Source organism: Dioscorea cayenensis, chromosome 9 (assembly GCF_009730915.1).
Source record: "Dioscorea cayenensis subsp. rotundata cultivar TDr96_F1 chromosome 9, TDr96_F1_v2_PseudoChromosome.rev07_lg8_w22 25.fasta, whole genome shotgun sequence".
Classification (NCBI taxonomy): Eukaryota; Viridiplantae; Streptophyta; class Magnoliopsida; order Dioscoreales; family Dioscoreaceae; genus Dioscorea; species Dioscorea cayenensis.
The window spans coordinates 2,355,493-2,471,284 of record NC_052479.1 but is presented as its reverse complement, the minus strand read 5'-3'; the positions used below and the strand labels follow the sequence as shown (position 1 = coordinate 2,471,284).

Sequence of the window (115,792 nt, the reverse complement as noted above, 5' to 3'; positions counted from 1 at the left end):
TGTACCACCTCTATTAACATATGACATTGGCCCAGCTCCACCATCGAGGAGATCCAAGAGAGTGGCATCGAAGCCAAGAGCAACCAAACCTCCAACATCGCAAGAAGCCTCAGGCTCAGGGATGGCTCAGCCAGAGAAACGTGTCACTCGTGCCTCGAAAACTGCACAACCAACAAAAGTTGCCCAAGTAAAAGGTGCACCAGCACCCAGAGGTAGGAAACGAGCTGCACCAACTCCATCCCAATTAAGTGAAGTGGACAAGAAAACAACAGAGGACATCGACAATGCGATAGAATCGCTAGCACAGCTAAAATCCGGGGACTCTATATGCATACCCAAGGAAGGAGATACAGAAGGTGAAGCAGAGAAATTGATAGAACAACCTGCCCCACGAACCGATTTCAATCCAACCAATAAAAGGCCTACCAGATTTGGCCGGCTGCAAAAGATACACTAATTGTCACTAAGTGTTTTCCTTAATCGACAAATTGACGAGTAAGCACATTGTTCAAATGTTCTATATTAGAATTTTAAATATGCAATTCAGAGTTGCAATCCACTTTTCTGCTAGAGTAATCAATATTTGTATTTACTGCTGTTTATTGATACATAATATTTATTTTAAGCATTAAGCGTATAGTATTCTGAATAAATACTCATTATTTGGGATACGACATTAGTTTTCAATCATATATGTGCACTATCATGAACATGCATCTCATTGTCAGCTACCTAATTAATTGATTGTTGTATATTACATCCGCTTATTATTTGAGGAACCTGATCGAATTCATGTACTGTCAAACAAACTTCGAGAACTTTATATGCAATATATATAAGTATCAATCATTCAACATACGATGGCAGTGATCAAAAAACAAAAGAGACGGGTACAAAGGATACAGTTAGTCTGCGATTACTTCATTACATGTGGCCCTGTTATGCCCAACTTCGTGGCATCGACTACAATGTAAGTCATGAACACCAAATGCTTGTGATTCAATCCTCCTTTTTCTTGGTCGTCCGGGTCTCTTCTTTGAGATAGGTGGACGAATACGGAGATGTCGACCCGCATCCATCGGTTTGTCATGATCTGGTACAGGGAATATTGGACTCTCATATGCTTCTTTGTACAATGCGATTGTGTAGTAGCCTTCCACGTAATGATGAATGTTTACATCAGTTTGTAAGATTGCACAGCAGGAATGGTTACAAGGAAGACCGTACACCTCCAACCGACGACAAGAACAAGTTCTATTACGTAAATCGACATGGTTGCCCTGCTTGTCAACGACTTCAAAAATATCACCATCAGATCGGCCTATGACTAAGCATCTGCTTTCTTCAATAGTCTTTTCAATCTTTTTGTGAATCTCCGGGCAAAGATGGGTTTCCCATTTCATGCTATTCTCGCGCCGCTTGTACATTAGGTTCATCATCTTGAACCTACATTGGTGGGAAGTACACATGAGAGAAAAAAACACTACTACTGCGAATATAATAAAAAACCATGGCAAAGCCACAATATTAAACACTACGCATAAATAAGGAACACTAAATATCTATTGTATGCAAGAAATACAAAAAAGGAACAACAACCATAAAAACTATACACCAAAAACAAATACGAAATAACAAAAGTGTAAAGTACTCATTACGGTTTAAAACCACATGGTAAAGCCAAACTCAAATATTTAATATAGATACTACATTAGAATGTTTGAAAGTAAATACATTCAGCTGAAATAGAACGACAACTATGCACAGTAATCTAATTAAATTAGTTATACGCATACCTTATCGCGACAACCATGTTACGGACGATGTAGATGTCGTGCCTCCTTAATCCATGCATTGAAAGACTCGCCACATTCGAATACATCTCGCCCTCACGTTGTCCTCTAAAACAAGTAATTGCACCAATGCATCATGTCCGACTTTTTGAAATAACCAATTATGGGCTCGTGTTGATGTCGCCGACAACGCACTCCACAATTGCATCATACTCAAGATGTGCATGCATATGCAATCTTAACAACCAACCTCCAACACTCATCTTTTAATCCTTTCCCTAGGTGACCATTAGTCTTCAAAAAAAGTTTGCTTGGAGATGTCGCAAAAGCAAGAGCTATGTGAGGGCGAGGGGAAGACTTTGGCAATAGCATTAACAAGTCCCTTAGAACGGTCCGAAAATGAATGTAATGATTTTGTGGTAGTCATCTTCACCATATATTGCATCACCCGAGTGGAAATGAACCACGCCCGCTATCGCTCGGGCTTTCATTATCAACAATAGCAAAAAGCTAGATGAAATAGACCTTTATTACCATCCTTTGCAGCTATGCTCTAGTAGGATGCCACCATATTTACCTAGCAAATGGGTGCCATCGAGGAATAGCATGGGTCTACAACCACGCTTAAAAACCTTGAAGACATGCATGAAAGCAAAAAAACCACGCTTAAAAGCGTTCTCCATCCTTCTCAATGATAACGATGCTACCCGGGTTGGTTTCGGAAACCTTACTTGCATACCATATCAACAGATCATAACTTGCAACGTCGCTTCCATGGAGAATTCCCTTTGCCACCTCTTTACCCATCCATGCTTGTTTGTATGGTAGCCGGACACCATGGTCACACAATATACCACGTTGTATGTCTACAGCCCGGTATAGAGGATGATCTCGTAATTTACTCATTACTTGCCTGCTAACCCATTTTTTAGAAGCCCTCGGATGAGATGTTGTGCCGATACCCCCACCACATGTATGACTATTTTGGGTTGTTTTGATTCTAAATGTTGGGAGGTTTCTATCTCTTGAGGCGTGGACACGCCATTGACATAACTCAGCAGCACATGTGACAGTAACTCTATCTTTATCATTTTTTATGAACCTGAAGTTGAAATTGCGTTTGATGGCTAAGTCGCACAATGAATCCTTGAATTCTTGTGCATTTTCAAGCGCTACAACCATGAAAAATTTCGACTCAGATCTCAGTAAAGAATTGCTTATAGTTATGCCTCCTCCATGTGTCACTGCCAGTGTATTTTGCGATGTTGGTACCCTTGTCATATACATTCGATAAACAGCTAGTAAAAATAAATAAACAACAACACTTTTAAAACCCGAATAGTTATGGCAAATAAGCTTCGAAATAACAAAAAAACTAATGGCTAAAAAATAAAACTAATACCAAACAAACGATACTATACCCAAACACATATTAATGACCACATATGCGAAAAATAATGCAAATCCTTGCCACATTATACAAAAATGAGTGCAAAACCAAATAGAATAAGATATTTACAATGACATTGGTGAAGTACAGATGGTCTCCGTTGTTTCGTTCACAGTATCTATGATCATGTTCACCATGGTCTTTTTGAATATCCGATGAACATTACACATGTTCTGAAAGTCATCCTCTGAGCTAATGGAGCATATTGTCTTGTGCTCGTTTGGCATTATATACTTTACTCGCACTATAGGAGGTTCGAGAGCCCAATATGTGCATATCTTCTCAAATAATGTTAGCCATCCAGTCAAGACAGTGAAATCTAACACATAACCATCCCCTTTATACTTCGCAACACTGTAAAACATGTCCATGAAGACCCTGCATTAAGAAAAACCACTATAGATGAAGGACCGATGAACATGATACCAAGAACCCTACATTAAGACCAAGATATGCAACTTGATGGGGATCTAAGAAATACCTTCACACATTCTTTGGGATATAGCTTTGTGAAGTTAGCTCGCCGCCGAAGAATAGAGATGGTGAGTAGAGATGGGTGATAAAAGAGGAGAATCACTCCAAAACCAAGGCCAAGGAAGAAGAAAAGAAAATGAAATGAAAAAAGATTCAAGCTTCTCAAGCAAGACAAAAGGTAAGGATGAAGACTTTTGAGTGATGGCAAAGTACAAGCACCATGCTGCCTTGACATGACATGGCGCCAGATTTCCCTCCCAAAAGCAAAGGGTAAAGTGGGGTTTTTCAAAATAATAAACAGGCAAAGATGACGGTAGGGACGAAATAGAAATGATTCTAAAAAGGAGAGACTGCAGGGTATACTATTTGGTCAGAGGGACTTATTGGTATAAATGAAAAGTTTCAGGGACTTATAAGTAATTTTCCCTTTAAAGAATTTATATTTACTTTTCTTTGAACTTCTATGAGATTTTTCTTAACTTTTTGAAAATCGACTATTTTTTAAGAATTTTTATTTTTATTTTTATTTTATTTTAACAAATAAATGACAAACACTTCTCCTGTTTTAAAAAAATCAAAGATTTGTACAGGTATTGAACAAGTTTAAGAAGCATATATGCCCTCGATTTATATGAACTATGGAATTAGATTTTATGTTCTCTTCAAAATGAACACTTTATACAAGGGATTTGGTGTTAATAGGTCAAGAGGTTAATAGCTAAAAATTTGATCTTATGACCACTTTGAAATTTTTTGTATTCATTGAAGTTTCTAATTTCCTTATAATTATATACCACACTAATCTTTTGTCATTTTTTTTTTATAGTTTTATCTTTTTAATTCGATAAATAATTATTTTTACTAACATTTTAAATTTGTTTACAAGGAGACTTGGAGAGAATATTATTTTCGTTCTTCTTAATGAATAATTTTATCGGCGAGATCTCTGTGTAGAGTATTCATATCTTTACTAAAAAGACATGTTTGAATTTTAATTCACGTAAAGTAAAAGTACAGTGAGGTGGGATATTAACTCTTTTAACTCCTCAGCTGTGTGTGGCCTTGACATAGTTTGTCAATTTTATAAAAAAATAATGATAATAACTTCATGATAATTGATATATACTGTTGAGAAAAACCGTGATTATTACCATTTGGATATTTGAATATATATAAATGAAAAGATTTGAATAATAATAATAATAATTAATTAATTAGAAAAAAAACACATCGAACTTTTCAGCAACCTCAACTGGTGCGGCACGGAGCACGTCCACGTCGCCATGCTATGAAATGACTAATTTCACCTTTCATATCTTAGTCTCTTGTACTTTGACAAGGGGTATTATAGTCTTTTCATAACACAGTAGTATTATTATTATTATAATGAACCGTATCTTTTCCTCTCATCCCGATGGGATAGAGAAGCTATCTCGTGGACGTGATTATGACACGTGGCAAGTATCCATGGATATAATGCCCGTAAAAAAGGTAAAAACGGGGCCCACCCACGTTGTTCTCTGTCCCCTGCCAGCTAGACATAATGATGACGTGGCTTAAATGAAAGCCATATATTTTGTTGTGGGACCAAGTAGCGTTTGTGGCCACATGTTTGATCAACCGTTGGATATTGAGCCGGATCTGTATCAACGGCAGAGATTTTCTGAGCTGAGCTATGTTAAGCCTTTTAAGCCGGCTGTAGCCAGCTAAGCCGATAAATTTTTTTTTAATTATTATGTTTTGAATTGGTTTTTTTTTGTGATTTTTCCAAAATTTTGGAAACTAAGTTTAGTTAAAATGATTTTTTTCCCCAATAATATTTTCACAACAGATTAAAAAAAAAAAATTCCCCCTCAAAAAAATTAATAATAAAGTCAATTACTTTTTTTATCTCCTTATTTATAGATAGTTTATTATAATATAACTATGAATTTTAATTGTTACAATAATAATAATAATTTTATAATTATATAAATAATTACAAAATCATCTCTACTTTAAAAAGTTGTTATCTACCTCCTAATTTAAAAAAAAAATAGATAAATTATAGAATAAATTCAAACATCTTATGAGTTGAGAAGAGAATAAAATACTAATTATTCTATTATAAAAGGTGATTACATCTTAATAATTAAAATTCAAGGTTTGAATGGCTTAAAAAAGAAACAAATCAGTGGTTTCATATTTAAACAAAAATTAGAAAAATTAGATAATCAATCATAAGATTTTGGTGGGTGGGTGGTGTATACATATGAAGAAGACAAGACAAGAAATGATTTATTTAATTGAAACAAGTACTAGACATTGAAAGGAAGGTGGTTTGTGGTTCTTGTTCCATTGATAAAGAATAAACTTTATTTTCCTTATTTAATAAGAGGGTTTCTCTCTTTGATTCCAACAACTTTTTGAATTGGTATTATTCTTTTGCTATCAATTTTATTAAAAAAAAAAACCTTAAGTATTACAATTATTTCTTCCCCAAAATTTTAAATCTAAGTTTAATTAAAATGATTTCTTTAAAAAAGTATTGTATTTTATTACCTAATAATATTTTTTTATAAGTTTATTGCTAACACTATTAATAGATTACAAATACATTTTAGTAAAAAAGAAATATATGTTAAAAATAATTTTCTTTATGTGAAAAAAATAAAATTAATCGCTTTCTGAACCTCTTTATTACCGGATAGTTTTATCACAACTTCTAGTTTTAATTGTAATAATAATAATAATAATAATTTTACCAAAAGCCCTTTTATCTCAATGGCACTCGCTCAACTATAAAACACTTGATTTACAAAAATGTTCATTGTTCGTATTTATAACGCAATGGATACAGTGATGCCCAGGGCCCTCAGCTGTGGGCGAGAATATGCAACCCAATCCTCATGTGGGTCTGGTAAGGCCACATAGGCATCGCTTGTCTATTTGTCAAAAATCAAATATATTTTGCCAACGATCTTCGCGCCTATTAAGACATCGGCCGATGAGAGCTCTTCACCGAGTGCGTGAGAGTTCGATTCTCTACTGAGCGACATTTCTGGGAGTCATGTGAATAGTAGCTGTATGCGTGGGTTCCACGCACGAGCTGAGCCCCGTCCCCCACTTGCTCCACCGGCGCATGCAGCGTCTCTGAGCTTTCAGTGGGTTCGCCCCGCTCTTCTTTCCCAAAAATCAAATATATTTTTTAATTATATAAATAACTATAAAAATCATCTTTACTATGAATACTTGCATCCAACTCATAACCATTAAAACTAGAAAGTTTGAATATTTGAAAGCACCTTTTTATAAAAAGAAAATAAAATAAATACAAGAAATTGTGATGAATAGTTGCATCCAACTCATAACCATTAAAACTAGATAATTTGAATATTTGAATGCACCTTTTTATATATAAAAAAAATACAACAAATTACATAATCAATCATAAAATTCTGCAGGTTGTGTACGTATACAAAATGAGGAAGGAAAGAAATGATTGATTGAATTGGAGCAGGTAGTAGATGTTGAAAGGAAGGTAGATGTGAGCATGGAAAAAAAGGGTTTGTGGTTCTTGTTCAATTGATAATTGATGAAGATATAAACTTATTTCCTGATTTAATTAATCAGAGGGTTTCTCTTCCTCTCTTTGATGCCAACAACTTTTGAAGCAGACTTCTGAGTCCAACATTCTCTTGGAAGGTCCACATTTGGTTGCTCCATTAATGATATTATGTGAAGTGTGAATACCATCAATTGCATGCCACCATCCTTCCATTATGCTCCCATTCAACATCACAAATACTAGTATTTGCGTTTTTTTTATTGATCTAATTTTAGGTGCTATTTTTTTTATTTACTAATATAAATTTATTGTCAATGAGCTCTTGGTCTAGAGCACCTCGCATATAGTGTTTATTTCAAAGATGACCCGAGATTAAATCCCAATATCCTATTTTGAGAAAAAACATGAGATTAAATCTCAAAACTCATGTAAAATGAAAATACAAATATGTTGAGGCATTAACTATATACATATATATGTTCTGACTTCTCTTAAATGGGGCATTTATCTTTTATTCAAAACACTACTACTACTACTACTAATAATAATAATAATTCATATTATTTTATTCATTAAAATAATTCTAGAGTCATTTTATTAGATATGTAATCTAAATAGCCACTAAAAATCTCTTTTTAAGGTTTTTGGCTTTCTTATAAAAAATATTATGAACTTTTTTTAAAAAAAGCTAAGAGATTTTGTTTTTTTAAAAAAACTATTAGTTTTCAAAAAAATTATTGTTCTTATTTTTAAAACCACAAGCATTCTTATATTTTTTTAAACCTTTTTTTAAGGACAATTTAGAATTTTATAAATTAAAATTATTTAACATCATATTAAAATCATTGAAATCATTCCTACAATTTTCCTCTCAATTTAAAAGTCAGAGGTCTGAATCTATCATAGAGCTTGGTCACATGTGTCAAAAATAAAATAAAATACATTCATCCATACAATAAAAGTAGTTGGTATATTTCATTCTCAAATGTTTAAATTCATCATATGATTTGTCAACATTTTTCATAAAAAAGAATAAATAAATTCATATAAGCAATTTGTTCATATTGTGAGAACATATGAGATACACAAATGTAGCATTGATCTATTACACATATATATACCTATTATAATCAAGCCAATTTTTCATTGGAATTGTTTTTAGCACCATTTTTTTCTGATTATTTTTATAAAATAGATGCTTAAAAATATTTAATTCTTATGATGATTATAAAATTTTATTGAAAAAAAAGGATCAAACTACTATTTTTTCTTAATGTTTAACAAAAAAAAAATCACAAAAATCTTAATTTTAATTAAAATGCATAATTAAAAAGTATATAATTTTTACAAAGTTATATTAGCAAAAATTTCCCCTCTACTAGTTCTCGGCCTCTAATCTTTCTTTCTATGTAACAAAATAAATAAATAATAATACAAAAGCCAAGCTTAGCCAATTGTCACAAGCCAAGCTTAGCTATATAATTAAGTAGGCCCCATATATACATATGTAGTCTTTAAAAGATTAACAAAAACAAGAAAAGCACCCATAGATCTCTCCCATCTTTCACTATCTCTCCATAAATATATATCCATTCTTAGTTTAAATAAAGACTTCTTCTTCTTCTTCTCATTTACCTTTTTCTTTTAGAGATCTCCATGGCCTTATCTTCTCCAAGGTCTCCTTTCTCTTCATCAATGGAGAGAACCAACCAATGGTATATATATATATATTATTTACATCTATCTATTCCCAAAATATCCCTCTTATGCTTGTTATTTTTATTTTTTTATTTTTTTATTTTTTAATACTTGTTCATCATGTATGCAATATTGATGTTTTAGGGTTTTCTCTCAAGAGATCCCAAGTGATATCCTTGTCCAAGTCAATGATGTCCAGTTTCCTCTCCACAAGGTTAGTTTGATTTCTAGAGTTTTATTCACATTATGGACTTCTGGTTTCATTTATTCCCATAATGACCCCACCCTTCTTCTTCTTCTTCTTCTTCTTCTTTTTCTTCTTCTTCTTTAGTTTTATTTTTTTGATTAATTTAATTAATATGGTGATTAATTAATTAGAAACTTTCATATTTATCTGTTTACAAGGTTATCTTGTTAGATTTATTATTATTATTATTATTTTTGAAAGTTACTACACAAGAGAAATATTTTGGAAAAAGTGAATAGCAAGTTTTTGTTTTTTTTAATAGAATATTTTTATTTTACTAATTTTAAAAAATAAAAAAATATAAAAATACAAGAGGTGGTGCAGTGATATCTTGAAAATAATGACATATTTTGTTTGATTCTTAATTAAAAAAAAAAAATTCTAGTTGTTCAAAAGCATAAAAAAAATTTATTCCTTTGATAATAGACTTGTAAAAAAACCTGGATTATCAACATAATTGATCCATGAATATTATGAATTTCTAAAAGTAAAAATAAAATTTTAAAAGGCTTTCTTTTCTTTTCTTTTCTTAATAAAATCACTGTCTGAGAATTATTAGATTGTTTTGGGGTTTCCATTTATGTTTTTCTCTCTCCTTGTTGATCCATCACATTGGTTATATAATTCATCCACCAAACAAACTAATATAATTGTCCTAAAAATATTTGAAAATAATATTTAACTAATAACTAACAACTAATAACATCTTATAATAACAAAATAAAAAGTTACAAGTTTATATATATAGAAAAGAAAGAAAGAGTATGAGGGGATTTTTTAAATAGTGGAGGTTTGGATCATTTAAGCATGATTTTATTTACTTATTTATTTTAGGATTGTGGAATATTTATGAGTATAATTCTAATTTTTTTTTTGTAAGGAAATAAAATACTATCATGTTATAAATATAATATTTAAATAAACAATTTTAAATTTAAATTTTTGTGTATGCATTAAAAAAAAATGCACCAACAAAAAAAAACATTATTTATATAAAAAAAATTCTATCTTTTTCTCATGTTTCTTGATATCTCATCAGCAAACGCGAAAAATAGGACTCAATTTTATTTAAAAATTAAATATAACAGCGACATCTCAATTTATAAAAATTATTTCACCGTAATAAAATTTAAGAATGTGTTTAAATAAGTCATAAGTCAATTACAATTCAAGTTCACCAAAATTAAGTTAGCCAAGTCCCTATATTCCCTATAAAAAAACATTTTTATAAATTCAATAATAATTATAATATTCTTATATATGTGTGTATATATATGATGATTATAAGCTTACTATCCTTCTTGTTGTTGCTTAGGTTATGCTTGTGGCCAAGAGTGGATACATAAGAAGGAAAATACTAGAATTGAACGGGGCTGAACTAAACCACATTGATCTCTCCGCCGTGCCGGGTGGTGCCGAGACCTTCGAGAAGGCGGCGAAGTTTTGTTATGGAATAAACTTCGAGATATCAGTCCATAACATAGCCGGACTCTGGTGCACCGCCGAATACTTGCAGATGACTAATGACTGCTGTTGCACCGGCAACCTCGCCGGACGTGCCGAGGAGTTCTTAGTTCACGTTGCATTCAAAACTCTTTCTGGTTCTGTCATTGTGCTCAACTCTTGTGAGTCTCTGCTTCCTTTTGCTGAGGATGTTGCCCTTTTTAAGAGATGCGTTGATGTTGTTGCTATGAAGGTTTTTCTTCTCATCCATCCATCATCTTTCTTTAATTTTAATTTTACTTTTTATATTTTTTTTTACAAAAGTATAAATTACTTACTTACATATTTATATAAAAATTAGGATAAATTATTTAATTAGTCACCCTATTATTAGGTCATCAGGTAGTCTAATTTTATATTAGTATTCAATTTAATTGGGCCACTCGACCTAACTCTGTTAACTGTATCATGTTATGCCCTCTTGCTATATTAATATGATTTTTTGCTGCAATCTATCTGACTAAAAAATAAAAAATTAAATTATTTTCTATTTATCTACATAAACAAGTAATTATATAAAAGTTAATTTTCTTTTACTGTTAATAGAGTTAGCCCAAATTACTTAAATGAACGTGAATATAAAATTATAGTACCCATTTGAAATTTTTTATAATTCAGTAATTCAAATAATACATAAGATGTTATGCCTTCAAAATTAAAAGTTACCGTATCAGAATTTTTTTATTATCCGAACTGATATTGATATCTTAAAAATAAAAATAATAAATATTATTGAGTTATTTATTAATTAATTAAAATAAATAAATTTGAAATTAGGCATGCAACGAGTCAATTCATCCAACCCGGGCAACAACCGAGTGGTGGGCCACAGAACTCACCTCACTCAGCCCTAACTCGCTCCAGAAGGTTCTCACCGCCATGAAATCCTTCGGTGCTTCTCCCAAATCCCTCTCCACCGCCATCACCACCTTCGCCGACTCCTCCCTCTCCGACATCCTCCTCCGCCCCACCTCCACCTCCACTCCCGTTTCCCTCCCCGATGATGCTCTCGCCCACCACCGCGCCGCCCTCGAATCCCTCGCCGCCATCCTCCCCTCCTCCCGCGACGCTCCCCTCCCTTTCACCTTCCTCTCCTCCCTCCTCCGCGCCGCCACCTCCCTCTCAGCCTCCCTCTCCTCCCGCCGCGAGATCGAGCGCCGGATCTCCGCCGCCCTCGACCAAGCCTCCGCGAGCGACCTCATCTCTTTGTCCCTCGACGCCACCGGCCATCGCTTTGGCGATCTCGAGAGCGTGAGGCGAATCATTGCGGGGTTCGTGGAGAAGGAGGCGGCGGCGGCTGGGGGCGGTGGGTTGCTGTTCGGCGGAGGAGCAGTGACTTGCTCGCCGGCGATGCAGAAGGTTGCCAGGACCTTGGATGCGTTTGCGGCGGAGATCTCCACTGATGAGGATCTCACCGTTTCGAAGTTCGCCGCCGTCGCCGGAGCTTTGCCGAAGGCCTCCCGCCGCTTCGACGATGATGTCTACCGCGCCGTTGATCTCTATCTTAAGGTATGTTGCTCCTTTTAACTCCGTTAACAGTTATCCGGTTCCAGCATTCTTATTATTATTATTACTGCAGTTATGCCCCCTCAAAACCTTATAATTACACATCTATAAATAAAATGTGAGACACATTCGCAATTAGAAATTTTAAGGCTAAGATTTTTTATGTTTTTTTGTGGGAAATTTTTGTTGTTTTCAATGCAAAGTCATGAAAGGTTGAAGAGTTGTAAATTTTAGGTGTGAATACTAGTGTTAATTAAATTAATGTATGTATAGTAATGGGAACACTAATCTCATCCATTAGTTTTAGCCGGAATTTTTTTTTTTTTTAATTGTGAAGATTTTGTATGTTATAAACATAGTCTTTCTTTTGTGTATGACAAGTTCATAATAGCATTTTAATATTAAAAAAATAAAAAAAATTAGATTTTAACTTTATAAATTTATATATTTATATATGAGGACCATTCATTAGTGGATGTCGGATCTCGATCTAATTACTGTTTAAAACATTACCGCATACAATACTACTATTTATCAATATCGGTTGTTGAATCACAATCTAATGGCGGATAATTGAACGTTCATAGATTTTTTATTTATGAACGTCCATAGAGAATGTTTTGCCTATATATATATATATATATATATATATAATGTATAACATTAGACCTAGCGAATATAGTTGGTCTAAATTTGTGGTTGTTATAAGCAAGTGATCACGAGTTCAAAATTTATTTAGAGCCTCTAGTTAATAAAAAAAAATCAGTTGATGAAATACTGAAAAATAAAAAAATTTTAAAAAAAAATCAATGGACGTAGAAGAGCTACTGTGTTTCATGATTCAGTTAGGCACATCCTTCAGGAAAAGGGTGCACAACACTTATGTTACTGAAAACTAAATGAAAAATACATAATTATGTTGAACAAAAGCATGTTGAAGAAGTACTGCATTTCATGATTCAATTAGAAACATCCTCCTGGAAGGAAAATGCAAACACATTCTGATATTATATTGAAACTAAATGTATAACTAAATAATTGTATTGAACAACTGTTGCATTTCATGATTCCAATAACACATCCACCAATTGGTGGATGGTGAGGTTTTAATTATCATGTATCCATTAGCTTGCTTCTTCTGGTTTTCTGATTTTGTTGTCTTCCTTCTTATGATTCATCAATTATTCAAGACTGATATTTAGAACTCAAAGTAAAAAAATAAAAAAAAAGGAGTTCATGTTTAATTTTGTATTTATTCATGCAATGCAGGCTCATCCAGGACTAGATGAACTAGAAAGAGAAAAAGTATGCAGCGTGATGGATCCTTTAAGACTAAGCTATGAAGCCAGACTCCATGCCTCACAAAACAAGCGTCTTCCTCTTCAAATTGTTCTACATGCACTCTATCATGACCAGCTCAAACTCCGCAGCGGCGAAAGTGAGGCCACTGCCACCTCTGCTCAGACTGCTGCAGCCTCCGAAGCCGCCCTTGCTCGAGAGAATGCCTTGCTCAGAATGGAACTGGCCAAGATGAAGATGTATGTGTCTGACATGCAAAAGGAACATGCATCAGGGTCTAAAGGATCTTCAGCAAAGAAGGGGAGTTCTTCTTTCTTTTCTTCAGTTTCAAAGACTCTGGGCAAGTTGAATCCTTTCAAGATGCAGGGTTCTAAGGACACTCTTAATCTTGATGATGGTGTTGGTGAGGTTATTACCAAGCCAAGGAGGAGGAGGTTTTCTATTTCTTAGATATACAATTACTTCTTGCCAATTTGCATACAATGGTTTGTGTTTTTGTTCTTTTTGTTATTGTTGTTTAATTGTGTGTTTATGTGTATATATATGCTGAACACTTCATAGTCTTCATTGTTAAGAAGATGAAGTTGTTTGAATAGGAGTGGGTTTGCTTGTTATGGAATGTCTACAAAAGTTATTCAATAATTTTAGTGAGAAGAGTATCTAAAGATAATTCCTATGTTGCCATTTTTAGTTCAGCAATTTTTTATTAATGGACTTGTTGTAAAAATTATAAAATTGCACTTGTATCATAACAAAATTTAGATTGTTAACATTGTATTCCATTAATATAAAATTATAAAAATCAAATAAAAAAGATTTATTTATTTTATATCTTTATCTTTCCAGAAAATAAAATGAAAGGTAGTTATTTTTATTATCATTATTTTGTTTGAGGGTATTTTTCTCAATATGTCACCAATCCAAAGGGTTTCTTATTAATAAGACACCCACTACAAAATTAAATTTACTAGAGTAGGTTTTCAGTTTTCTGCAAAATGACCACAATTTAGGGATTTTTTTTATTAAAATTCCATAGAATAAAAGGCTAATCATTAAGAAATAAACAAGAGTACCCATTTTATAGATATTAAATCCAAGAAAAAAGAAAAAAAAAACTCCCAAGGCATGACTTCTTTGTTGCCATAAAGAAAAAAAAGTTCAAATAAAAACAAATTATGGCATCAGTCCAAATTTGAAAATTTTGGCCAAAACGCACTCATGTCAAGCAGCACTGTAGCAACATCTGTGTCATATATAGGCACCAAGTATGTTGGTAGCTAGTGTGCCACAAAGAAAAAGTCATGCCAAATCATGACTGCAAATCACAGCAATTAGAAATTAGAAGAACTTTGAGTGTGATTCGACAACCACAATTTCCAAAATGCATTTGTATGAGAAAGAATAACAAAGCCATGACAAAGACAAGAATATAAGCAAAAACACACGAATTTATTTAGAAAAACCCAAACCGCAATACAGTTTGTTAAAGCTATTTTATTATAATAAAACTGTAAAATATATTTAAATAAATCATAAATCAATTACAAATTAGGTTGATACAAATTCAATCTAAACCATGACTTGACTCTATTATTGTATAGATGTAGTCTGATTATTTATAAATTTTTTGAACATTTACTCCATATCACAAGTGTTTCATCTTTTAGGAATGGCAATGGGGCAAGAGCGGGACGGGGCGGGGACGGTAGGCCCTGCCCCGCCCACCATATATCTTGCTTCCTATCCTGTTCTTTTTTTTTTTAATACCATAACCGCCCCGCGAATTTTTACACTCATCCTACCCTCTCCAGCTCGTTTTTACAAGAGTTGAGATGATAAAAATTTTCACTACTTTTAGTTCATTAATACATAGGTATAATCAAAATACATAATTATAATAATTAAGTGAATATAATTTTATTTACTTTGATTTATAAAATGAGATATTTTAAAATTATATGTATATTAATATATAGGGGTATATATGCAAAATTTTAGCAGGGCGGGGCAAAGTAAAACCAGACCCGCGCTGCCCCCATTATAAAAAATCCCTACCCCTCCCTGTCCCCAGATTTTCAACAAAAAATAAAATAAAAATAAAAAAACCGCCCCCGGGGTGAATCAGGTCAGAAACCACGGGCCGGTTCAGTTTTTGCCATCCCTGTCGTCTCCAAACTCTAGTGAGATATGTGATGGTAATGGAAGAATTGCTTGTTTTCATAATTCAAAAAATCATAGTGAGAATTGGCATATCCTTGGGGAAAGACGAGTTCCATGTATGAGAAAAAAAGAACCAATCTAATCATAACCACAACGGATATGATTGACCATTGGTCGAAGTGAATCCTCTACCGTGTAGAGGCGGGTCTATAAACTCAAGATCTTAGAGAATATTCTGTGAAAGGAGAACATCTCCTAAGATAGGAAGGCCCTTATTTTTCTCTTACAAGGAAAATACAACATTAAGATCTCCACATATGACCCAAGGGGAGGTGCACAATCCTCTTAAAAGAGATAATAATTCTGACCAGAATTCTTGGGTCAATAGACAGTAGTACAAATCCAAACATAATTATTTAAATGGTTAGTGAATTTCACCAATAGGGAGAAGGATCCTATAAAATTATGGAACCATTAACTTGAGTGTTGTCCCAAGCCATAATTATACCTCTAGTAGAACCAGAGGAGGGAATAAAATCAAAAGAATCTAGAGATCAGCTGTCGATCAATCTCCAAAGGGATTGGTATACATTTTGGAGTTTGGTCTCCTGCAAGCAAGCTATCTCGATCTACTTTAGCAGATTTTAGAAATTCTTTAACAAAAAAGCATTTGGAAGGTCTTCCTATCCTTTTTCAATAATCACCTTTGTTTTCAATTAAAAAAAAAAAATAGTAATTGTTATTTTAAGTGAAGTAATGAGCCTCCTAATATCTTACTTTAAATGGATCTCTTTGTTGTTGAGAAGATTAGCCAAATTAAGAAGATAATAAAACATACTCAATAAAGCTTGTAAGTAAACTAGATATGATGACGATGACTAGGGTGGTTGTTTCCGATTTTACAACAAAATTTCAATGGTTTTAACTTTTTTTTGAGCACTATTTAATTGTATTTGGATATATATATATATATATATAAACATATTCTAATTTAAATACATACAATGAACACTATGTAATTATTAATTGTTTTCATTTCAAAATCCGAGAAATTTTCACTGTAATTATTTTGTGGATGATACTCCTAATATCCTGGATTGCTCATTTGATTTTTTTTTTTAATTATTTACAAATAGTTGATAAGCACCTCCATTTAAAGATGTCAAAGGAACAAATAGGTACAGAAATATACTAATTATAATTATTTAACGACTTTTTAAAAATTTATTATATGAGATAGATTAATACGTTGGGTAATGAAAACCTATCATGCATGCCTAAGATGATGTATTAAAGATTATATATAACACCACAATGATAAATCTCTCATATCATGTAAATCACGGGATGAAGGATAGAGTAAATCAAGGGATGAGTGGCCTCCCACCGATTTGGTGGGACGCCACTCATCCAATTTTTCAGGGATGGGGGTGGCCCCATCCATGCTAATCCAGTTATCCAAACAAGCTAACTAGTGGATATCCCATCCCCATCCCATGTTATCCAAGCTTCCAAACACTCCCTAAGTATGGAGGAGTGGAGAATAGTTTCTTCCACAAGGTTCCAAATCAAGATCCAGTATACAATTACTCATTTGATCATTTGAAATATTTATTAAATTTTTTTTAATAGAGTTAATGGAATTTTAGATTTAAATAACACTAATGAAATTAAAATTTCTACAATTTATGATAAGATTTAGATTATTAAATAATTAATGTAAAAGCAAGTTGACGGAATAAAAGGGGCATCCCAACCAATCAACGTTGTGAGTTCTAGCAACTTGATTAAACCTTGACTATTCTTCATGTGGTTTTGATAACCCCATTATAAATCACATCAAAAGCCAACCATTTTCAGGACGCAATAATTAGGCCTATGTTAATTATTAGTTTAGTGACTTGAGAAATATCAAGATTATGATATTAAATGCGGGTCAATTATATTAGGGATACGCCTGTTTTTTAGGTGAGTGTTTAATGCTGCCAATTTATTTCAGATTGATATTGAATTATAATTTATTCCCTAATTTACTGAATGTAACACATGATGCTGATATTATTATTATTATTCTATCTTTCAGTAATTTTTTTTAAAATGTAATAAAATATTTAAAATATATTAAGAAAAATAGAAATGATACAAATACAAGAGTTGCAAGGAAAAATATAAGGTACAAAAGAGTTGGAGTCACTCAAACAAATGATGATGGTTAAATGACTTTACAATAATAATAAAAAATAAATAAATAAAAGAGCATGATATTTCTTTAGAAAATGAATATAAAAAGAGTTGCAACGAAAATATGCAGTACAAAATTAGTCGAAACTATTAGCAATAATTAAGTGATTTTACCATAGAAGAGAAAAATGTAAAAAATGACATATCTTTTTTTAAAAAAAATGAATGCCCAAAGGAACCATTAGTATGTAATAGCTCTCGCAAATCAAAGTATTAAAAATTTTTAATCATGCCAATGATCATAAAAATGCTCAAAATTATGTTTGATGGTCGTCATAAACTCGTAGAATCCTGTAGCCTATAAAAGTCTCTATATATACTTCTTCCAATCTTTTTTTTTCCGTATTTCATTTTAGAGTTTTTTTTTAATCCTTTTTACTTATCCATTTAAAAAATTTATGAAGGATTAAATATTGATTTTTCAAATTTATCTCTTATATTTATAGTATTTCTATAACCTCCAATAATTAATACTCAACTATAAATTCTATTAAATCATATTTTGGATAAGGGTAATTTTGGAAAGTTAATATATTTTGTTATAAATTTTTTATTATAAATTATTTTTAACTAATTTTTTAATATGTGTTAAGTGGTTAAAATGGATAAGTAAAAAAAACGAGGTATTTTTAAAATTGTAGAGGGATTTATGTATAAAAAATCTTTTGACAAAGGGCTTCAAGCCTTCAAGCTCCTACTTACTCTTCATCCCCTTTCGGATCTTTCCTCTCTCTCTCATCCGAATCCGTTTCCTTTATCGGGCACAGACCCGACTCCGAAAAGCGTGCCTCCAGCTTTAATTCACTACTCAGCGCTTTCGGATCCTTGAGATTTGCGCTAATGGAGCTCCGCTTTCTCCTTTTAATTGGTTCTTTCTCACAATCTCTTCTTCTCGCTTTGAGCTCAGAGCTCCAATGGCGATTCCAAGCTCCACTTTTTCTCCATCTTCTCTTTCATTGAAGAGGATATAAAGCTCCTAGAGGTTTACTCTTCTTCCGTTTCACTAGAATTCAAGGAATTTGTTGTTAATCTTCTTTTTCTATATTGAATTTTTAGCTGTGAATTGAATTTCTCTGTTGAAGTTGTGAAGACTAAGATTTCAAAATTGAGTTTTTTTTAAAAAAATTTCTTACTCTTTTTTTAGTATATTGAATGATTTAAAGTTTCATCTGCTTTCAGTGATTGAATTTTAAATTCGACTGCATATTGATTGAATTGAGTGTATTATGATGTGTAATTGAATTGATTGAATTGAGTGTATCATGTGTGGGTGCTTTATACTGATTTGTTTGTTTAGTCCAGTGGAAGTTTTGCATTGATGATTGCGGTGAAGGAGCACATGGCATGTTGCAACTTTGTTTTTCTTTCTTTTCTTGTATGGGGGCAGTATTTCATATTTTGCTTTTTCGGAAACAAATGTTCTTTTCAAGTTATCGTCTTTATTCTTTGAGTGTCGGAACTTCATGCTCTTGTGTTGTGCCATTTGCTATCAATTAGCACTTATTATTTCTTTTATCACTGATTTTTATCTTGTTTTCTTGAATTGCATCATATGCTTTTGTTTAGAATTTACTAATTTCTTTTATCAATAAAACAGGGGATGAAGAATTACTATCAATAAGCACTCAGATTTATCACAGAATTTTATTTGTTCTTCTGAATGGAACAAGCCATGGATCACTCTAAAATCCTTTTGTCGCTTCCTTGTCTTTTTCCCCTTTTGTTATTCTTCTCTTCTCAAGTGACTGCTGATTTGTTGAACTCTGATAAGCAAGCTCTCCTTGCTTTTGCCTCTGCTCTTCACCATGGTAGAAAACTAAATTGGAATTCTACCACTCCAATCTGCTCTTCTTGGATTGGTGTTAAATGTTCAGTCGATCAAGCTCGTGTGCAAGCTATCCGACTACCGGGAATGGGACTCTTTGGCTCAATTTCCTCAAACACACTAGCAAAGCTTGATGCTCTCCAGACATTAAGCCTCCGATCCAACCATCTTGTTGGGAATTTACCTACTGACATCTCATCACTTCCTTCTCTTCGCTATCTATATCTTCAAGACAATAATTTCTCTGGTAATCTACCTGAATTGTTCTCTTCACACCTTATTGTTCTTGACCTCTCGTATAACTCCTTCACTGGAGAAATTCCTGATGTGTTTCAAAATTTGTCTCAGCTTAGTGTGTTGTATCTACAAAACAATTCTCTCTCTGGTTCAATTCCTGACTTCAAACTTGTTGGGCTTAAACGTTTGAATTTGAGCTATAACAAACTCAATGGCTCTATACCAACATCGCTACAAAAGTTTCCTAATGAATCCTTCACTGGAAACTCTCTTTTGTGTGGACCTCCTCTAGTCCAATGCTCTGCAGTTCTTCCCTCACCTTCTCCTGTTCTTCCTCCCATTTCAAACCCTGAAGAATTTCACTCGAAACACAAACACTTCGCAATAGGTACATGGGCCATAATTGCGATTGTCGCTGGAGGACTATCTGTCTTGTTATTATTAGTGATGGTTTTCATTGTATGTGTTATGAAGAAAAATGGTAGAGAAGGTAGTGAAGCATCAAAAAAGAAGAGTTCTGCTAGCGAAAAAAGTGAAAAATCGAAAGGGGAGTCATCCAATGATGCTCAAAATGCTGACAAGAATAAGCTCTCATTCTTTGAGGGCTGTTCTTACAATTTTGACCTCGATGATCTGCTTAGAGCTTCTGCAGAAATACTTGGAAAAGGGACTTATGGAACATCCTACAAGGCCGTTCTTGAGGATGGTACAATGGTTGTTGTGAAGAGGCTAAAGGATGTGGTTTCAGGGAAGAGAGAGTTTGAACAGCAAATGGAGATAATCAGAAGGCTCGGTGATCACCCCAATGTCCTGTCAATTCGTGCTTATTACTACTCCAAGGAAGAAAAACTTCTGGTGTATGACTTTATACCTTGCGGCAGCTTTTCATCTCTCTTGCATGGTATGACCTCATAAACACTCTGTTCTTGATTGTTCTGGTATTTTTATTACTATTGTCTTTTTTACATGAAGTTAAGGTTAACATAAGTTTAAGAACCTTTAGTTTGAATGGAAAAATATAGATTGATCAAATGGATATATACAAAATTGTTTTGACTTCATCTGTCAAATGCTTGCAAAGTTATGGTGTATCTTGGACTAGAAACTCATGATGCTCTGTATAACTTTTTCTGTAGCATTCTGTGAAAAAAATGTTGTTTCTTTAGGAGTGAATCTCTTTGCATTTCCTAGATAATAAAATGACCTTGCTCGAAGAGCTTGTGCCACATTGTCTTGGTGCTGTGCAATTATATTTTTATTGAATCCTATCTAAGTTTCACAGTCACACATATTGGCTCTTCTGACATCATTGTTCTTCTCCTAAAACTAATATAACTTGTTCCTATTATTATAAGATGTGAATTCATGCTCTGAATGATATATCAATTAATTGTCAAATTCATCATGAGGATAATATTTATGCTCAGCGGTTATTAAATTCAATGTACTTCCTACTACTAGAGAAGAAACCATTTTCACTGCTTCCAAGTTAACTTAGTTTTTCGAATAATAATTTGTTATCATCTTTTTTGTTATCTCATTGCTGAACTTCTGACCAACAGGGAACAGGGGAAGTAACAGAACTTCATTAGACTGGGACTCAAGGGTAAAGATCTTACGTGGTGTGGCGCATGGCATAGAACACATACACTCAGAAGGTGGTGGACAGTTTGTCCATGGAAACATCAAATCATCAAATGTTCTTGTTTCCCAAAACTTCGAAGCTTGTGTCTCTGATTTTTGCCTCAGCTCCATCATGAACACCCCTGTAAATTGTTCTCAAATTGCTGTTGGTTATCATGCTCCTGAAGTCATTGAGACGCAGAAGCTTACTCAGAAATCAGACATTTACAGTTTTGGTGTCATGCTTCTTGAGATGCTCACTGGGAAATCTCCGCTTCAATCTCAAGGTGTCGATGACATTTTTGATCTGCCAAAGTGGGTTCAGTCGATGGTTCGAGAAGAATGGACATCAGAGGTTTTCGATGCGGAACTTTTGAGGTACCCAAACATTGAGGAAGAGATGGTTCAGATGCTTCAATTTGCAATGGCATGTGTCGCAAGCAATCCAGATCGACGTCCTAAGATAGACAGTGTCATTAGTATGATCGAGGAAATTTGGCAGCCAAGTTCAAGTAATCGATCATCGTCTGAGGAGAAATCAGTGAGGATTACCGGATAAAAGATCGATTGTTGGCAAGTCGTCTAGATTGTTTTCTTTATTTCCTGTTTTGTTGTTGTGTCTTGTTTGATGTTTGCTGACAATGTTTGGACAAATCAATTCAATTCTTGATGAACAAAGAACTATTCTTCTCAGTGTCATACAATTAGTTACATTAACAATTACAGAAAAACCGAAAACCATGAACAGAGTTACAGACTCGGACACAACACAGAAGAAGAAAACCAATCAATACGAAGACAACAACTTCATACCATCTAACTATCGAAATGGAATAACAGGATTGTTCTTCAAGCTCCGAACATCTTTACAAACCCGATCCAACATCGACAGAAAATCCTTCACAATAACGAAGATCCTCAGCGGGTTTGCTTCGTCCTTGCTAACACTGCCATGATAGTACTCAGTGATCTCTCTGACATGCAACAATACTCTCTTCTCTTCATCCTTGAGCTCTCCAATGACTCTTTCAGCATGTTTCAGAAACAAATTTAAAGAACCAACAAAACTTCCACCACTCTCAATCTCAACCAAATGTTTCAACTGGTTCATTCCATTTGAGAGATTAGAAACAGAGCTTATCAAGACATCCAAATCCATGCTTGCAGTCTTCTTGACATTAGACAGCTCATTGCTAAGTCCTAAGACAAGATCAAGACCCATAATGGTTCTATGTTCTTCTTCTTTTTCATCAGCTTTTGGCTTTAACTTCTTCTCACTTGTCATTACATCTTTAGCACTAGAACATTCAGAACGAATTATTTCTTGAACTACAAAATGCAGTAGAGTTGTCTTTCCATCTGTTCCTTTCACATCTGCTAGTTTTAGCAATGCATCAAGTTTGAATGCTTTTGCACCTCCTCTTATTGTCCCAACATTCATTCTATTCCCAGTTTTCAGCACAGCTTCAAGTAATCTTAAAAACAGTCTGCTTGATCTTAGTTCTTTGCATGCTTCCTGCCAAACAAAATAGATATATTTAGTTATATCTTAACATGATATCAAATCTATTGTTTTCTTTACTTACCTCTAGCATTTCAAAGGATTTTCGGAGATGAAAAACTTCATCTTCAAAAGTTTCAATGTATAACATGGCCTCTATCCTTGGAAAAGCAAATGGTATGTTTAGTAATGCCTTGATAAACTTCTCAGCTGGATCTAAGTCATTGAGATCTCCTTTATAGCTTAAGAGTTTTTCTTCTTCTTCCTTTGATGGAGACATCTTTACTAGTGCTTCCAGTTGTTGGACAGACATTCCTCTTCCTGGTTTCACCAAATCAAGATATGGACATTAGACTTCTTTCATTCATTAATCTTAATCTTGCTCTTGAAGTACATTAATAATTTTATTTGACAGTGAGATTAAAATAAATAAATTGATACAGCTTTCACACCAACCACTTAGTCAAATCCAAACTAAATACTCTTTAATGTTTAAACCAAAATAATATATATATATAAATATGTGAGAATACCTTGCATTAAAGCATCACAGACTTGTTCAGTAGAAGCATTCAAGGCTTTCAACAATATAATAATGTTCTGCAATCTTTGGTGCTCAAGGACATGCTTGGTAATGCTAGGTGATGCTGTCTTGCTCTTCACTTCTTCACTCTTTACTGAACTTTGTGTTTTATATCCAAATAATGATTCTATCATCTCCTCATCCAACCTGATCATATACATCAACCAAATCCAATCATATTAAACACAAAATTATACAATTATAAACTGAATAACAATATTATAATATGACTCCGTTGTTGTGATACCATGTCCTCCTTCTTTTTGCAATAAATCAGTGGTTTATCCACTTTTACCAAAAGAATAAATAAAAAAATATTATTATTATAACATGAGAATTCTTACTCAAATGAACTTGTTGATCTAATCTTGTCCCACACCATAGAATGATCAGGAGTAGCTCTTACTTTGTCCCAGTGCAATGGTTTAAGCTTTGGCAATGGAGGTCCATTTTGCTGAATTTCACAAGGTGGTGGTGGTGGTGGTGGTGGTGGTAGCGCATTGCCGGACTTAATCTTTGTCGATAATTTAGCTGGTGGTGGTGGTGGAGGAGGTGGAGTATTGCCTGACTTAATCATTGCAGGTAACTTAGCCTGTGCTGCTGGTGGTGGAGGGCTGTCGGACTTAATCACTGCCGGTAATTTAGCCAGTGGTGGTGGCGGAGGTGGTGGCGGCGGCGGTGGTGGTGGTCGGAGACTAGAACTATGCACATTGAGCGGTGGTCGAGAGTGCCCAGAATTGCATGTCAGTAGTAAGTTAACCGGTGGTGGTGGTGGTGGTGGAGGAGGAGGAGGAGGAGGTGGAGCATTATGAAATGCAAATTTTGGAATTTCAATGGAAAGATGAGAAGATGGAGAAGAAGGCTCATGAGCAAGCTCTGAAGCCGGAGATCGAAATGGAGAGTTAATCGGAGAATGAGAAGTGGAACAATGAGAGGAGTTATAAACTGAATGAAAAGATTCATCATCTGAAGATGAACATGGATCACTAGATACCATTACTACATTCTTAGTTTCTGACATTTCTTTAGATATGAGACCAGATTGATGATAATCTCTCTCAATGAAAGCAGACAAAGAATTCAGATAAAATTCAGAGGAGGAGTTTATGTTAACCTTTGATCTTTGCCGCATTTTCTTTCTAGTTCTTCGAAGTCTTCGACATAAAATCACGGCCATTATGCTGAAGATGACTAGAATTGTGCAGACTGAAGTGGTGATCACTATTGTGATTCTTTGAGCTCTAGACTTGGTTTCATTTTCTCTTCTCTTTGTCACTGCCGGTGCAATGTGAGGCCGGTGAGGTGGTGGCGGTGGTGGCTTGGAATGTATAACATGAGTTCGATATCGATGTAAAGGAATTGGTGCCAGTGCCGGTGCCGGTGCCGGAGAAAAAGATAAGGAATGAGTCTTCTTGTGAAGAGTAGAAGAAAGAAGTCTAAACTTCTTGGAATCACATATCATGAAGTTGGAGTTGAAGAAGAAGAAGAAGGTGGCAATGGAGATGAGGAAGAGAAGGCAAAGAGTTTGTGAAAATGAACCCATTTTCACTAAGGAAACATGCATTCATGGCTATAGAGAAGAGAAGAAGGATTGAAGATGAAAATAAAAATAAATAAATAAATAAATAAATAAGAAAGCCTTCAATGCTACTTCAAGGAATCCCTGACTCATGGTCCCTCTTTGTTCTTTTGCTTGACTTGCATATATTGCCTCCATGCATACTATTTCTATGTCTTTCTTTTATCTCTCTTCTTATTATAAGTTCACCAACATCACATGAGCAATAGAGCACTAAGAAAAGAAGGTAACAAGAGTTTGGTTCCTTGTCTTGCTTTCAACCTTTTTCCTTTTGGTCACAAGCATAACATTTTAGACTTAACCATGTATTCTAGTGGCCTTGTATAGTTTTAGTGGCATTTTAGTGAGGTTTAGATAAGGTTTCTCAATGAAAAGATTGAGTTTGTTGACTTGTGGGGCCTTCTTTTCTGTTGAGTTTTGGACTTGTTTATCACTCAACTAGATTAGATGAAGAGAGGAGAAAGATTGGCTTCCTTGCAATATATGCTACTATTCCTTTATATATATATAAGTTTTTTTTTTATAATGTTATATATATATATATATATATAAGTTAATCAACAAGGCAATATTTCTTTTCTGTTTTTTTAGATTTTTTATTGTATATATAATATACAACTATATAATATGAGAGTGATAGTTAGACCTGACCACGTTTCGGTTCCGGTTCGGTTTCGGTTCAAAACCGCCGATTCTGGTTTTATAAACTATAGAACCGGAACCGAACCATAGTCATAAGGTTCCGGTTCTCGGTTCAGTTCCAATACGATTCCGGTTCCGGTTCGGTTCTAAATAATTTAATTCCAATTAATTAAAAAATATAAAAAAATTATATTATATATATTTTATTTAAAAAATAAAAATAGAACCGGAACCGGCGGTTCGGTTCCGATTCGGTTCAGGTTCCGGTTTTCAACTCATAAGAACCTTAACCAGAACCTTAAAGTTCCGATTCAAGGCTCCGGTTTAGAACCGAAATCTTTTTTACGGTTCTGGTTCGGTTCTAATAGTGGCGGTTCCGGTTTGATTCTACGGTTTGAACCGAATCACGGTCAGGTCCAGTGATAGTTAATTTCTCTCCAAATGAATGGTTAAAGGTTTGACTCACTTCCATAAATGTAGTTGTTGAAGGGTCATTATTTATTCATATTTACTATATATATATATATATATATATCATATTAATTATAGCATTAAGTGTCACCAGTGTGCAATATGTGTGAAGAATAAAAATCGAATAAGATATTTGGAAAAACATAAAAATGTATTTAGTAAACATATTTATATGTGTACTTCAAAAGCAGTGCTATGTTTGTTAATTGTTACTGTTATTTTTCTTCCTAATACATTTCGAGTGATTTTTTTTTAAAAAAAAAATCCATGTCAAACCATGAGATTGGTAGATGCAAAAGTGGATTTTTTTTATATTTATATTTATATATATATATTATTAGAACATATGTTGTTACTTAAAAATATATATATATATATATATCCAGTTTGTTGGTTAAAATTTTCATATTTTTTTGGAAAAGAATTTATTAAAAAATAATAAACCATTTGAAGGAAAGAATTTGACCTTTTTTTTAAAAAAATAGAACATTTCCATTATTATCATATTTTATAGTGGAAATTGCCAAAAAAACCCTACAACTTTGCCAAATTGCCAAACAAACCCCCATAGTTTCGGAATACCCAAAAACCCCTTCCTTTTTAACTCCATGATTTTGAAACCCCCAAAGTAAGTAACGGCATTAAACGGAGTGTATTTAAAATTTTATGGACGAAAATGCCCTTGCACGGGAAGTCGTGGCTGCACCGATTTTGGCGGTGTGAGAGGAAGTGGGTGGGTTTTCTTAGGCATTACAGCTGCTTGTCTTCTCTCAACTCACGACTCCAGCTCAACTCGCGTCTCCAGCTCTTCTCTTCCCACCGACACTCTTCCCTTTCCACCGGCGTCTCGAAGAAGAAGTCCCGTCGCAAGTATTCGGCGATTTCGTCACTTTGCGATCTAAGGTATTCATTATGGTTTTTGTTAACTATTACATTACGAAGAGACATTTTTTTCGGTTTTGGTTTGTGATTTTGTTTTTTTGTTGGAAGACATTGAAGCTTTCAGGGGATTAATCGGCTGGGGTTTTGTTAGTCTGCAGGGAGATGTCTCGGCTAGGGTTTTTGTTTTGTTTTACATTTTCGTCTATGTATACTGATCGAAATGGTTTTCCCGATTGTTGTGCTTTTGTGTAATGTTTATAATCTACGTTTACCCTTTCGAGTTGATATGGTTGCAGCTTGTAAAAAATGAGGTCTCCGTTTAAACAATGAGCTTTCTACCGTTTAAGTTAGTTCGTCTCCGTTTAATTATTTGTATCTCCGTTTAATAGTATACGTCATCGCTTAAAAAAATGATATCGGTGTTTAAGAACCGAGTGTTTACTGCTTAACAAATTACATTTCCGCTTAACAATGTGCTATTATTGTCGCAGGCTTGTGATTATGGTGGTCAATCTAGTTAATGGGCGATGCTACTTGACACCGGTAGTGGAGACCGTGGCTGAATTGAAAGTTCACATGATCCCTCGACACTGGGAGATCATCCGAAGGACACCGTTCACGAGATTTCATCGAGTTGGAAGTCGTATACCAAGAGCGGGCCCTTCTTGACTCTCGTTGCAGAGATACGATAACCGCACCAATAAATTCGGGATCGGGAAAGCATGCGACTTTCGAGCCCCGAAGATGTGGCAATCGTTCTTGGCTCGCGTTGCGATGGGGAGGCAGTCGTGTTTCAGAAGAAGAAAACACGGTCAGCTTTCGAAGAGAGGTATTTATCGAAGACGTACGAGAGACACAGAGACTCCATCAGGAGCACTCTTCAGCAACTCGTTGGACAGAGGGGAGAAGAGGAGAATTTTGCCAAACTACTGATGGTGTACCTCCTGGGTACAATCCTCTTCCCAAATACCTCCGCTCGGGTTCCTAACCGGATCGTTGATTATGTCGATGATCTACCCGGAATGGGGCGTAAGCGACGCAAGTGGCTTATGGAGGACATACCACAAGCCGCTACCCGAGTGCAATCTAGATGCGCGGGGAAGAAGACCAACACCGGGTATGTTAAGGGTCGCAGTGGCGCTTAACATCCGGTTTTTACTGAGTGACCGGGAACCGGAAAGAAAGTCCGTTTCGCAAGATCCCAAGAATGTCGTACTACGGTGAAAAATACTTACAGGAAGCGAGCGACGATAGAGACAAGTTTGTCATCTCTCGAAGGAAAAGAGGTAATAATTCAAAAAAATATTTTTGTTTAATCAGTAAACTTTAACGCTTTAACCATATCATTTACCGCTTTAACTTTTATTCATCTATCGTTTAACATTATAACTTACCGTTTAACTTTGTTCAACTACCGTTTAAACTTTTAGTTTAATGTTTAATTTGTTTGTTTACTGTTTAACACAATAGGTTATAACGTTTAAATATACGAGTTACATGTGTAAATATAGTTTTAATTGTTTAAACTAAATAATTTCGCTAAGATTGTTTGTTTTACACATGCTAGTTTCCTGAGCTGGTTCCGGCGAATGCTGATGAAGAAGTATTTGTTCGGGCCAACCGTCGGTCGGATGTTATTGCTCCGGAACCGCTTGCTCAAAGGCAAGATGAGAGGGCAACCTCTTCCTTGCGCTACTGGGACGTCGTTCTCCGCTTCCGAGCCAAAACGCATTCGTCGAGGGCCGGAGAAGCCCTCCCCACCCCCGCCCGACCGTGGCTTCCCCGACCAGTGTCGGCCCCCGAACGTGGCGGCCCCACTGCAGGGCACTAGGCGAGGATGTCACTCGCAACTCTCATGCGAGGCTTGCGATTTTTGATGACCGAAGTTCCCTCGGCTTGTCGCTCGGGTGGAGGCGTTGGAAGGCCGGTCGCGATCACAATCGACTGCGCCTTCCCTTCAAACAAATGAAGCACCCGGGACGGATACGCCGTCGGAGTTCGACGACGAGGACATCATCGGGGTGGCCCTTCAAAGACGGCCTCATTCGAAGAAGCTTGCAAAAAGAGGAAAAACAATAATGCCTCCGTCTCCACCCGTCTTGACGTGACGATGAAATAATAGCAGACACCATCGGCAGCAGCACCATCGGCGGTCGATGTTGTTAACGCTGATGACATGCCCATCACGGTGGAGGAGATTGAAGATGGCGCCGAGTTTGCCGTGGTGGAAAAAGATCGTCGACTCGTTGTTGACGACATCATGCATACGGTGGAACCGGCGCCTGAAGAAGAACAACCAGACAACGTTGTGTCTCCCATTGATGCTGCTGCCGTAGAACTCACGGTTGAGAAGGTCGTTGAGTCTATCCTCAGCGAAGTGGGAATTCACGGTGGAACCAACGGTCGACCGTGCCGCATCGAGGCGCATACAATCCCACAAGAACAAGAAGCATGTAAGGAAGTGTCTCCCGTTGATGCTGCTGGGTCGTGCCCCCATTAAAGGAAGCCCGATAAAAAGTAGAAGAACTTCGGAAAGTCTTCATTCGAAGAAAAAAATCGTTGGCAATCGCGCCTCGATAAGTACTGACAGGGGAGTTGATAAGGATCTTCCTCAACCGCCCTATGGACAAGTAAGTTTGAAGTTTTTTTATGATATTGTTTAAACTGTTTTAGTTACCATTTAAGTAGGAGCGTTAACGTTTAAAATTTACAGATAACATTTAACTTATAAGTGATACCCTTTAAATATTACCGTTACCGTTTAAACATTCAATATAGAATTTAAAGTTTATACTTTAACGTTTAATTTTATACTTACAACATTGTTTACATGTCTTTGTTCCGTTCAACCACAGCACTGTCGTGTGGAAGAATGACTCTGTCAGCACCACACGGGCCAATCTATTCGACCTGCTCGAGGGGAAGGAGATGGTCACGAGCGATGTGATGGGACGCGATTCGTATGTATCTTGCAAAAGACGATGAGCGTAGTGCCATATCGTTATAAGAGGCGCGCCTCCATCACACGGCCATCGGGCCTTGTTCATGTCAAAGCGAGGCGACGACGCATATGAATCCACGATGGCTATGATTGGAGATGCCGCGCAACTTGCATGAAGTGGACATCGTCATCCTCCCGATAATTATGAGTGGCCACTTCCATGTCAGTCGTCCCTTGACAATGAAAAAAACAAGAATACGTGCATTATTCTTCATGCCAAAGCGAAGAATACGATAAAAAAGCGCTAGAAATGGTAAGTGATTTAATAATTTGTGTTTGTGTAATAGTGTTCGGTAAATAATCGGCATTCTAATATGAACTTGTATATCTCGGCAGTGGAACCTATTCGACATCCATGATCGACATGGAGTTAGGGCGAGTCGGCGATCGAAAAGTACCCGCTTGTTCACGACATTGAAGCCCCACGACAGAAAAAAGGAAGTGTCGACTGCAGCGTCTATGTCATGCGGTTTATCGAGCAGTTACTCGCCGGTGAGAAGCTACGGGTACCGCAGATCGACGTCCCCTTATCTGCGATTAAGGTATGTTTCCGCATACTTAGGGAGGGAGGCGGCACGGCATCACAGCCAGAGGGGAGTCTTCGTAAGCGGGTTCTTAGTCATTCTTTCTATATTTGTATACACGATTCTTTCTTTAATAATCCGATTCATTGTTTAACATACACTTTCGGTGTTTAAGTATATAGTTCATTGTGTAAATATCAATGTAATTGTTTAAACTCCGCTTTTCTCGTGTAAAAAGCGAACCCGGAGGGAGTGTACGCAAGCGGGGTCATAGTCATTGTATAGGTGTAATAGTTTCAAATGTAAACCAGTTTAAATTCAATTCATTTTTTCCGAAGAACATGACAAATTTTGTCAATGTAAATGTACATGTATCTAAATTCAATTAAATTCATTCTGTTTCGTTTTGAGGTTCTGTTCTTGTTGGATGATATTGTAGTCCGCAGGGTACATTATCGGGTAGGGTTCTGTTTCATTTTCATTTTCATTATCGGCTAATATCAACATTCATTTTAACTGTATAATGATAACTTTTGCCCTTTAACTTTCGTTTTCTCTGTTTAAGTTTAGGTTTCTCTGTTTAAATTTAATATTTTCTGTTTAAAATATCCTTATTATTTAATAATATCAATGTAATTACAACAAAAATATACTTAATATTTTCTGCTTTAAAAATATCCTTATTACTTAATAATCTCTTATAGAGTGTAATGTAATGTTCCGATTTTTTTATGTGCGACGGGGAGTGGAAACGCTGGGGAACCGAGCGTGTATTAGTCAGCTGGGGAACCGCTAGCACCATCCCGTTGTACATTTTAAGCGGATACAAATTTATTTTTAAACGATAAAAAAATAACAGCTTAAACGAGAGAATAAAAATATTTAAAAGCGTAAGAGATATATTTAAATATAAAGTTCAATATTTAAACAATAATAAGAAGTATATACACAATGCCTAGTCGGCACATGATTCATTCCACGATCCGCGATCGTGACCGAAACGTGGCAATGGCTACAACGCAACTTGCGGACCTCGGGACGCTCACGACTCGATCCTCTTTCGCTCTAGGACACCCGGGTTGCCTTCTCGTCACAGGCGGTCGCAAACGCAGTTCGCGATTTTCATCCATCGGCATGTCATTGTCCGGTATGGGGAATATAGCTTCCTTATACGCCATTTTTGAAGTCGAAGCTTCTTTCCACAGTCACCCGGTGTTTCTCGTTCTTCAAGAATTTGAAGTCAAAAATTCCTTTTTGATTACAAAAATTCCTAAGTGCGTCTCGAAATGTTCAACGCCTTCAAAACATTGTCCAATATCCAACGACAACACTTCGACTGATCGGATGAGGAAGGAAGGCATGCCACACCCTCAGGCTCGCCATGATGTGGAATAGAGCTGCCAGATTCGAATTCCCGCCAACACTTTAGTTTAAAAGCGAACACGATCAATATTTAAAGCAGAGACACAAAATATTTAAACGATAAACATAAATCTTAAACGTTAAAACAAAAAGTTAAATAATAAGTTAATAAGTTAATCGGAGATAATAGTGTTTAAATGGAAACTTGATAAATGTAAACGATGCGAGGGGATAATAAACAATAATTAACTTCTACAACTATATAAATATAAGCGAGAAGAAACTTACAACGAGAAGAACTCGCTTTTCGATGAGGATACGATGCCACATCATCCGCTCTCAACAACAAGATCAACAATGTAACATTTGAAGATGGAGTGCACGTGACACATGCTGTCTGGAAGTCAACCTCGCTTTTATATGAGACATACTGCTTTTATGTCCATCGGGTGTGATAAACTTCACCCTGACACGGGAAATATCGAGACCCCATCGCTCACATATTTCAGCTAACACTGATTCCTAAGAAGTCGTGCAGTGAACATTAGCACTCGTCCCCCCCCCGTTGTATCTAGCAATAGCACAAAAACTCTCCATAATTTAATCGGAAGAGCTAAAATTGAATACACCAAATGAGAAGAAGAAAAAGAAGAAGAAGAAGAAGAAGAAGAAGAACAAGAACAAGAACAAGAACAAGAAGAACAAGATATGAGCCTTCTAAAACTTTGTTTGAGAAAAAAAGCAAGCAGGGAGGCATTAAAAAAACTATGCATAAAGAAAGTTATGATTGGGCGCTATTTTTTTCCCACCTTTTGCAAGGGCAAAAAAGGAATTTCATATCGTGGACCCACTTCAACTTACCGGCGGGGGGTTAAAAGGAATGTAAAATATAACGGAGGGCTGTCCGGGGTGTGCAAAAGTTGGAGGGGGTTTTTGGGAAGTTTTGAAAATTACGAGGGGTGAACAGTAATTTTCCCTATTTTATATTCTAAAAATAAGAACCAAAATTTATTTTGAGTTAATAACTATAATTTATACTACAAAGTCTACAATAGGGAAATTTATAGAGATTAAAAGAAAGAATGCTCCATCTATATTAATATTCAACTAAAAATCTTCATGTCAGTATAATTATTATATAATAAAGTGAACAAATATTAATAATGTTTATTTTATAGAAATTTAATTGAATGATCAATCAACATCAACTTCTCAAAGGTCACCAATTTGAACGGTTTAAATCACTATCAACCATTCATGAAAATTATTTCATCAACCTATTTAATCAGAACTGAACCAACCAAACCGATTATAATAAATTAGCATCATTTAAGAGCTAATATTGAAAGGTGGAAATGTTTGGCAGTTGTTGGATATTTATCAAGCTTGTATGTAATGAAGTAGACATGACCCCACTTAATTTAATGCATGTCTTTAGAGGTTTGGTTAGTTAATGTCAGCTACATGATATTATATATATATTGCTTAGACTCTTGACCATCTGAATTTAATTTTAAATGCAATATTTTTGGAATAGAAATTGAATATTTCATTAATTATGTTGGAACTCCGCGGACCTAGATCCACTGCTTAAACTATTTTGGATTCAGCTATTTTAATAACCAAATCTAGATAAAGAATTTTTTTTCCTTTTTTCAAAATAATCTCATATTAAAAAGTAAATAAACTTTTCACATATTTATATATGTTGCTTGCTTTGCTTTTTTTGAATAATTAAGTATTCTTTCCGTTCTTTTTATCTGTCGTGATTAACCGAATCTCACGTACCAAAAAACTTAGTTATTTCACAAAATTTTATAAAAAATTAGTTACTTTTTCAAAACTACCCTTAATTTATATCTTAACATTTTTCTCTCATATTTAATTCAAAGAAGAGAATTGAATAAAGTGTTAAGAGTAATTTAAAAAAAAATAATAAATGATTATTAATGTTAGAAAATAATATATAAAAAAAAACATGAATTTGTGACAGATAAAAAGGACCAAAGGAAGTATTTAAAGTTGTGTTTAACTGTGTACTTCTTTTCCAAGAAGTGCATATGTGCTAGGTGGATAGATTCTATATGATTGAGATTTAATTTTCATTATTCCTCATTTTATTGTCATATATCAAGGATATTTGTTTATACATATGTGTATATGCATGTTTCTTCATAAAAGAAAATTATAATTCAGTTTTTTTTTTAAGTTCTGTTAATTTTATTACATATTTTTAAAATAGTATATTGAATATTATGTTTAATAAACTCGTTTATAAGATGATTGGGTAAAAAGGAGAAACCCAAGGTTATTTGTATAATTTTATACATCATTATTATAATGGTGTTATTTTGTGATGTATATATATATATATACATAATTTGGAGATATTCACAATAAATATATAAACTCAGCTTAACTTTTGCTCATCTAAATTTTCCAAACGGCAAATGCAAAATTGAAGGTATAATTATTTTTGTAAATTTTATTATTTTTTTCTCTGATTAACTAAAACTTTAATTTAGAGGCATATAAATTAGAAATTAACTGGGCTAGATTTATGATTATTGAAGGCAATAAAACAAAGAGTAAATGAGATGTATTTTTGGCAAGTTTCAAAAGCATCTCTCCGCGTCCCTTAAGGGGCTTTGGTTACCTGTAAGTAGGTGTGATATAATTTGATTTATAGGTAAAATGCTAACATGAGCGGTTTGGTTAACTGTGAAAGCATATATGTAGTGATTTGACTTACATAAAAGGGGTGTTTTGCTGCATTTGGACTTACGACCAAATTGGCTGTAAGTCCAAATGCAGCATTTGTTTTTAAAAGCTTTTTATTAAAATTACCCCTCTCCTTTACAATCGGCCGTCCAGAGCTACCCCTCTTCTTCATAATCGGGTGTCCAGATCTAGATCTTCTTCATCCTTGTAATCGCGCGTCCAAAGAGGATATCCTCTCCCCCGCTTACACTGTAATTTGAAATACGGACAACCAAACATCCCGTAAATGTTATATTTTAAAGATTTTGACCCATAAAGAGATAAATTTCTTGTAATAAGCGATTTTTTTTTCCTTGTAAGAATTAGAATTTGAAATTTTGTATTTAAGCGAACCAGGTCTCTATAATTTGGACAAACTCTTATTAGTCTCTTTAAAATTTACTATTTTACTCTTGTAATATATATATATCATCTTTCTTGAAGATGGACGGCCGATTTAACTTATGCCCAACCATGTGAAACCCCCCAAGAGGCCAGAGTGAGCCTTTGTGTAGCTCACCAGTGTTGGGGCTAAGTATAAGCCATGACCAACAATTTGTTGGGAGTCTCAAAATTTGTGATTAGTTCAAGCTAGACGCAAAACAACCCATTGGTGAAGGAATTAAAATAAAGTACATAAGTTGTAATTTTAGAAAATATAATTAATTTTTGAACAATTGAATTATAAGAATCTTTTGGGTATTTGAAAAGGTCAAGGATTTCGTGGTCAATTGCAACTTTGAGAGGAAGGATTTGTGTTCTTTCCTCTATAAAAAAACACAATATTATTTGCTAAGTATATATGCGGAGAGATAGATAATAATACTTTCCTTAACTTTCAATTATCAATTGAAATGGGTTGGGCTCAGCCCATTACTGGCCCATTTTGGCAGAGTCATCATTTAAAAATTTAGAGAATAATAATTTGAAGGAAAATTCTCTCTCTCTCTCTCTCTCTCTCTCTCTCTCTCTCTCTCTATATATATATATATATATAATGGAGGCAACATAGAAACTTGAACAATTATACAATTAGAAGTTGAAATTGGAGATGCTAATGCATTGACACTTCGCAAAAACTACAAGAAAATACTCAAAAATATATATTAAAAAAAAAAGGAATGATCGAATAAGTAAATGAATTAAGAATTACAAAAGAAATGGAATTTGTTAATAATTAAGCTTTTCAGTGTAATCCTCTTAATGTTCATCATTTAACTGGCCACCTGCAATCATATGGAAAAGACTAAGTTTTAATATATTTTAAAAAAAATAAAACAAATACAAGGAATAGTAATTGTGTTGATAATACATATTTTAAATACTAGACTATATATATATATATATGTGTGTGTGTGTGTGTGTGTGTGTGTGTGTGTGTGTGTGCATGACTTATTCCCACTCAATGTTAATATAGACGTACGTAATTATTTTCACTAGAAAAAGATTTGTGAAATTAATGATGATTTTAACTTTTGGGTTCATTTGTATAAAATATTTTTGAATCAGTAAGAGATAAGATGATTTCGTTTAAATGAAAGGATATCATAATGAAAGAAATTTTGTAAAAAAAAAAAGAGAGTAAAAAGTAAATAAATAATATGATACCACACCTTATATGCAATTTAAAGTAAATTAATGCAAATAAATACAAAACATGCAAAAAGAGAGAACACTTATGTGCAAAATATATATACTCAACAGTAATACAATATAATATAATACTACGCCTTAAATAATTAACGCAATGCAAAATAGGGCAATCTGATGGATATACTACTCTAAATGACACAAACACATATAAAGTATTCTTTCGGCTTATCCTATTTTAAAGGTTTTTTTAATATTTCTTTTTTAGTTATTCAAATTTATGAAACATTAAATATTATTATTCTATATTTATTTTATATATTTAATATATTTTTACAATTTTAAATAAATTGTATTGAACTATATATTTTATTAAATTATATTTTAAATAAAGATAATTTTAAAAAATTAATATAATTTTTTTAATTTATGTAAATAAGTTAGAATGCATAAATGAAAAAGACCGAGGAGTAAACCAATACAACGAAAGAAAGAGACAAAGATGTACAATACAAGAAAAAACAAAAAAGAGAGATATAGATGTACATGCAGTGCATGTAAAATGATACCATAAAAGACAACAGAAAACATAACGTATAATTACCCTAATTTAATGCTTAACTAATTGCAAAGAAAGAGAGTACACATTTGCAATGCCACGCAATATTACACGCAAATGCAAAGAATAAAAAAAGAGAGACACATGCATGCATAAATGCATGCAAACAACGCAAACGCAATTACTAATCAACCATGTATGCATGCATGCAAACTACATAAACGAAATTAGTTATTAGTCATCATGCATGGATACATGCATGCATGCAAATTAACTACGTAAACTCATGCAATTGTAAACAAGTAAATAATAATTACCCATTTTTTGCAAAGTTAAACATGAGGACACATTGACGTCCATCAGCAGCAGCAGCTTGATCAGACGTAGGAACATCAACCTGATCACAAAACCAAGTAACTCCAAACTCACTAGACTTAACTCCTTGAAACAAAACACCCATGTAACAATCCACCCAAACATTCACCACCTTCTCCTTCTTCATCTCCTTCACATCCACCACCTTTGCATTCACCTTCAACCCAGTAGTATTCCTCCTTCCCTGAGAGAACCCAGGCACAGTCCCCAACCCAACAAGCTCCCCATCCTTTGACGTAACCCTAACGTTCATGGCACGGTAGACAAAACGGATGGGACGGACGTTAGGGTTTTTAACGGAGAGGGAGAGGGACATGGTGCCATTGTTGGAAGGGTTGAGGTGGTTGAGGTGCATGGAAGGGAGGGATGGGGAAAGCCAGAGGGTGAAGGCAGTGATGGATCCGGCGAGGAGGAGGATTAGGATGAGAAGGAAGCAGCAACAGCAGCAGAAGCAACGGTAGCAGCAGGATCTCCGGCGCCGGCGAGGTGGTGGTGGAGGGATGAATGCTGGTTGGTGGTATGCTGGTGGACGTGGGAGAGCACTGTCTGCCATTGAAGACATGCATGCACTACGTACTTTTTTCTTTGGTTTTTCTTTTGTTGATTGAGGGAAGATGATGGTTTATTTTATTTATTTATTTATATTTATTAATTATTTTTTTTTTTTGGGTTTTTGTTGTTGTTGATGTTGTTGTTTTGAGTTGGGAAGAAATGGTTGGAAGGGAAAGAAAGGTAAAAAAAGGAGGATGCACGTGTTAAATATAGGAAGAAGGAATTGGTGATGTTGTTTTGGTTTTTGGGTGGTTTGTTGGGAGGGAGAGGTTTGTTGGGGGGTTTTTTTTTTTATTAAAAAAAATTATTTAATAAATTGATTGAAAAATAAATTAATTAAAATTTAGGAGGTTGAGAGGAATTATGGTTTGTGTTGTTATTTAAGGGTGGGAATAAGTGGGGTTGTTTGGTTATTTTTAGGCATAGGGTGTGAATGATTGGGAGGTTGTTTTTTTCTTCTTTTATATTTTGGGTATAGTCTATGTTTGTGTAATTAACCAACAATATGACTATTTATTGTTGGGGCCTATAAATTATTATTATTGTATATGTCTTATGTTCATGCTGGTTTATAATTTAATTTGTGGAAAGTTTATAAAGACTAAAATAAATTTGCAAGTGTAAGTTATGTTACTCAAATGATTTGATCCAAATAATTAATTAAATATGTGACATTTGACTAGAGATATAATTAATGATATAAATGGTGAGTTGGGTAGAATTAATGATGATTTTTATATAGCAGACTTATATTATTTAAATATTTAAATTTAATAGTCTTTCTTTTTGTGAGATCTTGTATCAAATTTATAAAAAAAAAATTTAATAACTATATATAATAAAATTCAAATATAGCATTAATTAAAGTTAATGATAAAGGTGCTAAATGACTCATGTTTGGAGCTAATTAGTCATAATAAGAAACTTTTGTCTAGGTTAAAAGTGGCTCTTCATGATATCATATGCTTTACAAAATAATTAAGTATGTCAATTGGGAGTTAATTAATTTTAAAAGTTAATTAAAAAAATTAATTAGTATATTAGATTCATTATGACTCTAATTATATAATGCATTAGAGTCATTTAATATGGGAATGTTCCCAACGCCTAATTAAGTTGCAAATCCATTTTCCTACTCCATGTCACAATACCCCACCATATTGGAAGAAGAAAGGAAAAAAAAAATTAAAAAATCAAATTGCAACCTATACCTCACACATAAAATTTACCGACATTTTCTTAAAAATTAATATATTTGTCAAACATAATATAATCTTAAATCTAACAATATAAATAGTCATTTGTCTGGTCTACTTAAGTGATTATTTGTTATGGCATATTTTGAATGAGACTATTAAGAATAAAAAGATTATTTTGAATTTAAAAGGAACTATAATAACATCAAATATTTTCTCTCTTTATGAATGTATTAACTAGATAATTTTTAACATTAATATTCACAAATATATTAAATATATTAAATACTAAAAATAATAAATGTTATATACTAGCCTTCAATTATGGGAACACAAAGTTGATATTGTGTAGTCCCAATTTGTTGTCAATCTACATAAGATAATGATTATTCTTATAAAAAAATTGATATATTAATTATTGAAAAAATTAAAAATATCAAGTACTTAAGAAAGAAAGGCATCCCTACTTTTGGAATAATACTTATTACTTAAACAATTTCACAAGGAATCTAAAACAGCGAAATTATTAATAAGATACATGCATATTGGATGAGTACAAAACACAAGCAATCAAATGGCTTTATTCAAAGCAAAGGACAAGCTTGAACATTATTATCCTAATTACTTTTTATTAATACCTCACTAATCCCTCTTAATTATCCCAACATTAGTCTATAAAATAAATAATTAATTTTTTGACAGAAACTTCCAATCACTACAAGTCTACAAACTCACTTGACCAATAATTTGGAAAGTACTCATTTGGAGAATTCTCTTTGTATCATTGAAATTTTTTTAATTTCTTATATATATATATATATTGTTCAAAATTATAAAAAAATTGTAAATATATTTTAATTAAGGGAAAAAGAGAATGCTTGATCTTTTTAAAGTTTTAAGATTTTTTTGTTCGCTCATTCATGACTAAAAGTCATTATATAAAAGTCAAGAAAGTATTCATTGCAATATGTGTTGCTATTAGATATTGACAATTAAACCTAATTTAATAAATTATTAAAAAATGTTTTAATTAAACACGTTTTGGTGATAGTTAATCATTTGAATATTCTATCTATTTCGTTCTTTCAAATAATTAATTAGTTAGTGACAAAGACTATTAAAAATCATCAATTTTATCAAACAAATAAACACCAGCCCTTAAAATGAAAGTTTTAATATATATAATTGCAATAGAACCATAAACTTAATTTTTCTTAAAAGAATTAATTGATGTTTGAACATCTATACAAAAATGAAAATTTGCTTAATATACCCTTATAAACTATTTATTTATTTATTTTTATATAAATAGACAACAAGCGCTCTTTTTTGTGAATATAAAAAAATACCGAACAGTACTGGAGCCCGGATATACAGTGTATATACAGTACTATCGAGGAGGGATTTGAACTCATGACCTCCTTTTTTAAACTTTGGTGCCATACTATTGAGTTGTATACTTTTTTTAATAAGATAATTAATTAAAATTTTAATATAAAAAATATATTATCATTTATTTAAAAATAAAAAAATATATATCTGATAAAAAATATATATTAATTTTTAATATAGTTTACGTTATATGATTTCGTAGGATGTTCGCAAATGATAAAAAGCATTAGAGTGAGGATGAGTTGAGTAGGATCGATGGTTATTATAATATGCTATTTTTTGTTGGATCGTGCGGGGGAGATGAATCTAGTATGGGTTGAGAGCCGTTGGATTAGCACGGACATAATATAAAGATTTATATATAAATACAAATCTTATAAATGTATATTAATAATTATTTATTTTTTTATAGGGGTAAGCAAGTTGTTTTTTAGGAAAAAAAGAAAAAAAGAAGAAAAAAAAGAAGGAAAAAAAAAAGACAACACACGTGAGAGAAGGGAGCACGTGAGAAGGAAGCGCGGGAAGACACGCAAGCCCCGACATCCACTCTTATTGGTGGCCGCTTTGGTTTTCCCATTTTGTTGCTTTTTGGGTACAGTGCTCACGTGCCAATCCAACGTTCAGGATTTCGTTTACATTGCTTACGTGTCGAGATCTCATGGCACTCTTTCCGGGAAGCTGAGATGACACAGTAGCTGATGTGGCCTAGCGAAACGACCAACTCGCATGAGATTTTGACGATAACACCCTTGGGTTTTGTAAATATCAAGAAGCTGAACCCGCGAGACACCAGAACAGGAAGAGGTCTTTCAATCGGACGGTCTACGTTTAACGTTTCGGCGATGGGACGGTGATGGAGAAGGGGGAGTGAGTGAGAAGCGTTGAGATAGTCCTGCGGAACAGGTCTGAATGGTTTAAACTGTGACCGCGCATGTAGGCCTGTTGATGGGCCGGAGTTGGGCCCACTTTAAGAGGGCGGCTAAGACCTTAAGAAGAATCCCAACAAGACTATGAAAGTACGATATTACCCTGAACCGAGAGTTTTATCACTATTTTGCCACTGGAGGATTATGACGAAGCTGTACCGTAGGATCTCGTTATCCAACGGTTGAGAGGAGAATGGGGGAGTGAGGCCTTATCATAGGGGTATAATAGTAATTTAGGGAGATCCACTTGGCATATAAATATTCCTCCATTAACACTCTCGTTTACTCCCTCTCGTTTCTGGTTCTTTCTGGGGTTCATCTCTCTTTTCTAAACCCTTAAAAGCTTAAATCCTGACCGTCTGGATTCCTCGGGATAAGGACCCGGGTCGTGTTTGGGCCTTTTGATGAAACCTCGGATCGATCTCAGCCGCACGATCTCCATCTCCAGCGTCGACCGATGAATCGGCGGGATTGCGGTGGCGCCGGCGAGCCGGAAAAGAAGGTTGGGGAATACGTGATCTCGGCGAGAAGGATGGCGGCGAGGAAAGCCCTATCGAGATCGGCAAACCCTAAGATCGTACGGATCTCTTTCGCTGACCCTGATGCGACGGAGGAGTCTTCGAGTGAGGATGATGAGGAGGAGAAGGAGGTGAGGAGAGAGAGGAGGAGATTTGTGCATGAGATCGGGATTGAGGTGGCGGAGGAGCCGCCGAGGAGGCGGAGGCCAGTGACGAAGCGGGAGGCGGGGAGGGTGGTGGAGCCGGTGGAGAGGAAGAGGTTCAGAGGGGTGAGACGGCGGCCGTGGGGGAGGTGGGCGGCGGAGATCCGGGATCCGACGCAGCGGAAAAGGGTTTGGTTGGGGACGTTTGACACCGCGGAGGAGGCTGCCTTCGTCTACGACAGCGCTGCCGTGAGGTTGAAGGGGGATAAGGCCGTGACCAACTTCCCGACCTCGAAGGCGTCGGCGACGGCAGCGGTGACGGCGGAGGTGTCGGTGACGGCAACGGCGACGGGGACGGTGGAGAGTGGAGAGGAGGTGAGCAAGGATGATGGGTCAGCGGCGTTTCCGTCGCCGACGTCAGTGCTGCGTTACGGTGTGGAGGAGACGCCGTTTGATTGCTTGGTTTACGGTGACGTGGACGCGTTTGGGTTGAGTGTGGAGGAAACGCCGTTAAATCTAACGGAGTTCGGGTGGCCAGAAACACAGTGCTGGGGCGAGGTCGAGTTCGGTGAGTTCGACGCGGCCGATTTTTCTCTTGAGGTCGTAACGTTTTAGAGAGAGGGTGAGAAAAGACATAAAACACCTTCGCTAAGTTCTGGGTTTTTTTATGGTGACTGAGTCATGAGTTGGCCGAGTTTGGCGGCGAGTTTTGGGTTAATAGTGAGGTGTGAGTGTGGCGGGATCTTTTGTTACTATGATATATATAATTATTATTAGTTTTTTATTATATTTTGGTTTTAATTTAATTTAATTTAATTTTGGGAAAATATTGGGAGGAGAAGAAGGGACCTTATGGCATAGTGATTAGTGAGTGAAGACTGAAGAGGAAGCCTTTCCGTGAGCTCCACGTCTTTGACGTGGAAAAGTTTGGACTTTAAGGAGTTTTTCTAATTTAATAATAATGTAACTCTTGCACTGTGTAAGATGGACAATGAAGTCTTGTGGAAAAAAATGTTTTTGAAATTAATATATAAAAAAGTATAGGAGATATTTGTCAAGTATGGGGATTTGTTAAGGGAAAAAGGGCGTCACGTGATGAGGGATGGGGTTGAGGTGTACGAGACTTGTGTGTGTTTGGTCAGGTGGGTCCAGAGCATTTAAGTAACAGGGCTGACAAATGTGTGGCCTTCATGTGGTCAAATGATGCTTAAATTTTGCATGTAGATTGTCAAACAATTAGAACTTAGAAGAGAATGTTGGATTACAGACATGCATCAACGCCCCTATCATTCTTGACAAGCTACTACTTATCCAGTAATTAATTCCTAATGAGTAGTTTATATATACATGTTTGGGAATAAAACTTGTTTCTACTGTATTGTATTAAATTTATAGTGATACTAATCTTGAGAGAAGTGGATGTATATCCATCCAAAACAAGATCCAAACATACCATAAGATCCAACAAGAAATTGGATTTTTGGGTATTGATAATATATTGTTCTGGCACACTGCCACCCATCTCCAGTTGGGATGTACTCATTCATAGGCAAGGACCTGACCAATCTTGTACCCTTTTTGCAGGGCAGCAAATAAGCAAGAATCACACTTTTCATTTTTTACCACAATTGTATGCCTAACATAATAATGCAAAGATATACAATATATATATATATATATATATACATTCTTATGGGCATTCTCAGGTTTTTAAAATCCAGTTTAATTATGATCTAGATGTAACGGTTGCTATTTAGGGGTGACGTACATTTTTTACTATTAGTTAATGTAATTCAGTACTATTACAAGTGTTAAATATTGTTATAAAAATATGAATGGACAATAACTATTATAGGTTGTCCTTAAGATAGGATGTCCTTATCCTCATGTGTGTGTGTTATCAACCCATTATCTGAATGGTCCATAATTTATATTTTGCTAATCAGAAAACTAATATGAAGTAACACAAAGGTTAAAAAAGGTGAAAGGGAACATACCTGGATGACATTGCTATCAAAATGGATAGGCCAACAACTGCTTGGAAGAGTCAGTAGATGAAACCCTGCAATCAATGAGATTAGGTGTGCAATGGGGAAAAAGTTAGTAACATAACCCCTGGAAGTCCAACTAAGATGAGGACCCATTCAACAAGGGGCCATTTTGATTAGACGATGTAGGTCGGCAATGAGCATCACACAGGACCATCCTTAGCAGAAGCAGTGCTCATGTGGAGGGGTCCCTTTTCACAAACTCTATAATACTAGCAAACTCAAGAAAAGTAAACAAAGTGGAAAACCAGGAATTTAATTGTACAAAAAAAAAAAAAAGGGCGAAAGTTCTTCCGTGTGCCGGAGAGGAGATCAAGTCCCACTTTTCTGCTACAAAATTCCTGCAGAAAAGACTTTGCATGACGGAAATCATACCGGAAACTTTGCTTCGAGTTTACACTACATTATGGGTGATCAAAGCTACATATGGTATCATGCTTGGCATGATTTTCAATGAAACATAGCATTTATTAGTCAAGGATTTGCACACTAAAACACTATGATTAAAATGAATGGTAGCAAGAGACCTGCCAAACTAACAGAATCCTATAAAGCAGACAAACACCACACGCATACTTTAATACACTAGATCTGATGACCATATTATCTACAGGCCCTTTGAAAAAAGAGATTAAGATATAATTTTTAATACAAACCCTTAATCATGGAGGAAGAAGGCTGGAGGCAGAGATGACTTAATGACATTAAATAAGCACATGCATGAATATAATTTGTAATATATAGACTGAAAAGATATGCTGAGCTGCAATATATAAAGCAGGAAATATAAATACCAAGTGCTCAGAGAAGATCATCAATGGTAATTCCTCAAATAAGAGTAAACCTCAAACTTCACAAGTTGCTTATTTACTTTTTTTAATCACTATAATAAACAGAGTGATGATGTCTTTTGAGTAGTAGAAATACATCATAATGAAAAAGTACTAGGATTGAAGAACCTTCATCACAAGCTCTTCCAACACTGCAACATCTCACATGAGACTGGTTTCTCTATTCATGTAGAAGAACAACTCATTTACTCTAGCTACTAGGCCTGTCACCATTGTACCAAAAAACGTAGATATTTTGGAGGAGTAGAAATACATTGTGACAAAAAGTACTAGCTTTCAAGAACCCTCATAAAAAGATTCTTATTACCATGTAGCATTTCAGATATGTTTCCAGCCAAGTTGAAAAAACAACGCACTTACTATGCAACTACCAGCCATTTTTTCATGTCTCTAATCAATAAAAAAGGAGTACACACAAGTTGTGACCAGAAACATCTCCCCCTGCTTTAGTGAGTTTCTCATGGGATAGCTATGAAAGATGATAGAATCCAGAGTTGACCAGAATCACACTCCTAAAATAGCCTAAAGGAACACACAGCTCTTTGTCGAAAAGGGCATAACTAACCATGTGCTAAACAGTCTAGAATAAACCACCATTCCAACTAACCATTTCACACTCTTTTTGCTTCAAGAGAGAACAACTCGGTCTGATGGTGATGGTGGAACTACAGTACAGGCCACCTTTAATCCCACTCCAGATCAGTAATATTAGAAAGCCTTAATTATTCAAAAAGGTATTTTCTACTTTTGGATGACAAAACACAATATGAGCTAGCATGGGATATTTAGTGCTTCCCAACAACACAACATTGAACACTGCGCTACCTAGAAAGAATAACAGCATATATCAGTGCCCTAAAATCCAAATGTGATCAAAAGACTGATAAAACCTAGCAAATTGTGGCTAAATAATCAAAATTCTGGATATCATAAGATACCAGAATCCCATATGAGCATGAGGCAGCTTCTATCAAGTAAATTAAGGCAACATAATAATATTATCATGAAGTTAAGAGGAACTTCTCTTACCATCACTATTAGGATTATTCTTCCAAATATAATCTCTAAAAAACTAAAGAGACATACAAAGCACAGACACCATGACAATCAAAGCGAAATGGAGCTTGTAGTTAAAAACTCTACTAAAAGTTCAGATCTACTTAGAACAAAAATGCCACATTGGCAGTGAGAAATTTAGTAAATTTACTGACGATGTTACAATAAGAGAATACTGCTGATAACTCAGCTCAGTAATGCTCCAATTAAGCTGCATAAGGATGCATGGGAATGAGTGGGCATGAGATCATGGAGTATTTTATTTGTAGACAGTAAACCTAGTAATCCAAACTGCAACCAATACTCTCATTCAAGTCACATAGGAAAGTATTAAAAAACAAATGGCTGGAAATTGGTCCGATTATAACATAGGTTTCAGTCAATCACACTGTTAATTGAGTTTATTAATAACACCCACAAGATGCATTCTACATGACTTAACTATCATGGTGGCAAATGAGAAAGTTATAGAAGACAACACAAATAACAACATGCTTGCTTTGCCAATGAGTGTAGCACATAGATGGGTACAAGTAATTTATTGGTGGTCTCACTCAATTTGGCATCAGGTAAATAGTTATATTCTATTTTATAGAACATACACAAAGTGCCTTCAACAGATGAGATACTTAGCCCTTAGAAACTAAAGTTTACATTATTTTACAAGAACTGTTCTACCTGAATTCATAATCATTGCTGGCAAATCTAAAATCAGGTATTATTCCTAGTGATAAAGCATGTTCTCAGAGCACTATGAACATAGAACACGAAAGGTTTTGGAGACATGAAAGACGGTTCACCATCAATGGTTTAGTATTTGAAGACAAACAGAACAAAATAGTGTAATGATCAAAACCATAGTCCTGACTCTTGACCAACAAGGAGCATTCTAAAAAACTTGGCTTCAGATTGGAAAAATAACAGTAATATACTAAAGTACCAAAGTTGAGAGAATATAAGATCATCAATTTACAAAAACAAAAGCATATTTACTATACAAATAAAAAAGGAACCTGAACTAGAAAAGGAAAAGAACTGTAGCAAGTTTAGAAGTCATAAAAATGCATAACAGGGTAACAGGGCGATAGTGGCTTCAACACAGAACTTGGATGTGAATAAAATCGCACAATTTATGGCCTGAACAGTCACCTCGGTAAATTCAGAGTCATTTTGTGGAAACCAGGCTACTTTCTGCCTGTCGTCATTTAAGCCAATCCCATAGTTAAAATTTCTACTGCTTCTGCCAACTCATGTGTGATAGTTTTCAATTTAAACACATTTTGCACAGAAGTGCAAGAAGAACAGCGTGTAAATACAAAATTTTATTCTTTGATCAAGAACAAATTAAAGTTAACTAATACAGATATTTACCACTAAAAAGATTACACAACTCATACATAATTCAAATTAACTTCATAATCACTTACTGGAATTTGGTGAGGAAGTCAATGGTGTCTCTGAGTGCTTCTATAAAAAATTCCACATCTTTTTTAGAGTTATAGAAGTGAAGGCTTGCACGTGCGCTAGAGTTCACACCCAAGAACCGATGGAGTGGTTGTGCACAATGGTGCCCAGATCGAATAGCCACTCCATGCTAAAAAAGCAGCAACATCAGGAAAATTGTTACCGATTGGCTTAAGAAAAGCCTTTCTTGAAAAACAGTAGGCAGTTATGTTCCAGTGCCATGTGATAAAAAAATGATATGCATCAAGAATCAAAAGAACCAAAAGGTCTACAAACATTATTTGAAGCAACTAATTTTATAAGTTAATATCACTATTTTTCTTCCTCGCATATTTTGAAAAATATGTTAATATCACTATTTTCTTCCTCGCATATTTTGAAAATTATGTAAATCAGATAATATTTCCCAAGTTTAAGGGGAAAGAAGCAACTTCGCTTCTGTCATCATAGAAAATCAAAGAAAAGCAAAACCAGCATTATGAGTTTCAGAATTAGCTACTAAAAGATGACAAGAAAGGGCATCTTAACTAAATATGATGTTTATAGGAATTATAAATATGCAACTTCATTCACAAATATGGAGATATTGCTCAGACCCACTCAAGCAGATATTTAGATGAGTTAGCTTTCACTCCATTTACATATTCAAACCTACGAAGAAAAAAAATGATGCTAAAGCCGAAGTCAAAGTAAATGTTTACACATTTGTCAATGACAAGTGACTAATCCCAAATAAGCTAAGAGTACCTCGCAGGTGATGAGCTCCCTTTCTAAAGAAACTTATCCTACCAGTTAAGTCCCTACACTTGTCACGCAGATGTTGAAGAGAATATATTATTCGGTTGCAATGTGAGAATAAGGATATGAGATTACAGTAAGTCAGTTTCGATCTTGGATAAAGAGACATCAATACTGAAGGAATACTTAAAAAATTCTTTGGTTCGACTATACTAAATAAGCCACAGCCTCTTTGCCCTCTCTAGTTTGACTTCTAATCCATACAATAATAATAAAGACTTGATAATAAGATCCATTAGCAGAACTACAGTTTGGATTTCGTCCCAAGTCCTATATTTAATTATACCGTACTTGATTTTCATTTTCAAACAAGCAACAATTGAAATAATGCATTTTTTCAAAAAAAAAAATTGTTTTTGAAATAATGCATTACGTTGACTTGCCCTGGGATGTAACATGAAGCATGGTCAAGCTGATTATGATGACAATGAAACATGCTAAAAAAAAAGGAAACTCATCTAAATCAAATGGGTAAAATGTTTGTTTTGGTACCACTATACCAGTGCACCCACCTTAATAAGGAATAAAAAAGGTCGGCAGGAATGCTAGGCAATGTGATTTGATACTTTGAGAAATTGCAAAGTGCCATTGAGTATCATTGACCAAGTTTATGACACATGCAATAACTTCAAACAGAAGATATGGGCATAACAATAATTCCACATTTTTTTTTCTCCAGCTAATGCTCAGGAGCAATGGGAGGCAATTCATTTAAAAACCTACTCAAGAAAACCTATCACACACAATCGTAAATTTTACAGATGTAGTTCGTACCATTTCATCCAAAATAGTTGCGATATCAGTTGCATGAAGCTTTTCAACATTGAATGAACAAAGAGCCGCACGGTGGGTTGTTTCTGAAGGAGCGGGACCATAGACATGGATGTTGGGAATTGTCAGGAGACTATCATATAGGTAATTTGCCAGTTCCAACTAAAGTAAGAGAAAAGCGGATTAGACAAAGAGGTTAGTTGACAATATTGAATCAATAATATGAAAGAAAAAAGAAATTTAAAAACTGCAGATCCCCCATATACAAACAATCATATATGTATGGTACATAAAAATAAATTATATATCGGCCTAAATTATACATAACAGAGAAAAAAATAATTATAAATATGTACTAACTTCATATTGATGAATCCTTTGCATGCCAATGTTGGATAAATAATCAATTGCTGCTCCCAAACCAATGACTTCACCAATTGCAGGTGTTCCAGCTTCAAATCTGTGCAAAAGTAGATCTAAACATTTACAATATAAAGATAGCTAGCTAAAATCATAGTCAGATTTTCTTTCAGTTTACATATAATGGTCAAGTAGGTAAGACCAAACATTGATAATACAGGAGGACGAGGACTGACAAAGAAGCTCAGAACCTATTTCTTCCATAAGCAGCTTGGAACATACAGTTGCAACATGGCAGAACACATGGTGCACAGAATTACATATGAACATAATACTTGAAAAATAGTGGCAATCTAAAATATATTCAGGATGACATTGAGAACTAATTCAAATTTATTTATAAAAAATGTATTAATGAAATCTGAAGTCCATGGGCAAAATGACAACTTGCTAGATGAACTGAAAAAGAGAACCATGGTGTATTTCAAAATTATGCACATCCAAGCAACTCATACAAAAATGTGACCTTGAAAAGTTGTTGCTTGTAGGTTAGTGATGCCAAGTATTAGTATTAGTAAAATCTTGGTGAGAAGCTTACACTTCCAAGTATTTAAGTGATCTTAACCAATCTAAACCATAAAACAACTACCAAGAGGATTAATGATGATTAACAGCAGAAAATTATAGACAATGTTTTGCAATTATCTTAATTGTTTGCTATATATCAATAAAATCTTGTGACTAAAATGCAGATATTACAAACAAAAGTCAGCCAAAATAATTAAAATTTAAGAACAAAGTCATCTTCGGTTACGATCAATAGAGTTCATGTACTTTGCTTCTCTTTATTTATTTATTCATATTTGGTCCATAAGAGAAGTTTGGTTGGGGGATAAGAGTGAGGGTCTAAAAGGATCTTTTAGACAAAAAAAATTATTTGAATTGACCAAAGTTTGACTTAATTAATTCTAAAAAAATTAAATATTTTTAGATTAAAATGTACTTTTCGAAATAGTAATAATTGTTTAATAATAAATAACTATTAAATATATTCATTTAAATAATCAAATCTCTATAAAATGGTTATATAGTATGCATCCCACCTTGTTTGGCTAAGGGAACATTTGCTAGCCTGCAACCAAACAAGGTGCAGGAGTATTTTAGTTGTCACTTGATATACGATCCAAAACATATTTTTATTTTATCCACTTTCTACAAGAGAAGATATTTGTTAGTTTTTAAAAAAATCTTATGCGAAGCTAACATGGGAAAATGCAATCAACTTTATATGCCATATCACCATCCGCTTCCCCTCTAAATTACACATGAACAAGGATAAAATACTCAAATAATTTATATCGCACATCAAGTGGCAATCAAAGTAATTCACAAGGATGAAAATGAACAAAAAAGCAAAGTGCAGGCACCATATCAAACATTTTGAAATTGCACAGATGGCACTAAACTTCAAGGTAAAGTATGATACCGAAGATGGCTTTACCCCTAAATTACTCCTATAGACTTTATTCATTGCATGAAAAAGTTAGAAATACAAAAACAAGCTAAATGCAACAAATCATGCTCGTGAAGAAATATATTATAGTCTGAATTATTTTCCAGTTGGGTCTTATTAGAACTTCTATCATAATTAGGAAATCAAATTCTTATCATTATAAATAAAAATAAGGTATAAATCTATATTACTCAGAAAAGTTTCCTGAGTTTAGAAGCAATCTTAATGCCCAATAATACATGTATGGAGACTCAACTGATGCAACATACCACTCAGAGTTGAATTACAAGTACAATACTATAATCTGGAATTAAGTAAATATCCGGACCTGGAAGGAGGTTCAGCATATGTAGAATAATCTTCAAATACATCAGCTATCATTTCCCCACCACCTATCCAAGGGACACATTTGAAATTAGATGTTCTGAAAACTTATCAGCTATTCAGATCAATTGTAAATGAACATACATATTTAAGAAGCAGAACGAGTGGAAGAGACAAGCCCACACAGGTATCACATGATAAGGAATACAAACTCACCCAAAAATGGAGGCATTGCAGATAGAAGCTCACTTTTTCCATATAAGAAACCAACGCCTGTAGGCCCACACATCTGAGACACATTTATTCCAAAAATTCCTAATAATAGAACATTACAACCTTAAATTTAAATGAAAATATTTTTTTTTTTAGAATCAACCACGAAAGAATGCCATAGGCGAACCTTGTGTGATGATGCAACCAGAAAATCAGCATTAAGTTTTTGCACATCAACTGACATGTGAGGCACGCTTTGGCATGCATCCACAAGGACTTTGGCACCAACATCATGGGACCAGTGGACAATCTGATCAATAGGCAAAACAGAAGCTGGCAACAAGAAAATTTGCATCAAATTGAGAATCTTGATTATCAGAAATAACAAGATAACAAATCCTAATATCTAATATTGACAGACACAAAAGATAATTAATTATTAAAAATACTTAATACAATAGACATTTGTCTACAAAATTTATTAATGTCCAAGAAATTTTTTCTAATCCGAAGGTCCTTATAGCGCTAACTCAAGTCACACATAAAGATTAAGTTGTCCCACAATAATTGCAAGAGGCAATTAAACAACCAAAATCAATTGGAGAAATAAAGATCAGAAATGGCTTTCCTCTTTTTGGGAACACATAGTTATCTGTCATCATTATGAAGGCCACAAAATGTAATGCATTCGGGTGTGACAATGCGACAAACCTCTGATATCAAATTGAGTATATTTTCTCAACAACTCTAGAAGCAAAAAAGGCTTCAAGGACAATGCCCGTAAAACCAGCCGATTGCTTCAAAGCTGTTCCACACAAAGTATCTTAAGCATAAAAGTTGAGTTAAATTTAAAAGCAATACAAAGCAAAGAAAATGTCTGAAATATGCACTAGGCTTGAATAAATGTCAGCAAAAGTCAATCATGCTGTCAAAGCATGTAGCCACTACAGCCAAGTATAATCTAATATCATCGTGGCCTGAACTCTACAATCTGGATTTACTTTCAGTGGCTCAATCAAATGCCTCCACTCAGATTCGGCAATATAATTCTTTTAAAATGGTAACACTCCCACAACAACTTCAGTATCACATGCTCTTAAGAAAGGATAGTCATTTTTGGAGACGAAAAAAATCATAATACTGAGAATTAGAAAAGATTGAAATATACCAAGTGTATTAGAGACATGATGAGTAACCACAAGCTTTGTCTTTTTTGAGAGAAGCTTCTTCAACTGATCAACATCTGGAACTTGTTCTTTTGTTAAACCAATATATTTAAGAGAGGCACCTGTCTGTTGGGCAACCAGTTGCCACGGAACAATTGCACTATGGTGTTCAGCAATTGTAAGGAGAACCTGATAAAAAGCAAAGTAATGGTGATAAGTTAAATCAAAACAAAACCAAGATGATCATAAAAACATTCCTAAAAGTAACAGGTACGGATAGAACCACCTTGATAAAGATAACAGACTCATTCTCTGTATTATCAATATAATCAATTATGACAAGTTACACACTCATATTCATTCTCTGTATTATCAATAGGATCAATTATAACTCATTTACCGGAAATACCGAAACACATAAAAATTCCATGGTCAAACTACTGTAATGATCTAGAAACCCAAGTCTAAGAAATTTGATCTGAATATTATAATAAAAACTGAATAGATGATAGACTCTCTTTGGGAGTTAAACAAGCTAAAACTTGGGTTCCTACAAAAAAATTCATAAACAGGCAACATGATATCCAAGCTATATTCAAAGGTGAGAATTCCAACAGAATAAATTTACCAACTTACCAAGCAAGAGATATGCAGATATGACAAAGTAGAATTTAACAAAGAATTCTTTTTCACATTCACTATAGCCTATGCACTCCAAACTGATGTTAGCAGCATTCAATCCTCAACTGATAACAACCTTTTTTATTCTCAATGTTTTAAAAGAGAAAATACAAAACAAACAAAAGGAATGAGTAGATAATAAACCTCATCTCCAGATTTCAAATTTGAAAGGCCCCATGAATATGCTACCAGATTGATGGCTTCAGTAGCATTCCGAGTGAATACAATTTCTCTTGGTTCCAAAGCATTAACAAAAGCTGCAACCTTTCTTCTTGCTTGTTCATATTCATCTGTAGCCTTTGCACTTAAACCATCAAAAAAATAAACTAGTCAGCTATTTATGATGAACTTGGAATTCTAGCACCGGCACCACAGTATTTGATAGAAAATAGCACTGGACTCAAAAGAAAAGCCAGATACCATATATTGCAAAAAAATTTATCATTAATTTAAGAAAAAAGTTAAAGCGTACTGTTCACATTATACAGTGAACTGTATATTTCTGTGCAGATTTTCCAGGTTGAGGAAATTTGATGTTGATTCTGTCACAGAAATGGCTTAATATTTTGAGTCAGGATTGCCCCATAAAGACACTTATCATCCAATCAACTTACAGTACCACATTTCATGTTTTTCTTTTTACTAATTTTATCCCTCAGTGAAAAATACATAAACCAACAAAAGCAATTTATCCCCACATCTGAGCTGGTACATGAACTTTCTTTGAGAAGCCAAATAAAGACGAGGCCGCAACCTAACTAGTGGAACTTGCAAGTATTATTAGTATCAGGTGGTAAGTTCATTTTGGCAGCTAGAGAAACTGAGAATAGGAATTTGCCAAATATAATCAGTCAAAAGCGATAACTTTCACATGTCTCATGTATATATATATATATATATATATATCATAGCATGCATAGTATGGACATAACAGAACAAGGTCACCTTGCCACCATCTAAGCACAACAATTTTGAGTAACCAAAACTCAGAATCAAAGTTAACCTCAAAGTAAAAATACGTGACTCTTTACATTAAACATCTAAGGGCTTTTCCAAATAAAAATGTGAGCTCACTGTGTTTGGTTAGTTGCTTTGTTGTCACACACAAAGCAAGCATGTCAAACAGAAAACATAATTTGGAGCTACATGCAGATAATATTTCTAGAATACCTCAAGAAGTGGATGCCACGGTGTACATTCGAATTATATGATTCATAGTACTCCTTCAAAACCTTAATAACAGCCGTTGGCTTCTGAGAAGTTGCAGCATTATCCAAGTAAACCAGCCTTTTGCCATTAATAACCTACAATTCTCAGCAAATTAATTCTCGTTGAGGTAAAAACTATCTTCCATAATCGAACTACCATAAAAATAAGCTGAAAATAAAATTCAAACAGATCAACCAAACACTTCAAAGCATGCAATTCTTCAAAATTCCGTTCAATATATGTGGAAAACGGATAATATTCAAAATTCGCAGCTGGGACCTGATTGAGAATAGGGAAATCGGATCTTGTGGAATCTCCCAGAGAAGGGGAATTCTTCTCTTCCGAAGGAGCGGCGGGGGTGGAGGCGGCGATGGAGGAGCAGGCGAACCTCCGGAATCGGCCACGAACCGGATTGGGACTAGGGTTAGGGTTCTTGATAAGATGAGGGTTCCGATTGGGGAGAGAGAATGGAGAGACGATGAGCTTGCAGAGGGAGTGATGCTGCGAAGCGGAAACTGCCATTTTCGTGAGCTTGAGGTCTCGATGGGGTTTCGGTTGCTCTCGATCAATGGAGAGGCCTTTTATAGTAGTGATGTGAGAGGCTTGTGGTGGTATTTTGGTAAATAATCAAAAATATATTTTTAAAATAATTTTAAAATTTTGGTAATATATATATATATATATATAATTTATATATTTATAAATAAATAAATAAAGTTGGGTTTGGTGTTTATGTTTTTTTTTTTTTAATTTATTTAAAAACATAATTCTTTCCACAAACACACACACACACACACACATATTTTTTAAGTCTATTTTTTTTTTACATTTTTATTGATATTTAAAATATAACTTTTCTAAAATTTTTATTACAATTGCTAAGTTCAATCCTACCTTCTATTTGTGGGTAAATTATTGTGGATTTGGTGACAAATGGTTATTTAATTGGTTTAGCTTATTTTAATAAAAATAATTAGACTGATTATCAATAAAAGAAAAGTCGTCAAATAATATTGATGAAATGGTAAATTAGCCGAGTGAATTAGTTTCACTATAAAAAAACTTAAAGGGGAGTTTAGATTTCCATAATAAGAATAGAGAAAAATGAGATAATAAAGAGAGTGCACGGGAATGAGTAGAGGATGAGAATGAAAAAAGATATTTAGTTGGAGAGAAAAGTTGTTGGAAATGGGAAAAATAAAAACATGGAGATGGAAAAAATTACTTTTATACTCTTATTATACAGAAATAATATTTATATATGTTTAATGATAAATAAAAGTTTATTTATAAAATACTAAAAATATAATTATTTATTTTCATATTATGATTATCGATTAAATTAAGTAATTTTTTTTATTTTTAACTATTCTAAATTGCATCAAACATGTTTATTTTTATATTAATTATATAATTAAATAAATTTGTGATAATATTATGATTAACAGTTAAATTAAAAAAAATCATTTTAATTCCCAATTACATTTGGCAGTTAAATTCTTAAATTAATTATATTTATCTTAATATTATGATTATTAGTTAAATTAAATAGATTTTTTCACTTGTATATTCCAACTTTCATTCATCATATTAATTTTCAAAGAAAAAAAAACCTCTCCTTGAAGCACAACATTGCCAAACTCAGAAAGGAAAGAATAATAAAACAATTTTAAAATTTAACCCTAAAAACACTCTAATTACCAAAATTCAACAATTCACCGAACCACAAAAATCAGCATCACAATTCTCCATCTCCATGGGTCTAATACAAGCAATTATGCATGCTCTCATAAATCACCAAAATTCAATAATTCACTAAAGTGCTATTTGGTTGGCAGTAAGTAGGTGCAAATAGATGTAATGTAAGTACTTTTATATGTAAAAGGGTATTTGTTTTGATGTAAAAAAAATTTATATACAAAAAGTTTTACAACAAAGTACAAGTTTTGCTGTATTTTCACTTACAACCAATTTGACTGTAAGTAAAAATACAGTAAAGCAACCTAATAAAATCACCACTATTTCCCCTTTACTTTTGCAACATTATTCTCCTTCTCTTCCCTTTGGTTTGCAGAAGCTTTCAACCATTCATGTTTTGGAGCCCGACCTTCCTCCATCGGCGTTCGGGTTTCGGAGCCCGGTCACCACCTTGTCCAAGCTCACACCACTCCCTGAAAACCTAGCAGTGCTCACTTCACCTTCTCCTCCACGATCTTTGAATTTCCATCTCGATCAAGTAGGGAACATCTTCTACACCTCCGGATCAATGAACGCCTTCTAATTGGAGCTCCTCTGTTGAATCCAAGGTAAACCATTATTTTTTTTTAATTCCTGATGATGATTTGAAGATTTGATTCCCTTGATTTGGCAGAAAGTTTGATCTTTTGGAATGGATGTATGTGGGTCTGTTTTGTTGTTTTTATGATTGGCATGTTATGTTTCATATGGTCCATGAAACACTGAATTGACTTGTGATCATAAATAAATTTGGTGGAAAGTTTGTTCTTTTGAAGAAACTAAGATTTACTATCACATGATTATGTTATTATGCTTTCATTTGTGAATTCCTCTCATTCTAGTTTGCAGTTGTTGACATTGTGAACTAAGATTAGCAGCTTTCCTATTTCTACAGAAACAAGATTTGTAACTTTCCAACCATATTTTTGTTTAATCTTTGAGTTGGTAGCCATAACTCATATGTACTGGTATTCTTATATGATGTTTTATTTAAAGCTTTGGTTTTTTGCCTTTCAAAAATTTTGATTGAGGATTAGCTTCAAACTACACATTGTTGTCGAAGTTTTCATCTCAGTATGCAATTACTATATTTAAAAGTTGATTTTATAGTCGGACGCTAAGTCAGGGAATGCTCAAACAAAAGATGTTAGTTTTGGAGTTTATGCTTCTCCCCAGTGTGATTAGGATTTCAAAAAAGTTTTCATTATTTACCTGGACTGATGTTTTTATTAAGTTGAACTTGATGTTTCTGTACAAACATGGCCATATGGTATTTCTTGACCAATTTTGACTTTCGAGACTACTAAATGGATTATGAAGTGTGATACTTTTGAATAGCTTCTAATTTCATATTTGATTGCCGTTTATAATACTGAATTTCCTTGAAAGAAATGTCTGGAAAAGGGAATTATGTTCACTTGATGATTTTCTAGATAATAAAAAGGTTTAAATTATAACCGATTATATGCATGATGTGTTGCTTTTAATATCATATCACATTAACTTAGATATTGTATTTTTTTGAATGAGGATAATGTCATGCATTAACTTTACTCCTGTTGAGTGAAGAACTCTTAAAGTTAGAACTGGAGATGCCCAGCTCCTGCAAAGTTGATCATTCTGTTTGTGGATTTGATTTAAAAAATCCATATCTTATAACTTGTAAGACATAAATAACTTCAGATTATTAAAGATGTTAGTATCTCCATCAGCCTAATTATGTCATTCTAAGCTTTTAGGGTCACATCACAATCACATTAATACAAGAGCCATATATATATTGTTACTGTACTTTGTTCATAACCAGGCTTGAGGTTCTTTAATTCTTGGTTTTTTATAAACAAATATGTTAAATGGAGTGTTAGTGATTAAGTTGGGATTAATGACTATTATACTGAGTATCATGTCAAATGGAGTTCGTAAATCTCTAATAGTTTTTGGTTTTTTTAAACAAATATGTTGATTATTATTGTTGTGCAAACTTTGGTAGTCTTATGAATGGTTTATTATCAATTCTTTTTTATATAATTCTTATAGATTTATAAACATATAAATGCTTAATTCTTTTTTATTTAAGTAATGGTTTATTTTTATTTAATATATGCCTTTTAGATGGATTCTTGTGAGAATGTGCATGCCGCGGTCGCAACGGTCTTGTTTATCACTATTTTTGCTTCAATGTGGTACAAGCAAATTAAGAAGAGGACTCCATTTATCATTGGAGCCTTATTATAATAGAGATGAGCAACACACAAATTATATTGCAAGAGTAGTGTATGGATCGGACTAGATTAGTATAACGATGTTGAGGATGAGGAGGGCATCGTTTTTTGGATTATATGGTACTCTGAAAGAAAAAGGACTATTATACAACACTTTACATGTAAGTGTTGAAGAACAAGTAGCCATGTTCCTTCATATTGTTAGGCATAATGTGAGAAATAGAGTTCTTAGCATTAATATTTTACTCTCTGGAGAAATTGTTAGCCGATATTTCAACCATGTTTTACATACTATTGGAGAAGATCGAGGTGAACTAATTCAACAACCTAGCACAACTACTAGTCCACTCATCACACAAGATCCAAGATTCATGCCGTACTTTAAGATAAATATTAGAGGATTAATTATAGTTAAATTCCTAATCAAAGATTGTGTAATATTATTAACTAATTTGATAATTACATAGGATTGCATTTGAGCGCTTGACGGTACTCATATCCATGCATCGGTGCCTCATGATATTGTAGCCCGTTTTTATGGAAAAAACCACTATCACACTCAAAATGTATAAGCCTCGGTTGATTTTGAATTAAAATTTACATATGTATTAGCCGGTTGGGAGGGTTCCGCACACGATGAACTCGTCCTTCAGAATGCTTTGGAAAGAGAAGATGGACTTGTAGTACCTGAAGGTATTATAATATCATTCTATAAAATGTTAAAATATTTAATTTAGTGTAATTATGCAAGCAAGACCTTGTAACCGTTTTATTATAGGGAAATACTATCTTGTAGACGCCTGGTACTCTACAAGGCCGGGGTTTATTTCACAATTTCGTGGTGTTCAATACCATCTTAAACAATTTAGTGCACGTACACCATCAAACATGAAAGAATTATTCAATTATAGACATTCTTCATTACGCACTTCGGTGGAACGAGCTTTTGGAGCTTTGAAAAATCATTTCAAAATTTTAACATCAAGACCAATTTTCCCTTTTAACACCCAAGTTGATATTGTCATCGTTTGTTGTATTCTATATAATTATATTTTACAAAGAGGTCAAGACATATATATATATATATATATCAAACCTTAAAGAATGAGAACCAAATGTGCGTGAAATGAGAACACAATCTCAAGTTCGAGAAGAAGCTAGAGAATGGCTAGCAGTTCGAGAAGCAATCATGAATGATATGCGGAGTAACATGTAAAAAGCTTTCTATGTTTTATGTGTTTTTTTTAATTATATTTTTGTGTGCCTTTTGAAGAGATTATGAAACATATCTTCAAATTTTGTTATTTCTTATAGAAAACAAATCATGTAATAAAACTTATTCTTATAGCATAATTTTTTTTACCTTGCTTTCAATAATGGAGATATTATGTATTTTGCAATTTATTGAATACCCATATGTGTGAAATAATTACTAATGTTAATTATGATACTTGGCAGATGGATTTTGAAGATATGACACCAAAGAATCATAATTTTGTTGGAAGGAAGACGTCAACTAATTTCCGATGGACACCCATGATGACCTCATTTATGTTGATATCTCTAGTTGAGTAAGCAAACCTTGGGTTTAAATCTGACAAAGGATTTAAGAGTGTTGTTATCAATGCCGTTGCTAGGACCGTTGTCGCAAGATTCAACTTGGTGGTAAGTGACACACATGTCAATAATCATTTACGACATGTGAGGAAAACATGGTTAATAATAAAGAAGATCAAAAGTTTAAGTGGTGTGTCATGGGATGATGCGGGGAAAAAAATAATTATGGGGGAGGAAGAATATCGAACATACATACAAGTAGCAAGTTGAATTTATGAGTAATATATGGGTTTATGTAATATTTTCTCATTGACCAAAATCACAAAATGCTTATTTTATGTTTGTAGGACATCCTGGGGAAGAGATTTATATTAACAAACCGATTCAATACTATGAAGAGATGACAATTGTATGTGGAAACGATCAAGCAACGGGATCTTTTGCAAGAACATGTTTTCAAAGCTTTAGAAGCTTAGGTGCACATATGGAACAACAACCACCAACACCAATAATTAACCTTGACAACCAAACCCAAGGGTTTAATAATTTTGATGAGGTTGCACAAAGTCAATCTTCTATCAACAATGCACCGACAAGTTCTATCTCCAAGGCTAAGGAAGGTAAAAAAAAGGAGCAAAACCTGCTAAGGCGGATGAAGAAATCATGCGAGATGTTAAATTCAAGTTGGGTATGATTACAAATGCACTAGAGGCAGATAAGAGTAAATTTATTAGCAAAGATTTGTTTGATGAGATCATGACTTTGAGTGATTGTTATACTAAACATGATCTTGGATGAGCATATGACTATTTGCTTCAATATCTCTCTTTAGCAAATGGGTTCATGAACAAAACTCATTCCTTTCAGTGCATTTAGATGGATGATTTTCTTGATCAAGTAAGGGGTGGTCGTCGAGCTTGAGTTGTTATAACAAATTTGGGTGTTAACTAGAGTGTTATTTTGCCTTGTCATATTTGACATAATGTTGTGACAGGAACAATGTAGTATTTTTTTTACTTGTTTGGACAATTGTGATGTTGTATTTTTTTCTTGTTTGGACAAGTGTGTTGTACTTGGACAATGTGATGTTTGGACAAGTATAATTTTGTATTTTTATTTGATGTTTGGACAAGTGTTATGTTATTTTTATTTTTATTTTTTGGTTGGAAAGTGTCATGTTGAACTATGAATGTTAAATGTTGTATTTTGGATAGTATTAGTTGATTATTAATTATGAATGTTGAATAATTTATTTGAAGGAATGTGGTAACAAGATTAATAGTGAATGTTGAATGCTTTATTTAAATGAATCTTGATGTTATTTAATTATTTTTAATTTGAATGTTGAATGTTAAATATTTTATTTGAATGAATCTTAATTATTAAATTTATTTGAATGAATCTTGATTAACAGTGATTATTGAAGGTTAAAAACACCTTTTGAATGAATCTTGATTATTAATAATGTTGTAGAAAATATATTATTTATTATTTAAATTTAAAAAATATTTTTAATCATTAATAAAAATAATTAATATTTTTATTTGGAATAAATATCTTATAAATTTATTAATTAGATTAATTTTAATAAATAATATTAGATAATAGGGGTAATAATAGATAAAGGGGGTAATCTCACCATCCCACTTACATGGTGGCTATACCCCTTTACTTACATTAAACCAAACAAATAAAAGTAATTTACAGCATTTCTAATTACAGCAAACCAAACAACAGTGATGTAAATGAAAATACAGTATTTTCACTTATACTGTAACTAAACTAACATGTAATTTAAATTACAGACAACCAAACAGGCCCCAAATCACCAAAATCAACATTACATATCTCCAACCTCTATGGGTTTAGTACAAGCAGTGATGCATGTTCTCAAATAAGGTTCTACCCAAATTAATAGTAAATGCAACTGCACAAAACAAGGAACAACCAATAATTCCTGCCGTGGTCATCTTCCCATAACACTTGGCCAACAATGGCTAAACCTGAAGAAAAAACATTGAAATAGAAAAGGCTAATTTTTTTTCTTTTTTTTTTAAAAAAAAACAAACTCCATATCAACCACAAGCATCTCTTTAAAAACCAAACCCAATAAGAAAATATTCTTGAGACATGAAGTATAAATGTTATGTAAGATAAGTCATGATCATAAATTTACTATATGGAATGAAGAATAAGTAATCATCAAATTTAAATGTTTGCAGTGGCAAATTCTTACCAAGATGATTCACGAATTAGGCAGGCAATATGACATTCTTGATAATAAAACCCGACAAAAACGCAGCTTCCTTTCAGTTGGAAGTTCACAAAATACTTTGAATTGATCTTCATCTTTTGGCAAGACTTGCAGCATGAACATTGCCTCATCTTCATTAAGCCCATTAATAGGAAAAAGTACTTCATTAAGCAATCTCTTCTTTCCTTCAATTTTTGCACGAGCTGTATCATTGCAAGCTGCAATTTCAATATTACGGGTAGAGATTTTGATATTACGTGTAGCAATCTCAACATTGCGAGCAGTAGATTTAGTTTTATGTGTTGTAGATTCAGCAATGCGAGCTACCAACTTAGCAATACGAGCTGTTGCTTAAGCCAATGCTTTAAACTCTGGACTAACCATATCTACAAAATTTTGAAAATTTGTAGAAATTTGTTCCATTGTTGGGTCCTTACCAAGACTTTTCCTCTTCTGATGCCTAGATGTTGTTGAGGTGCTATTATTAGATGGCAAAGGTGATAGAGATTGAGTCGGTTCTTGTGTGAGCATGGGGAGGTCATCAATGGGCACTTGGGATAAACTTACACCCTCCTTGAGTGAAATGTTGTCATCATGTTCATATTGGATTGCGTCATTTCCAATATCACCCATGGTATTGCCATAAGCTCTATCTTTAGTGAAGACTGGTGCGAGCTCGTTGAAAAATGGAAAAGATTTACCATATAGTCCAACTGCTTTTTTGTGACTCTGGATTGCATAAGAAAATAAATGATGTCAATAAAATGTCAATCTATCTTTACATTCTTCATAAATATGTTTTTTACCTTGGCATACTCGTCATTGGAGCTTTTGTCACACATGATAGTGCTACTTTCAAAATTCCAATCAAAACCACTTATTTGTAGAATATCAGATATGACAATCGTCTTACCCACAAAAGTTTTACACGAGATTCGATGTTTGGTATAGCCTTGGTTTGTGGAATCTTTTCTTGTATCATTCTTTTCAGTTAAAGGAGGTATCTACTCCGAAAGCCATTTTCTGCCCGCCATATAGGGCTTGTAGAAAGTTCAACCAAAGCATCTATGACGGCTTTGTCTTTTTCCGATGTCCAGAATCATTTGTTATGTCCCCTGCCCCTTTGTTGTTGTTCTAATTCCATACTAACTAAACATAAAAAATCAATAGCTCAAATAGTGATATATAAACAAAACTATACATGATTATGATTATATATGCTGATTATACTAGGTTACAGATAAACAGAAATGTACATGATTGCAGTTGAGTATAAACACCAACATATATTAAACTCAGATTGTATATGCTAAGAGATATATATGTATACACGTGCTTGTGGGAAACTAAATCACAAATGAGAGAACAAATAAAAAGTGGATTTTAAAAACAAGGCTCAAACAAGGATACGATGCATAAGAAACTACTAGAAATACATGATTTTCAGCAAATCTGAGTGTGAATCTTTTCAGCTCTTCAAATACAGGATTTGGAAATCCTTCTTAAATTTTTGACTATGCAACCAAACAATTTATTTGTATTGAGTTGCAAATTTGGAAATCGCAAAGTTCCAAATCTATCTAACCAATCATTCTTGCATTAATCAAATTCTGAACAACCCATCGAAGTTGTTTGTTATCTAAATTATAATCATTCATTCCAAAGGAGTTAGTTAAATACAACAAAAAATGAACATCTCAACCATATACTGATTATACAAAGAAGACCACTTTGATATAATCCTACTTTCACACCGAACCATTGCATGGTAGCATTATCAATTTGCATACAAGCATTTAATATAAGAAGAATTACAATAACTTACACAACCCATCAAGTTCAAAAGCTAATGAATTTAACATATTCATACATGCAATTGTTACTAAGCTGATGCCAATCACAAAGAAAAATTTTTAAGAGTTGCCAACATAATATAACAAGAATGCATGAGACACCATAAAGACTAGATAAATTAACTCCATACATCTAGTGTGTCTATTATATCTGATGCAAACACTACCATGAAAATTTAAATTCATATATTTACTGTCTATTAGTACCAAAGTTGAGGCCTGAAGTATAAAGTAAATACAACTTGGTAAAAAGGTCAAGTAGTACTATAGGTCAACCAGGCCTGAAGTACAATGCCAGGTGAAAAATGGAATGATGCCACTTTAGAAATATACATTGATGCTAATTCAATATTATTTATCATTAGAACACAACACTATAAGCTCCATATTAATTATCATCAGAACATATTCAATTGAGGTAAACTATAAGCTGACAATACTATAATCTCACAATTATTGAAAATGAATTAGTGTATGGGATCGCCAAGTAATACCTCGTGTGAAGACATGAGGATCGTATTCCACGGGGCTAAGGATCTCCTATTACTCCTTCTCGAACTATTATCTAGCCTAAGATCTCAAGTGATGGATTTTACTCTACTAAATGTAATTAAAGCTAAAACAAGATTATGACCAAATTAGAGAGAACAAGCAATAAGCAAGCAAAAAAATAAATGTAATGCAAAGGCCTATGGATGTGGATCCCCTTGAGGTGTTATCATGAAACATGGATGATGATTAAAAGATGCAAGGGTAAAATGGACCATGAGATTCCAAGATTAGAACAACCCCAATTTCTCGGCGATTGAACCCTAATCCCATACGAAAATAGATAGGAATTTCTTCCAAATCCACATTCCTACGATTGCATTGAGTACGAGGAAATCTCACTTAGGATTAAACCTACTCTTCTTCGGATTAAACCTACATGGAGGCCTACCAAACACCCGATTTCTCGGCGTGATGGTATAAGTATCCCCTTTTAATCCATTCATGACCTAATACATGCGAGCAAGTTACATTTACATGCATCATTCATAAAAGAGCTACGGATTTCTCCTTAGTGTAGCACTTAGCATGAAAACAATGGATTAAATCTCAAAATTACCCAAGCATGGAATTAACACGTTATCATCCAACATACATGATAAAACCCCCCAAGGTTCACCAACACCCAGTGGCCTTGGGGGTCTAGTGTGTCATCATCCCACAACAAGCAATACAAACAAGCAAAATATGAAACAAAAGCATAAATGACACTCCCTAGATGAAATGGTGGAGGAGGAGGTGAAGAATGTGCCGAATGACGCTTTCCCCGCCAAAGGAGTGCCAAATGACGCTTCCTCTAGCCGCGGGTCTCCTTCTTTCAAATCGTGGTAAATCTCCCCTTGAATGATGTTGCCTTCTTGCCTTGAGAGTCTTGGACCTTGGGCTTGAATGATCTTCTAGCTTCCTTGCCCTTCTTCTCCTTCCCAAGGTCGCCCAAAATCTCCCAAGTGCTCTCCCCAAAATCGGCCAAGAAAAAGTCCAGCCAAAAGTAAAGTTCTTTTTCTGCCCTAAAAGTTGATATTTATATCCCCCGAGGCATACGGGTCGTATGGGGGTCGTATAGTACTCAAAAACCCTAGATTCGCGATCCATACGGGGTGCATACGTCCCCCATACTGGGTAGTATGGAAATCTGGGCAGACACTCTAAATCATTCCGCTGCTACAGTGCATACGGCCCCCATACTGGGTAGTATGGGGGTAGTATGAAATTCCTGTTTTCTTCTCTTTTCGCTCAAATGATATCTTCTTGTTCTCCATGGCTTCCTTATGCCCTACAAAGCAAATAATAGACGATTAAGCGCAAAACGGGCATCAAACCTCACAAAATACATGCAAAGTGAATATGATATATACATGAAAACATCTACATTTAGACACTTATCAGTACTATACACTTAAAAGTAGGGAAAAAACTATGTACATTCAGTAAAAAAAGGGCATACTTTGATTCAATTGAAAGAAAGATAAAATTCCAGACTTTACAACTACCACAGCTCCTTGTCATACAACACACTTAATGTCTACAAAATGTACAACAAGCAAAACATCCATGGCATTATAACAGGTTACACAATCCAAAAGAAATAACTACACATAAAAGCAATCAGTACATATCGATTCATTAACTAATTCAACATGATTGCCATGTGTTAAATATATCTATAGCCATCTAGTGTCTAGATTGAGTCCATTTATCCGTGGGTTGCACGATTACTATGTTATTGGTGTCATCATCTATACTCTCATTTAAAGATGTTGTGCCAACTTCTTCTTCTGAGGAATCTTCTACCATCTCCATCCTAATGAAATTGTGGAGCAAACAACATGTATTAATGATGCTTTGTTGGGTGTTCATACTATAGAAACTTGGATAGATAGAATTTTCCAATAAAATTTCAGAAACCTAAATGTTCTCTCGATAACATTCCTAGCACTAGTATATTTCATGTTGAAAAACTCTTTAGGAGTGTCTAGGTGACGCCCATCAGCCCCTGAACTCAAGTGATACCATTAGCCTTGAAAGGTGCAAGAAATCAGGGGCAATTTAGATATCTGACTTCGACTAAATAATAGAAACCTAAGATGCAAACATATTGTTTGTAAGACACATAAATTAGCAATAACATCATTAGAATCAACACGGTATATCTAATTTACCGTTTAGGACTTTTAGTCCATTTAGTTTTGTAACTGCATCCCTTAGTACTCGGACATCATAGCTGAACCCTCCCACCTGGATAGAACATATATAAACTGTATATCTTAACCATAAACGGCAAGTATATTGGTAGTAATTTCATATTTTCGCGTTCTAAATCTTGGATGATCAGTTTGGGTACATTCACCTTGATATGTGTCCCATCCAATGCTCAAAGACAATTTTACATCAGAGAAAAAAACATTATTGTTTACTCACTCATGTAATCCCGTCCTGCTTAAAAAATGAAAAAAAAACCTTGTAAATTTGATCAGTTACCTTAAACCATTTTTACTTAGTATCACTTGACTTCTCTAGGGCAGGTTTAGGCTTTTTTAGGAGAACACCATGACAGAATATAATTGACCTTGACACAGCATGAAAGTGCCGACTAACTATTTCCGCAGATCAAACAAAATCAAACTTGATTATCCTACTCTTGATATGGTGTGCTATAATGTTTAAGAACATTGTTACCATCTCCTCAACCATAACATTTCCTGTAGCCCATAATCTACTAGTGGTGGTCAATAATTGACACAGGTTATGAAAACAACGTTGATCCATGTGTAACTTACTGTTACGACTCCTAGTCCTACTGAGATCTTTTCTGGCACAAGCCCTTCCCTCGATGAATTTTATGTCACTTTCATAAATTACCCGTTTCAAGTATTCATGTTGTTTTCGGCACCTACTCGATGTTGACTCAATCTCATATTGAATTATTCTACTTTTATTATTATGTTATTTTTTGTTTTGCACAGGTAGCAATCATGAGATTTAAAACATAAAAGTAACACATATACATCTGGAAATACAATTTAACATTGTAAACCTCATCCACTTCTAAAATAATAGGTATATATGTCAAATTTATGAAAACCTAGATATATAAACACTAAATGCACATATAGATATGTATGTATGTAGACAGAGTTCAATAAAAATGCACATGTTTTCCATTTTCCTCTCATTATCATATTGATGTTTCACTATTGTCAATGTATGACCAATACATATATAAGACAAAGCTAAGTCATGTGTTTCCGTTCTATATCCAGATTCCAAACTATTGACCAATTGACCAATACATATAAAAGTGTCCATTCTATATTTTATCCTGCTCTAACTTTTGACCAGGTGTAGTTGTTGCCTATGATAGCAAAATTACCTTGTTTAAAGCAAAGAAGGTATGTTCTGCTCCAACACACAAAACCATTGTCTATGTAGACACTAACTTTTGGCTAATACATATTAAGTTGTATCTTGATGAACTAGCAAAGATGATTTGAGGTGTGAATAAGGTAAAGCTTAAGAAAAATTTATGTGTTTAGATTTTTATTATTTTTTTATTTTTTAATATTCTAGATAATCTTGAGCATGACGTGAACAATTAACCATTACATACTAATCCATGTAATTATTGTGAGTAAATCCATATAATTTCTAATTGCTTTTGTTTGTGATGTCTAGACAAAGACTAGAGATGTTGCCAAGGCAGGGAAGAAGAAGTAAGGTCTCTTCATCCTATTGATCAACTGTCTAAATTTTAAATGATACCAAGAAAATAAATCAGAGGCACAAATAAGCTAACAAAGCTACAAAAATCAACTAAAGTCCATTAAATCATAAACACACGCGCACCAAATTGTAGAAATCAGAGTTTCAAACCACATTCTTGCTGAAATCTCCAGCAAGGTAGACAATGCCTGTGATGGTGACGGTGAAAAAGCAAGCTCCGGTGATGACGATGATGATACCACGAAGGTCACCTAGATGGAGTCGATCACCCAAGAGAAAATTCTTTTTCTAGGGTGTCAATTGTTGTGGATTATATATATATATATATATATATGTATGTCTTTTTTTTGTTTGTTTTGTAATAGTAAAATAGTCATTTTTGTTTTGTTTTGAAAGGCCAAGTAATGGCTATTCCACCCAATATGGGAGAATGATCCATTCACCCTAGGAGGTTATGGTTACCAACCCAAATAATTCATTACTTACCCTAATTACAACCCGAACACATCAATGGGAATGTGTAATCAATGATTACCCTATCAGGGGTAATCATTGATGTAATCCAAATGCCTCTTAGTGTGGGATTTAAAAACCCCAAGTTTAAATTCTATTGGATACGGTAGTGATAAATAGCCCTGACAGTAGGTGCAAGTTTGTAGTCCGAATTCTGTACCACACAAGTTGAATGATCAAGGCTCATGCACACTATCTTAACTATATTGCAATTGCCACATTTGTCAATGTGTGCATATATATATATATATATATTCCATTACGTAAAGTTATGCTAATATATTACTATTATTTGTTAGAAATTTAGATGTAAATTTATTGTGCAACTCTTTCAATTTGTCTAGTTGGGGGATAAAGATTATTCCACACACAACAAAGAAGATGGATAGTCACCATACTACAATTTTTTTAAAATTTACCAATATTGATAAATTGGTAAAATTTTAAATTATTAGTAATTATATTTTTAAATTTACCAATATTGATAAACACTTATTAGTGCTAAACAAAATTTTTATTTCAAAATATTTAATTGTAATAATGTTAATTAACTAAACTTTAATTATTTCCGATATTTGAAAAGGTTCTCTTAATTTCACATTTTTATATTTCTACTTAAAAATCTATTTTAAGATTTTTAAATTATTAGTTCAAATTCTATTCAATGAATACATAATTTGGTGTACATTTACAGACAAAGCTTGGAAAAAAAATTAGTAGAACATTTGAATAGTAAATTACAAATAAAATCATTATTTCTTACCTTATAAGCTATTTTATATTGAATTGTCATCTAATTTTTCCATATAAGTTTCACCTACATTTACCAAGTTAATCACCATAGTAGTTTTTAACTCAACATTACTTGCCTTATTGACTAAATAGGTAGATCAATTGAATACCACAATGATGTTTAGTAGATGGGAATAAAATGAGGCAGGAATGGAATGAGAAGTAAAAAAATACTCATCCCTAAAATTATTCTCATTATATGAATAATTTAGTTGTTAGACAAGATAGGTGAATGGTATTGACTGTTATGCTGGAGGTGGTGTGTGGTTGCTTTTCTACCAAACACCATCAAAATTTGAATAGTAAAATAATAAAAAAAAGGAAATATCAAATTATGTAAAAGGGGCGTCTTAGTTCTAATGATCCAAATGAGAATCACCTCTCAAACAATTTTAACCTCCTGGAAGAAACTATTTTGGTTCAAATTAAAAAATATATATGTAAAATACTTTTTGGATTCTTAGTATTTACTAAATTAAATATTTTAAAACATGTTCTCATAAAATATGGGTGGCTCTATGATTGGCATCATCTGACACGTGTAGATGGTGGCTTGACAAAAATGATGGTGTGGCAAACAAGATGACATGGCAAGGTGATAAGGCATGGCAAAAGCATGTGGAGATATGGTGAAGCCTAGAAGCCTGTCTTTGGAGAATCTATTTTTGGCTAGAAGCATCAATGTGAAAAGATCTCTCTTGAAGAGCAAGCTATGAGGAGTATATCATAAAGTTATGATTTAATCTATCTTTGCTAAGATCCAAGATGATAAAATCTATCTTTGGTAATTATATTTCTCATGAGAGATTTATTAATTGAAAATCAAGGATTGCATGGAGCTTAGTTTGGTGAGAAGTTAATTGAAGGAACAAACTAAGATAGACAACATCAAACTATGAAGATCTTAAGATCGTAATTAGCAATACAATTTGAAAAAAAGATCCAAAGGTAATTACGGGAGGAGTTATTTGAAGACATAAGCTATTCAAGGGCACAAGTTATCTTTGGCAAGTGTATAGATCTGATAGAAGATTGATGACCCAAATTTAGATGAATGAAGATCATGCTTGGAAGATCTTAAAGAGCTAAACTTGGATGAAAGGAGATCAAATTTAGTAACAAGATATTGAAGACCAAACTTGGATGAATGAAGATTAAGTTTGAAAAGAATATTGTGGAGATTTTTGAGGAGCATCTTTAGTGAGATGGATTCTCACATTGGTAGGTGCGACTCTCGGGAAAGGGACCTACTGATATGACATGAGGAAGGAGGCTAGCTGCTGCCATGAAGAGCTCAGGAGGAATCGACTACATCGACGCAAAATGGAGCAACTAGGAGGATTGGAGGTGTCACTGGAACTCAATCAGGATTAGTAGGTGGGTAGCGTTACAAGCTTTGTTGCAACAGAAATTGCAATGTCAATCTTTGGAAGGTGTCCAAGTTAGGAAGTTGCGAAAAATCTAAAAGATAAATCTATTTTGGGATGTAGAGAGGTCTATATAAGATATCATGTTTTGAGATTTAGGATGTGCCATAAGTGAGAGATCTTAGTGTGTGGGTTAAGGAGAGTAAGCATCAAGCAATCTAGAGAGGGTTATTTATTGTTATTGTGTGAGTGAGAGTGAGTGTTGTACTCTTCATTATTTCCCTCTTTTAGTGAATTGTTCTCTTCGGGCTCGGCCCCTGAACTTAAGCAGGTTATGCCGAACTGGGTAAGTAATTCGTTGTTTCCTTTCTCTTGAATGTTTGATTGTGCATGTATGCGCAGGCCCCGCCCCCACTTACTCTTTTGAAGCTTGTGCACGCTCTTACTTTTTTTAGGGACCTTGCCCAGTCATCTTAGCCAGTGTAAACCCTTGTTTAGATTATAGTTTCAATTGGGTAAATATGACCCCTCCCCCTCTTTCTTCTTCTTTCTTTTTGTAAACCCTTGTTTAGATTATAGTTTCAATTGGGTAAATATGACCCCCTCCCCCCCCTCTTTCTTCTTCTTCTGGAAAGATTATAGTTTTTATTATTGGTTTAATCCAATCATTCTCTATGGATTTTATTCAATTTTTGCTTTAGTAAAATTATTTGTTTTTGATTAATCTTTGATTCACTTAGTTTTTGATTCACTAGAGCTCTCCAAGTGATCAGTTTCTCCTCTAATTTTTTAAAATTTTCTATAGATTTTTTTTTTTTTTTGGATGAATTTGTTTCAACTTTCAATGATGTTTTGGTATTGATATAGTTTGTTTAGTGGATATGATAAGAACTATAGGATATGATAGACAATCATATCTTGCTGCTGTCCTTCATTTGGTGTGCCAATATGATATAATAGTCTTATTCTATTGGGCCATTTTATCATACCGGAGACATAATAATGAACCATATAGGAGGAGTTAGGATAGAAACAAGTAGGATATGATAAAAAAATAAATTTAGGGTTTCATTGTATTTTTTTTATATTTTAAACACGATGCTTGGGACAAGAAGCTTGTCAACAACTAGATTGAACACTAATATCACTATTTTAAGTAATATTTTACGCATTTAGAATGGTTAAAAGGTTTCTCCGTTAATCTTCATGCTTGAGTAGATTATTTTTCATCTAAATATATATTTTTTTAATCATGTTTAACTTTTAGTTTCTCTAGTTTGATGATTTTTTTTTCAAATTGATTTTGATGTGATTTATTTATTTTCCATTAATGAGTTTATTACTATAGTTTTATATCATATTGATGACTTTGTGTATGATTTTTTCTAATGAAATAGATATTAACTATAATTTTTGCAAGTTGGTGATATTGCAATCTATATATTTGTGGACATTTTTTATGAGTTATTTATTTTTTAAAATTTTAAAATATACCGATAAGTAAATTATTAAAGAAAAATTTCAAAAAAGTGTATTTTAAAAAAAAAATATAACTATATTATAAAGGGTAATTTTATCTATTTACATACCATTCATTTCATATCATGTCCGTCCACTTTAAACATAAAATAGGATGATAAAATGCTAGTTTATCCGGTGCGCATTAAATATATGATAAGATATGAGTTTATCATGCCTATATTCTATGTGACTCATATCCAGTCCTCATATCATATCAGTCCATATTCTATCCTGTCGACCAAACGGACTTATAACACCCATAAAAATATTTAGGTGACATTCTTTGGATTTCTTTGGCATTGATATGAATTTATTTCTCCAAGATTATCTCTAAACATAAACGGCTAATTTATTAAAATATTGTTTAATTTTAAATTATTTCTTTAAATGCGCATTTCCGTAATTATTTACGGAAATGCGCATTTTATATTTTTTTTATTATTTTTTTTAAACAGCCGGTCCCACTCTAATTTTTTAATATTTAAATTTAATTTTTTAAAAAAACAGAGGGGCCCGTTATTTTTTTAATATTAAGTTTTTATTTTTTTAAGAACTGCGGGTCCCGATAGTTTTTAAATTAAAAACATTTTACATTCAAACCCTTATAATTTTCATTAATTTTTCTTATAACTTATTTTTTCTCACTTCTACTATGTTATTTTTACTTTCACTAATTATAACCGGTTGTTAATAATTTAAATAAATAATTTTAATATTTTTTCAACATAATAAAATTTTAAATATTTAAAAAAAATTCACATGTAAAAATTACTCCCATAACTAAACCAAACTCACTTGATATTTTGAATGTGTGTAATTACTCCCATACGATATTTGATGTGTGTAATTATTTGATCATCTGTAATTTCTATATTTTCTTTAATAGTTCTCTTTAAATTGGCTAAAGAGATATCATTTTCTATATAAAAACAAGAATGATCATCCGATGAAAATATTGCCGTCTCCTCACTTGTAGTGATTGAACCATTATAAGTAAACCAAAAGCAAGTGATTTTTTTTCCTGCATTGTAGAAAATGAAAAAGTGTGAGTGGACCGTTAAGTTAAAAAAATATTAAAAAAATATAAAATGTATATTTCCATAAATACTTATAGGAATACATAATTCGTAAATAATTAAAAAAATGTTTTAATAAAAAAAGCAAAAAAGAAAAAAAGAAAAAAAAAGAGGAAGCTTATATGAAAGTCAACTAGTTAACACGGATAGAAAAAACATACCCGAGTCCATTTATCAAAATTGAGTAACTAAAGAACCGTAGTGGAAGCTTATTCTTTCGTCAAGAGTTCCTCACGGGCCTCGGTCGGTGTTCCTCTCGACCAGCGTTGTCTCCTCGCTCGAAAGATAATGAGAATATGAATTTTCCTAGATTTAATGTAAAAAAATAAAAATAACATTGCAAAGAAAATAAAAAAACTACTAAACGACAAAAAAATTTTTAAAGAAGAGCCTTCTATATCGATAATTTTTTTCTTATAGAAATACTTGTGTGTTTTAGAAAAAAAATTTGGAGGGTTTATATAGCTCCACCCTAACAAATGGACTGGCTAAGATCAATTTTCATCCAAATCGGCTCTCATGAATGCTAGAGTACTAATTCCACCAATAATTCATCCCAACAACCCCTTATGATGAAAAAAATATTAAAATTATTTATTTAAATTATTAATGATTTAGGGTTATAATTAGTGAAAGTAAAAAAATAACATAAGTAGAGTGAGAAAAAATAAGTTATAAGAAAAATTAATGAAAATTATAAGGGTTTGAATGTAAAATGTTTTTAATTTAAAAACTATCGGGACCCGCAGTTCTTAAAAAAATAAAAACTTAATATTAAAAAAATAACGGACCCCTCTGTTTTTAAAAAAAATTAAATTTAAATATAAAAAATTAGAGTGGGACCGGCTGTTTAAAAAAAAATAATAAAAAAATATAAAATGCGCATTTCCGTAAATAATTACGGAAATACGCATTTAAGGAAATAATTTAAAATTAAACAATATTTTAATAAATTAGTCAACATAAACACCCTTAAAAATGTATTGTGGCTAGATATGTAATTTTGATATTGTCAAGGGGCCTACAAGAAAAATCTCCTGTCTAAATTGTCCAAAATGCCCCGCATTCAATCCCAAGCTCTCTGAATCGATAAATAGAGAAAACCCTTATCCCTTCTCCAAGCCACCAAAAGCCCCAAAACCTTCCGATCATCTCCGGCATCGTCTTCGAAGGTACCCATCTCTTCACCTCCTTGCGAATCTCCATCCATTTCTTCTTGTTTTTCTCTAATTTGTAATCTTTCAATCGATTCATGGTGTCTGGGGTTTGATTTTGCAGTGTTTGGTGTCGAATTGGGGATTCCACTGATGGCGGATGAGAAAGAGATCCCTCCGGGGATGAAGGACGAGGTTGCAGAGGTATTGATCTTATTTGTTGCTCCAGTGTGTTAGATTTGCATGAGTTGTTGATTTGTTTGTTTGTTTGTTTGTTTTTGTTGTGTTGAAGTTTGTGCCGTTCGATCCGTCGAAGAAGAAGAAAAAGAAGAAGGTTTTGATCCAGGATCCTGCTGAGGAGGCGGAGAAGCTGGCTGAGAAGACGGAGAATTTGACAGGTTTGTTTTGGTTGATTGGAAGTTGGGGGTATTGGTATATTGGTATATTGGGATATTCCATGATTGGTGAAGTGCAATTTGTTGAAAAATTTGGGTTCTTGTTTCTGATTCTCAGTTAGTGATGCACCTGAGCCGAGTTTTGTTGGCATGAAGAAAAAGAAGAAGAAGCCGGTTAGTATCTTGCTTAAATGATGTTCGGGTATGATAGATTATGGGTTGCATTTGCAGGAGAAATTTGTTATTAGTTGATGTTTTGGTGTCTTGGTTTTTCAGGTAGAGACTGAGGTTGTCAGCGAGGAACAGGAGGATGCTGGAGAGGATCTTGATGGTAGGAAGTGTGTTTTATTTGTTTATTTACTTTTTTTTTTATCAATTAATATGTCAATATATATATATATATATATATATTTGCTGTTATTTCTGATTGTTTATAGAGAGTAGTGAGACACATTATGCAATGAGTTACATTGTGGTTTAGGTGACCACGCTGGAGAAGATGAGGAAGGGGAAGGAATTGTGCTGGGACGTGTGCGATATCCGTGGGAGGGCACTGATAGAGATTACTTATATGAGGAGGTATGCACCTTGGATTTCTGTGTTTTATCATATAGGTTTCCGAATAGAGGTGGTTCATCATTAATTACTGAATGAACAAACATGCCTTTAAAGCTATTACTTGATAGCTTTATGCTGCCTGCATTGCTTATTTGCTTTGGTTTTAACCAAGGGATCTGATATATTATTTATATAAAAATTTAATTTTGAATCAAATCTTTTGGTATCACCTTCTGAAGTACAATAAGATCATTTTTTTTCTTTTACTTTTCTTGCATCAGGTGGCCATGATGCTGCTTCATGTATTAGCTCTTAGCTTTCATGAATTTTGTTTGTTTCACATAGTCTTTCTTTTTTCCCCCTCATGAATTAGTTTATTTGTTGGTATATTTGTTTTTGACCATGCAGCTTCTGGATAGAGTTTTCAATATCTTAAGGGAGAATAATCCAGATCTTGCTGGGGATAGGCGTAGAACTGTAATGAGGCCCCCACAGGTTCTCAGAGAAGGAACAAAGAAGACGGTTTTTGTGAACTTTATGGATCTTTGCAAAACGTAAGATCTGGTTTCCCTTGATATATGTTTTATTGCCCTCACGTCTTCAAATAGTGGTTCTTGATTTTCCCTATGAATATTTTTGGTGTTTGTTCTGCATGGTTGAAATTCTTTTGGTAATATTGGTATTAGAAGCATGGTATCTCCTCAAAAAACCTTTTTGGGAAGGCTACATGTCTTTATGTGTTTTGGATCATTTACCTCTTTCTTCATATTTATTCCTTGTTAAGCTTAGTTGCAACTAATTTCCAGTTGTTTAGAAATGTGGATGTTTAATTTGTCATCTGTGTGATTTGAACTCAAGAAACTGTTACAAGTGTTTTATGTTGTTAGATTTTTCTGAACTGTTTATAAACATGAATTTTTGTGTATAAATTTTTGTTTTCCTTCTTAGGACATAATTATTTCAGCACTTTATGATTGAATTTTATCATTGTGGGAGCAGACTCAGCAGAGCAATGCTTGCATTTACAACTGAATGTTTTCCTACCAGATCATTTTTTATGGACTGCCATGGTAGACATTTAGACCCTTTCAGCACTAAGGATTCAATATGGTAGTTGTTAATAACACTTGTATCTGTTGCTGGCACATCATCCTTGGCTGTTTACAAAATGACACTTGGATAGTTGTTGATACCATTGCGTAAGAATTTCACATATGCATCATTCTGCTTACTATGTTAGAAATTGTTGTTGTTATTTTTATTATTTTTTGTGTGCCCTGCAAATTTGTTTTTGTGTAAAAACCATAAGCCATGCCGTGGTCTTAAGTCAGATGGAGAGCGCTATCTTACTATGTTGATTATATTTACACACATACACATATTATTTGTTAATTTTTACGGGGGGGGTTTGATTCAAGGTCTTCACTCTATTAGTCATGATTCTACAAGGTCTTCTGTGTTCTTCTTGATTCTGCTGATTTGCTTTCCAAGTATTTGCAGTGTTCTGCAATTGTCAGTTGATGTTGCCACCATGAAATAAATTCAGTTTTACTTGCTAAAGTGTTTCTTGTGACTATTTTAAGTTTATTCAGTTTCCTTTTGGGATATCGTGGCTTGTATCAGCAGTTCAAAGAATTTTGGTTGTGAAATGATAGAGTAAATTATGCAACAACAATAAATTTCCAGCTTTTCCCTTCTTCGGAGCATATACCTTCATTGGGTTTTTTTTTGTAATAATTTGAATTCTTGAAGGCTCAACATATTTCATTGTCCAGGATGCATAGGCAGCCAGAACATGTTATGACCTTTTTGCTTGCTGAAATGGGAACAAGTGGATCCCTTGATGGGCAGCAGAGGCTGGTTGTTAAGGGCAGATTTGCTCCCAAGAATTTTGAGGGTATACTTAGAAGATATGTTAGTAAGTACTTTATCATTGTTACCACATATTTTCAGTTTTTGCAGTTACTGATGACTTTTGGATATCTTTTATCATTAAATTAAATTGGACCATTTTCCCTGACTTAAGCATCAGCAAAAGTTAATAAACCAAGTTAACAATGAAATTTGATGAACTCCTTTGTTATATACTTCTTTGATGAATAACCTGTTCCCCAAATTGATTTAATTGACATTCAATGCTGAAGGGAATTAGTTGCTTTTAACGGAGATTAAACCATTAGAATCAGAGTTTGTATCAGAGCTGTATTCTAAAATTCAATTATGCACTTCAGTGTTGGATTTTCATGTGTGTCCATTTACAGGCTTGTTAACTCAGTTCGGGCAACTTAAGTTGTTTTGTTATCTTGCAAAACCCAAGGCTAAAGCCACGAATCTAAGTTTTCTGCTTTAGGAAACTGTATTTGACTTGATTTTTTAAATTTTCCATTATTGTTGTAGTAATGGGGTTTTCATGTTGCTATGTTAGCCTTTTGACTTTTCATGGGAAAGGACTATTTAAAGTTAGAATAACCTAAAATGGAGCAACTATACTATGTGTTCTGTTGACTGTGAAAATGGAGAAAGATTCAGTTGAGTCCATATATCCATTATTTAATAGGATAGCTCGTTACCACAGTAAATAATGGTAAATAATTGAGATTTGTTTGGTCAATACTATCGTTGTGGCAAAAGGTAAAGTCCTTTTTTTTCTACTTTTGAAGTGATGTCTAACTTAGATCAATATAAATTCACTAACATTTTGTCTACAGATGAATATGTCATATGCAATGGCTGCAAAAGTCCAGATACTATACTTTCAAAGGAGAACCGCTTGTTCTTTCTCCGCTGTGAGCAGGTACTCCTTTGTTACAATATTATGAATCAATGGTTTTTCTTTAAATCAGATATTTTGTGCCTTGTATTTTGAAATTATGATTTCTGGTTCTTATTTCTTTAAATCACATACCCATGTGTTATATTTTTTTCTAGTGACAAGGTGGCCTGGTTAGTAATCATTTGGAATTTGAAATAGGCCTATGATGAACAGATTATAATGCCTACATTGCTTGATGCATTCTATGATAAGAACATAATATCCATCTGTCAGAGGCCTTAATGAGAATTTTTTTAGCTACACTACATGCCTATTTGTACCTATTTGTTTTATCCCATGCTTTTGTATCATTACCATTGTTTAAAAAGGCGATTGAGGCGTACGCCTCGAGGCGAGGCGGTGACGGCCTGCCTCGAGGCATACGCTTCCATGGCCGGGTGGCGGCTTACGCCTCAACCGGGTGAGGCGCTCCGCCTCGAGGCTCGTCGCCTCGAGGCTCAAGAGGCGACGCCCTCAAGAAGCAACAAAAAATGGCTAAGAACTAAGGGCCGAAGGGGACGGTTGTTGCGGAGGTCGGAGAGGATGCGGGCACTCGAGGTTGCGAGCCCCGGTGTCTTTGAGCGGGGCGTCTTTGAGCGGGTGATGATGGTGGTGGCGACGGGGCGTCTTTGAGCGGGCGCGTCTTTGAGCGGGTGATGATGGTGGCGGCGTGGGCGTCTTTGAGCGGGTGATGATGGTGGCGACGGGGCGTCTTTTGAGCGGGCACGTCTTTGAGCGGATGATGATGGTGGCGACGTGGGCTAGGGGTTTACAAATCAAACCATTATCAACGATTCAACGGTTGAGATTATTTGAAAAATAAAAAAATTAATTATATAATAATATATCAAAATGTTAATAAAAAAATTATTAAAAAAATATTTATAATTTAAATAATATCAATCATTATCATTATCAATGGACGATGGAGGCTAGGGTTTTTTTACAAACTTATAAATTATAATCATCAAATCATTATCCATTAATTAGATTATTTTTAAAAAATAATTATATAATATATATATTAATAATATATCAAAGATGATAATAAAAATTATAAAAATATTTAATATGTTTATAATTTAAATATTAATTTAACACTAATAATTAATATACATTAACCATTATTCTTTATTCATTATCTACAAGTTATGATTATTTAGTCTATATTATGAATTATCATTTATATTTTTTAAGTTTTTGTTGAGGCTTACGCCTCGGATCGCCTCGAGGCTTACGCCTCGCCTCATAAGAGCAAAACGCCTCAAGTACGCCTTTCGCCTTTTTAAACCTTGATCATTACGACATATTTTGGTTTTTTTTTTTTTGGATAATATTATTATGGGCTTCCTAGTGACTAGGTAGCCTGTTGAATGTATTCATTTGACATTTTGTATTGGCCTATGATGAACAGATTAAGATGCTGACATTGCTTGATAGTTCAATGATAAAAACATAATATCCATCTGTCTGAGGCCTCCTTAAGATGCTTTTGTGTTATGCTATGTATGCTTCATTTATTCCATGGGTTTTTGGCTCTGCTGCATATTTTTGGGTGTTTGGTTACGGGCTTGATGTTGCCAGCTAGCCTGTGTTGCTTGAACAAAGCTGTCATTCTTATTGTTACCACTTTGGCTAGTTTTGTGGTTTAGGTCATGCAATTTTTCTTTTTTTTAATGGGTTTCCATACTATGTATGTGTATAAGAACTATGTCCTGGCACCACTTTGTGCGGATCCCAATATACTTTTTTCTGCTTTAGGAGAGGCTTTTGCAGGAAATTGATTTGGAATTGGGAAATAGAAGAAAACTAGTTATCATGTTAGCAGATAATGCTCTAGATTTGGTTTCCCACATACTTAAGAAATCACCTCTTTAAATGGTAATGCTTACCTAATAAATGTTACCATGTGCGATAGATAAGCTTCGATTTCATACTGCAAATCATTATATGACTTGCTTCCATAAGTGCAATATACCCATATTTCTGATATACTATATATCATGAAAAATATTTAACTTTGAAAATTAAGTGTGAATTATTAGTAAATTTACTATTTCATCAGACATGTCTATCAGCTAAATTATGTGATTCAGTTGTCATCTTCAGTGGCTTGAATGTCATGTGATTTTTGTTCTTCTTTGGGCACAATATGCCAAGAGTGCTATAGTGATAGTTCTCATGGAATTTTTTGGTCCTGGAACCTTTTCATTTTCACATAACCCGTGTTCCGTCAATTGTCTTGCAGTGTGGTTCTCATCGATCAGTTGCACCAATTAAGGCTGGGTTTGTTGCTCGTGTGGGACGTCGCAAAGCAGGGACATAAATTTTTCATCTGCCAGGAAACAGTTCTAAGCTCATGCTTTAACTTAGCTCTGCAATTTTAGTTGAGGCTATGTTTCTTGCTAAAGTACTATTGTTAAGAACTTGCTTGTGTCTTTCCTATATCTTTACTGTTCAAATCATCTTAAAGTGTTGTGATTGTGTGGCATCCCAATCAGATTTTGGTTTTGGATTTTGCCCTTGTTTCTGAAATGCACCGCCTTCTGACTGCATTTTGTATCTAACCAAATTTTTGGCTGCATGGTTTGCAAATTGTCAGAGTTTGGAGTTATCATCTGGCTCTGGATTGATATGTGATTGCAGTGTTATTAGTGTTTTCCTTGCTAAACCTGGATATTTCATATGAAAATTTTCCATTAGCATTTTAAATGTAATCCAGAGTGGCATTGGAAACACTGATGCTTGTTGTAAACTCCAGCATCAATGCCCTTGTCCATTTCATGTATTTTATTTGTGGATCCCTTGCTCAAAAAATTTAGTGCCCTTTCTGCCACATTTTTTGTCCTAGAGGTCAGCGTTAAGGATGTGTTTCTTTTGTGTTTTGGAGCAGGCTTTGTAATGGTGAAGGTTTTGGTAAATTCATGTCCAGGCACATGCAAAGATTGAGAATTTTTTTTTGAAAAGGGCAAAAATTGAGAATTGCTTTGGCCGCCTGGAGAAATAGTGCTTGCTTATTTGTCTTTGTAAATTGGTTTTTTTTCCTGTATACTTTCCTATCAAAAGTTATTAAAAAAATTTTGTACTACTTTCTTAATTCTATAAATTTGTAAATTAATATCATAGAAATATGTGTGTGTGTGTGTAAATTAAAACGTTCTATGGGGTAATTATCCCATTCAATTGATATGCAATCAATTTTCTGCATTTTTAATATGTTCTGTGTCAATTTTTAAAAATATTAATATTAATAAAAAATTTTATGGCCAATTGTTTTCTAAATAAGTAAACCCCGGACTAGGTTCATCTTTTTGGGTATCTAATTGATGATTTATAAATAATACCAATTAGTTCATCTTTTTGGGTATCTAATTGATGATTTATAAATAATACCAATTTTGAAAGAATGGACTGATAAAAATAATAAAATTTGGTACACCTTAGGTAAATTAGTTTTCATTTCAATATGATATAACTCATACAATAGTTATCATCATATAAGGAGAGTAATAAATTAATAGTAATAATTAAAAAGCCAAATGGACGCTCTTAGAGCCAAAATAAAACAAAATGAAAGCTTGGCCCATGCAGGTCTCGAACCTGCGACCTTCGCGTTATTAGCACGACGCTCTAACCAACTGAGCTAATAGGCCTGTATGCAAGAGGTTCGCATATATATATATATATAGTTAAATACTCTTTTCTCTTTAACTTTTTCTTCTCCTTTACTTTTTAGGGTATGAATCAAATTATTCAATTTTATACCTACTATAACACCCATATACGGTTCTTATTTCTCACGGTTCTGTACTTTATATTTTTATACTCCAAGAATAACTGCATTCATACAAACCCCTAGACATTGATGATGTTAAAATTTCACTGCACTATATATACTTTTATTACACAATATCATATCTTCCCAAATGATAGCAATGACTTCTATAAAATAACCATTGATGGATCTATAAGAGCTATAATTTTGCATTTGAGGAACTGAGTCACTGTTGCATCCTCCTAATCCTTCTACTAGATGAAATGCTGATCCTCTGGTCCTGTAACATGTTTAGGTTGGGAGCTAATAATCGAGTATAACGATCAAAATACAGAAGTTGCTTCATGAGAAGAGCAAATTCCCGGGGAAATCTCAGCCCGTATGATTCACTAACTCGAACCTGGAATGACAAAGCACATTATTTTTTTTCTATAAATAGAAAACATTGAGCTAAAGTTGTTGAATTGAAAGAGTTTAGTTGCCGTGACTCACCACATCAAGGAACAGGGCATTCATCTGTCGCTCATCAACGATGACATTGGCGGATATAGCAGCCGCATTTGCATTTGGACTTCTCGCTGTGGCGACTACAATTTCTGTATCCAAATCCTGTAAGAGGAAAAACATGGTAATTAAATGGGCACGAAAAATTCTGGTAAATGGATTTTAAATACATGGCAATACCAACAAAAATTTGGTACATGTCAGTAAGATCCTAGAATAATTGACGTTGTGTGTCCATCTGGTTATATGGGGTAAATAGACAGTGAAATTCCCAGATATCATTCAGGAGCACAATCAGGAGAACTGTCTGCCAGATATAATAACACGGCAAAAATTCAATTAAATGAATATGGCCATGGCATTTCGAATTCATATATAGAAAATGCATCGAGTTTTTTAATTTCGCTTTGGCAAATTATCTGTATCCCAGTTGCATTAGACCTTTCAGGCAAGCTTCTTCACTGTGTGTGGGTAAAAAACATATCACATATGTCTTCTATAGAATTTGCGAATACTTAATTCAGTGCAGACAATGAATATAATTGAAAGAGGGTTTCACCAAATTTGTCAATTCATGCATTTCATGCTAGAGAACCTGGTTTAAGTAATCAACTGGGTCCTCCATAATCAATAGCTAGGGATGGGTTTATCTGATATTTTTTCACAGAAAATAACTGTGCTACCTTAACCCACAAATCAAAATTTCACTCAGTTAAAACCTAATACAAATTAAATTTTTTTTTCAAATATCTTCAATCAGTTATGAGAAGTCATGCTGCTTTCTATTCTACAACCTACATCTTGGTGTCTACAGACTGCAAGAAGATTTATTGAGAAGAAACAGCATATACCTGTATCGATGAGAATATCTTTTCCAAGTCTTGTGCAAAGGCTTTAGTATCCACATTTTTTTCTGTAGCACCCATTTCAACCAATGCAGAAGCCATAGATTCATAATCTTCATTGGCAAAGGATGCCAAAAAGATCTCCATCGCAGCCCATGTCTTTGGTGATATTCGTCCAACAATTCCTGTACGTTAAATTGTTACGACTGGGTCTACCAAAGGAAAAGAGCACGCTTATATGAACAAGATGCCGAGTGCATTATTATAGTTGTCAAGAACCAACCAAAATCAAGGAACCCAATCCGTCCATCACGAAGCAACCATAAGTTTCCTGCATGCACATCTGCATGAAATGATTCACACCCAATTAAACTTCCAAACCTGCAAATACATTACCACACACTGGTGTCACGTTGCAAGTTGGAGTAAAACATACAACTAGAAAAATTAGCTTACAACTTTTGCAATGAATTATAAGAAATAACACCTGTATCTAGATGACAATGCAATACTATTAATAGGCATTAAATTAAATTGCAGATATATTAGATACACACCAGACATTAAGTGCAGTAACAAGAGCAGTTTCAGGATCAGGCACCAGTGCTCTTATGGAATCAAGATCAGTAAGAGGTACACCATAGAGTCTTTCCATTGTTAATATCCGCCGAGTGCTGCAGTGCCTGTAAACCTGCGGAGCCTTTGCCTGCCTTGAAAGTCCCATGTCTTCTAAATATCTCCTGAAAGATTCAATATTTGCAGCCTCTTTCTGGAAATCAACCTCTTCAAGCATTGATTCTTTTATGTCTTTGACAATACCTACCTAGTGCAGAAGTTTAGTAAACTTATAAAAACAGCGTTAAATTGAATTTTTCATGAATATTGATGAATAGAACAGTTAGCCCCATGTCAGATGATAAAACACTCAATTCTTGAAATATGGCATATAATAGGAAGGTGAGTGCACACATACCAATGATGACCTGCGAAGCTCGGGGTTTAAGAACTCCAAAAGGCGGGCAACAATATAAACAAAGTTCAGATCAGCAACCAATATATCCTCTATGCCAGGCTTTAGGACTTTTATCACCACTTCTTGCTGAGAGTTTTTCAGCCTTGCACCATGGACCTACATTAAAATACCAATGATTTCTAGATTCCATTTCAGATGAAATAGTCAGACGTCAAGACTAATACAATGCAAGTGTTGGAAAAACCTGAGCTATCGAAGCTGATGCAATCGGCACTGGATCTATGTACTCATACACACTATCCAATGGCCTCCCTAGTTCCTCACGCAAAATAGTCTCAATTTCTTTATATGGTACCGGTGGAGCTCGATCAAAACAGCTCTGGAATTCCTCAACATACTCTGGAGGAAATAATGTTGGTGCTGATGCTATGAACTGCATCATTGCAACCATTAATAGTGTGTGAGTCATCTAAGATACATGCCTCATGATTTATAAAGTCAAGCATGTGCTATCCAGGAAGAGGTCTTGTACAGTGTTACTCCGGAAAGGCCAAATTCAACAGGTTTCAAATTGGCGATGCAGTTATTAATTAATTTTGTGAACCACAGCTGAGAAAGGAGGGATTTATGAGCTGATGAACAAAGACGGTGAAGAGATTCACTTTCATGTTGGGAAAAGTTATCATTAGTCACAAAGATTTTGTGAAGCACAGCTTTTTGCATGCTTAGGACAATAGTTTTCTTTCAGAAATTCAGGAGCTGATGAACAAAGATGGTAAAAATATTCAGTTTCGTGTCTGGAAAATTCATCACAAGTCACAGAATTAGCAGGGCCTTGATTAAAAATCTCAAGTGAATACCGCTGACATTCAAGCTCAAATAACTAGACAAGTGTAAGATTGGATGGAGTCTAAGATAAATCAAGCATAAAATTTCACATCCTTTTGTAGATTATCCCAGCAACCTTCATGGCCACATAGTTGATCAGAATAAATTATATGCTACATTGCTAATTCTAGGTTTTCTATTGATTGTTGGTTGGTCAAACCCATATCAGGAACAATAAGAATTTTTGGGCGCACAATAATTGTCATCCTTTAGGTTGAAGGATGAAATTAAAAAAAAATATAGCAAACCAGCAACTAGCATTCTACCTAGGTAGTGGCCAAAGTTCTGTAACACAAAGGCTCAGATATGATAGGTTTATGAAATGTCATGATAATGCTGACAGGATTGTTTTTTTTCTTTTTTTTTGGTACTTTTCATGAGCTTCATCTGTTACACTACCATGTTTACATTATCATTCAAGCATAGCAAATTCCATGGCAAAAATTAAGAGTATTTACAACATTGAGACTGGCCATTCATACCTGACCTAGTTTGATATAAGTTGCTCCGAGTCGTTCAAATAATTTTCGTAGATAAAGGGGCGAAAGTATTCCGAGCCGCATTTCTCTTGGCAATCCTGAAGATGCATTTTCAGACTGGAAAATAGTAATAAAAAAATCAGTGCTAATGCAAAAATTATGTGTTTACAAAAACTGTGAAAGAAAAGAAACTGAGAAGAGAAACCACAACCCTTTAGGATTCCATAGTTTTAAAAAAATAAAACAGTCTTTGTTCTGTTCATCAACAAAATAGTTTAAAGCCTTCTAATGCTACAGTCTTCATTCAGGAAGATGCTATATGAAAGGTGTATGTGTAGTTTTGGTCTTTGAACATCGCTATATTATTCATTTTGGTCCTTAAACTTCGAAAATGTTCCAAATAATACTTATATTTTGCCATTTATTTTTAAAAATAATAAATATGACTATCATTTGACATACGATCCAAAATATACTATTATTTTATTTTTATTTCTCAATCAATGTGAAATTTAGGACAAAAGTGAATGGTGATTCAATCTACCGATCTAATCAATTTTTGTCATATTGCATCTTATAAATTGTTTCAAAAAATGAAATACATATATATATATATATATGATTTGGAAAAGTGGAAAAATAATCATATATTTGGGGTCATAAGTCAAGTGACCGCCATATTGAAGATTTTAAAAGTACAAGAGGCAAAATTGACCGAAAAAAGAAAAAAAAAAACAAAGTACAAGAACTATCTTGAACATTTTAAAAGTATATAGACAAAAATGAACATTAAAACAAAGAACAAGGGTAAAAAATGTACTTAAGCTTAAATGAAGCTTACCGTGCTGAAATTTCTAACATCTATCAATAATTTTGTCACAAACTAGTCATGATATCCAAATGTAAGTAAAAGATTTCTAGAGAACTAAAAAACAAAAAGACCACATGCAGAGCTACTAAATTTGTTGAAGTTAGGATATGCACAAGTTGTGCAACAATGACTTTTAGTTTCCAAATTTCTTAGGACGGCTTAAGGCCCTCATTATTCATGACTAACAACTAAATTATAAATTGAAACCGATAAGACACAACACTTAAAATATTCCATAGGCTTCTATCATAAAGAAAAAAAAACTGTTTAGAAGATATTCTATGAATTTCAGCTGAATTTAATGGCAATTAGTATATCTGTGAAGTTAGAGGCTGATCTGCTCATTTTTTTTCTTGTATATACTTGCAGCACATAAAATTTAAATACAAGTCTCCTTAAAACAAGGTGACTGTATGTACAGTATTTCTTTTGGACAAGCATATCTAGAATTGGTTAGACCATAAGACCAAAAGACCAATGACTATCAAAATGTATTTCAGGTATGATTACATATTTTTCGGGCACATTAATCTTTACAGACCAGTATTGTGAACACATATCTTGAAACTAGTGAGATGGCTCAAAAGCTATGTAAACCATGAGTCCATGACTTGTGCTGTATAGGATTCTAATGTTAACACAAGTAATACCAAAGAGAACATGTCTTGAAGCATAAAACAAGGCTTACATACCTTGGAGACATCAGTGAGCCACTCACTACCAACCGCAAGAACAGCTTGTATGCCTTGTGCTAGCCTAAAGGCACCCCTAGGTCCTGTACTGATTGAAGTTTGAACAATGTCCTCCACCAGCTTCGGCAAATTGTCTATGCTGTCTGAATTAAAATGTTTAAGATTTAAAACTATTTAAAACAATATAAAGGAATAAGCCATAACTTCTTCAAAACTTCATCTTAAAATGAAAATTTTCTTGAATGCTGGATTTCAATTGATGGCAAGGGATCCAATTAATGTATATAGAAAACAAATTAAGGTCTTGCCCCCATAACATTAGGGCCACCAACCAGGCCAGCTAACTGTGATGGAAGACAAGTAGTAATTTCAAGGCACATGATACATTTACAAGTTTTAATCAAAAATATGAATCTACTTGCCACTGCAGAACACAAACTTTGTGTCAATGAAAAGAGTATATAAATCACACAAATTGGTGTGAATCCAAGAACAAAAATTACGCAAGAAAACATCCAATAAACACAGCAATACCCACAACATTAATATTGAAAAGAATACAAAATAGAAATTTTTAGTCAACAATCGATTCATCACACCCTATATTCCATTATTATATATATAAAAAAAGTATAAAAAACAAAAATTTCACACCTTGAATGCGAGTAGAAATGTTCTGAGCTTGTGAATACCGAGCAAACACCGAAACCCGATTCAACCTTCGATTACAACTTCTCAACCTCATTGAACTGCTCTTCACCAGAATCTACAAGAAAAGATTAATACCTAAATCAATTCATCAAAAGAAAAACCCTAAATCATAAAACCCTTCATCCTGAAAAACAAAAAAAAAAAAACACAAAAAGAGAGCCAGAAGCATCAAACTAAAAGGAATTTCAAGAATTGGTGAAAAGAGAAAGAAATCCAGATATGAACCTTGGGTCGGCCAAGGAGGAAAGGAACGTGGGATTGAACGGCGCCCCGGAATGCAGTGATCGCCATGGCCGAGCTTCAGCTCCAACACTCGCGTGTACATCATGTCTATATAATATATATATATATATATATTGGAGAGAGAATGTGGGGTAGAGAGTGACACGTGGGAGGCATAAAATCGCACGAAATTTACCGTGGAATTATCTAAGCGGGTCCCTGCGCAATGGGATGTATTTTGAAACTCGATCACAGCCGTCCAAGTCACTTTCAGATTTGTGAATATTCAATATGTATATATATATAATTCTCATTGGGCTTTTTAATGGGTTAGTTTTTTTTTTTTATTTAACTAAATGGCCTTATAGATATTTTAATTTTCAAAAATGGCCCTAGAACCATCACATCACCCACGTGGGTTATGTGATATGCTGACTCGGTTCTGATTCAGCGCTAACCTGGCTACGTGGTATTTTTAAATTAAAAATTGTGATTTTTTGTATTTTAATCCATAATTGTTTTATAATCAATAAGTTGGTTTATTCTTGGGTTTTTTTAACCAAATTTTTTTTTAAAAAATTATTAGTGTTTTAAAATTTATTAAAATTTTAAATAACTTTAAAAAAAAAGTATAAATGTGTTTTTTTAATTTAAATCCCTTATTTGTTTTATAATTAACTAATTATCTTTTCTCTTTGATTATTTAACCCAAATTTTATCTAAAAAAATTATGTAAATTAAAAAATTAATTTTAAATAATATATTTAATTGAAGTGCTATCTCTATCTTTCCAAAAAAAAAAAAGCCGAAGTTTGTATTTTGCTTTACTTTATCTTAATTTAAAACTGGAGGGTTACATTTCCTGGTTTATAATAAAATAAAATAAATAAATAATAATAAATAACAATATATTTTTCTTCCAAAATAAACATATTTTTTATTTTTATGTCTTTATTCAAGAAATTCAAATGATTGACAACAATAGCTAATTCAGGTTTTAAAACATGACTTCAAAACCAGAGTTAATTCAACGATTAAAACATGACATATAGTAAACAAGTGATAACTTCTAACTCATATGTTAGGGACCTAGGATGAAGCTTAAAGGAAAAGTTCCAGGCTTTATTTGGATTGGCTTATAAAAAAACTGTTTTTTTTTAGTTTAGTAGAAGTGCTTCTCCAGAGTAAATTAAGCACATTTTGTATTTTCTGTTTGGATTAGCTTTTAGGTAGAAGCAGAAGCTGTAAAAATAAGCTAAAAACAGCTTTTTTTTCATAAGCTGGGCATGACTAGTTTTGAAAAAAAGTTGTTTTTCAGCTTTTTTTATAACTTCTGTTTTTTTCAGAAAAACCAATACAAACAATATTTTTGGAACCCATAAGTGCTTAACTTATAAAAAAACATTTCTGGGTTTTCCAAAATCCAATCCAAACTAAGCTCAAGTTCAATGGACATGGAGTGAATTTTTGGTGCAGGCTCATGATATAAATTAGATTACAAAGTTTCCTCATGACTACACAGTTAAAGAATGCCAATTACCTCTTAACTCAGAATGCAGCCTCAATTAACAATTCCAGCTCTAATATGTTCTAGAAGAGGTTATGGCGTTTGAAAATTCCTCCCAAACTGAAGGTTTTTATGTAAAGAATAAGTGCAACATGTTTACCCACAAAAGCCATGTTATTATTTAAACGAATTCCTATTGATCCATGCTGTGATGTTTGTCAGTGCTGTGTTGAGAGGATTGATACTCATTTGTTTTTTGTTTGCTCTTTTACTTTTACATTGGAGTGTTGGAAGAACATGTCTGGCTTGCATTTCAATAGACAATAATTCTATAGCTTCTTCTTTGTTGGAGAGGTTTTTTGTAACCTTTCAAGCTTTGAGTGTAGAGCAAAGTGAATTGTTCTCCATGATTTGTTGGGTAATAAGAATTTGCTAGTTTGGCAAAGCAAATTAGAATCAGCTGCAAGCTCTGTTCAGTTGGCACTAGCTTTTCTATACGGTTATGATCAGTAAAGCTCTTCTTTGTTTCTTTTTATTTGTCATATTAGAAATTTTTGTTAAATATTGGCTTGATATCCTTGTGATGAAGCCAAAATCTTGATCTCTTTTAATCCAACGGTCTAGATTGCTCTATTGTTTATATAGGGTTATGTTTGTTAGGTGTTGTGTAATGAGAGAAAAGAGAGAAAGATAGAGAGGGTGAGTTCTCTTGTATTTGGAGAGTGGAAAGAGTGAAGGTGTAGAGGAGAGCTCTTGTTCTTGCTTGATCTCATTAAAGCAAGGTAAGATCCTTGTTTTTGAGGTAAGACTAGTTTTTAGAGCTTGGTAATCCTCTTGTGGCTTTATGCCTATTTCTTGTACTCTTGTACTCTTGTTATTCCCCCATGATATAGTGAAGCATTGTTCTCCCGTAGATGTAGGCTTGTTTTTAGCCGAACCACGTTAAATTGGTGTCTCTTACTTTATTCTTGTGAGATTGGTTGTATGTGTGGGCTCCTTTCTTTCCACCCGGCCTTTAATTAGGATTATGACCGGTTGAAAAGCATGGATCACAAATCAAAATTTAATTTTTTTTTTATATTTCAAATGATTACAGGTTCATGACTCCTATTAGGGGCAAACCCCTAATATTAATTACCCTAGACAATGTCATGGGAACCTCCGATTAAGAAACAAGTGTGAATGAGAAGTAACTGAGTAAACATAATAATTTTTTTATATTTAATTTCAAAGATGCATGCGAATACATGATCATAGACAATAATACAAAAGTAAGAGAGTTATTCTCTAAGAGAGCTTAACAAGAGATTTTTTTTTAGAAAGAGCTATTTCTATCATGCTCTTCAAAATTTATTTTTAGCTGGCGCTCTTAGCTCCTATGCTGAAAGTATGTCAGAAGATCCTTTTAGCTTTGTGGATGTAGCTCTCCTCGATTTCCTTTTTTTATGTGGGTTTGTGTCTTGACACATAGCTTAGTCCAAGCTGCGGCCACTCTATATTTACGAGCTGCCTACTTGGTCACCTTTGCTTCTTTTATCTCTGAAGACTTTGGCTTTTTTGTGCTTGTAAAATCTCCAGCTCCTTGACTTGTGAAACTCCTCAAGCTTTTGACTTCTTGATGTCTTGAAACTTCAGAGTTGCATTTGTCGTTTATATGATATTTAGATCTTGACTCTTCGATGATTTTGAGCCTTGACCATTGAATTTTTTTTTTTTTTTTTTTAAAGTCATGACCTTCAACATGGTTAGGTCATTAACTTGATAATTTTGACTTGCTTTTAAAATGGATCTCAAACTCATTTTTTTGAAAGAGACCTCATAAGGGGTTTCAAGAAATTTTTTGTCAACTTAACCTTTTCAATGAATGTTGACGAGAGACATTTTTTCTCTTTTTCTTCTCTTTGCGAAAATTTTCACTCATTCATTTTTTTATTCAGCATCTTTTTCCTTATGAAACTTTCATTTTTTTTTACCCTTCCTTTCATTTCAAGAAAAGATTTTTTTTTTTTTTACTCCAACGAGAGTCAACTCTTCTATTTTTTTAATGAGTGTTGATAAGAGATATTTTTGTAAATTATTTCATTTTTTCATTTTTTTTAAAGAATTTTTCATCATTTCACTTTTACTTGATGAGTGTCAAAAGACCTCAAAGTGAGTTTGAAGAGAGGGTTTGATATGAAAAAAATTCTCTTTACCCCAAGAGTGTCAAGACTTGAGGTGGAATTAGAGAAATTATGAAAAAAATTTCTCTCGTTGCTCCAGAAAGTCGAGGCTTGAGGTGGAATGAGGAGAAATCATGAAAAAAATTTCTCGTTACCCCAAGAAAAGCCAAGGCTTCAAGGTGGAATGAGATAAATTTCATAGAAATTCTCATTACCCCAAGAAAGCCAAGACTTCAAGGTGGAATGAGAGAAATTTTATGAAAAAAATTCCTCGATTACTCCCAAGAAAAAGCCAAAGGCTGCAGGTGGAATGAGATAAATTTCATAGAAATTCTCATTACTCCCAAGAAAGCAAGACTTGAGTGGAATGAGAGAAATTTCATGAAAAAATTCCTCGATTACCCCAAGAAAAGTCGAGGCTTCAGGTGGAATGAGAGAAATTTCATAGAAATTCTCGTTACCCTAAGAAAGCCAAGACTTCAAGGTGGAATGAGAGAAATTTCATGAAAAATTCCTCGTTACCCCAAGAAAAGCCAAGGCTTTAAGGTGGAATGAGAGAAATTTCATAGAAATTCTCGTTACCCCAAGAAAACCAAAGCTTCATAGTGGAATGAGAGAAATTTCATAGGATTTTTTTCTATAGGAGCCCTTGCAAAAATAAAATTACCAAAATACCCCCACTCAAATTCATCCTTTACTTTTTTCCTCATTTTTACTCTCTTTTTTTTTAACCCATCCTTTCATTTTCCCATATTTTCCTTTCTTCTCTTGTTTTACTCACCCTTCCATTTTCTCCATATTTTTTTCTTCTCTCCTTTTTTCAAATTCACCCTTCCATTTTTCCATATTTTTTCCTTCTCTCTTTTTTTTTGAATTTACCCTTCCATTTTTCCATATTTTTTCCTTCTCTCTTTTTTTGAATTCACCCTTCATTTTTTTCGTTTTTCCCTTTCCTTTTTTTTTCACTCACATTTCATCATTTTTTTAATCTCTTTTTTCATCACTCATCCCTCATTTTTTTCATTTTTTTATTTTTTTCATCCTTCATTTTTCTTCCCTCTTTCTAACTCATTATCATCCTTCATTTTTTTATTTTTCCCTTTCTTCATTTTTTTACTCTCTCTTCTACCCATCTTTCATTTTTTCTCATTCTCTTTTTCTTCAGGCATACCTATAGTCCCACAAAAATTCCAGCGGCAGCATCAACATGTCACAGGTACACAAAAGATCAAATAACAGAGGGAAAGTATCATTTCTAGAGCTGCCAAGTTCATTGCCAGTAACTCTGAATAATCAAGAAAGCTGAACATTATTTGCTATTAAATTGATGATGCATCTTCCTTTGTACCAAACTAAGTGGGCAAACTGTTGGATCATGATACTCCCATTCTCACCCACACTATCCACACCATCGAAAACACAAATAAGATATCCGCACGGGCCAAGCTATATGAAGTTCAAGAAAACAAATCCATCATTCTTACACACTCAACACAATGTAATGGCTATCCTTCTCTTTCTCTCCCCTGCATGCTAAAAATACATGCATTACCTATAGCATGGAAAGAGACCTCCCTCGACTTAATCACAATCCAGGCATCTGCAAACTCCAACCAGCTCTATGGACAGAACCAGAACTATCGGAGGGGTTGCTAACCGATCATAACACCTCATCCTCATCATCTGACATCCCCAACCGCCGACGAAGCTTCAAGAGAATCGGTCATCGAAAATCTCCCATGCTTGAATCGGCTGTCCACAATTGATTAATCTTTGAATCACCAACCAAGCAGCTATTATCAAGCGCTCCAAAAATCAAGGCTCGAATCCCACCACCGGTGACTTCTTCCTCAAGCTCTTCAAAGCAGATCTTGCTCAGCCGCCACAACATTGGGGGTCTTCTCAAGCTCTCCTCAACATCCATGTCATCGACGGAGGAGGCGGGTTTAGGGTTTTCGGACCGGATGCGTGAGACACTCGAACCCGATTGCAATGCTTCTTCTACTACTTCTTCGAATTCGGACTCGGATTTAGAATCAGAGAGACCGAGGCTCTCGCGGCTGTGAGATCCGCCCATGTCTCCGGCGAGGGAAATAAAGAGAGAGAGAGAGAGAGAGAGAGAGAGAGAGAGAGAGAGAGAGAAAGAGCGTGCATGTGCTTCTCTTTAAATGCATGAAAATAATTATATATATATATTTTTAGAGAGAGAAAAGAAAGTATGAACGAGAGAGAGAGAGAGAGAGAGAGAGAGAAGAAATACACAATGTTTGGAAACCCGGACCGGACCGGGCGGTCGGACCGGTGAAACCGGGAACCGGCCAGCAGTCCGGTCCGGTTCTATATAGATCATTGACCTGATGTTGACCCGGTCAAACCCGTTAAAACCCACCGAACCGGCCGGTTTTACCAGAACCAAGTTGACCCCGATTCCATATACGCCAAGCCTCGTTAAGAAGATGGAAGTAGTCGAAGTTAAAGAGAAGGTGGAGGTCACGAATGGCGATGATAATCCCACAGTTGGTGGTGTTGATGTAGATGAGATAAGCAGGACAGTGGGCGTGGGATTGGGAGTAGGAGATGCGTTTGGAGAGGTTGGAAATGGAGACCGGAGATGGAATAGAAGGAGACCAGAGAAGGCGAGAGATCAGGTTTGTAGACGGAGAGAATGACTAGAGTTATACGAGAGATGGAGGTGAGAGGCCAGGAGTGGCTGTCGGAGTCGCCGGAGAGATTGCATGGCTTGTAAGCCCAGATTGTGCAGCCTAACCAAAAGGTGCTATATATGCCGCCGCACACCGGTGGCCATATGTCAAAGATATCATAAAGGAACAAGCTGTCAAGCACTCAGCAATTCTAATATGAATTGATGTGATGGTGATAACATGTATTATATATATATATATCATGTTATATATATCTTAATACATTTATAATATCACATGTGAATTGGTGGGATGATAATTTTGCATATCATGTTCATGTTAAGTAGCATGTTAGCGTATCATGTTTGAATTAGCTTTGGAATATATGTGGGTTTGGATAATTGTTACTAGTATTAATATTTATATATATATATATATATATTATGTCATCCGGTCCAACCAATTTACCCATGACCCAATTATTTGGTCGATTCACTTTTCGGTCCGGTTCTGAAAACATTGGAAATACATGCTAATACACGTACATGCACATGCTTCGTTTCTCTTTACCTGCATGGACAAATTATGTATATTCTTTTTTAGAGAGAGAGAGAGCATGAATGAGAGAGAGCAGCATGTACATGCATTTAAATTATTAAGAACATCAACGTACATGCATGCATTAGTTTTGAAAGAATGAGAGAAGCATCATGATCATGGCATGAAATATGCATGACATGCACTCAATTTCACAAAAGTATCATCAAAGGGTGGGGCCTGGTGCATGTGAAAGCATGATGCATCACTCTCATCAAAATAATGTTGATTATTATTGTATTTTTTTTTTTAAGGAAAAATGTAATACCTCCTGACGAACCTTCTCCGACCTCCTTGTCTTCTCCCTTCCTTTCTCCTTCTCTGTTTTTTTTTTCTTTTCTTCTCTTTGTCCCCTTCTCAGTCTCCTCTTTTCTTCTCTCTTCTCTGTTCTCTTTTTTTCTTTCTTTTTTTTTCTCTCTGTTCCCCTCTCAGTCTCCTCTTGTTCCGTCTCTCCTCTGTTTTCTCCCCTTCTCCCCTCTTTTTTTCAAAACTCCTCCTTTATTTCATGATCATGGCATGAAATATGCATGACATGCACTCAATTTCACAAAAGTATCATCAAAGGGTGGGGCCTGGTGCATGTGAAAGCATGATGCATCACTCTCATCAAAATAATGTTGATTATTATTGTATATTTTTTTTTAAGGAAAAATGAATACCTCCTGACGAACCTTCTCCGACCTCCTTGTCTTCTCCCTTCCTTTCTCCTTCTCTGTTTTTTTTTTTTTCTTCTCTTTGTCCCCTTCTCAGTCTCCTCTTTTCTTCTCTCTTCTCTGTTCTCTTTTTTTCTTTCTTTTTTTTTCTCTCTGTTCCCCTCTCAGTCTTCTCTTGTTCCGTCTCTCCTCTGTTTTCTCCCCTTCTCCCCTCTTTTTTTCAAAACTCCTCCTTTCTTCTCCTTGGTCCCCCGAAGATCCTCAACACCCCCGTGAGGATCTCCAACTTCCGGGAGATTTTTTTACCTCTCCCCCAAGAATCTCCAAAGATTTTTTTTATTTTGAATTATCTCCAACTCCCGGGAGTTTTTTTAAATTTGAATTCAAAATGTCCGATCTTTATCCATAATCTCCTTTTATATATATATATTTATTATTATTATTTTATTTATTTATTTATTTATTTTTGAATTTCCCTCCCTTTATTATTATTATTTATATATATATAATTATATATGCATATATATCTTCAAATATATAAATATATATATATATATATTCTCTTTTCTTTTCTTTTTTTGGTTTTTTTTTTTTAGCATCTATTCCCCCAAAAATCCTCAACACCCCCAGAAAATCCTCATGAGAATTTTTTTTTCAAAATTTAAACTCAATTTTTTTCAATTCTTATCACTTCTTCTTTTTTTTTTAATTAATTTTTTTTAAAACTTCAAACTCCCTCTTTTCCCTCTCTCTTTTATTCATTTTCATTTTTTTTAAAATATCTTATTATTATTTTTTATTTTAATAATAAATTCCTAATGAAATTAGGAATTAAAAGAAAACCATATAAACAGTATATTATCCTTGCTTGCCCATTCATTGTGTGATTGCTAGGTATTGTGATATTGCACACCAAGTGTTCGACGAATTGCCACACTAGTTCTGCGCTTCCTCACACACAACAATTTTATGTAGTATTAAATATATTTTTTTTAAATTTATCTTTTAGTTTAATGTATTTATATAATTTTCAATAAATCACAATCAACTAATTATTAAATCATATACTTCACTTAGTGGAGTTTTAAATATGGGTAATTTTAAAAAGTAATAAATTTTTTTTTATAAAATATAGGTAACTAATTATTTTTAACCAATTTTTTTTTAATTGGTGTGAATTAATTAAAGTTGACAACTAATAAGTAAATTAGTAATGAAGGGAATATAATTATAACAATATATTCATTTTTGTACCCTCATTAATTTAAAATTAAAATAATTCATTAAACAAATAAGCTATCACATGTCTACAAGTGAGAAAAAAATAACAAAATAAATATCTCAATGTATTTCATTGACTAATATAACACTTGTTTAAGTTTAGAGACAATTTAGATACTTTATCTGTCATAAATAATCGAATTTCACATACCAAAAAAATTGGCTAATTTATATCTTCACATTTGTCTCTCATATGAAATTTTATAAAGAGAATTAAATAGAGTGTTGAGGTAATTTTAGAAAAAAAATAATAAATATTTTTTTATATTTAAAAATAACAGCTAAAAGGAAAATGAGTTTATTATGACAGATTCAAGAACTAATTGTTTTGATTTTATTACTCATTACACCCTAAACATTTCCATATATCATGCAAAGCAATCATAAATAATTAACAATATTTCAGGGATGCATTTACAAAACAGCTACCAAAACCAAACCATGATCGAAAGCTCCGAGATCGCCCTCACTTCGTGGACCTCTCGTCTCCGATCGTTGACCTCCGCCGGCGATCACCGGAGCGCTCTCCTCCTCTACATCCACGCCCTCCGCTCTCCATCACCTCCTCCTGATGCCACTGCCGTTCCCTCAATCCTCCTCTCCTGCGCCGCCCTTGCTCTCCCTTGCGCCGCTGCCCAGCTCCATTCCCGTTGTCGTTCCTCCGGTTGCCTCTATGACGCCCGCGTCCTCACCGCACTCATCACCTCCTATTCCCGCCTCTCCTTGCTCCCCCTTTCCGGCCAACTCTTCGCCGAGCTCTCCTCCTCCACGCTCCTACCCATCCCCTCCCTCATCGCCCTCCACAATTCCATCATCTCCGCCTACGCCTCCCACTCCCTCAATCCCCTCCCCCTCTTCCTCTCCATGCGCCGCGCTTCTATCCCCTTCAACCCAGTCACCATCCTCGCCCTCCTTCCTTCCATTCCGCTCTCTGCCCCCCAAATCCACGCCCTCAATCTAAAGTTCGGAACTTTCTCACCCTCTGTCTCCAATTGCTTCCTGTCCGTGTACTCCAAAGTTGGTGACGTAGATCTCGCTCGGCAGGTTTTCGACGAAATGCCTCATTCAAGGGAGGTGATCTCATGGAACGCTATGATCTCAGGTTACGCCCAGAATGGACATTGCGGCCGGGTTCTCGACTTGTACCGTGAGATGGAGCGGAGTGCGGGAGTGAAGCCTGATCCTGTGACGCTGGTTGGCGTGCTCTCAGCATGTGCCAATCTGGGGGCGCGGACCGTTGGCCGGGACATTGACAGGTATATATGCGAGAATTCAATGTTCAGTAAAAATATGTTTTTGAAGAATGCGCTCATAAGTATGTATTCTCGGTGTGGGGATTTGGAGCGCGCTCGAGAGGTGTTTGATGGAATGCTTGAGAGGAGTGTTGTTACTTGGACTGCGATAATTGCTGGGTATGGGATGCATGGGCATGGGGAAGTTGCAGTGCATATGTTTGACAGAATGCTGTGTGATGGTATTCGGCCTGATGGAGTGCTTATGGTTAGTGTACTGTCTGCGTGTAGCCATGCTGGGTTGACGGAGAAGGGATTGGAGTATTTCTTTGGTATGGAGAAGGTGTATGGAGTTGTACCAAGACTGGAGCATTATGCATGTGTGGTAGATCTTCTAGGACGAGCTGGGCGGCTCAGGGATGCATGGGAACTTATCAGGACAATGCCAGTGGAGCCTGATGGTGCAGTGTGGGGTGCATTATTGGGTGCTTGCAAGATTCATAAGAACGCTGAACTTGGGGAATTGGCTTTTGATCGTCTGATTGTGCTTGAACCGAGCAATGTGGGTTACTATGTGTTGCTATCGAATATATACTCTGATGCAGGAAGGTTGGATGGTGTGAAGAGAATGAGGAGATTGATGAAGGAGAGAGGGCTCAGGAAAGATCCTGGGTGTAGCTATGTTGAACACAAGGACAAAGTTCATTTGTTCTTTGCTGATGATCGCTCACACCCTCAGACAAGGAGTATTTATGTGATGATTGATGAGTTGCAAGGCTTGATGGATGAGAAGAGAAATAGCGAGAGGGGGGAGGTGGTGATTGAATCTTTAACTGGATATCATAGTGAGAAGTTGGCCATTGCTTTCGGGTTACTGAACACTGAAATTGGTGCAGAGATTGTTGTGTTCAAGAACTTGAGAGTGTGTGAAGATTGTCATGTGTTTATAAAGTCAGTGTCAAGGGTGACGAATCGAAGAGTGGTTGTTAGGGATGCCACTCGCTTCCATCATTTTGGGGGAGGCTTGTGTTCTTGCAATGACTATTGGTGAAAGTTGCATCCACAAGAGGAATGCCATCTCTTTTCCTGTATATCAAACAAAGGATCCCGACAAATTGAGAAATGATCCAATTGGAGCAATGGAGAAAAAATTGCATAACTGGATGGTAGAACTACTGGTGACACATGCTTCCACAAGATGAATGCGCCAGCCATCTCTTTTCCTATATATATCATACAAAGGAAAAGTATCATGATTTGCTTCCTGATAATTTGAAAACTGATGCAATTGGAGCAATGGAGAAAGACTTGTAGAATTGTATGATAGGACTACTGGTAAAACTTGCCTCCACAAGAGGAATGTGCCGTATCTTTCCTGAGATATCATACAAAGGATCAAGTCTCGCGATTTACTTCGTGATAAATTGAAAACTGATACAATTGAAGCAATGGAGAAAGAATTGCAGAGCCATATGACAGAGCTACCGCTGCTGATTGTTGAATTAGAAATGCATTAGCTATTGTTATCAGTATATAAAATGCAGAATTTGGAGCAGAGATAGTTATTTTCAATATTGAGACCTGTATGAAGATATGTGTTTGTAAAGCATGGTATCAAGGGTTACGAATTGGGGAGTGGTTGTTGGGGACACTGCTTGTTTTCATCACTCCGAGGGAGGACTGTGTTCTTGCAATGACTATTAGTGAACCTTGCCTCGACAACAAGGATGCCATCTCTTTTCCTGTATACCATACAAAAGGATCATGGTTTACTTCTAGACAAGTTTGAGACTATGATGCAATCAGAGCAATGGAGAAAGAATTGTAATACTATATGATAGAGCTAATGGTGACGATCGCTGAATTTGTAGGTTATCAGGAACTTAAGAATTTTCTGAAGATTGTCATGTGTTTATAAAGCCGGTATCAAGGGTGATAAATGGAAGAGTGACAATATCTCTCCTCTGGTTTAGTTTCTGATAAGTTGAGAAACTGGGCATGCAAGAATTATAAAACTGCAGCTAAGTAAGTTCCGGACTTACTAGTTAAACTCTAAGCATGCAATTGCTTTTAGGATTTCTTGGTCTTTGATCATCTGGACAAAATCTTGCTAATTTGCATCTAGTGCTTGGAATTTGCTTGGAATTCTTAATCCTAACACTTGATTGTTTGGAGGAAAATGCAGTATGATCTAAAATAGATGGTATGTACATAAATGTTAGCTTTTTTTCTAAAAAAACTGTACAAAAGCTTGGAATGAATGGCAAAGTTCTTATGCTTGTAACTGTTTCATTTGTAGTAAATTTTTTTAGGTTCATTAGGGGTTGAAGAAAATTGGAGTTTTAATTATTATTGTTATTCTTGAATAGAATTACTATACTTTTCAGAATTTTTGTTTGCAACTTTGATTGTAATATGAAAGCTTATTTGCTCCTCAAGTTAGAGTCTGGATTCAGAAAAAGTTCACAACTATGGGCTTGTTTGGATAGACTTCCGAAAAAGCCAAAAAGTCTTTTTAATAAGTTAAGCATGTCTGATTTCAGAAAAATATATTATTATTATTATTATTTGATATTAAAAAGATTTTTTTTTAAGAATACACATCTAAACAACTTTACACATATAAAAATATTTTTTTATTAATTTATCCAAATATAAAATCAAGAGAAACACTTAATTTTACTTTGAGAAGTACTTTTATTTAAAATTATTCTACCAAAAAATTTTTTTTTCTAATGTCAATCCAAACAAGTCTTCCATATATATATATATATATTAGTTTTAAAATAAATATTATAATTATCAAACTAAATAAAAAATTAAATAAAATAATTAAATAGACATGATAAGTCAAAAACTTATCATTAATTTCTACTCGACAACTAATAATTCGCTTTCATTTTCATTCAATTTTTTATGAAATTCAAATCGAAGTTAGACTCAAGTGTGTACATATTGAAATCTATTGATGGAAATAAATGTGGAAAATTACATGCTCGTCTTTTTCATATCTTTATACAACATTTCTCTTTGTTTATATAAATTTATTATTAAAAATTAATTTATAATTTTTCAAAAACTATCTATTTGTTATAAACAAATATTTTAATGGATGCCTACTGTAGCAATTTTACTGTAGCAGTCGGCATTACTATAGTAACTTCTAGATATTACTGTAGCAGCCGTCCATGTGGTACTGTAGCAACCGCCGGTACTGTTACTATTCCACCAACCCGGGTATTTTGGACCGTCGGATCAAATCGATCCTGGCCGTTCATTCAACTCTTGTAACCCTATAAATACCCCCTCATTTGTATAATTTGTGATAAGAGAGAAAAGAAGAAAAAGAGAGAAATAAAAGAAGAAAGAAGAATAAGTTAATTCTTCAGGGTTTTTTGGGTTTTTGGTAAATGCTCTGGCTCTCTATTCTTATTACTATCTTTACATTTATAACATATATATTCTTAACACGTTATCAGCACGAATTTGCTCATATGATTTTAATTTTCTTTGACTTATCTAATATATATGTTATATATGTGGAATCCATTTCTAACACTGAATGCAGGAAGGATCGTCAGGTAACATAATACTAGCAAACCATACATTTTATTCAGTCAACAATACATAAGATTTTCTTTGAAGCATACATAAAAAACATACAGTACTAAAGCCACTAAGGCTAATATTACTAGTACTTTTAAAATAAACAAGAAAAACAATAATATTATTATTACAATGAGATTTTCCATCAAATCCAAATTATCAAGCATCATCTTTTCCTAAGTTTTCGCGGCGACCCTCCGATCCCGGCGATCGTTGACAAAATCAGGTAAAAATCTGCCGGGCCCTTTTTCTCTTCTCCGTCGCCCTTCTCACTACTCCGCCGGCCCCTTCGAGTTTCTCCGTCGGCAACTCGGCCGGCTTTTCTACGTCGGCCCCCTACTTTCTTCTCTCCCCTATCTTTACTTCTTCTTCCCTTTTAACTTATAATCACTTTCAAACAAATTTTAATTCCCAATGCTGCAATAATTGCAGCGTATGAACAGTACCGTATACATGAATAGTACTATATATGAATAGTATCATACATGAACAATACCGTACATATGAACAGTATAGATGCTTTATATTTTATTCTGTACTCTCTATTATAATTACATGCTATATTATTTTGAAGAAAAATGGCAAATATTACAAAAAGAGAATTCGAGGCCCTTCAAATCTCGGGGAGCAATTATATATCCTGGAGCCTCGATATCAAGCTCCATCTAAAAGCAAGAAACCTGAGTAGAACTATTGAGGCTAATAACAATAAGCCTAGTGATAATAAGGCGAAGGCCTTAATATTTATAAGGCATCATATTGATGATGGCCTGAAGAATGAATACTTGACCATTGAGGATCCACAGGAATTGTGGTTATCCCTGAAAGAAAGATTTGATCATCTCAGAATGGTCTACTTGACCAAAGCACGTAATGATTGGTCAAGCCTCAGGTTTCAAGATTTTAAAAGCGTGCAAGAATATGATTCCGAGCTATTTAAAATTGTTTCAGTACTACGTCTCTGTGGAGAAACAGTGACAGAAGGAATGATGCTCGAGAAAACATTTACAACATTTCATGCATTGTGGCGGAGCAAAATAATGAATTGTCGAGAAAACATTTACAACATTTCATGCATTGCTCGAGAAAACATTTACAACATTTACAACAACAATATAGAGAAAAGAATTTTACAAAATTCTCTGAATTAATTTCTTGTCTCCTTGTGGCGGAGCAAAATAATGAATTGTTGATGCAGAATCATCAATCTCGACCATCTGGATCAGCACCACTGCCAGAAATTAATTTTGGGCAAAAAAGATGGCGTGGTCGCGGTGCTAGTTTTAAAAACCGCGGTGGATGAGGAAATTATGGTGGTCGAGAACTACGCGGTCATGGTGGGGGCCGAAATAATATCGGACCACGCGATACCAGAATTGATGTACATCAACAAAAACAACAAAGCCACAAGATGGGATCAGAGACAAAGAAGAATACATGCTATCGTTGTGGCCTGGAAGGTCATTGGTCCAGAATTTGCAGGACCCCTAAACATTTTGTCCATCTTTACCAAGAATCACTTAAAAACAAGAAAGGTAAAGATATTGAGACAAATTTTACTGACAACCCCATAGTTGATCCAATAGAGAATAATTCTATAAATAATTTAAATGTAACTGAAAATACATATTTAGATATGTCAGATTTCCTTATAGACTAGTTTGTAATATATCTTTATGTTTTATTAAATTATGTTTTTCATTTGTTTTGTTAGAATATGGCTAATGATGAATGCATTATTGATTGCGGGACAACGCATACTATTTTGACAAGAAAAATATATTTTATATCTTTATCAATGAGAAAGGCATGTATAGCCACAATAGCAGGGTCATCAGACCTGGTTGAAGGTTCTGGAGAAGCAGCATTGATGTTGCCAAATGGAACATCCTTGCAGATGAAAAATGCTCTCTATTCCCCTAAGTCTAGGAGGAACCTTTTAAACTTTAAAGATATACGTCTCAATGGATATTATTTAGAGACGGTTGATAAGAAAGGAAAAGAATATCTTTATATTACACAAGTTATTTCATGCCAAAAACGTGTACTTGAAAACTTTTTCTGTATATCCTCAGGATTATATTTTACACGTATTAAAGTGATGGAATCACATACGGTATTAACCCGGAAGATTAATGACCCGTAGATATTTAAAATATGGCATGAAAGACTTGGACATCCGGGATGCTATTATGTCATACCGGATTATTACTAGTTCTCATGGACACCCACCCGAAGGATTATAAGATCCTAACACATAATGAATACGCATGTTCAAAGATGCTCAATGGGAAAGCTAATAACTGCACCTTCTATAACTAAGGTGACTGGTGAATCTCCTAAATATTTAGAAAGAATACAATGAGACATATGTGGACCAATACATCCATCATGTGGACCATTTAGGTATTTTATGGTTGTAATCGATACATCGACTAGATGGTCCCATGTTTCACTGTTGTCTACAAGGAATGTAGCATTTGCAAGGTTATTGGCACAAATTATCAGGCTTAAAACACAATTTCCAGATTATCCCATAAAAGACAATTCGTCTTGATAATCGTCGGGTGAATTTTCATCAAAAATCATTTTATGATTATCAGATGGCGATTGAATACATGTTGAGCATCCAAGAGGCTCATGTACATACCCAAAATGGGTTAGTCGGAGTCATTAATTAAAAGACTCAGATTATCGCTCGTCCAATGTTATTAAGGACTAAACCGCCTACAAGTGCGTGGGGTCATGCTATTTTGCATGCCGCAGCCTTTTAATACTGGATCCGACCCACTCGCATGTAATTCATATTCACCACACCAACTTGTTATGGGTAAAAGAGCCCCGATATTTCATATATAAGAATATTTGGTTGTGCAAAGATATGTGCCAATACCACCACCAAATCGCATAAAAAATGGGTCCACAACGCAGACTTGGTATATATGTTGGTTATGATTGCCCTTCAATTATACTGATATTTAGAACCATTACATGGGGATGTATTTATCGCAAGATTTGCAGATTGTCATTTTGATGAACTGCTCTTCCCCGCATTAGGGGAGAAATGATTATTCAAAATGAGCCAAAAGAAATTGATTGAAAGCATCACGATTACATACATATGATCCTCGCACTCAAACGAATGTGAACTTGAAGTTCAAAGGATCATTAAATTGCAAAAATATTGCAAATGAAATACCCGATGCATTCACCGATACTAAAAATGATAACCAAATCATATATACCACCGCCAATGCTCTGCAAGAATTGAGATTCTTAAGAATCCATTGAAAAGAAAAATCAAGTAGAAAAATAAACCACGACAAAAAAACGTGGAGACCAATTGGTGCCAAAGATTCGACTCCTAGAAAAAGGAAGCGTAAAAAAATAAAGATAAGGATCTCCCATGTGAAAAAGGGAGAGGAAATTATAAAAACCCTCGTAACAAGTTAATGAAGAATCAACGGGGGATGATATTTCGAAAAAATGTTGAAAAATTCAATTTGCTATGTAGATGATGGTCAAAGATCGAATCGCATGAGACCCGAAATAAATGATATATTCATCTACAATGTGGCTATAGATATAGAAATAACATCGATAATGATCCGTAGCCACGATCCATCAAGAACGTCGACAAAGAAATGATTGGCCAAAATGGAAAGAAGCTATCCAGTCGAGCTAAATTCCCTATCAAAAACGTGAGGTGTTTGAGCTGATAGTGCCAACACCGTAAGGGATAAAACCAACTGGGTTATAAATGGGTGTTTGTGAGAAAAAAGAAATGAAAAATAATCAAATTATGAGATACAAAAGCAAGACCTGGTTGCTCAAGGTTTTTTTCTCAAACGCCTGGTATCGATTATGAAGAGACATACCTCCGTAATGGATGGAATTACTTTTTCGATTTTTTTAATTGCTATGGCAAAGAAGTAATAAATTAGATATGCAACTGATGGATGTCGTCACAAAGATATCCGTATGGATTACTTGAAAATGACATATATATGAAAAATCCCCGAAGGATATAGAAAAACAAACATTACAAATAATCATTATTTATACTCTATTAAATTACGTAGATCTCTTTATGGGTTAAAACAATCTGGACTGATGTGGTATAACCGTCTCAGTGAATATCTTATAAAAGAAGGGTACCAAAATGATAGTATATGTCCATGTGTGTTTATTAAAAAGTTATACTAACGGTTTTTGTCAGTGATAGCAGAGATATGTGGATGATTTAAATCTTGTAGGCACTCATTCCGAAATCTGCAACCGCAAAGATCATATCTCGAGAAAAAGAATTTGAAAATGAAAGATTTGGGAAAGACCAAATTGCTCTAGGTATACAAATCGAGCACTTATCCTCGTGAATATTTGCAGCATCAATCAACCCTATACGTAAAAAGGCGTCAAGAGATTCAATATGGAGAAGGCTTATCCACTCGAGCACGCCAATGGTCGTCCGAACTCTTGATGTTCGGAAAGATCCATTTCACCATCCGAAGAAGGAGAGATCATTCTTGGTCCGTAAACTCCATATTTAGCTGCAATCGGTACATTAATGTATCTTCGCAAATAATATCGAGACCAAATATAGCTTTTGCAAAGAAATCTTCTAGCAAGATACGCTTCTACAATCGACACGAAGACACTCGGAAAGGAGTAAAAAGATGTGCTACGCTATTTACGAGGAACTACGGATCCGGGTTTATTCTATCAACAAGAATCTTCATCCAACCTCACGTGTTTTATGATCGTCGGGTATCCGTCTCGACCCTCATAAAGGGCGATCTCGGATCTAGATACATGTTTTCTTACAATGGTACATCTATCTCATGGCTGCTCCACAAAACAAACTCTTACGACTACTTCATCAAATCATGTCGAAATTCTAGCTCTTCATGAAGTAAGTCGTGAATGCCAATGGTTACGATCTATGATTGGGCATATACAAATATCATCGCAAATTACCATCAAGAATAACAAATGCTACAATAATTTATGAAGACAACAATGCTTGTATTTCTCAAATACAAGGAGGTTATATTAAAGGTGATAGAACTGAAAACATATATCACCAAAAATTTTTTTCTACACTCATGATCTCCGAAGAAGGCGTTATAGAAGTTCAAAAGATTCAATCCAAAGGAGAATCAAGTCGATCTATTCACAAAAATCACTTCCTAAGTGCATTCATCAAATACTTATATACAAAATCGGGATGAGAAGACTTAAGGATGTAAAGTACTCGATATAAGTTAAAAAGTTATTTATTTGAGGGGAGATCTGCACTTTTTTTCCCTTCGCCAAGGTTTTTGTCCCAATGGGTTTTTTTCCGATGCAAGGTTTTTTTAATGAGGCAAGAATCCTCAAATGTGCCAAGGATAATGTACTTTTTTTCCTTAGCTAGGTTTTTTTATCCCATCGGGTTTTTCCCTAGCAAAGGTTTTAACGAGGCATATCCTTTGGTCGTAGGCATCCAAGGGGAGTGTTATAAACAAATATTTTAATGGATGCCCACCGTAGCAATTTTCACCGTAGCAAATGGACATTACTATAGTAACTTCTAGATATTATCAGAAGCTGACATCAGTGTACCGCCCATGTGGTACATCAGTAGCACCACGCAGATCAGTTACTATTCCACCAACCCGTAGTATTTTGGACCGCTCGGATCGAAATCGATCCCTGCCGCTCATTCAACTCTCAGAACCCTATAAATACCCTCTCATTTTTAGTATACTTTGAAGATATAGAGAAGAGAAAGAAAAAGAGAGAAATAAAAAGAAGAAAGAAGAAGAAGTAAGTTAATTATTCAGTGGTTTTTTTGGGTTTTTATGAATACTCCTGCTCTCTATTCTTATTACTATCTTTACATTTATAATATATATATTCTTAATCAATTTGTATATTTATATCACCATTTAACATTCTATTTACCGCTTGATTTTTTTATTATTAATATTTTTTTAACAATATGAACAAGCCTACTTTGTTGACTTCCACCACTAATATTGAAAAAGGTAGATAAACATTATACTTCCACCACTAATGGATTGTTTTTTTTTTATTATTGTATTTTTCCTCTCATAATGTTTATTTATGGTGCATCTAAAAAAAACGTGGGCAAACCATTCAACACACATTAAATCTTCAACCATACGTTAAAATCAAACTCTTTGATCTTATATAAAAGAGTGAATAACATTATCACTCATCTATTACGGTGATGATTCTATTGATAATTAGTAAAGTAATATATATATATATATATTGATTATGAATGAGATTGTAATTGTTTATATTCAACCTTCTCTTTGATATGGACTGACGTTCTCAATTTTTTTCATTAATCGATATTGTTTTTCTTCTCATCAAATTAACTTATATTATTGAAGAACTCATTTTCATTTTAATCATTGAATCATGAAGAAAAATTGAAGATTATATACATATTTGATTAATTTTGGTAACATAATAAATTTTCAAACACATATATATATACACAATTCCCTTCATTAATTGTTTTTTTGGTACTAGAGGATTTATATATTTCCATCCAGTGTATTTCCAATATTAATCCAATCTTAGTTATCAAGTTTTAATAATCTCACAAACACATATATTCTCAACAAAACTTAATTTTCATTTGCATGGATCTCAATTTATTTACATATTTGTATTAATAAAAAAAGGAAAAAGAAAAAAAGGTACATCTATAAAAACAAAAACAAAGATCACCACCTCACCAAAATTAACTATATATCCCTCTCATTTAGTTTCTTATATTTTTCTTCTCCATTTCATGAGTTTGAACTCAACCCTCTTGCTTCACATCCCTTCATTATCCTCATCCTCTTGCATGAAGAGATAAACATCCTACAAATATCACAACAAAATCACATCATAAACACATATTTCTATAAATGCAAAATTATCATGTACATGATATATCTATGTGTATATACACAGACACACACACACACACACTCACCTCCAAGGAACATCTCCAACAAGCATCAAGTCACCATCTTTATCTTCATATGCAATTGCATATAATTCACCTAAAAATCATAAGAGAAATACAAGAAGAAAAGTTCAATCATCAAATAATAAACACACACATATATGTATATATTTCATATTTTTTTAAAAAGAAGTGTATATATATATACCTATGGAAAAACACTTGAACATGTCCTCCAAAGCAAGTCTAAGCTCTTCATAGCCTTGATAAACATTGAGATCTATTTTCCTCAAGTATGGAGCACCATCCATGCTAACCTTCACGTAAAGTCCACCCTTCTGATCAACCTCTTTTATAGCCTCAAAACTCTTCTTCCTATATGACCTTATTGGTGGCCACCCTACTACTTGTGCCCTGCCATGCAAAATTATTTAATTTTATATATTAATACTCAAAAATTCAATCAATTAAATAAAACTCTTTCTAAACAACTCTTCCAAATAATTATAAAAATAAATAAATAACCAGTGACTCAAAAATCAGACTCACTTGGCTGCCGGTGAGGTATCGAGGCAGCTTTCGACTGATGCCGTCTCCGATGAGCTCCTTTTGTACTCACACTCATACTCAGTACTGTCCTCCGGCAATGCACGTTTGTTACCTCTAGACACCACCTGTGTTGGTATTACCTCCTCACCGGTCCCCGGAGGCCCAAGTCTAAGTTCCGTTGCCTTTAAGTTATCGATATCGATATCATCACCATATCTTGTTCTGACTTCCATTGATCTAGATTTTTCTTTTTTGAGCTCAAAAACTTGAACTTGAAACTATATCAGATTGGTTTTGGAGAATGGATCTAAATGAATTATATATAGAAGAATTAAAGTATAGCTAAAGGTGAAGGAGAAGAAGAAAGAAGAAGGAGAATATAAAGAGGAAAGAGAGGAGGGAGACATGATTTGAAGTTAATTGGTGATGCAAGGAGTGCATGTAAATGGGACCGAGACAACGAAGTTTGTCTGTGGACTATGAGGCAACATGTCGGGCCTGACTTCTTGGACCACGTCAACTCGGTTTAACCGTGTTAATTAATGGCCCTTACGGTTAGGGCTTATTACTTAATTAGTTATATATATTGAGCCCGGCCCGTTTAATAAGATGGTGAGAGAACTCAACTCATACATATATATATTGAAATATCAAGAGGAGTTAAATTAATGAATTGGTGCTACTTAATAAATAAAACTATATATAAAAAGACATTAAAGATGATTAAACTTTGTTACTAGATAGTAATATATAATCTAGTGAACGAACAACGTATATATAGATGACTAATATTCGTAATTTTTTTTATAAATGTGATAAAAACAGTTAATTAAGGGTGGGGGTACAACGGAGAATTGAATATCCTGTTGCATGTGAATACTAATCACTCAATGATACAGATTAATTAGGTTGTAAGTCTGTATTCATAATTGGGAGTATATATATATATTATACGTCTTTCATACTTGATCAATGCTCATTGAATTAAAGACCTCGTTTGCTATATTTGAAATTTCGAAACAAGATTTCGGGCTTAAGACCGGTCAACTCTAAGCGAGTTTTAAGCGAAGACTAGGTTGAGACTTGAGACAAGGCATGTGAACGGGCCATATATAAGATTGATACGGGTCGCAGATAGACACGGTTTGGGTGGGGAGACAAATGCATTGACATAGTAGTATGAGAGGTGGGTGGTCGTCCTGTTTCAAAGGGACACCATTTATATATATTATTATTGTTGTTGTTAATTAATTTTTTATTTTCTATATATATATACATATATTTATAATATGTGGATGTTGGGTGTGAGAAATGATGAATATGAAAAGAGTTGTCTGGTACTTGGATATTTTGTGATCTTAATGTTGATTTTTTAGTATATAATATGTATATGTTACTGGGAATGTGTGTGATTAATTACATGTTAGAACTGTTAGATGTTGATAAGAATGGGCATCATTTCATTAGGGCAAGAGGCCAATAAATAGATACAATGTGTATAAATACGTAAGTAGTTAGTATGTATAAACAAGAAGATACAAAGTATAGTATAAGTATATACTAGTCCTCTAACACCCTCCCTCAAACTCACGTGGATCATAAACCGAGAGTTTGTCAATCGAAATCGAATCGAGAAACAAGATGTGCTCTTAGTGAAAAGATCGAAGTCGATAGGCGGAGGCAACATACTGAAGAAGAATAGTACCAAAGATCGTAATGATGACTTTAACAAAATGTAGAGCAACCTCAAGATGTTTGGTGCGTCTCATGAAATACAGGATTGGCAGCAATTTTGATGGCACTCTGATTGTCACAGTAGATAGGAGTGGGAGTAGATAAAGAGACACCAAAATCCACCAAAATACGACGCAACCAAATAATCTCCTGGGCAGAGGAGGACATAGCACCATACTCGGCCCCCTAGCAGAGAAAGAGCAATCGTGGTTTGTTTCTTTGCTTTTCCAAGAGATAAGGGAATCTCCAAGGAAAAATGCAGTAAAACCAAAGGGTAGATTTTGACGATCAAGAGAATCACCCGCCCTAATCAAGATCACAATAGGCACGCAAATTTCAAACGATGATGTGGCCGAGAAAAAATAACGATCTAGTAAGAGTGCCACTGAGGTAACGAAGAACCCGCAGAAGTGCAGCATAATGAGTAGAGCGAGGAGCACTCACAAACTGACTGAGAACACGAACTGCATAAGCAATATCGGGTCGAGTGATGGTCAAGTAGACGAGAGCACCAACAAGAGCCCGATAACGAGTGGGATCACCAAAAGCTCACCATCGATGAGGAGAGACGGTGATGTAATTCAACGGGAGTGGAAGCAAAGGCATAATATCGGTGATGTCACTCATCGAAAAATGTCGAGATGTATTTCACCGAGATAACAAATAACCGCGACGAGAATAAGCAATCTCAAGACCTAGAAAGTAACGAGGGGACTCAAGATCTTTCATCCGAAACTCGTGTAAATCACTGCTTCGGAGAAATAATAGTCCTCAGATCATCACCGTAAATAACCATATCACAACATATAAAAAGAAGAATAGTGAGACCACGAGGAGTCCGACGAGTGAAGAGAGCGTGAATCATGAGAGCTCTCCGTGAAACCAAGAGCAAGAATCACATCATGAAAACGCTCAAACCAAAGCGCGAGGAGCCCTGCTTTGAGCCCATAAATAGCTCGACGAAGATGACACACATGCCGAGGAGGATGTGAGAAACTGTGAGGAGGAGTCATATAAACCTCCTCGTAAAGATCTCCATGTAAGAAAGCATTGGTCACATCTAACTCGACAGAGCGGCCACTCGACGTGTTGCAAAAGAACAAAGAAGAAGAAGACGAACAAAGTAGTCAACTTGGCTACTGTGAGCAAAGGTCTCGCCATAATCAATGCCATACTCTTGAGTAAAAGCCACGAGCAACAAGACGAGCCTTATAGCGCTCAATAGTGCCATCAGCCACGGGTCTTAATCCTATAGATCCACCGACAACCCGATGGGAGTAACACCGTAAGGAAGAGGAACGAGATCCTGTGTATGCATACGCTCAAGAGCCCCAAGTTCCTCCTCATAGCCTCACCGCTAATCGGGGATGTCATGCCCTCACGATACGACTGCGGGCTCATGATAAGTGTGAACTGGGCAAAGAAGAAAAAGTCCGAAAATGTGGAGAGTAAGTAGAAGAAAGAGAAAGAGCATACCGAAATGGAGGATGACGTAACACTGGTCCCGGGTAACGACGAGGGATAGCAGTGAGCATCTTCGGGGAGGTGGGACTCGAGGAGGAGACGGGAGAAACACTCAAGTATCAACATTTGCCGAGATGGGTAGAAGAAGGAGGAGAAATGCCGTAAGAAATGGTGGGTGAAGTTGTGGAGGCTAAGCAGAATATCGTAGAAGTCTGGGTAGAATAACTAAAGGTTTGGGAGTAGGAAAAGCAAGAGGAAGTCCTAAGAAAAAGAAAGATCTCGGAGGAGGAGAGGTAAAGAAAGTGGTATCTTCAAGAAAAGGTAACATGACGAGAAATACGTAAGACGACGAGAGGTAGGATCATAGCAGATGAGCAACCCTTGTGTTCGAGAGTCAGATCCAAGAAAAAAATACACATCGCAGAACGCGGAGAGAGCTTAGTTCGCCATGCGAAGGCGTAGTACAAAGCAAACACAACCAAATGTGCGAAGATGACCATAAGATGGGGGAACAAGAGAACAACCGCTCATAAGGAGTAACACCAGAAAGAGTGGAGGAAGGTGTTCTATTAATAAGATAGATGGATGTAAGAATAGCTTCACTCAAAAATTGTTGAGGAAACGTAGGAGGCGAAAAGAAGGGCAACGAGTAGTCTCAAGTATATGGCGACATGCTTTACGCCAAAGAACACCATTCCGAAAGGTGTGTAAGGACAGATCACGAGAAAGGGTGCCATGAGAGGAAAGTAAGGCACCCGAAAGATGTAGAGAGATATTCTTGAGCTCCATCAGCGAAGGACCTTGATTCGCTTATCGAATCGAGTATGGACCATTTGTGTGAATCGAGAATAAATGGTGTAGACTTCGTAATCGAGATCGCATTAGGTAGAGCCGTGTATATCTAGAAAAGTCATCAATGAAGCTTTATGTAATAAGAGAATCCAAGGAGAGAAGAGGAAGGAGCAGGACCCCAAACATCGAATGTACTAGATCAAAAGTGGAGTTGGAAAAAGGAGTCACTAGATGGAAAAGGAAGAGCCGAATGTTTAGCAAACTTACAACCCATACAAGAAGATAATGAGCCGTAAGAGATAGAATCAAGACACCCTCAACTAGTTAATAGTTTCAAAGTAGCATTAGATACATGTCCTAATCGAGCATGCCAACGATCTAATGAACAAAAATGTAGCAACAATAGCAGGAGTACATATGGAAGGAGAGGTAGATACAGGTAGATGGAGAGACTCAAGGTGATAAAGCCCGCCAACTCTACGCCCGGGTCCCCAATCCTCCGACCAGAAGATGGTCCCGCATGCAAAGTGCGTAAGAAGAGAAGGTAACAACCAAAACCATGATCCGTAAGTCGATCGACGTAAATAAGATTTAAAGCTAAACCAGAACATGGTGAATCGAGGGAATAGTAAATGAAGAAGATCGGAAGATGACCGGATCGCGTGATGTGAAGAAGACTCGCCGCCAGCATGTAACACTCAAACAGTGGTGAGTACTAGAATGATGAACTAAGGTAGTAGCATCCGCAATCATATGGTGAGTAGCACCGTAGTCTAAAAATCCATAAGGAGGAAGACATACCGCAGGCAAGCAGACATAACAGAGGAAGAGCCGGATTGCATGGCACGCCGCATGGCATGTAGTTGCTCGTAAGCTTTAGCAACCCGAGAAGCAATATCCCCGTAAGAATCGGGAGTCAAGGCCTCGACAAGAAAGGGCAAAGATGAGGTGAAGAAGGAACTCCAAAAGACCGCTGAAAGCGGACGACGCCGTGATGCGCCGCCGCTGCTGGCCGGCTGACATCGAAGTCTTTGTACGGCTTGCTCGTCATAAACGAACGCAGGAGAGGATCCGTGAGAGACAACGAGCAATCGCGAGTAAAGGTCCGAGAAGAGCGCCAAGATGTCGCAGCCCAAGACCGTGATCGTAGAGCCAGGATTTTGAGACGATGAGCAGGCATGTAGCTCTTTGTCTCAGCCCATAACACACCGCGCACAACATCATCAAAGGAGGGAATCGGGTCTCGATTAAGTAATCGCCGAATGACAGCTCTATAGTCGTGACGGAGACGCATCAAACTCAAAGGTCACTGCGGTTCCGGCGAGATCGAATGCGAGCCTTACAACACTTGCATCGACAAACAAGTGGAAGGCTCTAAAGAGTCAAGTTGCTCCACAATGATCGCACCAAGAATATATCTCCCCGCATGTAGCGCCTCCCCGTGCCGAACATAGGTGAGATCCTCAGAAAATAGCATACCGGGCGAAGCGTAAATCGGGATCAAGCCAAACATATGACGCAGATGGGTCTGACATGCTGCACGGCAGCTTGAAGATGCCCACTTTCATGCGCATATCAACCTCGCACGATCGATGTATGTATGTATATCGGGCTGATGATCACGCAGAATCCCATGAAGCAAATGCACGCCGATTTTTATGAGGTGAGAGTAGTATCATCCACATGTCCAAATAATCAGATCCAAGCAGAATGACACGATGAGAGTATGGCATCATTCTTTATAATCGGAGCTCATTTAATGACATCCACCGACTAGCTAAAAATTGAGAGTAGTTGCTATGTAGCAGGTCGGTTTAGTAAACAACTATTAGTGAAAATAACATCACATGAATGAGATAACATCACATGCAAACAAAAATATAAAATAATAATAATAATAATAACATCACATGCAAGCTTTGTTCATTACGCGTTTGGTCGCCCAAT

At 34.6% G+C, this 115,792-nt stretch overlaps 11 protein-coding genes and 2 non-coding genes across 15 annotated transcripts; 6 read left to right on the top strand and 7 right to left on the bottom strand.

Annotated features, from left to right (window-relative positions):
* Positions 1–905: 905 nt before the first annotated feature.
* Positions 906–3,614, bottom strand: LOC120269101. The gene is made up of 4 exons (XM_039276386.1): positions 3,332–3,614; positions 2,896–2,965; positions 1,797–1,901; positions 906–1,446 (listed from the first exon to the last, which is right to left on the bottom strand). Exons 1-4 carry the CDS (start codon positions 3,612–3,614, stop codon positions 906–908), a joined length of 999 nt encoding a protein of 332 aa, XP_039132320.1.
* Positions 3,615–8,831: 5,217 nt separating this feature from the next.
* Positions 8,832–14,187, top strand: LOC120269390 (root phototropism protein 2-like). Its single transcript, XM_039276728.1, has 5 exons — positions 8,832–8,979; positions 9,107–9,176; positions 10,525–10,905; positions 11,490–12,221; positions 13,488–14,187. Exons 1-5 carry the CDS (start codon positions 8,921–8,923, stop codon positions 13,965–13,967), a joined length of 1,722 nt encoding a protein of 573 aa, XP_039132662.1. The 5' UTR covers positions 8,832–8,920; the 3' UTR covers positions 13,968–14,187.
* A 4,486-nt stretch (positions 14,188–18,673) lies between these two features.
* On the top strand, positions 18,674–22,296 carry LOC120269389 (probable inactive receptor kinase At5g58300). The gene is made up of 3 exons (XM_039276727.1): positions 18,674–18,900; positions 19,516–20,881; positions 21,543–22,296. Exons 2-3 carry the CDS (start codon positions 19,579–19,581, stop codon positions 22,160–22,162), a joined length of 1,923 nt encoding a protein of 640 aa, XP_039132661.1. The 5' UTR covers positions 18,674–18,900; positions 19,516–19,578; the 3' UTR covers positions 22,163–22,296.
* A 112-nt stretch (positions 22,297–22,408) lies between these two features.
* Positions 22,409–25,230, bottom strand: LOC120269099 (formin-like protein 11). Its single transcript, XM_039276385.1, has 4 exons — positions 24,032–25,230; positions 23,638–23,834; positions 23,190–23,425; positions 22,409–23,119 (listed from the first exon to the last, which is right to left on the bottom strand). Exons 1-4 carry the CDS (start codon positions 25,228–25,230, stop codon positions 22,424–22,426), a joined length of 2,328 nt encoding a protein of 775 aa, XP_039132319.1. The 3' UTR covers positions 22,409–22,423.
* A 12,140-nt stretch (positions 25,231–37,370) lies between these two features.
* Positions 37,371–37,985, bottom strand: LOC120269098 (NDR1/HIN1-like protein 6). The gene has a single exon (XM_039276384.1). It carries the CDS (start codon positions 37,983–37,985, stop codon positions 37,371–37,373), a length of 615 nt encoding a protein of 204 aa, XP_039132318.1.
* Positions 37,986–41,773: 3,788 nt separating this feature from the next.
* On the top strand, positions 41,774–42,821 carry LOC120268289 (pathogenesis-related genes transcriptional activator PTI6-like). The gene has a single exon (XM_039275733.1). It carries the CDS (start codon positions 41,956–41,958, stop codon positions 42,772–42,774), a length of 819 nt encoding a protein of 272 aa, XP_039131667.1. The 5' UTR covers positions 41,774–41,955; the 3' UTR covers positions 42,775–42,821.
* A 1,424-nt stretch (positions 42,822–44,245) lies between these two features.
* Positions 44,246–55,181, bottom strand: LOC120269454 (cysteine desulfurase 1, chloroplastic). Of its 3 annotated transcripts, none has more exons than XM_039276785.1 (11): positions 54,893–55,181; positions 54,575–54,708; positions 53,549–53,708; positions 52,726–52,912; positions 51,745–51,890; positions 51,561–51,633; positions 51,349–51,412; positions 49,508–49,607; positions 49,151–49,309; positions 47,542–47,708; positions 44,246–44,548 (listed from the first exon to the last, which is right to left on the bottom strand). In XM_039276785.1, exons 1-11 carry the CDS (start codon positions 55,133–55,135, stop codon positions 44,383–44,385), a joined length of 1,599 nt encoding a protein of 532 aa, XP_039132719.1. In that variant the 5' UTR covers positions 55,136–55,181; the 3' UTR covers positions 44,246–44,382. The 3 variants fall into 3 exon arrangements, with proteins under 3 accessions (XP_039132719.1, XP_039132720.1, XP_039132721.1); XM_039276786.1 differs by having other exon boundaries at positions 44,360–44,537; XM_039276787.1 differs by lacking the exon at positions 44,246–44,548 and adding an exon at positions 45,234–45,261 and having other exon boundaries at positions 54,893–55,180.
* A 19,671-nt stretch (positions 55,182–74,852) lies between these two features.
* On the top strand, positions 74,853–81,307 carry LOC120269000 (eukaryotic translation initiation factor 2 subunit beta). The gene is made up of 10 exons (XM_039276281.1): positions 74,853–74,946; positions 75,053–75,132; positions 75,221–75,326; positions 75,442–75,497; positions 75,600–75,654; positions 75,805–75,902; positions 76,290–76,435; positions 77,657–77,799; positions 78,590–78,675; positions 80,942–81,307. Exons 2-10 carry the CDS (start codon positions 75,082–75,084, stop codon positions 81,017–81,019), a joined length of 819 nt encoding a protein of 272 aa, XP_039132215.1. The 5' UTR covers positions 74,853–74,946; positions 75,053–75,081; the 3' UTR covers positions 81,020–81,307.
* On the top strand, positions 78,850–78,935 carry LOC120269867. The gene has a single exon (XR_005539496.1). It is a non-coding gene; the product is annotated as a small nucleolar RNA SNORD34 (small nucleolar RNA).
* A 965-nt stretch (positions 81,308–82,272) lies between the features above and the next one.
* On the bottom strand, positions 82,273–82,346 carry TRNAI-AAU. The gene has a single exon. It is a non-coding gene; the product is annotated as a tRNA-Ile (tRNA).
* A 140-nt stretch (positions 82,347–82,486) lies between these two features.
* Positions 82,487–88,751, bottom strand: LOC120269361 (uncharacterized aarF domain-containing protein kinase At5g05200, chloroplastic). Its single transcript, XM_039276699.1, has 11 exons — positions 88,657–88,751; positions 88,375–88,486; positions 87,721–87,863; positions 86,161–86,274; positions 85,035–85,223; positions 84,791–84,946; positions 84,375–84,640; positions 84,101–84,198; positions 83,824–84,002; positions 82,961–83,077; positions 82,487–82,868 (listed from the first exon to the last, which is right to left on the bottom strand). The coding sequence occupies exons 1-11, from the start codon at positions 88,720–88,722 to the stop codon at positions 82,695–82,697; spliced, it is 1,614 nt and encodes a 537-aa protein (XP_039132633.1). The 5' UTR covers positions 88,723–88,751; the 3' UTR covers positions 82,487–82,694.
* A 9,164-nt stretch (positions 88,752–97,915) lies between these two features.
* LOC120269146 (putative pentatricopeptide repeat-containing protein At3g11460, mitochondrial) lies at positions 97,916–101,085 on the top strand. Its single transcript, XM_039276463.1, has one exon. It carries the CDS (start codon positions 97,937–97,939, stop codon positions 99,776–99,778), a length of 1,842 nt encoding a protein of 613 aa, XP_039132397.1. The 5' UTR covers positions 97,916–97,936; the 3' UTR covers positions 99,779–101,085.
* Positions 101,086–109,072: 7,987 nt separating this feature from the next.
* Positions 109,073–110,191, bottom strand: LOC120269178 (auxin-induced protein 22D-like). Its single transcript, XM_039276508.1, has 4 exons — positions 109,856–110,191; positions 109,515–109,720; positions 109,334–109,403; positions 109,073–109,218 (listed from the first exon to the last, which is right to left on the bottom strand). The coding sequence occupies exons 1-4, from the start codon at positions 110,086–110,088 to the stop codon at positions 109,143–109,145; spliced, it is 585 nt and encodes a 194-aa protein (XP_039132442.1). The 5' UTR covers positions 110,089–110,191; the 3' UTR covers positions 109,073–109,142.
* Positions 110,192–115,792: the final 5,601 nt, after the last annotated feature.

What these genes read in the sequence shown, in the direction of transcription:
- LOC120269454 (XM_039276785.1), bottom strand. Translation starts at nt 55,135, where the DNA reads ATGGCAGTTTCCGCTTCGCAGCATCACTCCCTCTGCAAGCTCATCGTC. An exon ending in ATTTCCCTATTCTCAATCAG is followed by an intron (nt 54,709 to 54,892) that starts GTCCCAGCTGCG and finishes TGAGAATTGTAG; the next exon opens with GTTATTAATGGCAAAAGGCT. An exon ending in ATTTGAAATCTGGAGATGAG is followed by an intron (nt 52,913 to 53,548) that starts GTTTATTATCTA and finishes GCTTTTTATCAG; the next exon opens with GTTCTCCTTACAATTGCTGA.
- LOC120269390 (XM_039276728.1), top strand. Translation starts at nt 8,921, where the DNA reads ATGGCCTTATCTTCTCCAAGGTCTCCTTTCTCTTCATCAATGGAGAGA. An exon ending in TCCAGTTTCCTCTCCACAAG is followed by an intron (nt 9,177 to 10,524) that starts GTTAGTTTGATT and finishes GTTGTTGCTTAG; the next exon opens with GTTATGCTTGTGGCCAAGAG. An exon ending in TTGATGTTGTTGCTATGAAG is followed by an intron (nt 10,906 to 11,489) that starts GTTTTTCTTCTC and finishes ATTTGAAATTAG; the next exon opens with GCATGCAACGAGTCAATTCA.
- LOC120269099 (XM_039276385.1), bottom strand. Translation starts at nt 25,230, where the DNA reads ATGGGTTCATTTTCACAAACTCTTTGCCTTCTCTTCCTCATCTCCATT. An exon ending in CTGTGATGCTTTAATGCAAG is followed by an intron (nt 23,426 to 23,637) that starts GTATTCTCACAT and finishes TGGTGAAACCAG; the next exon opens with GAAGAGGAATGTCTGTCCAA. An exon ending in AATCCTTTGAAATGCTAGAG is followed by an intron (nt 23,120 to 23,189) that starts GTAAGTAAAGAA and finishes TTTGTTTGGCAG; the next exon opens with GAAGCATGCAAAGAACTAAG.
- LOC120269178 (XM_039276508.1), bottom strand. Translation starts at nt 110,088, where the DNA reads ATGGAAGTCAGAACAAGATATGGTGATGATATCGATATCGATAACTTA. An exon ending in GTTCAAGTGTTTTTCCATAG is followed by an intron (nt 109,404 to 109,514) that starts GTATATATATAT and finishes TATGATTTTTAG; the next exon opens with GTGAATTATATGCAATTGCA. An exon ending in GTTGGAGATGTTCCTTGGAG is followed by an intron (nt 109,219 to 109,333) that starts GTGAGTGTGTGT and finishes TGATATTTGTAG; the next exon opens with GATGTTTATCTCTTCATGCA.
- LOC120269389 (XM_039276727.1), top strand. Translation starts at nt 19,579, where the DNA reads ATGGAACAAGCCATGGATCACTCTAAAATCCTTTTGTCGCTTCCTTGT. An exon ending in CTTTTCATCTCTCTTGCATG is followed by an intron (nt 20,882 to 21,542) that starts GTATGACCTCAT and finishes TCTGACCAACAG; the next exon opens with GGAACAGGGGAAGTAACAGA.
- LOC120269101 (XM_039276386.1), bottom strand. Translation starts at nt 3,614, where the DNA reads ATGGACATGTTTTACAGTGTTGCGAAGTATAAAGGGGATGGTTATGTG. An exon ending in CGAAACAACGGAGACCATCT is followed by an intron (nt 2,966 to 3,331) that starts GTACTTCACCAA and finishes TCATGGTTGTAG; the next exon opens with CGCTTGAAAATGCACAAGAA. An exon ending in AAACGCAATTTCAACTTCAG is followed by an intron (nt 1,902 to 2,895) that starts GTTCATAAAAAA and finishes TACTTGTTTTAG; the next exon opens with AGGACAACGTGAGGGCGAGA.
- LOC120269146 (XM_039276463.1), top strand. Translation starts at nt 97,937, where the DNA reads ATGATCGAAAGCTCCGAGATCGCCCTCACTTCGTGGACCTCTCGTCTC.
- LOC120268289 (XM_039275733.1), top strand. Translation starts at nt 41,956, where the DNA reads ATGAATCGGCGGGATTGCGGTGGCGCCGGCGAGCCGGAAAAGAAGGTT.
- LOC120269098 (XM_039276384.1), bottom strand. Translation starts at nt 37,985, where the DNA reads ATGGCAGACAGTGCTCTCCCACGTCCACCAGCATACCACCAACCAGCA.
- LOC120269361 (XM_039276699.1), bottom strand. Translation starts at nt 88,722, where the DNA reads ATGGCGATCACTGCATTCCGGGGCGCCGTTCAATCCCACGTTCCTTTC. An exon ending in GATTGGGTTCCTTGATTTTG is followed by an intron (nt 84,003 to 84,100) that starts GTTGGTTCTTGA and finishes TTTAACGTACAG; the next exon opens with GAATTGTTGGACGAATATCA. An exon ending in ATGCCCTGTTCCTTGATGTG is followed by an intron (nt 82,869 to 82,960) that starts GTGAGTCACGGC and finishes TTGTCATTCCAG; the next exon opens with GTTCGAGTTAGTGAATCATA.
- LOC120269000 (XM_039276281.1), top strand. Translation starts at nt 75,082, where the DNA reads ATGGCGGATGAGAAAGAGATCCCTCCGGGGATGAAGGACGAGGTTGCA. An exon ending in TGAAGGACGAGGTTGCAGAG is followed by an intron (nt 75,133 to 75,220) that starts GTATTGATCTTA and finishes GTTGTGTTGAAG; the next exon opens with TTTGTGCCGTTCGATCCGTC. An exon ending in TTTATGGATCTTTGCAAAAC is followed by an intron (nt 76,436 to 77,656) that starts GTAAGATCTGGT and finishes TTCATTGTCCAG; the next exon opens with GATGCATAGGCAGCCAGAAC.